The sequence below is a fragment of the Acartia tonsa genome, chromosome 7 (assembly GCF_053477335.1).
Source record: "Acartia tonsa isolate MP-2025a chromosome 7, ASM5347733v1, whole genome shotgun sequence".
Lineage (NCBI taxonomy): Eukaryota > Metazoa > Arthropoda > Copepoda > Calanoida > Acartiidae > Acartia > Acartia tonsa.
This window is the reverse complement of record NC_137266.1, coordinates 43,225,667-43,369,845: the sequence shown is the minus strand read 5'-3', so window position 1 is coordinate 43,369,845 and position 144,179 is coordinate 43,225,667. Positions and strand designations below refer to the sequence as shown.

Genomic DNA, 144,179 nt, shown 5'->3' with positions numbered 1-144,179 from the left:
GCAACTCTATAATCATTACAAGAATGTCCGTACGTCCCCATTTTAAACATGTTGATTTTTTTACTTTTTTAACAACAAATTTTTATGTGATCTAATCATCCGATTGATCTGATTTTTGGTATGTTGATTCCTGGGACAACAAAGTATAATGTTATGAGCAAAGCAACTCTATAATCAAGTCCTAAAAATGTAAGTATGTCCATATACATTATCCTGTATTAAGCAGTTTTTCAACAAATTTTCGGCCCCTTGCCTGCCTAGCCGCAGCGCTCGGCTCCCTTGTCTGCCGTGCCGCAGCGTTCGGCTCCCTAGCCTAAAACCTAACCTAACCTAAAATAGTTGTTCGTCGTTGTTGGGGGGGGGGGGTACTCAAATTTTCAAAATTGAAAAAAAAAATTCTAAGAGGATAACGCCACCAATTCTTTGATTGCACAACCTTTGTCTGGATGTCCTAACTGTGAATAGTAATGATTTGCGACTGTTTTGGTCCAAGGCATTTCCCCTAGTATAACTAATAATGCTGCTCAACTTTCATAGCAGCAGTAGGAACAATTTTTAACAGTTTCGTTATGAGGCATTGGTAAACCGAGATTCGAACCTATCACCTTCCCAACGACGAGCTGATGCACTACGTGTTAAAACACGGTCGCAGGTTATTATTAAAATGTGAATGGAGTTGGCGCAACAAAAAAGCAAACTTTTATGATTTACATCAACCTATTATATAAATTAGTAGGAATTTATATCTAAAGCTTAAGATTTTGATAATTACACAACTGATTGAGTTCTCCTTTCAGGGAAGCTTAACATAGGTATGTTCTAGGACTGTTTTGGGCCTTTTTTCTGTCCCCTTTTTTCCATTTCAAATACAGAGCTCCTAGAGGCTAGGAAATTAGCCGCTATTTATAAAACGGAATGGTAATTTATAATTTTATTACCAAATGAAATTTTATAGCATTCAATAATAATTTTACAGTAAATTTTTGTAGATACCTTGAAATCAAAAAAAATTTTAATAATATTTTGACAAAATTTAGATTTTTTGTTTTAGTTACAAATAGAACAATGGGCTAATTAGAATGGGCTGATTAAAATGGTTAATTACAAAGTATTACGATAGAGTTTCTGTTTTTATCTCACCCATGCAAAGATAAACAAGGATGACAACATCCGTAAAAAGCAAAGCACAAAAATTCATGGATATGAATACGGACAATGAGATTTAAAGAGCATATGTGAAAATCAAGAATATGAAAAGATGATAGAAAAAATTGCAAAACTATTCTAACATATTTTTTATATTTTAAATATTTATATTTTGTAGCATACAATGTTTATAATTGTTTTTAATTTTACTAATTTTCTTTTTTCGGGATTGGGGGTGTCCTTCAAGAAAAAAGCTAACAACCACCAAAGGACCAGTAGTTATATTCAATGAGAAGTAAATCGATTCTGCAATTGCGGAGATCTAGAGCTTCAGACAGACGTCATATTTATAGATTGAACTTGAATTTTGCTAGTGATGGGGTTTCTTCTGTAAGAAAGTTACAGAAAGCTTGGAGCTCTATGAGCGTCTAACTTTATAAGTACTAGTGACGATATTCTATAATTTGCACCCGTTCTGCCCTCCATTTCGCCGCAGAATTCACGCCGCTCTGCGTCAATACAACCAGCTGTTGTTATAAAGGGTTGATATGTGTATGTATGTACTATGTAGCCCTGATTTTCTGAAGTTAGGTGTTCTAAATTAAGCCACTCTTTTAATGGCACTCTCATATGAATGAGGAACATGGACGAGGGAAAGCATGATTAAAGCTGCATGACATATGTATGTAGAATCTTTACTTTCTACAAATTTCCCCCCTAACAACCATAGGGCATGGCAAGGAAGGTTGAGTGATTACAATATTACAAATTGCGACAGCATTTGTCAATCAAGTAAATAGTCTATGGAGGGACTTTAACCCAGATTTCCAAAACCAAAGAGCAGTGCGCTTACAACTACACTATGGGACACCCTAGTGTTGATATCCTAGCCGCTCACAGGAGTCTGATAATAATATAATGATTAAAATATTAAAAATAACAATAAATAATATATAATAAAAGATAAACATAAATCTAATTAAATTATCCTAGAATTTCCTTCATCTATGTAAGAATTGGAGCAAGGACATTTATTATCAATATAAAGATTTTTATTTTCTATTTATTTATATAAATACAATATCTTTTAATAAAACATAAGTTTTCTTGGCCTATTACCATTATTATTACCATTATTGTTATTATTACCATTATTACAATTTTTACCCTTGCAGTTATTATTAATTGTACTAGTAACACTAGTAGTTGTTGTAGTTGTAGTTGTTGTAGTAGTTGTAGTTGTTGTAGTAGTTGTAGTACTTGTAGTGGTTGTGGTAGTTGTTGTGGAAGTTGTAGTTGTAGTAGTTGTTGTAGTGGTAGTAGTAGTTGTAGTAGTTGTGGTAGTTGTTGTAGTGGTTGTAGTAGTTGTGGTAGTTGTTGTAGTAGTTGTAGTAGTTGTAGTAGTTGTAGTAGTTGTTGTAGTGGTTGTAGTAGTTGTAGTTGTTGTAGTAGTTGTAGTAGTTGTAGTGGTTGTGGTAGTTGTTGTGGAAGTTGTATTTGTAGTAGTTGTTGTAGTGGTAGTAGTAGTTGTAGTAGTTGTGGTAGTTGTTGTAGTGGTTGTAGTAGTTGTGGTAGTTGTTGTAGTAGTTGTAGTAGTTGTAGAAGTTGTAGTAGTTGTAGTAGTTGTGGAAGTTGTGGTAGTTGTTGTAGTGGTAGTAGTAGTTGTAGTAGTTGTGGTAGTTGTTGTAGTGGTTGTAGTTGTTGTAGTAGTTGTAGTAGTTGTAGTGGTTGTGGTAGTTGTTGTGGAAGTTGTAGTTGTAGTAGTTGTTGTAGTGGTAGTAGTAGTTGTAGTAGTTGTGGTAGTTGTTGTAGTGGTTGTAGTAGTTGTGGTAGTTGTTGTAGTAGTTGTAGTAGTTGTAGAAGTTGTAGTAGTTGTAGTAGTTGTGGAAGTTGTGGTAGTTGTTGTAGTGGTAGTAGTAGTTGTAGTAGTTGTGGTAGTTGTTGTAGTTGTGGTAGTTGTTGTAGTGGTTGTAGTAGTTGTAGTAGTTGTAGTAGTTGTGGAAGTTGTGGTAGTTGTTGTAGTGGTAGTAATAGTTGTAGTAGTTGTGGTAGTTGTTGTAGTGGTTGTAGTAGTTGTGGTAGTTGTTGTAGTTGTTGTAGTAGTTGTAGTAGTTGTAGTGGTTGTGGTAGTTGTTGTAGTGGTTGTAGTAGTTGTAGTAGTTGTAGTAGTTGTGGTAGTTGTTGTAGTGGCTGTGGTAGTTGTGGTAGTTGTTGTAGTAGTTGTAGTAGTTGTAGTAGTTGTAGTAGTTGTGGAAGTTGTGGTAGTTGTTGTAGTGGTAGTAGTAGTTGTAGTAGTTGTGGTAGTTGTTGTGGTGGTAGAAGTTGTAGTAGTTGTAGTTGTTGTAGTGGTTGTAGTAGTTGTAGTTGTGGTAGTAGTTGTAGTGGTTGTAGTGGTTGTTGTAGTTGTAGTTGTGGTAGTTGTTGTAGTGGTTGTAGTGGTTGTAGTAGTTGTGGTAGTTGTTGTAGTAGTTGTAGTAGTTGTAGTAGTGGTTGTAGTAGTTGTGGTAGTTGTTGTAGTAGTTGTAGTTGTAGTTGTAGCTGTAGTAGTTGTGGTAGTTTTTGGAGTGGTTGTAGTAGTTGTGGTAGTTGTTGTAGTAGTTGTAGTAGTTGTAGTAGTTGTAGTAGTTGTAGTAGTTGTAGTAGTTGTAGTAGTTGTAGTAGTTGTTGTAGTGGTTGTAGTGGTTGTGGTAGTTGTTTTAGTAGTTGTAGTAGTTGTAGTAGTTGTGGAGGTTGTGGTAGTGGTTGTAGAAGTTGTAGTTGTGGTAGTGGTTGTTGTAGTTGTAGTAGTTGTAATAGTTGTAGTTGTAGTTGTTGTAGTAGTTGTAGTAGTTGTAGTGGTTGTGGTAGTTGTTGTGGAAGTTGTAGTTGTAGTAGTTGTGGTAGTTGTTGTAGTGGTTGTAGTAGTTGTAGTAGTTGTAGTAGTTGTGGAAGTTGTGGTAGTTGTTGTAGTGGTAGTAGTAGTTGTAGTAGTTGTGGTAGTTGTAGTTGTAGTAGTTGTGGTAGTTTTTGTAGTGGTTGTAGTAGTTGTGGTAGTTGTTGTAGTAGTTGTAGTAGTTGTAGTAGTTGTAGTAGTTGTAGTAGTTGTAGTAGTTTTAGTAGTTGTAGTAGTTGTAGTAGTTGTAGTAGTTGTAGTAGTTGTGGTAGTGGTTGTAGAAAATGTAGTTGTGGTAGTGGTTGTAGTGGTTGTAGTGGTTGTTGTAGTTGTAGTAGTTGTAGTAGTTGTAGTGGTTGTAGTAGTTGTGGAAGTTGTAGTTGTAGTAGTTGTGGTAGTTGTTGTAGTGGTTGTAGTAGTTGTGGTAGTTGTTGTAGTAGTTGTAGTAGTTGTAGTAGTTGTAGTAGTTGTAATAGTTGTGGAAGTTGTGGTAGTTGTTGTAGTGGTAGTAGTAGTTGTGGTAGTTGTTGTAGTAGTTGTAGTAGTTGTAGTAGTTGTGGAAGTTGTTGTAGTTGTTGTAGTGGTAGTAGTAGTTGTAGTAGTTGTGGTAGTTGTTGTGGTGGTAGAAGTTGTAGTAGTTGTAGTTGTTGTAGTGGTTGTAGTAGTTGTAGTTGTGGTAGTGGTTGTAGTGGTTGTTGTAGTTGTAGTTGTAGTTGTGGTAGTTGTTGTGGTGGTTGTAGTAGTTGTGGTAGTTGTTGTAGTAGTTGTAGTAGTTGTAGTGGTTGTAGTAGTTGTAGTTGTGGTTGTAGAAGTTGTAGTAGTTGTAGTTGTTGTAGTGGTTGTAGTAGTTGTAGTTGTGGTTGTAATGGTTGTTGTAGTTGTAGTTGTAGTTGTGGTAGTTGTTGTAGTAGTTGTAGTAGTTGTAGTAGTTGTGGTAGTTGTTGTAGTAGTTGTAGTAGTTGTGGAAGTTGTGGTAGTTGTTGTAGTGGTTGTAGAAGTTGTAGTTGTGGTAGTTGTTGTAGTGGTTGTAGAAGTTGTAGTTGTGGTAGTGGTTGTAGTGGTTGTAGTGGTTGTTGTAGTTGTAGTAGTTGTTGTAGTGGTTGTAGTAGTTACTATAAAAATAATTTGTTTTATAGAAAAAAAATATGTTTTTTATTAATTTATTGTGTTTGTCGCTGATGCCTACTCTTAGAGTCACAAACTGTTTGGCTTAGTGTCTGAATGTATGTCTGACTTTATCTATCATATTTTTTTATACTTTGAGTTTTGTTATCCTTGTTAAATATTAAAGTACAATCTATAATACAAAGTAGAATGATGTTTGTCTGTTTGTTTGTAGCAAAGGATCTCGCTAAACACTGAACCGATCAGGTTCTCCTTTACTGGGTAGCTTCTCATAGGTCCCAGGAAGGTTTGTAATTAATTTCTTGTGGGGTGGGACACCCCCAACCCCACCAAAAAATGAAAAATACCCTTCTCCCAAAAAAAATTTTCTTTTTTAAAACTAAAAGCTGCTAGTTACAATTAAAGTAGTAAAAATGTTGTTGTCAAGACTTTTGCTACAAAAAGAGAGTAAAACAAGAGTTTAAAGAAGCTGTACAAAGTGTCTAAAAAAATCAGCCATGTGACGTCATAAAAATGATAAGAGATTATCCATCTCTTTCTAAGGTTTTTTTCCCACTTCTCCTCTTATCCCTAATTGTTATGACGTCACATAGCTGATTTTTTTAGACACTTTGTAAAGCTCTAGTTTAGTGTATACCTGTAGTTGTTGTTGCAGAGCCTGATGTTAAAAATTTCCATGTTGTTGCTGAAAAAAATCATGTTTTAGTAAAATAGTCGGAATGTGTTTGATTTACTCTAAAAATTATTATGAATAATTGTTTTTCAAATATTGATTTTATTTTAATTGATATAAAATACTAACTTTGTACTGTTGTAGCTGTTACTCTGACAGATGTTGTAGTTGTAGTTGTGGTAGTTGTTGTAGTGGTTGTAGTTGTTGTAGTTGTTGTAGTTGTTGTAGTTGTTGTAGTTGTTGTAGTTGTTGTAGTTGTTGTAGTGGTTGTAGTAGTTGTAGTTGTTGTTGTTGTTGTAGTTGTGGTAGTTGTTGTAGTGCTTGTAGTAGTTGTAGTTGTAGTTGTAGTTGTGGTAGTTGTTGTAGTGGTTGTAGTAGTTGTAGTTGTTGTTGTTGTTGTAGTTGTGGTAGTTGTTGTAGTGGTTGTACTAGTTGTAGTTGTAGTTGTTGTTGTGGTGGTAGAAGTTGTAGTTGTAGTTGTGGTAGTTGTTGTAGTTGTAGTAGTTGTTGTGGTTGTTGTAGTAGTTGTAGTAGTGGTTGTAGTGGTAGTTGTAGTAGTAGTGGTGGTTGTAGTGGTAGTTGTAGTAGTAGTTGTGGTTGTAGTAGTGGTTGTTGTACTTGTTGTTGTAGTTGTGGTTGTAATAGAAGTTGTTGAGGTCGTCGTAGTAGTTGTAGTTGTAGTGGTTGTTGTTGTAGTAGTAACTAAAAATTAAAACGTTAGTATTTTTTGGTGCTTTTGAGAAAAGACTCATATTAAAAGTAACTAAAATGAATTTTTGATCTTGATGTGAGATTATTTAAGGTTGATATATAAATAACTAGCGGCTACACCTCTAGAGGCCTCTAGGGGCACTTGAGGAGGAGAGAATTTAATAACCCAATTTCTTATTTTAGATTTTAAACGAAAAAGTAAAAAAAAAATTTATTTTTAATTTTAGTAAAAAAAATTTATATAAAATTTTTTTGAGGGAAGGGGATTTTTCATTTTTATGGGGGATTTGGGGTGTCCCACCTACAAAGAAAATAGTTATAAACCTTCCCGGGACCTATGAGAAGCTACCATGTTAAGGAGAACCCGATCGGTTCAGCGGTTAGTGAGATCCTTTGGTACAAACATACAGACAAACACACAGAGAAACAAAAATCCTGTTACTTTATTATAAAGACTAGCGGCTTCGCCCCTAGCCTCTAGGGGCTATGCCCCAAGAGGTTTGATCAAACCAATTTTTCGTGTTTTAGATTTAAAAGAAAAATTTCTTTTGGAGGGGGGATTTTTTTTGGGAGGGGGGGGGTTGTCGACCCCACTATTATAATTTTAGTTTCAAAAAGAAAATTTTTTTTGGGGGGGGGGATATTTTTCATTGTTTGGGGGGGTTGGGGGTGTCCCACCACCAAGAAAATAGTTATAAACCTTCCCGGGACCTATGAGAAGCTACCCTGTAAAGGAAAACCTGATCGGTTAAGCGGTTAGCGAGATCCTTTTCTACAAACAAACAGACAGACAGACAAACAGACAGATAGACATTGTTCTACTTTGTATTATAGATAGAACTTTTGAATGCAGACTAGTAGTGTGCCCTACTGAAATATATTTTTTGTTTTTTGGTCAGGGTAGTATACAAAATTAAGTGCTGAAATTAGGGTGTTAATTCCCAAGGGGAGTGTATCAAGCCTCCAGGGAAGTAGATTAACAGAGTTGAAAAATATACCTGTAACAGTTAATGCAGAGCCTGAGGTTAAAACTCTCTGTTGCCTTTCTTTGAAATAATTGAAAGTGTTAAAGCTTTTGTAGTGTAATGTACTTTAAGTAAAAATCTGGAAAGATAATCAAGCCAAAAATACAATTGAAAAATTGGCAAACAGCTTTACAGCAGAAAATCAAATCTTTTAAGGAATTGATTTCACAAAAGGCTTTTCATTAAATTTTCAGTGAAATCAAGAATATTTTTCCTAAATCTATACTTCTAAAATTTTGGGATCAATCATAATATGTTTAATATATTATAAAAATTGAGTAAATATATAAATAAAAATCTTAATTGATTTAGAATACTTACTTTCTACTGTTGCTGCAGCTATAGTTTTTGTATAAGTATTGATATTTGAGGGTGAACTAGTACTGGATGAGGGCTCTTTACTAATAGAAGTGCTGCTTACTGTTAATGAGATGCAAAAATGTTCACTGGCAGTAAAACACAATTCAAAGTTTTTGATAAAGTTGGTGGCTGTATTCAGTTTGATGTCTGCATCAATTTTGTAAACTGTGTCATCTAGAAGATAAAATTATAATTATTAAAGAAACCCTTCAAGAAATACCCCGCTTTAACTGCTATAGGCCTGCCATGAGTAGACCCAATACCCAAAGTTTGAAGCCTCCAACTTCAATAACAAAAAAGTTACAGACATTTCAAAATGATTATTTTAGTACATTGAAAATTTTCAATATTAAATTATGTCGTCTGGAAGCAAAATTAAAAGCTTATCTTTGTCAGAAACTTAGACTGCCAGTAACTGATAACATTTTTACAATAAAAACACCCCTTTTTATAGTCAAAATGTTGTTAAAAAATTTGGTTTAAATTGTGTTTGAAGCGTAAAATCATAGCAGGAAAAAATTACACTAATGTAAGTAATACAGATGCTCAGCTGTGATTGTTTGTTCAGCGGACCTAGCGTGGACTCAGACTTCTAATTGGCTGGAAATCCTAAAGGCTGGCATTCTCACGCTACAGTACTCTCAATACAACGCAAATTAAACTTAATTTTTCTAATGATTTTGACTATAAAGAAGAGTGTTTTTAATGTAAAATTGTTATCAGTTACTGGCATCCTAAGTTTCTGCCAAAATTAGGCTTATAATTTTCTTTCTAGGCGACTTAATTTAATAATGAAAATTCTTTTATTAGCAATGAAAAACTTTCAAACTTTTCATTGTACTAAAAATATGACTTTGAAATATCATAACTTTTTTGTTTTTGAAGCTGGAGGCTTTAAATTTTGGGTATTGGGTCTACTCGTGGCAGTCAGCGATTAAAGTGGTATATTTCTTGCATGGTTCATTTAAGGAAACCTTAACAGTTTTTATCTGGGTAACTTCCAAAGAAGTTCTAAGTTTGTGTGTCTCCTAAACCAATCTTGTTCATGAAGTGCATAATTATATCATCAATTGTACTTTAAAGTAAAAAACCAACTTTGTATTCAAAAAAAAATTTAAAATATAAGTTGTGGTATTATCTTTTTTATTGTTTAAGGTCCTTACTACATGTTTAAGAGTTGTATCAATTGTTAGTAAACAATTTTAAATGTAAAAGATGATATGCCACAGTTGCAGGTTAATCAGAAATTACCAATCTCCTCATGAAAAGTCCACTGTTTGGAGATAACTCCAACTTTCTGAGGCCAACCAGTACATCCTCTGCAGGCAGTAGCAACATTAGTACAATTAACCTCAATAAAATAATCAGAATTATACAGATGAAATAAATGGTTTTATCATTCAAGATTTTCTACAATATTAATGGAACTAGAGGTGGCGTTCTAAAATTATCCCGCTATTAGCTAGATTGAATATTAATCTTTTTCTTCCATTGCCCTATCCCTGTTTAAAGTATTGAAGTATTTATAATTTTGCCTCTCTTTATTTAAAACTAGCGGCTACGCCCCTAGAGGCCTCTAGTGGCACTTAAAATGTTTTTGTTTGTTTAAGTCTCTACGATAATTTTTTACATACAATACCTCTTTATTTGAAGTTGAAGTCTCCCATAAATTTAAATTTTTTTCATTTTTTTGTCATTTCTCTTGGGAGGGTGGTGGTACCCTCCGCCAAAATAGTTATAAACCTTCCCGGGACCTATGAGAAGCTACCCTGTTAAGGAGAACCCGATCGGTTCAGCAGTTAGCGGTACAAACAAATACACAAACACACAGACAGACACACAAACATCCTGTTACTTTATTATAAAGATATTTAAGGATCCTAATATTTTCTTATTTCAAATTATCGTCCTGAAAGGGTTCAAATGTTTAATTAACTGTTAAATTTTAGTTCAATTTCTGACCACAGTAAGCACATATTGCTAGTATCAAATTTTTTACTATATCATAAATTTAAATTTTCTATTTTATGAATATAAATTTAACAATTATATATAATTCAAATAGCAACATGAAATAAAAAAGAAAAATTTATTCTTCATACAGTAAAATAATGGGTCATATCGTTCTGGTCAATGAGAATTTATTATGGATTATTGGAGCACTATGGGTTTTAAACACTTAATATTTTGAAAACTTGAGCTCATATATAGATATTTATTTCCTATAAAGATCTGTCATGGATCTTGATGCAATAAAGCAGGCCGTTTTGTACATGTTAAAAATTGGAAGATTTCACTAAATAAAAGTTCCCGCAAATATAAGTATTAAATAAATGGGGAAATAGATTTTAAAAATAAAAAGAAGCTGTTGTTGCCAGGTTGTCCATTTCATTGCCTATTTCAGGTAAACATCCATTAAAGTTGTTTTAATTGATACAGAATTTTATTTAATGATTTCAGTACTTACTGTTGCACTTTCAAGCACATAGGCATCTGTTTGGAATTGAAGGTCACAAACTGCATAGATTCCATCTTTTTGAAAAACCAGCTTTTTCTCCTCAAATTTGGTAAGTGCTGAAAATTAATATTACACTCATACAATGAAAACAACAATTTTTTCTACATCAATTTAGCTAGGTTAATTAGATTAGAAAATATGATAATAGTGAATCTTGATTAGGTTGTAGAAAGTTTCTCTACACACAATTCAATATACATAAGGGCCTTTTTTTATTGAAATTCAAAGATGGATAATTATATCTACATATATGCATATGTACTTGTTCTCTATAAATTTTCACATCAAAGAATATCAGAATATTTTATTTACAATAATTAACAGCCGAGATTTTTAGAGCCAAAGTTTGGAAAAAGTGCTTAAGAAACTGGATATTGCTAAATATTTCGAAGTTATTTATTAGTATACTAGCGGCTACGTCCCCTAGAGGCCTCTAGGGGCACAAGGTAGGAGGGGGGAAAGTCGATCTCATCCCATTTTAAATTTGAGTTTCAATAGAGTAAAAATGAGTGGGGGGGGACGGGTGAAGACACCCTGCCCAAAAATAGTTTAAAACCTTCCCAGGACCTATAAGAAGCATCACTGTTAAGGAGAACAATATTGGTTTAGCAGTTAGCAAGATCCTTAGAGACAGACAAAAAACACTTACTACTTTATATAATAGGATTACTTTTTTCAACCAGTTAAAAAACAAATAAGAAAGAAGAGCAAGTTTACAATTGATACATTAAAAAATGTTAGTTTTACATATAAAAAATTACTTTTCAAAATTTTATCAAATGCATTTTTCTCATAACCATTTACCCTCAAATCTTATAATATCTCCTACTTATCAATATGACCTTAAATAAACCCCTCCCCAATTTATGCTTATGACCGGAAGGTTTAGCGCTACTTTGACCCAATAAATTCACGCCCACTCATAAAAATTACTTTAAGACACATAAAAATCATTTAAATTGTTTAAGGTTTAATAAAAGTTTGTAGTTGTAACTTTTTTTGTTTTTAACTTATTTTAACAAAATAAAAAGTGTTTGATTTCTGCTTATGTAAATATTTAATGTGCTTCTATGTTTTTTAAATGACTTTTTCTATAAAAATAAGTATTTTTATTGTAACAAGGATGACAACATCCATAAAAGCGAGGCACTAAAACAGTAGGACAAACGGACATTAACACTCATATAGTGTCAGAACTGAATAATCATAATATAAATGTATAAGAGTCGAAGCAAAGTTGTAAGTAAATTTCTTGAAAAACTTCTTTATACAGGATTATGTTTATGGACATACTTACATTTTTAGGACTTGAATATAGAGTTGCTTCGCTAATAACATTATACTTTGTTGTCCCAGGAATCAATATACCAAGAATCAGATCAATCAGATTATAGATCACATAAAAATTTGTTGTTAAAAAAGTAAAAATATCAACATGTTTAAAATGGACTTACGGACATTTTGGTAATGATTATAGAGTTGCTACGCTTTCTAAATCGTACCTGATTACTAAAGGAATCACCATGCAAAATTTGAAATCGATAGGACAATTCTAACATGCCTAAATTAACGAAAAAAGCTATCCGTTACGGACGGACGTACGGACGGACGGACCGACCCTAATTATAGAAAAGCTTCGCTTTTAAAAATATATTAAGTTTCTAGTAACCTAAATTTATGATAAAAACAAGGTTATAATTTTGTTTCTAGGCTACGTAGTTTAATTTCAGATTTTTCAGCATAAGCAATGCAAATCTTTCAAAATTTTCATTGTACATAAAACGTCATTTTAAAATGCCTACAACTTTTTTGTTATTAAAGCTAAAAGCTTCAAATTTGGGGGTTTGGATCTACTTGTGGCAGTCTTTCAGCAGTTGGATCGGTTTATTTCTCGCAGGGTTCCTTTTAAATCAAGAAAACTTATGAAAAGAGATTGATTGTCTGCAGATTGCAGATTGCAGATTGTCTGCAGAATTGCCCACCTTGTCATTATAAATAAATTTTTTTTAGTAAATATGTATGATAATGGTTTCAAAAGTAAATGATTAAATAAGCAAACAGAAAATGCATAATCTTTCTTTTGGTTGTTATTAGATCACTAAAAATTATATAGTTGGAATAAATAGATATTACCTCTATTTGTGGCATGCCAACCACTCAGTGTACCAAATGGCAGAGCCTGTACATAATCTACTAGTAGATTTAATATCCAAAGAAGAGTACCCAAATTATTTTGCCTGAATAAGCATTGAGTTAGAAGGTGTTTTAGTCTATAGAAAGGCAGCATCATTTATCAGATTTATTCTGCTGCCACCTTAATTTTAATTTTTATTCAATGTGACATCATAAAAATGAGGGAATATCAATATCCATCTTTTTTTAGGGGTTTTCTTTTCCACTCCTCCTCTCCTCATCCCACATTTTTCTGACGTCAGAATTTTTTTTTACCAACTTTCTTTGTCTTCACATATTAAGGCAGAACAAATTTTGAAATAACAATAAAGACATTTGAGGAAAAAACTCAGGTTTAATAAGGATATTTTAGAAAAAAAAATATCAGTTTAGTCCCGTCATAAGCCTTTAGTGCATTACACAAAGACATAAATATTGTACCTACTACTGCTATGTCTGGCAAGGGACATCATAAGAGTAATCAAATCATAGTGTCGTTTGTCTGTCAGATTAATAAATACTCAAGATGTATGAGTGTTGGGGTATAGTCCTTTCCACGACATCCCTCCATAAGGAGCGATTCTTCGTATTTTTCACAGTAGCTTTTCTCCTATTTCTAACCCCTGCGGGGGGCTCTAACCCTGCGGGGCCAATTACCTAACCCTGTGGGCCCGGGGCAATCACCTAACACAATATAACCTAACCTAACCTAAAATAACCTATAAAAAGCCATTTTAAAAATACGAAGAATCGCTCCTTATGGAGGGATGTCGTGGAAAGGACTATACCCGAGTGTTGTTATGCTCTTAAAGAGTGAACAACTAATTCCCTTACACCCCTGTAAATTACTTGCAGTGAACTTTAAAAACCAAAGCAAATCTATCATATTTCAGATTTAGTGTACTTAAAAAACAATTTGAAAGTTGTAACCTTGGTAACATTGAGAATAGCTGCTGTGTACTGTGGAATATCCTTACTCTAGGCTTCAAAATTTAAATTTTGCCCTAATCACCTCGATGCCAGATGTTTCAACAAATCCAACGCAGTTTACTAACAAAAACTTGTATCAGCCATATTTCTAATTGAAGCATATTTTTGTCAAAACAGTGATTTTTAAAAGACAATAACTGCCACAATAGGGTGACTCAGCTGCATTAGAACCGGTTCTTAGCCATACTGAAAAATCGTGTATAGCATCTTATTACAGACAATTTTCCAAGAATAACAAAATAAAAATCATAAAATTAAGAACAGTTTTCTTAGCTAAAAATATTGGTTTTAATCTTATAATTTTTCATTTTAGTATGCATAAGCTGTCTATAATACGATGCAATAAATAACTATTCATACTTCATAATTGAATATTTTTAAAAAGAGTAAAATTATATTACTTTACTATAAAAAAAAATTTATTAGTTGATTTGTGGCAACTCTACTCACTTCTATGTCAAGAACCTAAGAAAAATCAATAACTGTCATTTATGTTTCCCTCAAAGTGCCTTTTCGAGCACATTACTCCCCCCTCCTTTCTTGTAAGGGTGGATGCAGTTGTGTTCGTTTGTTTATTACTTTAGCTCAGGTCAGGATAGGTTGTATTGGGCACTGGGTAGCCCCTGCAGTGTTAGGTCCCCCGCAGGAGTTAGACATAGGAACAAAAGTAACACCTACTTATTTTCAATTCATTAAAAAATAAGTGGGGGTTTCTGAGCTATTTATGCACTTTGAGTGAAAGAACTGTAAAACTAAATTAGATTATAATTTGTGAAGGTTTATTACTATTTAATTGCGTAATTTGTTCCTAATATCAACTCAGTGATATGATAATGTCGTAGGGGTGAGAATTGCACCTGGAGTGAACAGTCAACTTGTCAACTCAGGGCTCAGGGAGTAAGGGAGGGGACAATGGATCAAATATTCAATTTCTCTTTAGGAGTCTCAGACTTTAGGTACTGGCTTAAAGGGAATGTACAAGAATTTAGCAGTTTCTAACCAACTTTGGGTATTAATTATGAATGACGTCACCAGAAATCATACATTATCTTGCGGCAAACTAGCGCGTTAATAAAAAGATAAACAATAAAAAGCAGACAGAATATTTTAATTTTAAAAATAATTTAACTTTTGTAAATTGAATCATTTTAATACATTTAATATATCTAATTCTTGTTTAATATTTATTCCAATTAGTGTGTTGTAGAAAGAAATTTTATTAAGATAATTATAAGTTATTATGAGCTAAGCTTTCCTAAAATTAGGTCCCGCCCTCAGTACGTCCGTAACGGTTAGCTCTTATTTTACTTTAGACACATTAGATGTTGATTTAATCTGAAGTAGAAAGTTTTTATCTTTAGCTTAAATTTTGGTAAGTAATGATTCGATTGATTGCTAAATTTTAGGATTCTTGAAGTCCTGAGTTGTTCAAGGTTTTTTATCATTAAAATCTCAAGATGGGTTTTATACTATTTTTCTGTCCTGGATGCTAGAGGCGCAAATACCACTTATCCTAAGATATGTTTCTTGAACTTTAAAGATCTTTAAAATTAAGATGTACTTATGTTCTCAACTTTTTTTATTTATGTAGTACCAAATTTTGTCGCAAGGTATCTCTTTTTTATTTCGTTAAATGAAATAACTTGTGTGAAAAGTTCTGTAGGAAGGTAATTGTTTTAATAAATTTTATAATCTAATTATTGAAAGGTTTTTTCATGTCTAAGCTTTGTAATAAATACAATACAAAACTTTGGGTAAAAGTAGTTGTAAAAGAACAAGGATGACAACATCCATAAAAGCGAATCTCTTAAACGGTAGGACAAACGGACAGTAATACTTGTATAATGTCAGAATTGAATAATCAGAATGCGAATGTATAAGAGTCAAAGCTAAATTGTAAGTAAATTTGTTGAAAAACTGCTTGATACAGGATAATGATTATGGACATACTTACATTTTTAGAACTTGATTATAGAGTTGCTTCGCTTATAATATTGTACTTTGTTATCAGTATACCAAAAATCAGACCAATCGGATAATTAGGTCACATACAAATTTGTTGTTAAAAATGTAAAAAAATCAACATGTTTAAAATGGACGTACGGAAATTTTGGTAATGATTATAGAGTTGCTACGCTTTCTAACTCGTACCTAACTATTACAGGAATCACCATGCAAAATTTAAAATCGATAGGACAATTCTAACATGTCTAAATTAACGAAAAAAGCTATCCGTGACGGACGGACGGACCGACCCTAATTATAGAAAAGCTTCACTTTTAAAAATGGTCTGGTTTTAAAATTTTCTCAAGTTTTAATAATAACAATTGATTTCAAGAATGAAAGGCTTCTAGTAAAGTAACATTTTGAGGATGGTGCATTTCAAATTTTAATTAATTCAAAAAGTTATTACATTCCAATAAAAGTTGCTATATTGGAAATACTGGTTTTTATCTGGAAATATCTTGGTTTTCAAGCTTAAAGGGTCACAAATATAAAATTGAATTAATTGCCCATTGTCCCCTCCCTTTCTCCCTGCTCAAGGCTAGACTTTTGGTCCTTCACCCATATTTAGCAGACAACCAACCCTTTGATTGCACGATCTTTGCATGGTAATGAATTGCGCCTGTTTGGGGCCAAGACATTCCCCCATCTCAAAAGTTTTGATTTAATGTAATGAACAAAGAAGGTAGGAAGGTAAGTATGTCCTGAAACATTATACTGTATTTCAGCAGTTTTTAACAATTTTACTTATATTTTTTTCGACTTTTATATACTGATTGATGAGTCCTGACACTCTACAAGAGTTAATGTTTGTTTGTCCTACCGTTTCAGAGCTTCGCTTTTATGGATGTTGTCATCCTTGTTTATTGCAGAAACATTTTAATATATATCCTTATATAAAGTAACATGATGTCTTTCTGTTTGTGTGTAGCGATGGAACTCGCCAACCACTAAAAAGATATGATTCTCCTATACAGTGAAGCTTCTTATAGGCCCAGGGAAGGTCCCCTAGAGATATAGCTCTTATACCTTACCCCCCCCCCCCCCATTAAAAATACTTTTTTAAACTTAAATTAAATGTGGAGGGTCAACTCCCCCCCTTCCCCTGTCCGTTAGGTTTCCCTAGAGGTCTCTAGGGGCGTAGCCGCTAGTAATTATAAATTGGAAAATCATAACTTGTTAATTTTGAAGTGCTGAGCAATACCAGAAGTATGCGAAGCCTATCTATCAGGCATTTTGTCAGTCAGTCCTTCTGTAAGTATGTTTGTACATATCAAATGTAATGCTACGTGATACATTGGATTTTTTAAATCGAATTAAGAGTTCTTTACATGGCTACTTCAAAAATACGATGGCTGATTTTTTGTGAATATTTTTATCAACATTTTTTAACAAGATATCTTTAAGTAGCAGCTTCACTCCCCCCCCCCCCCATCCCCTAGATGCCTCTAGGAGCACTGAAGATGAGAGGGTGGGAATTCCCCCCCTCTCATTATAAATTTTAGTTAAAAGAAAAGAAGAAAAAAAAATTAAGGGGGGCAATTATTCGAGTCCGCTTTCCTTAGAGGGTGGTGTCACCCTCCCGAAAAATAGGTTTAAACCAGGATTTAATAAAAGCTACATGGTAAAGGAGAACCATATCGGTTCAGCAGTTAAAATGCGTAACAAATATTATTAGATTGTGATTCAAAATTAATTAATGAGTTTCCGTTTTATTTGTAATTCTTGAATTAGGTCAATATAATTTTTAATTAATTTGAAATTAGATTAAATATTAAAGTAATATATATAGAGCGATAAATAGTATATGTAACAACCACCCCTTGTCAAAGACCTTCTACCGACTTTTGGTTGGGTCTTCGAAATCAGCTGAATCTTTCAAAAATGTAAATACAGCCGGGAGCTGGCAAAAGAACCAAGAGCAAATTGTAAACTAATATTACCGCAAGGACGCCCAAGCTGTTTACTTTGTATTGGGGTAAAATTAGGGGTTCTATACGTTCAAGGGGAGTAATCTAACGTACCTAAAAACAACTTGAGAGGTGTAGAGAAGAGGATTCAAAGTCTAAAGGGATAAACACCCATTTACCCCTTTACTTGGACGTCTATGTATTAGCTATAATGATTTCTGCATTTTACCTAGTTAATTTCGTTTTTGCATTGTTTAAATACTGTTCATTTGTTGAAAAATATTTTGAAAATTATCTATTGATCTCATAAAACTGACAATAACCCAATTACTTTAAAAAAGGACATAGTTAATTTGCCACCACCTCAGGGAGAGTTCAACCCTTTATGGAAAAATAATTGAAAACAACGTAAATTCAGGCGAAGAATAAATTTGGGAACATCTGCAATATATTAGTTCTATATTTGTCGCTAGATGTCACTAAAAACTTGATAATTATGATTTGCAAGAAAGCATTCACATCATTAATAAAAATGTCTTGTTAATCACAAATAACTAGGTTTAACAATTCAGTAGTGTAAATCGGAAAAGATGATTATCAATATAATTTCATAGTCAGGAGCCTAGTTGTAAGAAATTGATAATGGCAGTTTTAAATACTTCACATAAGTTTAGACAGAAATGACAATTTTTCACAAAAATTGTCCCTTTCTTTTTCAAAAAGCAGAAGAAAGCATTAAACAGCTGAATTTAGAAAGCAAAGTTTAACAAAATTATTTCTCGTCTGCTGAGCTTTAGGGTCTTTGCCTTCAGAAATCAAATAGTAAGCTCTTTATACATCTATACTATAAATTTATTGATTAAATTACAAGAATTTGTAAAAATAAATTTGTTAGTATCAACTTTTATATATATTTCTATGTTTTTGAAATTTAAAAACGTAAAGCAACTTATGTAAAGAAATTAAGTAGTTTTTACTTAGAATTTAAAATTATTTTTAAAAAAAAGATTTTTTTTCTGATAAAAATATTAGTTCCTTTTTTAAGCAGTAATTTATTGCACACAGTGCGTTCGATGGTGCTTTGACTTTTATGTCAGAACCTAAATTGGGACATAGTGCATTTCATTACCCTAGGTTAGGCAAATTCATTTCACTTTTCAATAAAATCTAAAATGCAGCCGTTTTTGAGAAAATTAGATTTGAAAATTTTTAGTTCAATTTTCATCCGCTAGGAGTTCCCCAGAATCATTACAAGAAAAGCAAAGATTATTTTTTTAAAATTTTGAACAAGTTTACTTTTATAAAGTCTTTCATAAAACCTCTCTATATATGATTTATTTAAGACTGAATTTCCGTGACCTTAGCAAAGCAACTGATAAAAATGGCCATGAATTTCAGAAAAATCACTTCAGGAGTGGTTTTATGAAGAACTTTATAAAAGCAAACTTGTTCCAAATTTAAAATAAATAATATTTGCTTTCCTTGTCATGATTTTGCGGTAACTCCTAGCGGATGAAAATTGAACTTGAAATTTTCAATTCTAATTTTCTCACAAACGGCTGCATTTTATATTTTATTGAAAAGTGAAATGAATTTGCCTAACCTAGGGTAATGAAATGCACTATGTCCCAATTAAGGTTCCGACACAAAGGTCAAAGCACCTTCGAACGCATTGTGTGCATGTAATTTGGAGCACTTTATAAGGCTTATAAAAAAATGCGTCATATGAGAATAGTCCATTATTCTAATATGACGAACTTCGGGATTTTTCTGTCCAAAAGTTTTAAAATTTAGTGCCTATATAAGAAGGGGATAAATTTAAAAACTTTTGGCTGAAAATTCCCAAATCACGTCATATAAGAATGATGGAATAATCTCATATGACGTCATTTTTTATAGGCACTATAAAGAGATTCCATGTAATTAATTGCCATTAGGATAGAAAAATAGACTAAAACAATACCGGGATCAATGTGAATTTTAAAATAAAATAGCCTAAAACCAACCAGGACCTCTATCAAGCTTCCCTTAAATGGAGAACTCTCTCGGTTCTGTAGTAACCAAAGTGTAAAACTTCATACAAAAATCCTTACTACTTTATATAATAGGATTGTACATATTTTTAAGAAAAATATAATAGATTTGTTGAACTAGTTAGTCAAACTGGCCCCATAATCTGTTAAACATTATCTAAATTAAATGAAAAATAAATACTGGTCTTTCCTACCAAAATTTGTTTACTATAATAGGGCCGGATTGTTTCTCCATCGCTTTCCTATTGACTAATTAAGAGAGAATTTATCTATTGAAAATATAAAAAATTATCTATATTAAATTGAAATACACAAATCTGTACAAATAAATAATTAATTGCTATTAATTGTTAATTGTGTACAATTTTAAAATTATTTTGTCCATCAAGTGTTTTTTTTATTAAAATTTAATAATTAAATTAATTTCAATATTTCACTGCTACTCTATAAATTTACTACCGCCTAGAGGTATCTAGGGGAGATTTCTCTTAGGGGGGGGGGGTGGTAATACCCTCACACAAAATAGTTTTAAACCATCCCTGGGCCTCTTGGAACATTATTATATTGGAGAACCATATCGGTTCAGCGGTTAGCTATATCCTTCGGTACACATAGACATCCTGTAACTTTTATTTGAACAGCTGTGAATAATACAACCAAGCTAAATCCAAAATATCGGCTGTAATTGTTTTTACCGGGAGAGAGGGGACATTGGACTGTAAAGTGTACACTGTACTGGTACCCAAATTTTATCTTGTTCGCTGACTCATAAACTTTGGGTACTTTTATTGAATTATGATTGGTTGGTTACAAACTAATTGTCATCATTTGGGATATATATCAATTTATCGTCCATTATCTTATCCCCAAAGTTCCCGGGGCTTAAGTGTGATTAACTTTCTAGACCAGTTGCAATAGACAGTTGCCAAACCTTTAGTTCTTCAACCTATGGCAATAATAATTCTTGATTTATTACACATCATAGCATATATGTAATTATTATATGTTATAATTGTTAAATAATTGCAAGGTACCTTTTAGTACTTTATAACTACGCGTGTCAGCTTGATAGGGATATGGAATACAATCAGAACAATTAATAACAAGGATGATAACATTCATAAAAGCGAAGCTCTGAAACGGTAGAACAAACGAATATTATCTCTTGTAGAGTGACAAACTGAAAATGCAAAATATAAATGTATAAGTTATTACAAAATTGTATGTAAATTTGTTGCAAATCTTTTAGTATAGGATACTGTTTAAAGGACATACTTACATTTTTAGGACTTGAATATAGAGATTCTTTGCTTAAAATATTAAAATTCATTGTCCTAGGAATCGGTATTCTAAGAATCAGTTATACAGGATAATTATATCACATATTTTTTTTTGTCAAAGTTAAAAATCAACATGATTCAAATGAACGTACGGACATTCTGGTAACGATCATGGAGTTGCTACGCTTTCTAAATCATACCTAACTAACATAGAAATCATCAAGCAAAGTTTGAAATCTATAGGACAATTCTAACATGCCCAAATTAACGAAAAAGAAAATCTTTGTTTTAGTCAGTCAGTCCGTCCGTGACTTATAGCTTTTTTCATTAATTTAGGCATGTTAGAATTATCCTATAGATTTCAAACTTTGCATGGTGATTCCATTAGTAGTTAGGTAATATTTAGAAAGCGTAGCAACTCTATAATCATTACCAGAATGTCCGTACTTCCATTTCAAATGTGTTGATTTTTTGATTTTTTTTAACAACAAATTTTTATGTGATCTAATTATCCGATTGATCTGATTTTTGGTATATTGATTCCCGGAACACCAAAGTATTATGTTATTAGCGAAGCAACTCTATAATCAAGTCCTAAAAATATAAGTATGTCCATAAACATTATGCTGTATCTTGCATTTTTTCAACAAATTTACTTACAATTTTGCTTCGACTCTTATACATTTATATTCTGGTTATTCAGTTTTGACACTATACAAGTGTTATTGTCCGTTTGTGCTACCGTTTCAGTGCTTCGCTTTTATGGATGTTGTCATCCTTGTTTTATACCTGTATTTCATCTGATTATACATTTTATGTAAGTTTCTTCTAAGAACCAAACATTTTAAGACTAAGGAAATCCACCAAAATTACAAGGCTATCATAGGAAATCTTATTAAATTTGGCTTATCATGTTATAGAATCGTGAATTTAGCTTAGATTCACAAACAAGTGTTTTTTATTATTGTTGTGTTAGTGTTCATTTGACTTCAACGAAAGGTTTAATAACAAGGATGATAAAATTCCTAAGAGCGACGCTCAACAGATCGGGATAAGGAACGTTAACAACACATTCAATACTTAACAAGGATAACGATGTAGAGTTAAAACCTTCAATTTTCAAAGGCACTAAAATCTCATAAAAAGGCGAGTTTTGTCTTAAATGATTAAAAATCTTGAATTTATTTTTTACAGTATTAGTTTAACAACAAATCTATAATACAAAGAAGAACTGTGTCTGTCTGTATAAAGCTTAAGATCTCAGTAACTACAAAACTGATTGGGCTCTACTCTTCAGTAAATATACCTACTGGTCCTGTGATGGATTTAAGGTATTTTCTTAGGTGAGGGGGGGACACCTCCAACCTCCCAAAGAAATACCTCTACAAAAAATGAATTTATGTTCCTTTTTAAAACTAAAATTTAAAAACTAGGAGGTCAACTACCTTTCCCCCCCCCCCAAAGATTTTTTTCAAAATTTTTCTTTTTAAATCTAAAATACAAAAAATTGGGTTGATCAAATGCAGTTCATTAACTCTTGGGCAAAGCCCCTAGAGGCGAAGCCGCTAGTATATTTTATTCAAAATTCAGCACAGGGATATTTCAGTGGGAAATAATTCAAACTTTTCCCTTCAGGAAGCTAGAGAACATAAAGCTGTAAATTATATTGATGCATAAATTTCAATGTACAAATTCTGGTATTCGTAGGCTTTGATGATCTATTTATGCATAGGCTTTAGATGTAAGCCAACTATAACATAAGTATTTTTGAATTCTTTCAAATATATTTTGCGCATTTACTAATAGGACATAATTAATTAATTATACCTATATTTTGCAAAAACACTTGTGCCATTTAATTTATGTTTTTACTTACTAATTTAAGAAGTATCAAATTTATCCAGTTATAAGTAGGGTTCTGCAGTAAGAGATATAAGTTTTCCGGAATTGTAATGTAGGGAGTAGATTTGAAATCTGCATCAAATTTTAAGGATTTTTTTTATAAAATTCGTTTTTTGTATAATTCTTTATCTAAAAGCGGAAATACAAATTAAGTTAATTAATTTTGGCATCTGTGATTGGTGGATTTAAAAAATCTGCGCTCTGATTGGATGTCGTACATCATTCAACCAATTAGAGCGCAGGTATTTTTAAATCCACCTATCCTATTGGTCAAAATTAATTAACTTAAAATGTATTTTCGCTTTTAGATAAAGAATTTTACAAAAAACGAATTTTATAAAAAATCCTTAAAATTTGATGCAGATTTCAAATCTACTCCCTACATTACAATTCCGGAAAACTTATATCTCTTATTCTGCAGCCACCTGTAAGCCATAGGTAAAAAGACGTTCCATTACATTTAGAATCAGCTGAATGTCCAAGCCTTTTGCAGTATGGCCGTTTAATATCCGCCGGATAGGAATTGGTTCTCAGCCTTACTGAAAAATCATGCATAGCATTGTATTACAGACAATTTAAAAAGAAAATTATAAAAATAAAATCCCTTTTCTTATCCCCAGCCTTATGCCCCTTATAATTTTTCATCCGCGGAAAGATGTCCATAATACGATACATGGATAACCATTCTGATATGCCAATCTGTCAATTCAGTTTCAAACCAGGACAGAATAAAATGTTCGTAGCTACCAAGTCCTTGTTTTTAAGTACTGCAGCTATTGCTTAATTAATAGTATCCATAGCCGAACAAAAATTCCAGCCTTTATTCACACATGACATAGGAGGACCTTTAGAAATTTAATTTATAGTTGATTAAGAAGTCTTTTTTGCATTTAATTTTTTCTAGGGGCGATTTCTTTTTGGAGGTTATAGTTATAGACCTTCCCAGGACCTATGAGAAGTTAAACCTGTAAAGGAGAAATATATCTGTTCAATTGGTAGCAAGATCATTCAGTCCTTATAGTCAGATAGACAGACATCCTGTTACTTTTATATGTGTTTAATCTGTCTAATATCTAGAAACAAAATACAAATAATATTTTTTTTGGATCTTAGGGGACAATAAAGATATAGATTATAAAAAAGAATATATTTTCCAGTATACTTGTACATTTTTATATCCGCATTAAGCTGTCTATAATACGATGCGATAAATAACTATTATTGATATTTTTGAAATACAAGCATAGCACATTGAGAATTATGTGCAATAGAAACAAGATTAAATAATCTGGAAAATTCTTGAGCAAATTCTTCATACATTGACTCCGGTATTTCATCATATGCCTAAAATAAGAATAATGGATATAGAATATAATTAAACATGGATACATTGTCGTTAATTTTGGTTGCTAACATGGACCTCATTTATTGTTCAGTTCGTTAATTCAATGGAGGGGAGGGGATGGGATAAAGGGGGCGGATGGGGCATTGTTATTTTAGCCAGCTGCGATTATCACTTTATTAGAGTACATGAAAATCTTGTGCAACATCCAAGTAATAATATATCAAATATCTTTATTGATTTTTCTTGGGAATAGAGGACCCCCACCCAAAAACATATTTATAAACTTTATGCAAATATATTTGAAAAGCTTTACAGCTATAAAGGTGAACCATATCGGTGCAGAACTTCCTGTTACATGTGAAATATACACTCATTCAATATAGATATAAAACCATTCCAGAACCTATGAGAAGCTACACTGTAAAAGAGAACCATATCGGTTCATCAGTTAGCGAAATCCTGCGATACAGACAGATGGAGATCCTGTTACTTCTTTTTTATATGAGGATTACCTTTCCAAACTCCATGTGTCTGATGTTTTGATTAGACATGATGGTATGTACAGTGTTGGCATTGATAATCACGTTCATTGGTCTCTGAGAACAACCATCATGCCGCCGTCTGTATGCAGAAAAACCTGGCCGGTCATTTAACAGGCAGGGACTATGTTCAATATTGAAGGAGAATGGGTATAGTCCCTTTCGTGACAACGCATCTTAATGGGCGTTTCATCGTATTTTCACAGTAGATTTTCTCCTATAGCCACTGCGGGGGGCTCTAACCTTGTGGGGTCAATAGCCAAACCCTGCGGGGCAATCACCTAACCTAAATAATCAAAAGCTACTGTGAAAATACGATGAAACGCCCCTTAAGAGGCGTTGTCACGAAAGGGACTTGTCCAGGAAAACGATGTATTTCGGATGATCTGTCTGTTTGTCAGTCATATCTATCTGTCTATATCTGTATTTTCGTCTGTTCATGTGTCTCTGTATTTGTGTTTATCTGTCCGTCTATTTTGTCTTTCTAGAAGTCTGTCTGGGAATAGTCCCTTTCGTAACATCGCCACATAAGGGGCGATTCGTCGTATTTTTAAATGGCGTTTTATAGGTTATTTTAGGTTTTATTGGGTTAGGTGATTGCCCCACATGGTTAGGTAATTGGCCCCGCAGGGTTAGAGCCCCCCGCAGGGGCTAGAAATAGGAGAAAAGCTACTGTGGAAAATACGAAGAATCGCCCCAAAAGGTGCGATGTTACGAAAGGGACTATACCCGTATGTCTTTATGTTCTTCCGTCTGGATTAAGCTGAAGATCTAGCTACTACAACGAAATTGTGCTAATCTAGAAATATTCAACATAGCTGAACCTCCTCCCCCCATAAGAAAAAAAAATTGGTAATCAGAGACCTCCAAACTTTTTATTTGAGGATGTAAAATGAGAGGTTTTAAAGGTTTTAGGAGGGTAATCTAATGCACATTTTTTTGAGGGGGTAAAATGAGGGGTTTCAACGTTTAAGAGATTTTTAAACACCACTTCACCCTCCCCCCTTGAACGTTTATGCTGGTAATAAGTAGATGATGTTGAAAATAATACTCAAACAATTTTTCATAAATACACAAGTATGATAACGTCCCAGATTAGAGAGCTGTGTTAAGTATTTTAGTTTTATTATTTTTACTTGATGTTAACCTGACATGATGGTTTGTAAACCTTGTCTATATGCTCAAGGCGAAAATTGGCCTACAAAAAAAAAATTATATCCTTTAAAGTGCCTATCGAGCATTAACCCCCATCCCCTTTCTCCCAATGTCTAACCCTAACACTGCGGGGCTTCACAGAGTACAAAATATAAACTAACCTGCTGTGACCAAAAGTAATAAATAAACCCCTAACCCACTTTTAAATTATTGGGAGTGTGAAATTTCTGTGTTCGCCAAGGCATTTTGAAGGATAAAGTCGTTTTGTGGTATCCGCCGAGGATCAATGGCAGACACCGGAGTTCAATTAGATTACGGCAGTGTGACAGACGTGGACACCTTACTATAGAGAAGCTACGCTTCTCTAGCTTTCACTAGATAATGATCAACATCTACTTTTAGTTGTCACTTTATTGAAGGGTTAAGATATACTGGAGTTATATACAACAAACAATAATTACATGGATAGGAATAAATAATCATAACATAAAAGCATAAATAATATATATACAATGGTCAGTTTGGGCAATAATGATTCCCCCATCCCTGGAAAGGGTGGGGGAGAATTAAGAATACAGTTAACCATAATAAACATGACAGATTCAAATCATTAATTCTAAGCGTAGGGAGGGGGTCACTAGACCCCTTCCCCAGGACTCGGGGGAGGGCCATTGACCCTCCACCGAACCCCAGATCAGGGGTGCCATAGACATGGCTCACGGTTGCCGAATACCACAACTCTCCCCTCGGAAGGCTGGGAGATGGTTTCCCTACCAGACTTCCGACAGTGGTTGAGGCCTTCGGCCCGCTCCTTAGGGCTAAAAATATATACAAACGATAATGATTCAATGGAATCCTAGTGGTGAGTATCTTCTTAGGGTTGATGGGCTCCCAATGTGGGATAGAAGGCAGAGGCTGCCTTGGGTTGGATACGTTGGTCGGCGCCGGCAGGTATCAGGTTTGGTGGTGGCACATTTGTTGCTGGAACGGTCAGCAGTGGGACCTGCGGGTTGTTGTTGGCAGCGGCTGGGGCACTGGCTGCCAGGTTGAGTGTCTGAGCAGCGGCCTGTCCTCCTGAGGGGCCGCGGGGTCTGCCAGAGGGCGGTCCTGGTCTACCTGGGCGGTCATGCCCGCTGTCAGTTGATTTCATAGACACCATTTCCTCGGCTGCTTCCCTGCCGATGGGGATGGCATCCCAGTCCACTGAAAAGTCCCGGGACTTGGCATGGTTGAGCCTGGCTCTAGCCATCGCCTTCTTATACAAGGCTGGGTGGTACAGGAACACTTGTGATATCGCATTCAGGGCTGCCCGGACTCCTCCTTGTGCTGCGGCCAGAGAAATGATGGTGAGGTCCCCCAGCAGTTTGAGGATCAGCAGCAGCAAGCACAAGATGGCGGCGCCATCTCCCCACTCGTGGATGGCTTGTCTAAATCCTGCCCAGACATCCAGGGCTGCCTCTCCTTCCTCCGCCAGTCGGTCAATGTTGTAGGACACTATCCCATGGTCTCCTGTGGCCGAACAGCTGCCTTGCTGAACGCAGGAGCCATAGGATAGGCCGGTCAGCATGGCGCTCTTGTATGCTGGGAACGCCAGCAGCTGTTGCCAGTCGTTCAACTCAGCCTGTGAATACAAACCACCTGAACTGAAGTCATCTAAGGGGTCTGTCAACAACTGCTTGGGCGTATCCAGCGGGGGTGGCCTCTTCTTGGGAGCAGGGGTCAACTCTATCCAGCCTTCCTCTGCGTGCACAGTCAGGGGGTAGGTGGAGGAACAGGGAATCTTGGTGGCGTGCTCACTGTATACCCGCGTCACGGCGTCTACAAAACCTGTGGGCTCCACTGGTACTTTGTCCCAACACTCCTTGTGTTCGCGGACAACATACTTGTGCCTTTGGCAGGTCAGCTGCAGCAGGATGTCTCCCCTCAGTACCGAGAACGTGCTCCCCTGGACACGCACCGGGTGGGCCGGATCTAGTTGCTGGAGCTTCCAGCAGTTGGCCGCTACTTCTTCTGCTGCAGTGCTCCTCATGCGTGTTTCCAGGGTGAATCCAATATAACCTGCATGGATCTGTGCTTGGAGGGGAACGTCAACATCCCTGGCCGACACTCGGGGCAGCGCAGCCGCGGCTGGGTCAGCGGCCACAAACAGCGCTGGATGGTTGGTGGCATGGGCCTCGAAGTCGCAGTTCACAATTGAGGTGGGGCTGGTCATGTTGATGAAAAACTGGGCCTGATGGTCAACCAGATATGCATCCCTCACCAGGCTGGGCTGGAGGCTGCGGATCAGCCTCAAGGGGCAATCTCTTCCCAGGTGGTCCCACACGTAGGTTGCTTCCCCAGTGATACAGGACAGCTCAGAATGGGGACAGTCGAGGGTCAGGTGGTCAGACTGGGACTCCACCCGTCCATCCTCCACCACATAGGTCTCCTCCTTGACCAGCAGCCGCCGCTCCTGGAGCACTAATTCATTGCGGTAGAGCTGGCCCTCAAAGTGGACGTCCTCCCCCTCGCAACCCACCCCCTCGGGGCTGTTGACGAGGGCGCCCACTACATCAACGGTGAAGAACAGGGGGTGGTTCAGCTGGAACGTCAGTGGCTGGGTCTTGCCTGGCAACGTGTATACTCGGTTCCTGGCCAGGTCTCGGCACGCTTCTGGGTCTATCTTGGTTGGCCTCATGAGGGTGGGGACCGAGGTCACCTTGAGGTGACCCCATACCCCACACCTGAATGTCCACTGGGACACGGTGAGCTGACAGCTGAACCCAGTGGTTTCCCTCACCTTGACTTGCTGCAGGACGTGGATGTCGTGGCCCAGGGGCACCTCCTGGTGTAGGGGCTCCGTGTCACACATCTTTTCTTTGTTGTAAGACGTGACATGGGTGGGGTTGGCACAGTCCCACCCCACCAGGACGTAGCTGGTTGTAGGCCACACGGCTGCCAGAAGGAGGCCCCACAGGACCATCCACCAATGGGAGAGGCTTCCAGGTAACCATCTTCCTCGTGCACGCGGCTGGGGATCTCCGATTCTGGTCACGGCTGCTTCTTGGGGCTGGACACGGCTGGGCTGCTCCTGGCTAGACACAAATTTCCATTGAGCGTTATCTGTATGCGGCCGAGGCACCCCGATACCCTCCCCAATGACAGACTGGCAAGCGACTGGCACTTGCCTGGGTGTCGGCTCCCCTAGCCCTAAATGCTCCCTTCCCTGGTCCAAGGCATGCCCAGTGGCATGGGGCTGAAGTGCATGTGGCACAGGCTCGCCCTTACTCAATGCCCTCCCCTGCCCTAGGAACTCAGGTGCATGTGGCACAGGCAAGCCCTTATTTTCCCAATTTTCAATCTCCCCAGCCTCAAGTGCAGGGGGCACAGGCAAGGCTGGGTGTTTACAAGGTTTTGGATTCAATACATTTAACAAATTCAACTTATCCTGATGGTGAGCCGCTGGGTTCCCTTGGCTGGTAGAGGGCTCTGGATGGCATGTAGCTGGACTCTCCCTGCAGGCTGGTGGCGCTGGCTGGCATGTAGCTGGGCTCTCACTGCAGGCTGGTGGCGCTGGCTGGCTGGGGGTGACGGGTGTCACCCCTTCCTCTGGGACCGCTGGCTCGTTCCAGGACTCAGGTCTCTCGGTGGCGGCGACGGGGGTCGCCCCAGACATCAGGTTGGAGGCTGGCTTGTTCCAGGATCCAGGTATCTCGGTGGCGGCGACGGTTGTCGCCCCAGGCACACGGTGGGAGGCGCTGGATAGCACCCCCCCATCATCCCAGGTGGCGACGCCGGGTGGCGTCCCATACATCGATGCAGAGGTGCTGGCTAGCACCTCCTGCCTCTCTCGTTCAGCGGCTGCCAGGGCCTCCCCATACACCGTCTCAGGGACGCTGGGCAGCGCCCCTCCACTCTTGCTGGGTAGGCTCGGTCGGGCAGGTTCCATCATATTGAGACTGAAAGGCTGGGGCCTCAGCACCTCTGGCTCGGCTATGTTGTTGGGCTGTATCAGCTCTGGCCCCAGATGGTTAAGACTGAAGCCTAGGCCAACCCGGTTGGGCTCAGCCGCGCCGCCCAGTACGTTGATCCTAGCTGGGACAGTCCCGAACTGCGGCATCCCATCGGCTCGGTCCGCAGCTCTGGAGGCGGCTGCTTGCGGTGGTGGTGCTGGGGGCGCGCTCCCTTCCATATGGGCCACTCTGCTGGGCTTCCCTGGAGGGGCACCTTTGTCGGCGGTGCGCCTGCGGCTGGCTACCTGGGCCCAGTCAGCTCTACACTCGGCCGCCGTGTGGCCGTCATAGTGGCAACGCTCACACTTGGCAGAACGGTCACGGCGTGGCTGGGTGCGCCTCTCCTCTTGGCTAACTTCCATAGGCGTTGGACAGTCTCGAGCTCGGTGGCCTCTCCCCTGGCAGCGGTAGCAGCGGCCTGGAACCTTGTCATCTGGAGCGACCTTCCCCATCTGGTGGAGACCCGGAGCCAAGGAGCCAATCTCCATTGGCTCCGACTCGTCATATTGGGGCAACTGGATGCAGGCAGATCCAGTCAGCCCGTCGGTCGAGTCCACTAAGCACACACCCTCCTTCAGTTGCTTAGTAACCATGGTCACGGTGAACATGGCCTTGCGAGTGTACTCAGGTACACTCGCAATTTCATGGTTCATCATGAGGCGTTTTACATTGGCGTTACGAATTCCACGGTTTAATTCGTCCACCAACAATTCAAGATCCTCATGATTGTAGGCGTCCCTATACAAGGCGCACTTTGTTGATATGTACGCCTGTATAGGTTCTGTCGAGTGTTGCTTGTAGTCCCTAAACGCTTGTTTAAGCGTTTGGGACTCAAAAGCAGGACGAAATAACAATTCACACTCGGTCTTGACCTGCTCGTAGGTCAAGGCTTGGCCTGCCTCGCCAAACAGATGGGACGCCATTTCCGCCGCTTGCCCTACCAATGACAGTAGTAGGGCGTTGCGGCGGTTGAGGGAATCATGAGGTGGCACGCGGTAAGCCGCCCATGACATTTCCAGTCGGCGGATATGTGCCGACCAGGACTGCTTGGGCGGCCCTCTATACTCCGGCAGATTGCTCAGCATCAGCTTGCGGTACTCGGCTGGGGCCGGCTGAGGGTCATCCTGGAGCCATCCTGGGGCTTGGTCACCTCCTGGGACTTGATGCTGGTCCATTGGGTCAACGGTGAAACGGCGGGCACAAAGTTATACAGGACTACAATGAATGGGTTGTCACTTGAGGCTTCCTAGCCTAACAGCCAACACTGTTTGTATCACTAGGTTGGGAGTTTTAGTTGCAAAGGTATAACTTAGCTGTACTTATCAATGGTTAGATGTTGAGGTAGATAGATGTTGAGGGTCTGAACTGCTGTCAGGAACTGATTGGGTTTTCCCTTATCACACTAGAGCTAGGAGGAAAGAAACTTGCAATTCTTTATTTGCTAAAAATACCCCTGTTAGATGCTATGGAGTAGCTCTGCTCTGGTGTGAAGGTGTGTGTGTGTGTGTGTGTACGTGGAATCTTCTGTCCTTGTAACGCGCGTTCGCGCCGTCAAATCCGCGCACACGGGGAAAACGCGCTCTCACCCCTCAGCTCGCTCCCTCATTGGTCCGCTTCGTCCGTTGGATTTATGATGTTTTCCGCACTTTGTTGCGCTACCCGTGAATGGCGCTCTGTATATCCGATCGCTAGCTCCACACTACAGACGGACTTGGCCTAGTGTGGGTAGGAAGGGGGAAGCGCGTGAGGGGACGGGGGTAACTCCGTCCGTTCCCACTGTGAGGGAGGGGGTAACTGTGTGTTGGTGTAATGGGGCCTCTGCTTCTTAATCTTAGGCTTATCTGTTATATAACCCTGATTGTATTTGTCTTCAAATGGAGAGGGGCCCCCTCCCCTTCCCTTGGAATAAGGGGTGTATTTGTTATTGTGCTGTGGGCTTGAAATTGTTTTGATTATATTACATCTAACTTTTATTGCTGTCCTTATCACAATTACATAACAGATTTGTTGACCAACTCTGTTCTATTTTTAGCTGTTATCACAATAAACAGTAATCCAAGCCTGTTCTATTCTTAGATTTATCACAACACAACAATTTGTTTGCCAAGCTTTGCTCATAAATCTATTGTTTGGTCATCACATTAGGGTGGTAATCCCTGCAAATGTGATATAATATCTGTCTTCTAGATGGGTGGCTGCGTTGTAGCTTCTCAGGATACTCGGGGTTGACGTAGTTTTTCTCTGTTCTGGTGCACTACACCCGTATGTTAGCTCGCAGCTTGCAGCTATGTGGCATGTTTCAGCCTATCGGCGGCAGGGAATGTCCCGTCCTGCTAGCGCCACTGGTTCGGATCCTGCTATTTCTTGCAGTAAAGTTGGCCTATTTTCAGCCGTCTACACGTATTTGGCTTGTTTCAGCCGGTCCGCAGGCCTGTTTCAGCCCTTTTGGCGCTCAATTCTCCGTTAGATATCAGCGCTGCTCGCGGTTATTCGTCAGATTTCGCTGTTTTGCTTCCACAACTGCCGGATGCAGAGTTAAACTTTGCTGTCCAGGGTGGGTAATTCAGGTTGCTTGCGTCAGTTTTGCCAGATTCACTGCTGGGAGTACCTTAGCCTCGGATGCGCGTCTGCTCTACACTTGTGGTTCGCCGTAATCTCACACAGCTGTCACCAAAGTTGTGGTATCCGCCGAGGATCAATGGCAGACACCGGAGTTCAATTAGATTACGGCAGTGTGACAGACGTGGACACCTTACTATAGAGAAGCTACGCTTCTCTAGCTTTCACTAGATAATGATCAACATCTACTTTTAGTTGTCACTTTATTGAAGGGTTAAGATATACTGGAGTTATATACAACAAACAATAATTACATGGATAGGAATAAATAATCATAACATAAAAGCATAAATAATATATATACAATGGTCAGTTTGGGCAATAATGATTCCCCCATCCCTGGAAAGGGTGGGGGAGAATTAAGAATACAGTTAACCATAATAAACATGACAGATTCAAATCATTAATTCTAAGCGTAGGGAGGGGGTCACTAGACCCCTTCCCCAGGACTCGGGGGAGGGCCATTGACCCTCCACCGAACCCCAGATCAGGGGTGCCATAGACATGGCTCACGGTTGCCGAATACCACAGTTTCACCTCTATCACTGGGGTATGTCTGATATAAGAAAACTCTTAAATATATTTATGTTAAATGATTGATCTATCTAATTCTGTATAAATTACATTTACAGGAATGGTTTGGCAAACGCGATTTTGTTAAAATAGCTCGAAGCAGATGCGAATAGTATAAAAATGTTTTTTTTAAGTGCGGCTGTCCAGCCCTATATTATTTAAACATTATTTATGTATGAATGAATCCATCGATTATAAAGTACTTATTAAATATGTACATTAGTACAACATTATGTACAAGCGGTTACGCCCCTAGCTAGGGTATCTAGGGGCAACTTAGGGTGGTGAAGGGGGTTTATTTTTTTTTAGGGGAAGCATTTTTTTCTAGGGGCGATTTTTCTTAGTACGATGGTGGTATCCTCTCCCAAAATAGCTATAAACCTTTCCAGGACCTATGAAAAACAACACTGTTAACCATATCGATTCAGTGAATAGCGAGTTCCTTCTGTACACACAGACAGACAGACAGGCAGAGATCCTCGCCCCTAGTATATAGAGGCTTTACATTCGAAGGGGGGGGGAGGTCAAAATAGCATAAAAACCATCCTAAGACTTATTTAAATAGCCTAGAACCATCCCAGGACCTATGTAAAGACTCCCTAAAATAGAGAACTCAATCGGTCCAGAAACTATCGCAGTCTAAAGCTACAGACAAGAAGTCCTCACTGGTTTATAAAATAGGATATACATTTACCTTTTTAAATTTGGTAATTATATCATCACACTGAATTTTAAGTTCTGTCGTCATCAAATCCAAACTTCTATGCTGGGAACTAAATATCAATTACCTTATAGTTTTTACTAGCGGCTACGCCCCTAGAGGCCTAGGAGCACTTGAGGAGGGGGGAGTTGAATTCGATAACCCCATTGTTTTCTACATTTTTAGACATCTAATAATTAAATATATAAAAAATGAGAATCTACTTTAAAACTTACTTTCTTAATTTGCCTGTCCGAGTTTTAATCAAGAAATATTAAACGGTATTTCAGGAGAAAATGTGATATGATTATCTGCCAAATGATTTATTTTTGTTAAGAATCTTAAATGGCCTTCATTCTTAGAGAAAAGGAAATACAGACAAAAGAATAAACGTTTCTTTTCCTCATCTGGCTGTCGAGTGCTGACCCCTCCCCCATCATTGAATTTTTAAATAAAAAAGTAAGGGTTGGGCGTATTTCACCACTACAGGAGGCCATAACCATGCGAGGTCTATACCTGTGGTCTCCTAACCCTACAGGGTTACCTATTACCTAATATAACCTAACCAATCCTGACCTAAAGGATAGCCGAAGCTCTAAAACGGTAGGACAAACGAAGATTAACATGTTTAAAATGGATATACAGACATTCTGTTAACGATTGTAGAGTTGCTATGCTTTCTAAGTCGTACCTACTTACTACAGGAATTTTCTTGCAAAGTTTGAAATCGATAAGACAATTAAAGGGGAAAAAAATTAACCGTTAAGGACGGACCGACCCTAATTATAGAAAAGCTTCGCTTTAAAAAATAAGTAAAAAATTTGTTGTTAACAAGACACTTAGTGTGAAAGAGTAGAAATGAATTAAATCTCTAGAAAAATCTTACATGTTAGGTAGAAGATAAGGTCTCCATTTTGGATTGGCTTGGAGCTTCAAATAAATTTCTAGGTAAATCTTGAAACATTCGTTGGTCCTTCCCAGGTAATGTAAAACTAAAACCTGAAATATATAAATATTTTCAAAGTTGATGCTTTTTCTACGTTTAGGATCAGCTCTGACATGTTAGAATAGTCCAATTGTGTTAAAACTTTGCATGAGGATTTTTTAGCCATGAGTTTCATTTTAGACAACATGGCAAGTCTTGGGATGGGGGGGGGGGTAAATAGGAGAGGTTTTTAAAGTTTGAGGGGGTTATCTAATATATTTTTTTAAAATCGGGGGGTTACTACGGCATCACAAAAATGTTTTTAGGGGGGGGGGGGGGTAGGGTGTTGAGAAATACCAATTTACCCATCCCACTTGAACGTCCCTGTTTTGAATTTTAGGATTTTTTATGTTTTTGACACCATCTATTTATATAATTAACTTTATTTTTTAAATTCAAAGACATTTTACGTGGCATCTTTATATTGAAGTCGTTAAAAGTAAGTATGTCCTTATAATTAAGCATTCTGTAATTATCAAATTTTGCGACAAATTTACATAGAATTTATTAAGTTACTTCTCACTAATACTCTAAATGTCCGTTTGTCCCACTGTTTAAATTGGCTCCACTTTTATTCATATTATCATCCTTGTTTATAATTCATTTTATGAATAACTATCGGCTTCGCCCCTAGCCTCTAGGAGCTTTGCCCTAAGAGGTGATAAAAAAAAATTTGGGTGAAATACGTAAAAGGACCACCAAGGAAATAACCTACAAAAAAAATAGGGGGGGGATTTTTTGTTTTTTTGGGGAGAGTTGGGGGTGTCCCACCCCCCAAGAAAATAGCCTAAAACCACCATAGGGCCAGTAGGTATATTCCCTGAAGAGTAGAATCCAATCGGTTCAGTGGTTACCGAGATCTTAAGGGACGGACGGACAAACAGACAGACAGACAGACATCGTTCTACTTTGTATTATAGATTACAACATAATTTCTTTATTAAAATGTTAAAATTCTATTACATTTTATTAATTATACATATATTATTTGATTAGCTAAAGGTTAAAATCAAAAACTTTTTAAAATATTTACAGAGAACATAAATTTTTTTTAATTGATAGTCATTCAAAGGCACCTATGTAAATAATAAAAGCAAATAATATCAACAAAGACAAACATATCCAAACGCAACGTCGAAAAATTCACAGCCCACAGACCTTACTTGAGTCAGCCGTGATTGAGCCTCATATTTAAACCCATTTGGATACATAGAAAAAAAGGAATTGCCATATTTGGGTCAGGTTTAAACTTTCAGCTGATTTTTAAAAATGTAAAAGATTGATTTCCTTGAGGCCTACAGGTTATTGACGCTTGCCTGCCTGCTGAGCCCTGAAATCAGGGACGTCCAAGTTGTTTTTTTATTTTTAGGGGGATAAAACAGGGGTGTCAAAGGTTTGAACCTTGTACGTTTATGCCTGGAATATAAAGACAAACAAATAAACTTCAAAAAACGGTACTGGTGTTTATATAGTTTTGACATTTTTCATTTTGTATATACTTATTTCAAATGACAGACAGGCAGGCGTACGGACATGTCCTAATTATATAGAGTAGCTACGCTACTTAAAGTACCTTTCCGTTGAGGACCAATATTTTCTTAAAGAACTTTAACACCTGAACGGAAAACTTTATCGTTTTTTTCTGTTAATGAACTTTAATCTTTAAGTGATAAAAATACGTTTTTCCTTTTATTTGTTTTTTTGAGTAAAGCCTCTCTACAATTTAATTTGTAACGTAATAGTTATTTTTCGCATCGTATTATAGAAAGCTTATCGCGGATATCAAACTGAAAAAATAATAAGATTAAAGGGGCCTGTGCTAACAAACTGGTATTAATATTATGATTTTTATTTTACTATTTGTGGAAAATTGTCTGCAATAAAATGCTATACATGATTTTTCAGGGAAGAAACACACAAATTAGAATGTATTAGACTCAGAGCACAATCTTAAGGTTCAGCGGTTACCGAGATCTTAAACTTTAGACAGACAACCAGACTTTATTATACTTTGTAATTATAGGCAAATTTCCTTTTTGTTTAGTTCTATACCTATCAATTTATAATTTTTTCAAAATTTTGTTGAAAAGTCCTTGAACAATAAATATCCAGATATTTGTTCCGTTAGCCTGTTGTGCATGTTAAAAATACATGAATTTATATGTGGAAAGATTTCTTTACTTTCTACTCGTTATTTGAGACCAATGAACATCTACTCGCTAACTCCCTTTGTCCGTTTGTCCATTCTAGCTTTATTGTGCTATGGATGTTGTCATCCTTGTTTATTGTACTGTTAATATATATTTTTAAATTTTGTTATCTCTCATAATGGAATTTATTGCAAAAAGCATGTTTTTTCAAAGTTGTTTAGAAAATCACATTATTTTTACATGATTTTATTAATTGCAAATATTATGAAGCGGTTATTTTTGAAAGGGCAGCTACTTTATAATTATAACAAGTAGCCGAAGATTTTCTACTAATTATTTTATAGGGATAAGAAAATGGAATATTATTTCTACCTGGTTTATTTGATCAGAGGAGAGCAGGTGTAGAACTGTAAAACAGGTGACCACAGAAACTTTATCTTCTAGAAATTCTAGATCTTCTAGATATTGACTCCAGAAATATACCACATTGTTGATCTTTCTAGAAAAACCATAGATGTCATAACACTGTCTATTTAAACATTTTTTTTTCTTTAACTACATTTGTCATAGAAATCTTCACTAAAAATTTCTTCTATTATGAAGTGACAGACGGACGGACAGGCGAAGTGAATTGTAAAGTAGATTTACTACTAAAAAATTATACCTAAATTTTTGAGCTGCATATTTGATAAAGTCCAAACTGATATCCAACCCAACTACCTATAAGAAACAAATAATGGTTTGGTTTCACAAACTAAGTACAAAAAAGCTAAGTCCTATTCCATTATTTAAAACTAGCGGCTACGCCCCTAGAGGCCTGAGATTTCATATTTTAGATTTTAAAAGAAAAAGCAAAAATTTTTTTGTTAAGGGGTGGAAATATTTTTGGGGGGGTTGGGGTGTCCCACCCACCAAGAACATAGTTATAAACCTTCCCGGGACCTATGAGAAGCTACCCTGTTAAGGAGAACCCGATCGGTTCAGCGGTTAGCGAGATCCTTCGGTACAGACACACAAACACACAGACAAACAGACAGACAGACATCCGGTTACTTTAGTATAACGGATTCCCATGACCATGCTTACTGAAGTCATTACCCCTATGATGATTCCTTAGAACTAAAGGTAAAAGTTTCTTATATTTTCTACAAAATCATAAAATGCAAGAAAAACAAATTTTAACAGAACACCTTTTTGAATATTAAATATTCTCACCTGACAAGGACCATATCTGTGCATGCTTGCCAAGTAAGCTGCGGTTTCGCCGGTGCTGAAACAAGTCAAAAATCAAGTTAAAAAAATGTGAAAAATACAAAAATAGCCTAAAACCTGTTTAAAGGTAGTCTGACAGTCATAGTTGTTTTCTTTAAATGACAGAAAATTTAATTTTGATATCTATAACTGAAAAATTTTTGGAAAGATATAGAGAAAAATGTGAAAAATACAAAAATAGCCTAAAACCTGTTTAAAGGTAGTCTGACCGTCATAGTTGTTTTCTTTAAACGACAGGAAATTTAATTTTGTTTTCTTTAAATGACAGAAAATTTAATTTTGATATCTATAACTGAAAAATTTTTAGAAAGATATAGAGAAAAATGTGAAAAATACAAAAATAGCCTAAAACCTGTTTAAAGGTAGTCTGACCGTCATAGTTGTTTTCTTTAAACGACAGGAAATTTAATTTTGTTTTCTTTAAATTACAGAAAATTTAATTTTGATATCTATAACTGAAAAATTTTTAGAAAGATATAGAGAAAAATGTGAAAAATACAAAAATAGCCTAAAACCTGTTTAAAGGTAGTCTGACCGTCATAGTTGTTTTCTTTAAACGACAGGAAACTTAATTTTGATTTCTATAACTGAAAAAATTTTGGAAATCGGACCATAAACACTAAAGATATGCAGAAAAATGTGAAAAATACAAAAATAGCCTAAAACCTGCTAAAAAGTGGTCCGACCGCCATTGATGTTTTATAGTTAATTGTGCTCCTTACTTATAGGAATGTTGTCAAAAAATTTCAGCATTCTATCTTTTATAGGAGCTGAGTAAATCCCATTTCCCCCATAGCGTTACGGACTTACTGACGGACAGACAAAGTGAATTATAGAGTAGCTTCGCTACTAAAAATCGAAGTAGTGGGTTTCGTCGTATTTTCACAGTAGCTTTTCTCATATTTCCTGCCCCTGTGGGGGGCTCTAACCCTGCGTGGATTCATTTACATTTACCTTACCTAACCTGTAATAATCTATCGAAAGCTACTGTGAAAAAACGACGATGCGCTACTTTGTTTTCTTTCCATGATACTAAAAAAACTCACATACCCACATCCAAAGTCAACCACTATGTTTCGCTCATTGAAATTCAAATCTAAAGAAGGATAGAGCAATAGAAGATAAAATAAAATTCATTCTCAATTTGTTTCAGGAAATTATAGTCTTGGTCTAAGGAATGTTTTAGGCTATATTTGAGAGGGTTACCTTACCATCCACAAGAAAAAAAACACTACCATTTAAAAAAAATAGGGGGGAAGGGGATGCGGTTTACACCCACCTTCTTTGTGGCAAAAAAAGCCTCTAGAGGCTGAGAGCGAACTCATAATAACATTAAATATATATATAATTGTACCTTTTTTATTTTTGTAAATTTGTTTCATCCATTCCAAACATTTGATATTGTTCTCAGTATGCAACCTCAAAAAATAACAAGGATGACAACATCCATAAAAACAAAGCTCAATAATCAGTAAACTAACAAATAAAGAGTGTAGAAACAATTTTGACATTTAACATTTTTTCAATGTCTTTAGAAAATTCCGTATATGCCTATCTATTTCATAATTTCTGCTTACTATGGACATACTTACATTTTAAGACTTAATTATACAAATGCTTCGCCTATAAACATTATGCTTAATCTTCCTATGAATCCAAATTTAGAAAATCAAGAGAATAGGATGTTAAAATGATATAGAAATATGTAATCAAAACACAAAAAATCTTTATAATGGACTGACTTTCTGGTAAATATAAAGTTGCTACGGTTTATAAATTATACCTAACAGTTACAGAAAGCATCGTGTCAAGTTAAAAATCGATATGAAAATTTTAGTAGCATGCCTTTAAATTAAGGATAAAAGCTATCTGTTACATACGGACTCCTACACCCTAATTTTAGAAAAACAAGGATGACAACATCCATAAAAGCAAAGCACTGAAACGGTAGGACAAACGGACATTAACACTTATATATTGTCAGAAATAAATAATCAGAATATAAATATGTAAGACTCGAAGCAAAATTCTAAGTAAATTTGTTAAAAAACTGCTTTATACATAATAATGTTTATGGACATACCTACATTTTTAAGACTTGATTATAGAGTTGCTTCGCTTATAACATTATACTTTGTTCTCCCAGGAATCAATATACCAAAAATCAGATCAATCGGATGATTTGATCACATAAAAATTTGTTGTTAAAAAAGTTACAAAAATCAACATGTTTAAAACGGACGTACGGACATTTTGTTAATGATTATAGAGTTGCTACGCTTTCAAAATCGTACCTAACTATTAAAGGAATCACCATGCAAAATTTGAAATCGATAGGACAATTCTAACATGCCTAAATTAACGAAAAAAGCTATCCGTTACGGATGTACGGACGTACGGACGGACGGACCGACCCTAATTATAGAAAAGCTTCGCTTTTAACAAGGATGACAACATCCATAAAAGCGAGCTCTGAAACGGTAGGACAAACGAACATTAACACTAGTAGAGTGTCAGAACTGAATAATCAGAATACAAATGTATAAAAGTCGTAACAAAATTTTAAGTAAATATGTTGAAAAACTGCTTAAATACAGGATATTGTTTATGGACATACTTACATTCTAGGAATCAATATGACAAAAATCAGATCAATCAATCAAATTGTATAACATAAAAATTTCTTGGTAAAAAAAGTTAAAATCAACATGTTTAAAATGGACGTACGGATATTCTGGTAAAGATTATAAAATTGCACGCTTTCTAAATCCTAACTAACTACAACAGTAGCTTAAGATATCAATAACTACTGAACCGATTGGGTTCTTTATTTAAGGTAGGGTTTACTAATAGGTAATGTGATAATTTTAGGATTTTTGTTTTTGGATTATATAGTCTTGGGATATTTTAAGCTATTTTTCTAGCCCTCTGTCCATTTTGAATACACAGCTCCTAGATATTAGGGGCGTAACCGCTAGTGTAATATAAATTTACAATACCTGTTAAAACTTGTCCATTTTTCAACTGAACTTTTAAATTGTTCACCCATTTTAGTTTTTTTATCTAAATCAAGCAACCAAACGTTAATTGAAATATAGTGATAAAAACTGAACGATTAAACATCTAGTAATAAAATCAAAATAAATCCTCCTTAAAAAATACAATTGTTTAGACAGATGGGCGATTAGGAGGGATATGTTTTCTGACCTTCTGCACATTTGTAAACAACAATAATTTTTTTTATAAATTCCGTGCGCGAAGCGCACCTGCCTTATGCGCACGTTATATTCTTATATTGACAGACATTCAACCGCTTTGAGATTTAAACTGCTATCACTAAAATATGCAGAGTTCAACTAATTTCAACATAATATTACAAGTTTTTTTTAATAAAAATGTACACACAGATTAAAAGCTTATTATCAACAAAAAAAAGATAAGAAAATTCATTTATCACAAAACAAGGATGACAACGTTTATTACAGGGAAGCACAAAAAATCAGACGGATAATCAAGAAATATAGCTTAAACACATTCAATATTCAACAATATCTAGAAGGCCTAAACTTTCCACTATCTCTAGATCTACCCCATAAATAAGCTATAATACAGGATGCTTAATACGGGCATACTTACAAATTTAATTAAACACTTGATTATAGAGATGCTTCGCTTATACCTCATTCATCTAAAAAATCAGATAAATAGGTTAACTATATCATAAATTTTTTTTATAAATGTTTGAAATAAGGACATAATTATGGAGTTGCATCATGCCTTCTAAATAGTAACAAATTCTTACAGGAATCATTAAGCCAAGTTTGAAATTGAAAAGATCGAGCTATGCATTTCGGGCGAACGGACCTATTATATAGAATTGTCTCACCATTAAAACTATTTATATTATAATGTAATTTGTACTCTTGAATTTTATGCAATTAGGGGTTAGGGTGAAAAATATGACTGACAAACCAAATAACTTGAAATTATAGGAATCATCAAGAAATAAAAAAAATCAGTCGTCTTACTTGAAATAAGTAATAACTGCAGCTAAAGAAATTAACGTTTTCGCATATATATATCGTTTCTATTTGACAGACACTAGACTACATTTCAAATTCTTTAGACTAGCTTCGCCACTAATAATGCTTTATGTCCAATCTACGTGATTATGCGAAAAAATTGTCAAAGATTTCCCGCGGAATAAAATTTTGTGACGTCACACTTTTAAATAATAGTCAAAGGCTCGCTAGTCTAACCAACACAAAAGAAAATAAACTAGGGTGCCAAACGTTTGCGCATTGAAAATAATTTATTGACTTTATTAAACATGTGAAAGTGAATTGTTAGGATCAATTATAATAATTATTTAAATTAGAAATTCGCGTCTAACTTAAGGAACCTTAAGTTGTGGAATCTTAAATAAAAATAAATAAGTTATGAATTATAATTTTACATTCGGCAACTGCGCATTGCTTTAATTTTCGGGCCCTGGAATGAGCCTTTTCTATCCTATGATATTATATCAGACTACAAAATCATACTAGTTTTTATCAATAAAAATATCGAAAAATATATTTGTTTTATCTTGCTTTCGTAAAAGTGCATTGGTTTATAAAAAAAAAATTTATTTTGATTTTCACTGAGAAAGAAATATAAAAATCCCGAGCCCGCAAAGTTGGGCCAAAGGGAATGAGTCTGTGTAATTATTTACTGATGCAAAGTGTCATGCCTGTTTTTTAAATTCCAATTTTTACGTTTTTATTGCTTTCAAAGCGTAAGTTTGTGTTAAAGTGTAAAAGTTTTAAGTGATTTAAACATATTTTGCTTGGTTTAAGCAGAGATTTGTTATATTCATGCTAAAGGAAAAGTTTTTACCTATTAGTTAAAAGTTTTGTGAAAATTTTTTTCAGGTGGTTTTATCTACAAAAAATAAATGTCACATCGAGTTCCTTTCCCCGGGAAGCCGCGGGGCCGGCTAAAACAGGGCCGTCAGATTGTCCGCACGGCAGGACAGCCGGCTAAAACTGATAAATTTGAGGGTATTGAGAAAACTCGTCTTTTTCTGGATGATTTCTATGAAACTTATGGAAATTCTGACGAAGATGTAAGTTTTATGCTCGGATTTGTAGAATTTATAAGTTAAAATTAGGAAGTTTAAAAAAAATATTTTATGGATTATTTATACATTAATTTAGTGAATAGTATATTTAGATAGGAAATGTTTATAAGGCTTTGTTATTTATATTCCATTAATTGTATCAATGTATAAGTTATACTTGCGTTAGCTTCAGCTATAAATTTTTCTTGAAATAACCTATATCTATTGCCCTCTGTGTATTCCTAACATACTAATGTTAACTCATGTCTAAATTCCGATAACGGTAACTCTTACTAATATAAATTAAGTTTTCAATGAAAAAAAACTTTATATATAAGTAATAAATTCCTGATTTGGTGGTCCAGGTCTTCGGAATCCATGCCATCAAAGCAGTAAAAAAGTAATAAAATCCTATAATTTTTCATTTTCTAATCTGCTGGAAACTTTTAATAATAAAAAATAACAAATAGGTAACTATTATGATAATTGAAATTGACATTTCATCCCAAAAAATGCACAAAATAAAAAAATTTCATTAAAATTTTCATATTTAGGGTCAAACTAATGTGTTTTTTTTTAATAGGAGGACCTCGAAGGTTTTACAGCCCGGGAATTGGAAAGAGCTAGAAATAAAATCATTAAAATCGATGCCAATATAAATCTAATTAGGTAAGAAACATATTCAATATAATCGCTGAAACTGTTAACTAAGCTTCACTATAACTATGGTGTCCGTTATCCATTCCGTCTGAGTAATTTATGTAAGTTAGTCTTTAAGGAGACCCAATCTTTTTTTCTGGGGGGGGGGGGGGGGAGGGTGGAGATAAATATCTGGTACATGCTATCTATACAACTTATTTGAAAATATTAAAATGCTACCTATATTATACATATGAACAAAATTCTTGATATTTTTATCTTATTTTTCAGGGATGACATATCATCTACGATTGAATGTCAGTTTGAAGAGAAATACAAATCCATTCTTCCTCCAAAAGTAAGCTATAATTATTTATGCAAGGGTTTTGCGAAAATAAAAGATAAATTAAGCTACATTACATATCATTCAGCTTCAAATAACAGATTTGGCCTTTTTAATTTCTTATTTTATCTAAGTTAGATTAAAGTTTTAGAAAAATATTACCTATTGGGTTTGTTAATTAACTGATAAAAAAATTAAATACTTTTACCTAACTTTTATTATGGAAATATATTTTCACATAGCTAAAAAACATTAGTCCTAAAAATTATCATCAAAGCACCAAATGCTCTTTTTCTTAAATAACTTCATAAACTTAAAACAACCTCTTAAATTCTGTTTCTAGCGTTCGCCTAAGATTAAGAAATTTGATGTTATGAGTATGACATATTTGCATACTCTTAATGCATAGGTATGTATTGTATAGTTTAGATGATTCTTATCTGTTAGAAACTCAGTTTAAAATATTTACTTGGTTAGGTTACCACATACACAGAACCCAAACCAAGTCTACATTCAGACCATCTTTATAATAAACACAAAACTCAAGCGAAAACTGGCCATAAATCCTCCAACATAAATTGTACAAAATCTCCGACAACATCAGTTTTATCCTTCACCAAGCCCAAGGGCGTGACAAGTCACCAAAGAAGGAGTCTTGACTTCACAAGACGCCGTTCAATGGGCGAGGGAGTTAAATCGCGACGGCGTAGTATCCAATCCTTGGCAGGCGTGGTATCGCCTGCTCCAAAGAAGCCGCGGGTCCAAATTCAGATTCCATCCTGGCGGCCTGTGGAGACGGCTAAATGTCCAGACTGGAAGTCTTTGCCGGGACCTATTGAAGATTTGTCAGACGAGGTTAGAATTTTGTTTTTAATACATTTTGCAACAAAAATATTGCTGTTATTTTTAATGCTGCGCTACTTCTAACAAAAAATTGTAATTTTCATTGTTTATTTACAACACTCTATTAAACCACCTTCCCTCTTATATTTCTTCAAGCTAATAAATTAATTTTTTTATTTGGGTTGGAGGGATGATTTATCCCTAATTTATTAATTAATGTGTTTACTTTCAGGCTTACCTATCACGCCATGCTAAAGCAGAAGAGGAAGAGCAACTGTTATGGGACAAATGGCAGACTTTGAGAAAACATTCAGGCCACAGGGGCACAGGCGGGGGGCGCAGCAAGTCGCGGCGGTGGCGTGAAATGGTCCTCAACAATCCTTCACAACAACCAACGAACGATCCTTCAAATCCAGTGCCAACCTTAAAAGCAGCGGCCGACATATTGGAGCAGTTACAGCCGCCGAAAGCGGTCACAGCCGCAAGGCGTTGTCAGAGACGTGTTAGCAGTCTGCAAAGTGAGGATAGCTTTTGCTCTGGGAGGCTGTCGCCGCGCACCAGCAGTTTGCAGGAGATTATGGTGGTGACCGCACCACCTACCCCCATACCTGAAGAGTCAACTTCCACTTATGCCTCAGAATTGAAGCCATTATTGCGCAGCAATGGAATGACAAGTCCTTGTTATTCAACAAATGTTTCCTTGGGTTCAAGACATGAAAATTCATTCTCTTTTCTGCATCATACTTCATCCTCGCCATCTCATACGTCGCCAATTCATGCAAACCAGAAAAAAGATTCTCATTCAGATTTTATACAACACAAACGACCTCAAACTAGCGGTGACGACAAAGAAATCATGCCGCTATCGCCGCCATTATCGCCTATCAGTTCGTCCACAACCATGGAGCATGAACAGTTGTCGCCAAAACGGCTTAGGAGCACTAATAACGTCGGATTGCCGTACTCCCACCGCCGAAAATCATCCAATGGATCTCGTCAAACTAAAGACCCTTCGCTTCCAGTGGTTGAAAGTAGAACTAATGATAGATTGGCGATAGATGTAACCAATTCAACACCTATATCATCGGCAAAAACAGAACCCAACACAAGACTATCCTCATTAATGTCGCCAAAATCGTTAAAAAGTGTCATTTCTACCGCTGAACTGTTGCTTAAAACGTCGCCTCGCCGATCTCTGGACCCCAAAACAAGTGCAAAAACGACGTCCAAACACCCAGCAAAAACTCCCAATAAACGAACACCATCCAAAAGTGAAACAACACCTAATGTCAAGCGGGCTCCGAACAGGGTTTGTGGGTCTCCTGCGGTCGCCAACAAGGACAAGAAAATGCCAAACTCCACATCCAGGTGGGTTCCCTTCATTCATACACTAACACTGCACAATGTACATCATGCCTATTCATAAAAAGATCAAATCAAACATTTATTATTGTTAATAATACATTCTATAGTCAATAAACGTTTAAATTACTAAATTGCAGTTTTTTTCTTTCCACAGGGAACTCAAATAGATAAAATCCAAGGCAGGTTTTAGACTATTTTGCATTTTCTTTGTTCCTAATAGAATCATATAATCTGCATTAGTAACAGATAATGCCAAAATTATTAGTATTAGTATGGTGATCCTCTGTTCCTATTGCTTACTGGCCTCTGCTTATAAAAAATCCAATATTCGCTAAGTTATCCGAATTTTTTTTTTTGCATAATGAATACCTACTAATGTATTATTTTATTTTTAGGAGTTTGTCCTTGAGTCCTTGCAAGAGGCCCACGACCCCCAAACGGCCGTCGCAGCAGCGGGAATCGTACCCGCTGCGCAGCCAAAGTCCGTCACGGCGGACACGGCTCGGAGCTGCGCGCAGGTGATATTAGTTGTTATTGGATGGAGGGCATTTTTTTTGGTTTGTTTTATAAAATACTTTATTCGCAGTTTTATTTGATTTTTTATTCTTTGGCGAGATAAAGTTTTCTATTCGTGATACTTGTATTCATTAAGAAGAACCTACAAAAAGTTGTATTTTTTCCTACAAATTGTATCAATTTGTTTTCATTGAGGTTTTTTTCTTCATGTTGCAAAAGTATTTTAAAGTAGGGGAGGGGGGGAGGGGTGTATTCTCATCAAGAACGATATTTTATTTTTTATACAATTGTCAGTAAAGGATACTTTATCAGGGTGGTTGATATATGGGTGGTGAAATAAAGGTTTGTAGATTAGAATAATGTTTATTTTTCTATGCTATTCCTTTATTAATATACTCAACTCCAGTAGTAAGTAAGACGGGTATTGATAGACACACACACAAATAAATACAAACATCTTGTAACTCATATTGATTTAAGCATATTTCAATTTGGTGAGAAACTCTCCACTCCCCCTCATTTGGTTGGTTGGGCATGTGGAAGGAGTGTGTCAACACCCCCTCCCCCTAACAAAACCCTCTGCACATTACTGGTCAAAACAAGTTCTTGGCCATTTTAATAAGGAAAAGATCTTAATGAAAGAAACTGGTTTTTAAAAAATCTATGTACCTGAATTAATATTAAGCGTTTGTTTTATCTTGAATATTATCATTAAACTTTCGATTTTTTTTATATGAAAATTATTAGTTATATTATTATATATTATTATTAAGCATTATATAAATCTAGCTTCGCCTAATTTTGGGTATTAAAGTTTTTTTTATCTTATTAATTTTATATCAAAAGTACCTAGGTACCTACAAATAAAATAGAAAACATATTTTATTAAAATAGGAAGTTTTTTAGGATTTTGAGGGGACATTAGACTGTAATTAATAATTTTACCCAAAGAATAATACCTAAACCTCTTATTAGTTTGTTAAAAACTTTGGGACTTTAATTTTAATTAACAATTTAACACTGATTGGTTGGTTAAAATTTCTTCCACAAATAAGTTAAATCTATTTATCTTTCATTGTCTAATCTCTTTGCAAATTTTTTCTGCAAGCAAAAGTAATTTTTTATGGATATTAAAAAAAATTTTTCTTTGTTACCATCCTTTTTGGTTATTTTTATATAGGTACAATATATACCTAATGCTTTATATTAACAGAAATGTGATTTTGGATAAAAATAAATATAAAGAAAATGTTGCAATGGTTTACAGGAAAATGTGGAGGAGAAAGTTGACGTGAATGAAGGTGGAGGAGTGGGTATCGAACTCGATGCCCGGCATATAAACAAGAATCATGATTGTAGCAGTATAAACTTTGTACCTGATATAAATATTGAAGAAGGTAGCCTCTATTTCATATTTGTTAAAATCATCCTATTTTATTAAAAGTAAGATTTTTCTGAATCTTAAGATTTCATTAACTACTGAGCGGAGTTCTTTTATTTCTAGATTTAAGCTTTAGAATGGTTTTAGGATTTTTTCTTTCCATTTGAATGCAGAGCCCCTAGTTTCTAGGAGCGCAACCGCTGTTTTTTTTTGACGAAGCTTTGCATGGCTTGTGGGAAGTTTTTAGAGTACCTTCTTATGTTATAGTCATGAAAATTAAGACATCTATCTTAAAAAGCAGACGAGGAAACCTTTTTACTAAAAGCTTGTTTTTAGATGCAGTCGTTAGTAGATCAATCAAGACAGACGTGCCAAAATCTAGGAAGAAAACAAAATCCAAGGAAAAAGAACATACAGTAACAGATAATCTAGATCTCAAAGTAAGTTTTAGTTTTATCAAGGATGACTAAATCCAATTAAGAGTAGCTTAACAAAAGAATTAAAACAAATCTAAAGGACTGTTAAATGATGTATTTTTAAGTAAATCAGGATTTGTTTCAAGGTATCTAAACTAAAATAGTAATATTATCACCCTCGTTTAATGGACAAATGATGAAATATGTCCCCTCCCTAATGAAATAAACTAATGTTATTTAACTAAGATACCTAGTTTAATGGACAAACGATAAAAAATTGTCCCCTCCCTTATAAAATAAACTAATATTAGCTTCGATTAACTAAGATACCTAGTTTCATTAACAGGTTCTTATATTCGTTAGCTTCAAAACTTTTAGTAGTTGTTATTAGATCCCAAGCTTATTGGTTATACTTGCAATGTTTAAACCTTTTAACAAATTATTTCAATCTTTAAAAGGGGTAATTTTGTTAAACATCATTGGTCAAGGAAATAATTTTTTTCTTCTTCAAAAAGTCCAAATTGATTTTATAGATGTAACATTTTATTTGTTTAGGATACCTCAGATTCAAACTTTTTTTAGACACCTGACTTAACAGCAAATGACGTGACGATGGGGCGAGGTAGACCCCCAAAGAAAAATCTTGCAGGGCGGCCGGGAAGACCAAAAAAGAACGCACAAAACCAACAGGACGCCACCAATCAACAACCCAAAGATTCTTTATCACTGACAGTTCAGGTATTATAGAAATAATGTAGGGATACCCTGCTATGGGGGGGGGGGTTACAAACTATGTGGGAGGGAAGAAAAATAAGGAAATAGTTCTGAAAACATTTTGCACCTCCAAAAAAACAAAAATATGTGTAGAATAAAATTATTGGTAAAAAGTTTAGACACTGTCTTGTACATTTACAACCAGATTAAGATTTTAATAAGACGTAAAGTTTTAAGACCAAGGAGTTTCTGAAAATGTTATTTTATAGTCCAATGTCCTCTCCCTCCCAAATATCTAGTTATGGCGAGGCTAGCCATAACAGAATAATCTATCTTATATATTCTGTTTAGAAATATACTGAAGAGCTAACATCAGGCCAAACATCTTGCGAGGGTTCAGAAAAAATCCAACAAATTCTGTCCAGTCAATGGACTAGGAAACAAAAAACATTCAAAGACAAAACCAGGTAGGTATTTATATACAAGCCTACACAGGGGTGTATATTCTGCACAAGATTTATTTTTTCCCCTGCTACAAAATTTTTTATTTTTCTTCCCCCCCTAGTTTTTTCTCACCAAGTAGGGGGGAAATGGAAAAATATTGAAAGAACTCTATATTTTATTTATTTTATCCCTCCTACCACACATTTTTAAAAGTTTTTTTCACCAAGGACGGAAAAAATGTTTTCAGGTTTCTTCATTTTTACATTTTTTTTCCCTCCAACCACTTATTTTTTATTCCCCCCCCCCCCCCCCCCTGAGCAGGGGATCCCATGTAGAATATACACCCCTGAGCCTACAAGAAAAATAATTCGATGAAAAATCTTGTCTTAGGTGCTCAAATGACACTTGGGGTGGAAGTTGCTATTTTTGGAGTTGTGGAGTTAGTAGTGTAGTATTAGTTCCTAGTTAAATAACGATAGCTTTAAAACTCAATAATACCCCCCCCCCTCCAAAAAACATCTATGTTTTTCCACTCATTTAGTTTGTTATACCCAATTCCCAGTATAAGCTAATGTTCTATACCTAACTTCAGCTTTTTTTTAAAATTAATTGGGAAAAAGAGGGGAGTAGTTTATTGTTTGTTAGCTTATTACGGTCGTTATGTTAGTCTATAATGAGAACTGCTTAGCCCTGTCGAGGGTAGGCAAATAAAAAATAAACGTTGTGCATCTAAAGTGCTTAACAGTCAATTTTATTGTTATTTTATTTTCAGTATCCAACCAACCGCTAGTGCAACAACAGCAAAGCCAATCATTAGAAATCCAGTGTTAAATGTGAAGCCAATACATTTCTTTACACAGGTAAATATTTAAACCCGCCATAGGGAAGAAGAAATGGCATTGTACTGTTAAAGGGGTAGTTGTAGTGTATTGTCAATCAGGTGAAATGATTTCTGACTTATGATAACTTGATATTATGAAGGGAATAAAAGAATATAATAAGGTTGGTGGTGGACTAACTCAAAATTATTGTTAAATTAAGAATAAATGTATTGTATTTTATAGGTATCAAAGACACATTTAGTAAAGGGGGGGGGGGGGGGCGAAAGTGACACTTTTTGAAACCAAAACTAAAAGTAAAAGGAACTCAACTAAAAAAAGAGTTACAGGTCTGACATTTTGCATGGCAGTTGCTTTATAGGGGTACAATATGGAACTGTGAAGAAACGGCGTCGCAACCGCCGAAAACCGTCGAGAAAAGGCAAAAAAAATTCCGGCGGGTTTCGGCGGTTGCGCCGCCGTTTCTTAACAGTTCCATATTTTACCCCTATAAAGCAACTGCCATGCAAAATCTCAGACCTGTAACTCTTTTTTTAGTTGAGTGCCTTTGTTGATTTTTAGTTTTGGTTTCAAAAAGTGTCACTTTCGCCCCCCCCCCCCTTTTATTGGGTCATAGGCGTTAATAAATCTACTCCTTAATTTCAGTATTGGAATGAACAGCTGCGAAAGAAAGAGGGCCTGCAATTGTTATGTCGACATATTCAAGGCTCAATTTTGAACAGTTGTCGTCAGGGTGGCAAACAGAATCTTGGTGCTTTGAATATTATGCTTTGCCGGGGAGATCCGGTTAATCCAGGTAAAAAATTGCTTTTCCCTAAAGTTCCTTAAAGAACCCCTACCCCTCCTATTTTTGAAATAATTAAATTGAAAATTAGGGCTCGGAGTCAGTTTTGTTCCCCATGCTTAATCAATGCGTGCCTTATCCCACTTTTTTGTTTTATAAACAAGTTTGTTGGTAAAAAGACATTGGATACTTGTATTGAATTTTGATTGGTTGGTTCTGAACTATAATACCTACCTAGGGAGTCCAAACCTTTCAACCAATGTTTTCAATCTAAAGAGAGAGTTAACTTTGTAATATCACAATGGAGATTTATATCAATTTATTGTCCATTGTCTTATCCCTTGAATTTATTTAGTTGGCGCAGCCTTTGTAACCCACGAGAACGACACAGCTGGACTACTTCTGTGTGGAGTATGCGGCCTAATTACACCTGCTGCCGCCGCTGGCAACAGAAACCTGAACAGCTACAGCAAAAATGGTGTATATTTGTGCCACAGCTGTTTGGACTTTGTCTGCAACGTGGATAACTTTTCTTTGGGCGATTCTGGCTGTGATAAAAGTTGCAGGTATTATTTCGTTTAGACATTTTAATAGCACCGATAGTTAATTTTATTACCTCGTTGGGATGAGGTTCTCCTTTGATTTTAAGATAAGCTTAGGGCATCATAAATACAAAATTACCCTTTGATTGTTCGACCTTAGTCTGGAAGTCTGATTTGATTATGTCATAATTAATTAAATACGTTGAAAAAGGTACATGCTGCTGCCATGTTTAAATGCGCCAATATCTTAACCCAAAACAGTCGCATCTCTACTGTAAAGTTCTTACCCTACGTTGTTATCAACCGTTACTGTTTTCAGAAATAACAAATTTTTTTTTAAGGATAACAACAGATTTGGAGGATGGCAGAAAAAGCACAAACTGTAAATTTTGTTGGTCGTTGCTTTTTTCAAGTGTTTCAAACATATCTCTTATGGAGGGAGTTGAAAAAGTGAAGCTACCAAATGCTGGGGAAAAGCTTCTTCTTGACAGGTAGATTTTATTTTTGTCATAAATACTTTACTTTATTTTGAGCGCAGATTTAAAATAAGTAGTTTTCACCGTCCCTAAGTGACTAGTTAAGCACAGAAAACCCAAATTTTCTCTCCCCACTCATTTTGAAATAATTAAAGATTAGGGGTAGTTAAACTTCCTCACTCCCTTCTTTTATTCTCTTTTTTAATTCAAATTTGAAGAGGGGGGGAGTTCTGTGCTTGCAAGGCACTTTAAGAGAAGTATCGTCTGTAAATATGCTTCAGTATAGAAACTTGTAATTTATAATGCTTCACTTCAGTCAACTATAATTTGTCATTTAAATTGAACATATGATAATATTTTTAAATATTTTTAACCAATTTTGTTCAAGTTTTATAAAAAAAAATTTCTTTCTTTTAGGGATGATCCCATATTTTCCTTGTTATCTGATTGTGACTCATCAAATTCTGACTTATCCTCAGTTAAATCATCCAAAGCTTCAGAAAAATCCTCAAAATCTTCAAGAAAATCTTCCAAAGCGAAAGGCAAAGAGCCAGTCAAAATTGAAAAACCTACGGTAATTCATATTATTTTTATGTCTTAAATGCTTAATAAGAAATAAGTACCTCTGTTTCTATGCCAGTCGTAATTTAGTATAGGGTTATTGGCATAGCCCCCCCTCCCCCCCCCCCAAAAAAAACCGTTTTACCATTCTTAGTTTCTCTGAGAACCTTTACATCAATAACGTAGCGACTACATAATTCAAAGAGGAGTATGCACGAATAAGAGCAACTGATTCTAAGCACATTCCATACTAGGGTTATGTTTAATATCATTTTATCGATTTAAAAAAAATAAGTTTCGCCATGGTTTTATATGAAAAAACTTTGAAATTTATATTTAACTTTTTTTAGATCATAATGGGATTACCATTTGATGAAACAGCAAGTGTTACCAGTTCAAGCTCACTGTCTAGCAAAAAATCCTCCAAAAGCAGTAAAAAATCTATCAAATCTGATGAGTCTCCACGATTAACAGACGAATCCCAGTCCTTCAAACATTTTCTTCAGTCACGAAGTTTAGATGCCGATGTCAACACAACAATAGATACTTCTATAGAAACTTCTGATGATGTTTTACTTAATGATGAATTGAAAAGCAACAAGAGAATATCTAAGAGTCCTAAAAAACTATCAGATTTTGTTGTTAATACCAAGTTATCAAATTATGATAGTATTAATGACTCTAAAGAAACAAATGAAATTATTATTTCCAATGATACTCTAGAAGCAAATGAATCTTTAACAGAAAACTCTAGAAATTCTGTAAGAAGAGAAAGAAAGGTACCCAAAAAATTTGAAGATTTTGTCACGAAAAAGAAGAATAAAAAGACAGACCAAAAAGTCTTTAAACCTTTAGCCTTTAAACAACCTGAAATAAAGAAAAGTAAAGTATTGTCTCAAAATATTAATATTAAAAAACCCCAAAAACTGAATAAGAACAGTCCACCAATACATAATTTCAATTCTGATACAACTCAAAAAGAAACTCTCAAGGTTATAGTTGACACAAAATCTATTAAAAAGCCAGTAAGATTTTTTCCGTCAGATCCTAACTGCAGTCCGGATAGAGCCTCAAAATCATCAGACAAAGAGAATTCTGACAATCAAAACGTTGAAGCTATCACCACTACTAATGATATACTAAAAACCAAAGAATTAAACGTCAAAAGCCTCAATGTTTTTGTGGAAAATGATCTTATTGTAAATACTCTATCATCAACCTCTAATGTATCATCAGAAAATACACCAAATGAAGACTCTAAAAATGCTGATACCAACCTATTAAGTGATGCTCAAACAACAATGAAAACTGCAAAGAAACGTGGAAGGCCCAAGTTTAAAGACTCCCTGGTTAAAATTGATACTGAAAGTAAGTTATTTCTTTTTTTGTTTTGGTTAGGTAAAGTATAGAGAACGAGATATTATCATAGGATAAAATAAGTGATTTCTAACCATCTTTTTATTATTATTACTTCTTACTGTCGTCCGTGGTTGGATTAATACAATCGGTATAGTGGCTAACTAGATCTTACCGGAAAAAACATAAACAACCTGATACTTTATAAAATAGAGCTACAAGACATGCCTTTTAAACTAATCTTTTCTTTTTATTAGGCGAATGCAGTGGACGAAGTTCAAGGTTTACACCTGGAATTTATATTTGTAAAGTTTGTTCTAAGGACTGTGGATATAGACAAAACTTGAATAGTCATATGAAGGTGAGGGGTTGTATAGTAATATTGTATATTTGTACAGTTTGATCATAGTATTGTGAATTTAGACAAAACTTGAAGAGTCATATGAAGGTGAGTGGTAGTATAGTAATATTGTATATTTGTACAGTTTGTTCATAGTATTGTGGAGATAGACAAAACTTGAATAGTCATATGAAGGTGAGGGGTAGTATAGTAATATTGTATATTTGTACAGTTTGTTCATAGTATTGTGGAGATAGACAAAACTTGAATAGTCATATGAAGGTGAGTGGTAGTATAGTAATATTGTATATTTGTACAGTTTGTTCATAGTATTGTGAATTTAGACAAAACTTGAATAGTCATATGAGGGATGAAGAAAGATCTCGATCATAACTATTTTCGAATGTCTTCAAACTAGAATCACCCCCTCTCTTTCTGCATTCCTTTTGAACTGGATGGTTCTGGATTATCTATTCTAAACCTTGTTAGCCATAAGGTGTTTATACAAGTGCGCCAATGTTTTTTTTTATAAAATTGTTAAAAAATGACATCTGTTTGGTTTTCCTTTGCAATTAAGCTTTTTTTAGGTACAGGGAAGGTTTTTAACTATTTTGGGAGAGCGTATCTCCACCCTCCCAATTTAAAATCACACCCCCAATTTTTTTTTCTGAATATTTCTTATTAAAACTCAGTTAAAAAGTAGAAGGGCGGTTGACTTATCCCCCTCCCACCTTAAGAACACCTAGAGGCTTCTTGGGGGCGTCCGTTGCCCCTAGTCTTTCTTAAAATAAAAGCTATGTCTTGCATTTTTTTTCAATTAGGTGTTTGATCACGAATTTCATATGGTAAAACTATTTTTCTTACTTAATTGTTATCCTAATAAGATAAAAGTTATGCTTGAAAATTGTTTTAATAGCTATTATTATATGTTGCATTTTTAGATAAAAGTGAGAATTGCGTTCAGAATTTGCGTCATTTGCGTCATTTCAATTTTCAGATTTTTATTACCCGTCATCCATATGAGGATTGAGTGTGAGGGGTAGTAAAATATATTTTATACAGTTTGTTTATAGTATTTTGGATATAAACAAAACTTGATAGCCTTCTTGGGAAAAAAATAGAAAATATGTGGAAGGGGCAAAATAAATGAAAGAGTACGGAAAACGTTTTTTTTATTTTTTTGGGAAGAAAACTAGAGGGGGGGGGGTATATCAAATATTTTGCAGCCGGCAAAAAAAGAATCTTGTGCAGAATATACACCCCTGTTTAAGGCATAATAGATTATGATAGGACCTACAGGAAAAGATGGTACAATGAAAGGGTTTGTTGTCCTTCGCAATACCGAAGTCTGCTTGACATATTTAATTTGTTTTAGTTGCATGAGAAGTATGGAGAGGTTGTACCTGTAAAAAAGAAAAGAAAATCACAGCATGAAAATGAAGATATCAACCAACTTGAAAGATCCAGGAACGAGGCATCTGAAGAAATAAATGAAGGAACCAAAGCTATGGCTGTGGTTGCAAAACGTGGCTCTTGTAACATTCTAGGAAAGAGTTACTAAAATCATTCATTAATATTATTTTTGTAAGCAAAGCTTTTATTTACTTCAGGACTACTCAAATTAGGGCCTAATAGATCATTTCAATGAATTTGATATTATAAGGTATATTATACATAAAATTAGTTTTAGAAACATCATAATTGATCTCAACAATAACTATTTTGGACTGATTCATGGGTTGACGACCGAACTTAACTGATTTTTAATCAAAATGCCTAGTCATCATGCATAACTTTTTTCATAAAAGTTTGCGTATTTTTGAGACATCCATAATCGTTGGTATAGCTCTTTATTACTGCACTTCTTACCTATGTACATAATTGTCCTTGCATTAATAAATTTTTTTTTAATAACTCTGTAATATACAGGGGAAGAATCTGAAGCTTTGACTGAAGTAAAATACACAAAAGAGGAAATAGAAACTCATATAGCAGAAATGTTAAAGGCACAAGAATTGGAAAAAGAACGACCTAAGAAGTAAGAGTTGATCTATAAGCAACTGAACTACTTAATAAAAAGGGCTTGTCCGTCCTTTCGACGTATGGTCTTCAGTTGATGATAGTTAAGGATACACTAAATAGCTATGTTTCGTTGTTTATTACTTTAGGTAAGGTTAGGTTTTATTGGGAAGAACAGGGAAGCCCCGTATGGTTATGGTAATGCAGGGTTTGGGCTGGGTTTAAGCATAGGGTAAAAAAAACTACCTCCCGACCCCTTGGGGTGGGGAGGTATCCGTGTTCAACCAGCCACTTAAAAACCATTACTAATTTTTTTATATGTTTTAGTTACAATTGGAGGAAAGGGGTGAAGCCAAAACATTGGGTACACGATGTTTACATCTGTCCGGAGTGTAAGAAGGACTGCGGATATTATAACAATCTGGCAATTCATAGGTATGTAAGCTTTTGTATTTTAGTCAGGGATTATAAGGGATGAGAGAACGGATGATAGATAATTTATCTTTATCGTTAGAAGACTTTTTTTCTGTATAATAAACATAAGTTGTTGTTCTCCTATCATCTAAGGAAGAAAGGGCATTACTATAGCTTAAAACCCTCCCAGGCCTCTAGTGGTACTTGAAAGGGGGGAGTCGACCCCATAAATTTCAATTTTAGCTTTATTAAAAAGTAGCTAATCTTACCAAAACTAACTTTACTACTTTAATTATGTTATAGGGGAAAAGGAGAAATGATTGCATTGATTAGTAGATTAATTTATCTTCTAATTTCAGGAAAAGAAAGCACCCGGGAGGAGCAAAACAAATGTGGTTTGGTCCAAACTTTGATATTCCAAGAAAGGCCCTCAGCTTTAAAACGTAAGTTTTATAGTGTAATAATTCGTAACTTCTTGCCTGTTAAAAACTTCAAACTTTCCTATAACAATTCAGTACAAGTTTGTATGACACATTTTAAGTAAGTTAAATATCAAATTCCTTTTAATGATGACGATTCTTGGGACGATTTAAAATTAGACCTCTAATTAATATCATGTTAGTTCCATAATGCAATTGCTGTTTTTGTTATTTAATAATGTTCGTTTGTTCGACTGTTTGTCTGGCTTATTGAGCTTTGGTATGAAATTCTTGTTATTTTAGGTACAGAAGAAAAGATATGAAAGGAAAGTTGAACACGTCAATGGAGCCGGAACTTTCAACAGGCCCCTCGCCATTTAAAAATACAGCTGATGTCAATCTTACACCCACAGGAAAGTTTATCCATGAAAAAAAAATAAATGATGTCTGTTTTTCTGTCTGTCTGAAGTAAAGAATCTCGCTGACCGATATGGTTAAGTTTAAGGTTAAGAAATGGCATTTAGCTTTTTTTGGGGGGAAAAATCCCCTCTGGACCCCCCTCCAAATATATTTAAGAATTTTTTGGGGGGTGGGGGGAATCTAAAAATGATTATATTCATCTGATTTTTTTCCCTTCTGCTTAGCTGCTCACTGTGGGCTAGAATTGAATCAAGACAAAAGTAAGTGTCGAGCCCTGGGACCTATGTATGGTGAAAATAGACATAAAACCATGATGATTCCAGGTAAAACCAAAATATTTCAGCGGGGGCTTTTTGAGAAAATTAGATTTGAAAATTTCAAGTTCAATTTTCACCACCTAGGAGTTGCAGCATAATCATGACAAGAAAAGCAAATATTATTTATTTTAAATTTTGAACAACTTTGCTTTTATGAAGTTCTTCATAAAACCACTCCTGAAGGGAGTTAATAAATGGCCATTTTTATCACTTGCTTTGCAAAGGTCACGAAAATTCAGCCTAAAATAAATCATATATATAGAGGTTTTAAGATGGACTTCATAAAAGCAAAGTTGTTCATTATTTAAAATAGATAATATTTGCTTTTCTTGTCATTATTTTGCGGCAACTCCTAGGGGGTGAAAATTGAACTTGAAATTTTTAAATCTAATTTTCTCAAAAAGCCCCCGCTGAAATATTTTGGTTTTACCTGGAATCATCATGGTTTTATGTCTATTTTCACCATACATATGTCCCAGGGCTCGGCACTTACTTTTGTCTTGATTCAATTCTAGCCCACAGTGTGCTATTACTTTTATATTTCACACAACGCTATTTTTGAATGTTGTAATCCTTGTTTTTATCAAATAGATAAACTCAATTATAATTACAGGAAGATACATTCCTAAAACTTCTAGAAGAATCAAGATTATTGGCTGTGCAAAATGTGAGAACTGTGTGAAATCTAACTGTCGGGCCTGTGAACATTGCAGGGATAAAAAGGTGTATGGAGGTCCTGGTAAGATCAATAAAAGGTAAGAAAAAATAACATTTTCCCATTGACCGGACGGTGTCAGACAAAGCGAGATATTGAGTCATTGGGTAATCATGCAGCAGGGGATTTGGAATAAATAAAGGGGGGTGGGGGTTCTGTGCTTGCTAAAAAAATCCAAATTTAAAAATATGTACACTTTCTAAACAATAATACTGTCGAGGTATTCCTCCATTGGTTCCTATGGTACATTGGTGATCTGTTTTTTTTAGCCATTATCAACAACATTTTCATTGCTTAGATGTATTGAGAGAAAATGTTTGAAGCCAATTCGAAAACATCCAGATCCATTTGAAGTGGCAGAAGATAAGATCATCAGTACACCGATTTTACCAGCTGCGGCAGTTGTTGTTAAAAATATCGCTGCTGTCGTTGGTGATACCAGCTACAGTAGGCAGCCAAACTGTAAGGAATGCGAGGCGTGTGTGCGGCCCAACTGTGGACGGTGTGCGCCTTGTTTGGACAAGAAATGTTTTGGCGGTCCCGGGGTAAGATATGAAAGGTTTTTTAGGGGCGGGGGGGCAGTGGGCTTCTCAATTTGATATATAATAAATATATTAATTTGATGCGATTGATAATGAGTAGGTATGTTTTACTTGAAAAATATTTTGAAATGAAAAAGTTAACTTTTTCCTTTTAAATTTCACCGATAATCATATTTTTAACATAGCTGTATTTTAGCCTAAACCCATTTTTTTTACATAGCTGTATTTTAGTCGATTATCATTTTTTTAAATTGCTTTATTTTAGCCGATTACCATTTTTTTAAATAGCTTTATTTTAGCCGATTACCATTTTTTTAAATAGCTTTATTTTAGCCGATTACCATTTTTTTAAATAGCTTTATTTTAGCCGATTACCATTTTTTTAAATAGCTTTATTTTAGTCGATTATCATTTTTTTAAATAGCTTTATTTTAGCCGATTACCATTTTTTTAAATAGCTTTATTTTAGCCGATTACCATTTTTTTAAATAGCTTTATTTTAGCCGATTACCATTTTTTTAAATAGCTTTATTTTAGTCGAATATCATTTTTTTAAATAGCTTTATTTTAGTCGAATATCATTTTTTTAAATAGCTTTATTTTAGCCGATTACCATTACCAACCTTTTCTATTGAGTTTACGTTTATTGCAAATAAAATAGAAACTTAACTTTATTTCATCACTTGCACAAAAATAAATCTTGCTTTTATACCTAGACAAAGAAACGTCGGTGTATAGAACGAGTCTGTATATTCCGAAATACTGAACGCGGGAAAAATGTTCCCAGGGATGAAACAAATATTTCTCAAGATTCAACAGGTAAGGTTATTAATACTTTGCACGGAGATTAAGGGACAGGGGTGTATATTCTACATGGGATCCCCGGCTCAGGGGGGGGGGGGGAATATAAAAAAAGTGGTTGGAGGGAAAAAAATGTAAAAATTAAGAAAACTGAAAACATTTTTTCAATTTCCTTGGTAAAAAAAACTAAAAAAATGTGTGGTAGGAAGAAAAAAATAAATAAAATATAGAGTTCTTTAAATATTTTTCCATTTTTACCCCTACTTGGTGAGAAAAAACTAGGGGGGGGGGGGGGGAGAAATAAAAAAAAATTGTCGCCGGGGGAAAAAAAATAAATCTTGTGCAGAATATACACCCCTGTTAAGGGATAAGACAATGGACAATAAATAAACCCCAAACGATGATAAACAATCATTTCTCTTTCTTCTATTGATTAAAATTATTAAGTATTTGTGGAAAATAACGTTTCTTATGATAAACACTGCCCTAACGAGATCTTTTTTACCAAGTACACGATTCCAGCTTAAACCAACAACGTATTTAATTCGGGAAAAAATCACGAAACCTATACGGGATTTTCAGTTTGCTGTTACATTTTCATAAAATATTTTTTCTGTTAGTTGCTTCGCTCTCTATAGACCTGACTTAAACTATCCTTGTAATTTAAAATCATTGTGTTATTGCAGAAACCGAAGTTGAGGATTTATCTGAAACTGAAGAAGTGGATCCAGCTACGCCTGACCATAAAGGTATAAACAATGTAGCAATAGATAAATGATATAATTGCACTCTTACATAATGTAAGTTACATTTGGAATTATCCAACGAAACGCTTAGTGGATCGCTCTTAATCTTTGCCTATAAATTCCCCACTCTGCCCACCCCCCCGTAGTTACTTTAATTTCCATTGTATTTAGAGCTTCAACTATAAAAAAGCATTAAAAGAGGGCTATATTAATAAGTATTAAGGTTAAAAATAACCGTATTATTTTTCTTGTAGATATAGAGACATTACAAGATTTTATATCGAAAGGACTACGACAATCAGCTAAACGACTTAGTCGTGAAGAAAGGTAAGCTTTGAGTTGGTCCTTTAAAGCGTTTAATTTTTTACTTTTCTCATGATTCCTAAATCCTGCCTAATAAATGATATAATTTTGACATATTTTTAGCATTCTCAGCCGATTATCATTGCATCGGATTCTGCTTATATATTGTAAAAATTTATGAAGAAGCAGATTATGACGCAAGTTCCAAAAATCGCGGATTAATCTGAACGGATCCAAAATCGAATTCTGATTGCTCTTCCTTTCTCGTCTTTATTTTATTTATATTTTAGGTACATATCAGAACCAAGTTGTGGAACATCCAACACAAAATCTGATCAGAAACTTCGATTTACATTGCAGGCAGGGGATTACAAAATAAGTTGTGCTAAAGATTTGCAGATTAAAGAGGGGGGAGTTAATTACAAGGGTATAGAATTTGTATTTCAAGTGTTACTCCCTCAGTTTAGAGAAGGGATCTTGAGGGGTATGAAATTCTACGATGAGTTAATATATCTCCCCAATGATTATAAACAATATAACCCCTTCTGCAGATTAAAAAAATGTGTGCAAAATTTGGAATTTAATAGTTTAGTTTGGAATCAACCTATTAAAATTCAATAAAGTTCCTAAAGTTTTTGAGCCAACAAATTATATAACGAAATTATAAAACTTTCGGTACCTACCAATGTAATTTTCAGTCCGATAATCCCCCCCCCCCCCCTCCACACTGGTTTTCAAGATGATATTTAGGATCACTTGAGACTTCAGAATTTTCCTTTTTTTCTGAAAGTAATTTTGTAATCACCCTGTGGTCGCCTAGGACGTGTCTCTAGAAGAATGTTCCAGCTATGCTTCTTCTGAATGTATGATTGCTGTAGGCTATACTGAGGAGTTCGATCCGGATCTTAATGATTTCCACGGACAGGTAATCAGATTGACCAATAGATTCTTTGGATATATAGATCATTATATCCTTAGGTCACATTGAGAAATATAGATAGATAAATGGTTTTATTGCTTACACATGTATATACTTTGGATAGATTGAAAGTTTCTTAAGATAGATAGAAATTGATTCTTGGGTAGATAAATGAAGAGAATACATTTTTTGGATAGATTAAAAAATAGATATTTTGCTTAGATTGACACTAATGTAAGATATCTTGTAATATAGATTGTATGAATGTTGAAGACCATATTGCGAAGTTTAATCTTGTAGATAATAGATTGACAGATATGACTTTGTAAAATATCTCGCAATTGCTGTATTGTATGGTTCTCCCTATAGGCCTACGGAAGGTTATAACTATTTTTGGGGAGGAAAGGGAAGCTTCATCCCCCATAGAAAAATCTTCTTGGAAAGAAATACGAAAACTTCGCATTAATCAATAATCATCGCCCAATTTGTTAACAATATACAATGTATGTTTACAGATTTTGGAATGAAATTATATTTTTTTAGGGAGTTATGACAAGTATTGATCTGAAAACTCCTCTGTGTTTCCTGTGTGCCTCTGGAGGCGAGGAGAAAATGATGAGATGCCAGTCCTGTTGTATTCCAGCTCATCCTTACTGTATTGATCAGGCACGAACAAACAGACAGACATACGGACGGACGAACCTATAGACAGACACTGTATTTTTTATATATTTTTTCTTAAGAATTTGTTACCTAATTTAATAACTTTTGTTGCTCTTCTTATGGATATAATTTTCCTTAGTATATTTTTCTTATATTTTAGGAAGACCTCCCCGAATCTGAGGATAATTGGATATGCTCAAGATGTACTGTTTGTACGACTTGTGGCACAGCTGATATCAAGAAGGATAGGTAAGATTCAGAGATAGATGTATTGTAAATTGTACGGTGTATACGCTGTGAATTGTGATATAGCCGGTATCTAGAAAGATAGGTTAGGTTTAGAGATATAGAGATATATAAATGTACTGTTTGTACGACTTGTGGCTTATCTGACATCAAAAGGGATAGGTAAGATTAAGAGATAGATAGATATCTAGATGCAGTGGTGTATATTCTACATGGGATCCCCTGCTCAGGGGGGGGGGGGGGGGGGGAATAAAAAATAAGTGGTTGGAGGGAAAAAAATTTAAAAATTAGGTAAGAAAACTGAAAACATTTTTTCCATTTTCCCCCCCTCCTTGGTGAAAAAAACAAAAAATGTGTGGTAGGAGGGATAAAATATAGAGTTCTTTAAATATTTTTCCATTTTCCTCCCCTTCTTGGCGAGAAAAAACTAGAGGGAAAAAAATAAAAAATTTTGTAGCAGGGGAATAAAAATAAATCTTGTGCAGAATATACACCCCTGTCTAGATGTTTGTACGACTTGTGGTATAGTTAAGAGTTGGATAGATAGATGTACTGTTTGAGAGATAGTTGAACTGTTGTTTAACTTTAAGTAGATTTAATATTCAGAAGGTTAGCAAGATTTATAGAAAGAAATATGTACCTACTGTTATTACAACTTGTTGCACAGCTGTATGAAATATAAAAGGCAAATACTTAAATTACCTATTATTTTAGGGTTCATTGTCTGCTATGCAATGTTATGTACCACACTGACTGTTTGGCTCAATACCAGGTACTTTATTTCAATATTTCGCAGCTACTCTATAGACTAAAGTTATGGCATTTCAGTCCGTCCTTCTGACTTTGTATATTGTATTTAGATATAATTTCTCATTTTAGCAGTCTATACTATTACCAAGTCAAAATTTACATGATGTTAATCAAAATTAAAGCTTGTCATGGAACCATAGAGAAAAAAATAAAAGAGAGGAATCGAAGCAACTAGAAGACGAAAATAGGCAGTGGGCCTAGAGGCCTACTCAGCGCTGTTGCCGCGCTAAAATTTATTGCTATTCCACTACTTTTTAAATGGGAGGATTAAAAATTATTTTAAAAAATATTTTTTTACTTTTTACTATTTCCATATTTAGGGCAAGAATATTAGATTAGATATTTTCGTTTTAATGTTTTAATTAAAAATTACATAGAATTTTATTTTTATTTAAAAAAATTTGTTCATGAAAGATGAATCCTTCTATTTCTAAAAAGAGGGAAATTTTTTTCATAATGAACATTCAGCTGATTCTGACCGCCCACGGCTGTTTGCTAAATATTGCTTTTCTTTTTATTCACATTATTATTTATGATTGACTTACAAAAAGCCCTGGGCGGCTTTTGATTTTCGTCTGCTTCTAAATTTAGGGATGGGGAAGTAGTATTTTACCATCTTATCCTTTTTCCTTATGCATGGAACAAATTGTCTAAATTTTAAATTTGCCTTTTAGTGTTCATTGCTTTAAAAAAAGTGCTTTCATTACTAAAAGTTTATTTTCTAAGGAGAATGTTAGCAGTGAAAATGATTGGATCTGTGGCAAATGTTTGAAATGTAGTAGTTGTGGAAGTTCTAATGTTAAACCATCTTCAAAGGTAAGCCATGTTTTAAAGTTGTTTTAAAGCATGGTAGCAATAGGAGCTCTTTGTAATACTTTTTTGTTTAAAAGACCGTTTTACTTTTAAGTTGCTTATAATATGTCGAGCTCTTGGCATAATTAATTTTGTCATTTGCAAGTTTTAGGATTTTAGTTGCTTCTTTAGGTTGCTTATTGATCTCTTTGCATTATTATTTTTTTTACTCTTTGTAAGTTTTATCTAATTGTAGGTGTCTCTATTGTGTAGTAAATGCAATGTTTCAGAAAAGTATGAAGCTACTGTACTATATGTTAAAGATGTTATGACATAAATGTTGCTACTAAAAGTTGCTTATGAACATAGTAACTTGTTAAGCTCTTTGCATTATTTTTTTTTCGTGAACTTTTTGTATGTTTTATTTAATTAAGGTTCCTCTGATGTGTGGTGAATGCAAAATTGCTAAGAAACATGGCAGCTATTGTACAGTGTGTAAGAGATGCTATGATGAAGAGGATTTTAGCCTGGACATGATGGAATGCTGCAAATGTGGCAGGTATTGTATTTAAATTATTCAATTTCGAATCTTTCTTCTATCATTAATCTTGTATATCATTTTAACATATAAAAAGCACAAAGGATAAATCATTTTCAATTTAAATATCAAAATTGAGAAGAGAAGAACTACCTAAAACGTTGTAAATAAAGACATCGTGTAAATTGGAGGAACAATTTATTCTTCTTAAACCAGTTTAAATGCTTAAAAGTGAGTTTTCTATAGTATGAATAATTTTAGATAAAACCAGTTGCGTACGGTAGGGGGTGTCGAAACCCTTCCTGAAATTTAATATTTGGAAAGCCTACCTGTGATTTTTACTGGATAATACTTTCATTTTACTAAATATACAAATATGTTTTAAATTAAAGAGGTTAAGGGTTTTCCATTGCTGCAATACTTATGAACATAATTATCCTTATTTTTTAGTTGGATCCATGCAGAATGTGAGGGATTGAGTAATGAGCAGTACCATGTCCTGTCTGTCCTACCGGACACTGTCGAATTTGTCTGCAGGTACGTTTCAGGTTTAGGTTATTATATATAATTTTCAATGTTTTATTGAGGGACCAAAAATCACGCAACCTTAATAAAATCTACATTATTAAACAAATTTCTGGCGCTTTTACACATGGTTCCTTGCTGAGCACTGGTACCCCTCCCCTTATTTTAAAATAAATTGAAAAAAAAATAGGTTTGGAGTTTTACGATTGTTAGGTTACAATGCGTACTTGGTAGCGTTGGGTTAGTGTACCACATGGATAGGCCCCTAGCAGGGTTTATCCTCTAGGGAAAATTACCCACCCCATTATTTTCAAATGTTATCAAAATTAAGCAGGGTTTCGGATCCGCATTGATTTTTTGCGGATCCGGATCCTCCAAATTTGGTCAGTGCGGATCCGGATCCGGTTCCGGATCCTTGACAATAAAAATAAAATCACCAAATTTTTCAAAAATATTTATTCTTTAATTCGAAGTTAAAAATACTTTTAATTTTCAAGTCTGACCCTAAACCTTAAAGATTGGCTCTCATCAAGAGAATGTCTGAGATTTTATATAAATTTAGGTAGATTTTTCCATTTTTTCCGCATTTTTTTGAGTCCAAGGATCCGGATCCGCATTTTTTTGCGGATCCGGATCCTTGGACTCAAAAATATGCGGATCCGGATCCGAAACCCTGAAATTAAGGGGTGGTGTTATCAGTGCTCAACAGGCACTTTTAGTGTGAAAGCATTAAATTTTCTGATTTATGAAAATAAATAAAAGGGAATTATTCATAGAAGATTTTATTTTAAGAATAGTAATATTATGTGCAGAAAACCAAAATTTAATTAAAACCAGTATCAAATATCCTTTATTTAAAGGGATAATTGCATGAAGTGCATGTAACGAAATGAGTTACTTGAAGTATTTTTGTAGATAAGTATAGTTAGGGGTTGTCAAAATTATAATGTAGAAATTCAAAAGAATAAATAACATTTATCAGACAGTTTAAAGAGAATCCAATTTGTGATTGTTAAGGTTTTCCAGTTCATAAATAAAAAACAAGAATACCGTTTTGCGATCTTTAAAATATGCATGTGTCACAATAGTCAAATTTTTAAGTCTTGATATTTTAAAAACTACATGGTAAAAATGTAAACGCTTGCTTATATTATTCATATAATAGGGATAAATACTGAGTTCATTCGGTAAAATAAGTTCAAATGCATTTCATTCAACTACCCCTTTATCAAATGTTTTCTTAAATCCTTTACCTAATTAAAATACAATGAATAGATTTTTGGCTTGTCCAAATAGTTTAAAATAATTGAATCTCTTCTGTGAATAATCCCCTTTACAGTAAAGTAATCCATTCCAACTTTATTTTTATTATTCCAGTTGGTGTAAGCCTCCAACCGCTCATGAGCCGGCTAGAACCGATCATCCCCAACCGTCGTCGGCGTCAATCGATTCCCCTCGTCGATTATCTACCCTGCAGCCTTTGCCCGCCGCTGAAATGTCCACCGCCGACGCTGATTTTTATGTATTAGAAAATAATTTAGAGTCTGAAATTGTCAATAATAGTAATGATGTCGCAACTTTTGAAGATGATAATGAAGATTTTGTAACTTTAGATAAGTCAGAATTAGCTCTTTCTATTAATTTTTAATTAATTAATTTTTTTCCTAAAGATTTTTATGTAATTTTTAATATATCTTGCATATTATTTTTGTTTAGTTGAAATTTGGTCGTAGGAATTTCATCAGTTAAGTAAGCGTTCTGATATTAATATTTTTGAAAGAAAAGCTTCCTTATAGACCTGTCAATCGTAAAGATACCATTTTATTGCGCTATTGACTTGAATAAGACAATAGGTTAAACATAATTTATAACCCCTTGACTTCTCTCTCCTTGGGTTCAAACAATATGATCGCATTTTACAAAAACAATGCTTATTTTGGTCTATAAGTTTCTTGTTAATATTGTAAACAAATAAGTCAAATTATGTCCAATAAGGATTTAGTTAAATAAATAGCCGCTGGTTTAATAAGTAATTAAGCCTAAATATCAAATATTGTTTTAAAAAAAAACTAATACATATTAAAATGGAATGGATTACTTGACTGATGGAGTTCTTTAATATGCCCAATCAAAATAAGAATAGTTATTTTTTCACACCGTATTATAGACAGCTTTCCGCGGACATTAAATTGAAAAATTATATGAATAAAATCACTTTTAGGGGTCGAATGTCTGGCCTAACAAAATATAACTGCTTTTTATTTTACGATGTTTATTTTATTATTCGTAGAAAATTGTCTAATACGACGTTATACATTTGTTTTTGGATACGCAAATAAAAAGAAAAATCATGTTTTGAATGGGCATTTTTTACCAAAGTGTATTAGAATTTAGAAATGTATTTTTTATTGTTAAAAAAAGAATTCAAAAAGATTTATTTCTATAAATATTGTGATACAACTGTACCTGTTTAAAAAAAGGTTTATTTATTATTAGTATTTTAGAGCTTCTATTAAAGTAGTTGTCAATATTTAAATTACATATATGTTTATAAGAGTCAGAAAAACGAAGAATTTTCTCTTTTTTTGTTTTAATTTGAAAGGCTACGCTTGGCTGCTAGCATTCTTCAATGTATATTGTACCCTTACAGTGAAAATTTTCTTTTTATCGATTTTAATCATGTATCTTAAGAAAAAAAATAATTAAAATCTGTTATCGAATCTTTAACATTTTCATAATACATGATTAAAATCGATTTATTATTACTTGGATCTTACATCAGTTTAACATGAACTTTATTAAAGTGAAGCTTGTAGCTGGCTTAATTAATGTATGAACGAACTGACCAATAAGTGATGTCCATGTTAGCAAACTAAAATGACGACAATTTTCCGCCTGTCATAATATTCACGTCACTGTGGGCTAGAATTGAATCAAGACAAAAGTAAGTGCCGAGCCCTGGGACCTATGTATGGTGAAAATAGACATAAAACCATGATGATTCCAGGTAAAACCAAAATATTTCAGCGGGGGCTTTTTGAGAAAATTAGATTTGAAAATTTCAAGTTCAATTTTTACCCCCTAGTAGTTGCAGCATAACTATGACAAGAAAAGGAAATATTATTTATTTTAAATTTTGAACAACTTTGCTTTTATGAAGTCCTTCTTAAAACCTCTCTATATATGATTTATTTTAGGCTGAATTTTCGTGACCTTTGCAAAGCAAGTGATAAAAATGGCCATTTATTAACTCCCTTCAGGAGTGGTTTTATGAAGAACTTTATTAAAGCAAAGTTGTTCAAAATTTAAAATAAATAATATTTGCTTTTCTTGTCATGCTTATGCGGCAACTCCTATGGGGTGAAAATTGAACTTGAAATTTTCAAATCTAATTTTCTTAAAAAGCCCCCGCTGAAATATTTTGGTTTTACCTGGAATCATCATGGTTTTATGTCTATTTTCACCATTAATAGGTCCCAGAGCTCGGCACTTACTTTTGTCTTGATTCAATTCTAGCCCACAGTGACGTACATTCTAAATCCATTATAGTATTAGAACGGATCAATCAAAGATTAGCATAGTTAAATATAAATGATAAAAGTTATTTATCGCATCGTATTATAAACAGCTTACCGCGGATATAAAATTTATATACAATTATAAGATTAAAACCAGTTTTTATTTTATTTAGCCTCGAGATTCTTAAGGCACTGGTTAAAAAACTGATTTTAATCTTATGATTGTACATTTTTATATTCGTAGAAAGCTGGATATAATACGATGCTATAGTTAATTTTTTAGTATGGCCTGAACCGGTTCTATTCCACCGGATATTAATCGGTTTCGAATCGATACTGAAATAGTTATTTCTCGCATCGTATTATAAACAACTTTCCGCGGATATAGAATGCACAATTATAATATTAAAACCATTTTTTAGCCCCGAGATACCTTTAATGCACAGGCTAAAAAACTGATTTTAATCTTATGATTGTACATGTTTATATTCGTAGAAAAGCTGGATATAATACGATGCTAGACATAGTTTTTTCGTATAGCTGAGAACCGGTTCTATTCCACCAGATATTAATCGGTTCCGTAGCGATACTGGAAATGAAAATACAGCTTCTAAACTCACTAAATCTTTGTCTGCTCAGTTCTTAATTTTTAATCAAAATATATTAATTAATAGTTATTTCTTTCGTCGTATTATAAACTGCTTTCCGCGGATATAGAATGAACAATTATAAGATTAATCTTATGATTGTACATTTTTATATTCGTAGAAAGCTGGATATAATACGACGAAAGACATAGTTTTTTTTCGTATGGATGAGAACCGGTTCCTATCCACCGGATTCGAATGAATACGAGAATATTTATTCTGTTACTTCAAATTATGAATCAGGGAAGAAAAGGGACAAAGGACTGTAAATTATACAGCTCCTCAATGTTTTTGAACAAATCAATCAATTTCTGGGGACTTCTCATAAATCTTTTTTGAGTGTTTTCCTCAAATGTTTTTGACATTCAAAAGTTGTAATTAGGGGTGTAAATCATTTTATCGTCCATTGTCTTATCCCTTAAGATACCTGGATTATTCCTAATCGTTCATTGAATCTTGCTTATATGTTGCAGAGTGTGTAGTGAAGAGAATGGAGAGGATGTCCTGGGGACCGGGTGGAGTCAGGTGCACCATCCCTGCATTCTAATTTTGATATTATGCAATTTTGTTTCAAGTTACTTCTGCGCAACTCTAGTAGGATTTTGTATGTTTGTCTTATTTTGTAAATTATTGCGTATCTTTGTTCGTTTTTTAAACAGACCTCCAAACTTATTAGTATCGATTATAGAGTTAATACTCTTTCTAACTTGTACTTGACTGTTACAGGAATCATCATACCAAGTTTGAAATCGATAATTCAATTCTAACATGCCTAAATTAACATTAAAGAGTTCTATATAAACATGTTTAAATGGACACACAGACTTTCAGGTAACAATTAAAGAGTTACTTCGCTTACTAAATCGTACCTTATTGTTGCAGGAATTATTATGCATAGTTTAAAATCGATAGAACAATCCTAACATTTCTTAGTTAAATATAATAACTAACAGTTGCGGATGGACGCATGATTGACAGACCCCATGTATAGAAATGCTTCCCTTTAAGTTTCCATTTCTTTTCTGAAATTAGAAAGATAAAGATAAAGTCCATTTGTCAATTGGTTACCCAATTTTGAAAAGTATGCAAGGATTCAAACACACTTAGGCTATTGCTGATGACACTCTGAGCAAGCAGCAACTATTACTCACCAAGCTGATCAGACACCCGCTGGCTAAACATTTCAAATTTGATGCCAACATTGCCAACAAGTCAGATAGGTATTATTTTTATATTAACTGTAGAAATGGCAACATTTTTATAAATTAGCCAAAAAATTGTATGTTTTGGCCCAGGAAGGGGGGTTGACATTGGACTATAAATTATTCTGGTACCCAATATTTTTAAAAGACAATCTCTCATTGGTGGTCTTTAAAAATTTTGGTACATTTATTCAATCTTGATTGTTTTGTCCAAACTTTTCACGAATAATCTTAGTGTACAGTAGAGATATTGATATTTATCGTCATTGAGGGTGTATATTGTACAATGAACATCAATTTATCGCTCATTGTCTTATCCCTTTAGATCCCTGGTTTAGGCTAAAATTAATTGTTCAATTCAATATGGTTTTAGTAAAGAAGTAAGTATATCAAAAGGAATTTTCTCCCAATGTATTTATAAACCTTATCAGGACCTTTGAGAAGCATCGCTGTAAATGAGAACCATATCGGTCCATCGGTTAGCAAGATACTTAGGTACAAACACACACACAGATAGACATTCTGTTACTTGTATATACAAAAGCATTTATAAAGACTAATTTTGCATCATAATAGATCTGAAATTATGGCGTCTACAGAAAATCCAGGATGCCTAAACAAAACTGCCATACAACAATTCTCTAGTCCTGCCATAAATAATCAGTCAACAAATTTTACCAAGGTAAACTTTTCAATATTATTTCGTACAGGATGTAACCACCTTTCAGCAGTGATTATAAACATAGCAAGATAATCGAAGATGTTTAAAATCGACTAGAATTTTTATGTTGAATCAAAGTTTAAAAGTATGTGAGATATTGTGTAAAGGGGGGGGGGGGGTTAATGCAACCATCTCGTAATCAGTGATTAAATGGCACTTAGAATTCGAATTTTGATCTGAAATTTTGCATGAATAATCCTTGGTAGGTCTATTTTCCCTAAATTGAACAAAAAGTTGGAAAAGTAATGGTTAACGGCTGGCGGCTCAGCCGTTTTGCCAATTTTTGCCAATCTTAAGAGCATATTAGTCACGAAACCTATCTCCACATTATACATTTTCTCGCTCAAAAACCTTAGGTACCAAACGGTTCTAGCCGGTAGCTGTTGGTACTAGAAATTTAAAATATGGCTATTGCTATCATTTAACATGAATTAAACCAAAAATATGCTATAAAAAGTTGATTCCTACGTAATTAATGATGAATTTGCCCTGAAAATAGGCAAAAAACGGCTAAACGGCTGAGAACTTTTTGTTCGATTTAGGGAAAAAAGACCTACCAAGGATTACTCATAAAAAATTTCAGATCGAAATTCGAATTCTAAGTGCCATTTAATCATTGATTACGAGATGGTTGCATTAAAAACTCCCCCCTTTAGCTGCTGCAGCAAGAAGAGAACCATATTCATGTTACATTCTTTTCTCCACAGTATGTGTTCTCATATGTATGGGTAGAGATTTACATATGAGAACACATACTGAAGAGACGAGAATTATACTATACAGTCCTGATCTGAGAATTTAGCGGCTGCAGTAATATATATTATATATAATAGTTCTTTAATAAGCTGACTCCATGTCTGAAAGCAGAACAAAAACCATATAAATTCATGATAAATTCTTTTCTCTACAGTATGTGTTCTCATATGTATGGGTAGAGATTTTCATATGAGAACACATACTGAAGAAACGAGAATTATACTATACAGTCCTGATCTGAGAATTTAGCGGCTGCAGTAATATGTTAGTTCTTATTTAAGCTGACTCCATGTCTGAAAGCAGAACATAAAATCATATAAATTCATGATAAATTCTTTTCTCTACAGTATGTGTTCTCATATGTATGGGTAGAGATTTTCATATGAGAACACATACTGACGAGACGAGAATTATACTATACAGTCCTGATCTGAGAATTTAGCGGCTGCAGTAATGTATTAGTTCCTTATTAAGCTGACTCCATGTCTGAAAGTAGAACAAGAACAATATTAATTAAAAATTCTTTTCTCCACAGTATGTGTTCTCATATGGTTAGAGATTATATCATATGAGAACACATACTGACGAGACGAGAATTATAACACACATTCCTGTTAAAGTAAATATTGGTTTTTAAGAAGCTGACTCCAACCCTGAAAGCGAAATAAAGAACAATATCAGCTCTTAAAGAAACCGACTATTATGCCAATCTTTAGAAAATTTGCTTCATTAATTTTTTTTAGCAGGGGTGTATATTTTGCATGGGTTCCCCTGCTATAAATGAGGGAGGAAAAATTGAAAAATCCATATTTGTAATGTATTTAATCCCATAAAGAAGATAACTATAATTAACTGAATTCATTTAAGTGAGGGGAGGGCTACTTAATTTTTTTTTTCATTTTTCCTCCTCCTTGGGAAAAAACTAAGGGGGGGGGGGGGGAGATGATTTGTGCAGAATTAACACTCCTGCTTCTTGGAATTGTTTACAAAGCTGATTTCCTTCTAACAATATGCCTATTCGCCAAAAGAATCGCAATTCTAATAATCTTGTTAATTGATCTTGTTTAGAATACTCAGATGTCAGATTTATGCCAAAAAGAAGATCAACAATATGCAAAACAAGATAAAACATATGCAAAACAGGATGCTACATCTACTATTCATTCTCTTCAGAGCACCAACAAAGGTAAATATTTGAGAAGCAGCACAGCTCAGGGATCTAAAGGGATAAGTCAATAGCCGATAAATTTATTTACCTCCCAATGATGATACACCAAATTACCCCTTCTATAGATTAAAATTAGCGGTTGAAACGTTTGAATACTTAACTTAATGAGTCAACCAATCAAAATTCACTAAAGTCCCCAAAGTTGTTGAGCCAACGAATAAGAAAACATTATTATAAAACTTTGGGGACTAGAGTAATAAACAGCACATTGTTCACTCTCTCTCTCCGAGCGCAGCTACTTTATTGAATATTTGTCCGTCTCTTGCGTCCGTCAGATTAAGCTATTAAAGTCCCTTCCTTTTTTGATCAATAATTCATAATAACAATTATATCATAATATTTCACACGTATATAAAGAATCTTAATACATTTTATCTTACTAATGATGATGATTGTTATTGGCAGTAGGCAAAAAGTCTCGTGTTTAATCAAGATCAATAGTTTAATATTTTATTTATTTGTGCGTGTTGGTATTTTTGTTAAACTAATGTGAGTACCACTGAACCCCCAACTTAACTTTTAAAAAATTTAAGCCCCTGTCGGGCTGTGATAAACCTAATCTAAAATGAGCTAAACTGTTCTTTTGTGGTCCATTTTCTTTTGAGGGGTAATTGCCGTTTTTTTTGTGTTAAATACATATGATATTTATCTCTTGATATTTAATTCACATGAAATTATTCAAAATATAACAATTTTAATGAAAACTTTATGAATAGAAGTATTGAGATTATTAAATATTTTCTCAATAGAATTTATTTTGTAAATAATATTAGAAAATATTTGGATACTAACTAATGTATACATCAATTTGAATTCAATTATTAGCTAATTTTATTATTGGTATCAGTTCTACTCTATAATTTCAAATGTCTGTTTTATCAGAAATGTAATGGGGTAAATGTAAATTTCTCGGCTGATACTATAGATATACAAATGTCCAAAAAGATTACCTGGATTACCTGGACAGCCTCTGGGGGTTAGGGGAGATATGTGATTTTGAGTATTAAATTAAGATTTTCATGACCTTTGCCGAGCTTCTACTCTTAATATCGCTATGTCATTCATCAGCGTTGCTGTTCTTGTTTATTAAACCGTTTTATATTGTATGAGCTTATCGAACAATGAAAGTTATCATCCTTGTTGTTAAAATATTACCTATTTATTTATTAGTTTTATATTTTATTCAAAAAAAATATTTATATAAAACTAGTATCAACATCCATATAAGTAGCAAAACATCATGTATGGATTGGACATAAGGTCTAAATGATTAAAATGTCTAAGGTCTAAGAATAAAAACTAATAGACGCCATGCTTATTGGTATAGGGAATCTCCACAAAAAAATGAGCCGTCTTATCTAAAAGCAGAATGTTTCCTGTATTTCACATACTGAGTAAAGAACAAACAGGTATTTCGAATTATATGAGTAGTTTTGCCATTAAAAATACAATTCTTACCTACAATTAGGATATATCTGTCAGATTTAATTAAAACAGTAAATTAAAATACAAAGAGTTTATTTCCATGCAAAATTATTGTTTAGAATGCAAAGAGTCTAGAAGTCTGACAGAAGAAGATTGGGAGAGTTTATGTTCTACAAATGATTCCTTGTGGAATTCAGGTAAACTATTATTTTCATCAAATTGTAGACTAAAACCTGCTATCCTTGTCTTGAAGGAATATGAATATTTACTCTAATGTTTAAAAATGCCATCTGGGTTGTTACAGAGATTTTACTGGTGTTGAGCAGAAATATACAGACTGATAGCTTTCATAGATAATTCTTGAAATTGTAAAAGCCTTCCCAAAGATGATCAAAATGAAATATTAGCCTTAGGTTTTATCATTTTCTCGTCTTTGGTTAAGGACGTTAAAGCTTTTTTGGTGGGGGAAGGTCAACAATCTCATGGGGAACGGGTTATTTAACGAAGCAAAATTACTTCTAAATGTGTAATAAACTAATTGAATAAAAATTATTAGGTATAAAGTATAAATGATAAAAATATTTTTTTTTAGAAATAAGTGTGCCAAGTTCTGTAAGTTGTAAAACAGCAGCAGACGTCATCATGGCCAACTGTAAAGAAAACAATCAGCTTCGTATACTCGGTGATACCAAGCTAGATCATAATTTATCCGTCACAAGGTATGTAGGATGGCTAATAGTTATAAAGGAGCCTTGCTCCATGTTACAACACTCTAATTTTATACAACTATAAACATTTTGTCTCATTAATGATTTTTTTTTGTATCGAAGCTAATTCTTTTAAAAATGAAAATACGTTTGTTTAAGAGCTACCTTAATGAATAACTTCATTTTCTCGGCTGCTAATTAAGATAGAAGTCTGAAATTTCTAAAAAAAATATTTAGCTTAGGAGAATTATCTCTTTTTCCTGAGTTCTGAAGAAATGGATTTTAATCGATCTAATTTCAGACCCTCCACCTTACCCACACCCCCCTCCTACAGCTGGTTGGGACCACAACAAAGCAGCAGCAGCAACAACGAACCCCCCCAGGCAACAGCCCGAACCCCTTGCCTAACCTTACCCCAAAACTCCCATAACAACCGACCCTCCCCCAACGCCATCTCGAATACCAATTCTTTCTCTACAAAATGTGATAAAAATAATGTATTTAAACCTTTAGAGATAAATAATACCACTGCCGATATTAGTGTTGATGATGCCAAAAATGATCAACTAAAATTACCACAAGAGCAGTTAACAAAACATTCTGATAGTAAAAAAGTTATTAATAGCATAGAGACATTTGTTAATGATGATAGTGATATTGATAACTTAGAAACTGTTGCTAGTGACAAGCACCACAGTGCCATAGTGAATCCAGTGATAAGTGAATTAGGTCAGTGGCTTGCCTAAAATTTTTTTTTGACATTTCACTGAAGGGCAATTTCTTTTCATGGGTTTTCAATAGGTTCAAATGAAATTTTCTTGATATGAGACAATATTCTTTATCAAACGTTTGCATTAAGTATAGGTATTAATTTTAAAAGTTTAATGAAGCAACTCTTTGATTGCACAGCAAGTGTTTAGAAGTTCTAACTGCATGGAAATTAGTTGCACCCGTTCATTGAACATGGGATTCCACTAGAAACAAAACTTCTCCTTTGTTGAATTTTTAAACCCCCTTGTGCAGGGTTCCGGAGCCGGAGCCGGGAGCAGCAACATTTTTGGTGGAGCCGGAGCCGTATTTTTCGTTAAAAACGGCTCCGGCTCCAGATTAGCCAAAAGTGATTTTTTAAAGTAATAATATAATTTGGCAACGGTCTATTTCCATATAATAAAACTGAAAAACTATTGTTACTAACTTACTTAACAAATAGACACACATCCTTCTACTTTTATATAGCTTTAATCAAATAAAAGCAAAATATTTTATATTTTTTATTTTATTTTATCAATTTCAATAATGAACAAAAGTTGATATATTAATTTTAAGGTAGGAGCCGGGGCTGGAGCCGGAGCCGCATCAAAATTAAACGGCTCCGACACCCTGCCCTTGTGTTACTTATTGTGGCAAGTTACTAAAACTCCCTAACGCGTGGACGCTTTAAAGATCTTGTGTCATGTGGGGTCTTTTTTCTAAGGGAGGGGTATTGTTTTTCAGGTGCAATTCCTCTGAGGAGGGTGGAGATACCTTTCTCCAAACTAGTTAAAAACCTTTCCTAGACCTTTAAGAAGCTTTTCTGTTAATTAGAACCATGTCAGTCCAGCGGTTAGCGAGATCTTAAGCTACGGACATAGGTACATCCTGTTACTCTTATATAAATATAACATTTTAAGCAAGCCACTTGTTCTTAACAGAATTAGAGGAGGCAGACTTGGTGTTCTGCCTGGCAGAGTTGGAGGCCAAGCTCTGCAGCTCAAACAAACCATTGTCAGTATTCAAGCTTCACAATTATATTCTCAGTATTATCAACAATACTCAACTAGTTCACAATAATAGGTAAATAGTTTTATTGCTTTCTTTTTCTCCAAGGACAGCTTGAACAACGGTCTCTAAAATATTTAGAAGTTTGGACTCTTTATGTTTGAAATCATCCAATAAAAAATTAAAAGCACGTAGGTACCCAAAGTTTTGAGCCTATGAATAAGATAACATGGTTATATAACTTTGGATACCTTTGTAATTTACATTCTAATGGTAACTCCCTCCCCTAAAAATTGAAGTCAGTCAACTTTCTGAAAGTATTGTTTAGGTTCTTTTTTTTTAAATTTCTTTTATGGATGTTTCTTTTTTTCTAACAATCTCTTATTTTTTCAGAAATTATATTAGAAAAGAGTTTTACAAATTCTGCGTTCAAGAAATACACAACATATTTCCATGGTGGAATTGTCCCACCAATTTAAACCAAATACCCCAACAGGCAAGAATGTACATGAACCAAGATCATGCTTACTGTTACACTAAAGTTAAACCACTTACCGAAGTAAGAAAAGAAGACTGTATCAATATCAATAAAGAAGACGATATTTCTAAAATCAACAACGACATTACACTTCACGAAAACGATGTTAAATGCACTAGCAAAGACGACTTTCAATCTTCGATGGACTATAACCTTGAGGATGAACGAAAATGCATGTTTTGTGGCGATTTTGGGGATAAACCGGAAAATGGAGCCGGTCGACTTTTGTATAACAGGTAAAACATATTTTTTTGTGGGGAGGGGGGGGGGGGTGTAAGTGGAAACAATATCTGTTTTAATTAATTTTTTCAATGTCCGCCCTTTATACCTACTAGAGTTTAATAGAAGATACTTTGAATTTTCTCGTCTTAAGTTAAATCTTCTGACTCTTAATGTTAGATATTAAAATTAAATTTTTCTTTGTTCATCCTTTATGTATTCATTCTTATTTTTTATTTATTCATGTCCAAGATTCTATATCTCACTTTCTCGTATTCATTCGAATCCGGTGGATAGGAACCGGTTCTCATCCATACGAAAAAACTATGTCTAGCATCGTATTATATCCAGCTTTCTACGAATATAAAAATGTACAATCATCCCGTGCCTTCGGCACCTCGGGGCTAAAAAAACTGGTTTTAATCATATAATTGTACATTCTATATCTGCGGAAAGCTGTTTATAATACGATGTGAGAAATAACTATTCCCGTCCTTACCAGGGATGTGTTTTATAATGGAGGAATTGTATTTCTTTAGCTGCAATAATGGATTGGCGTCTGCAATTGTCTTTCACGGCTCTCAGACTAACAAGCATTTAAATCTAACTTATTTTTACTGTTTGATTTTTTAGTAAATATATATTATGTATGAGCTTCGCTACTTGTGGATGTTTTAATTCCTTCCATGGGAATATTTTTTCATGAAAATAAATCAAATCTTAATTTTTTAGATTGGATGAATGGATCCACATAAATTGTGGACTGTGGAGTAATGAGGTGTATGAAGCTATGGATGGCTCCCTGCAAAATTTAAATCAGGTAATTCATTAGTTACAGCATAAGGTTAGGTTACTTGGTATTAGAGGAAAACACTAGAAGAAGAAATGTTCAAATAACTGTATCTCCCCAGTGCATCAACCTTGTGCAACCTTTCTATTTGGTCATTAAAAATAAACCAATGGTGTCGCTTATATTAACACAGCCAAGAAGCAGAAAATAGTTTGGAAGCAGACGAAATAGGTCTTTGAAAAATGAAGGGAGGTAGTTGTCTGTATATACATCTATACTATAGATCTGTTTACGTGGTGACCTAACCCGTTGGGGGACCAAGTACCCAATTTAACCTTTCTTAACCTGACTTAATATAAAACAAAAAGGGGGAGTTCTGTGCTCGACTTAGACGTTTAAGGTAAACCGCATATAATTTGTAAGGTATAGCCTCAGCTTAAAGAGTAAAACTCCTCTCCTGCCGGCCCCTCGAAGCTTTCTTCTTAAAGTTAAAAACCACAACGACCCTAGCTGTTATGTAGTTGCGATTTCAAAAAGATAAAAAAAAATATTAGATTTTTTAACTTTCAAATCTTTCACTTGTAACTTTTTCAAGCGTCTTTAAGATTTGATTGTTGAGAACTTAAAGGAGAAAAAATGGGGATTGGTACTAATATTATTTTTTTTTATTCCTCTTAGTTTTTGTAATACATTGCCTTCTTTTAAATATCACTAGAGCATAAAACCATTCCAAGATTTAATTCCAAAAATAAAATAGATTAAAACCATCCCGGGACTTATGTGAAGCTGCCCCAAAATGGAAATCTTAAGCTAAAGACAAATAAAACCTTGCTACTTTATAAAAAAACTAGTGGCTTCGCCCCTAGCCTCTAGGGGCTTTGCCCCAAGAGGTATAATTACATCTTCTATTACTTACCCAGCAGAACGGATCACAAATTTTCGCACCTACCCAGCAGGAAAACATTTTGCGATTAAATTCGTAAAATTTGTAAAAAAAAAAAAATGGGAGGGATTTTTTTTTGGGGGGGGGGGGTTGGGGGTGTCCCACCCCCCTAAGAAAATAGCTTAAAACCACCGCAGGACCAATAGGTATATACCCTGAAGAGTAGAATCCGATCGGTTTAGTGGTTACTGAGATCTTAAGCTTCAGACAGACAGACATCGTTCTACTTTGTATTATAGATATAGTATTACATAGGCGTTCCATCAGATTTTCAAGGTCTCAAATAAAAGTTAAACTCGTAGCTGGCTAACATAATGATACTCATAATCCACCCCCTTTAACCCATCCTCTCTACTTAGTGAAAAACTGACATGTTAGCAACCTCAATTGACGACAATTTTCCCCTTCCAGTATATCCATTTTACCATTAAACCATATTTGTTGGCAAGTCTCTCCGCCATGTTCTTTATATGAACACTAGCGGCTACGCCCTAGAGACCTCTAGGGGCACTTGAGGAGGTGGAGTTAAATCCCAAAACCAATATTTTTTTTATTTTAATTTTGATTTTTTTGATAAAGGGGAGTAATTTTTTACTGGGGGCGATTTTTCTTGGTAGGGTGGTGGTACCCTCGCCCAAAATAGTTAAAAACCTTCCTGGGACCTATAAGAAGATACCCTGTAAAGGAGAATCCAATCGGTTCAGCGGTTAGCGAGATCCTTCGCTACAGACAAAAAAAGTTTACTACTTTATATAATAGGATAGGATTATAAAATGGTGTATAAAAAACTTACTGTTTTTACTTCATCTATTATTGCTGCACTGCTTATGTCCATATGCTTTATGAATAGAAAGAATGGTTGATTCTTCCTGTCACTCACACCAACCAACCATTCTCCAAATTCTTTTCTCATCTATTTTTCAGTGATATATATATAGTTTTAAAAGAATATCAAATAGGCGTTGTTTATTTATAACCCTAAGGGGAGCCCTAATCCTACAGGGCTTTCCTGACCTAACCTGCCCTAAATTTTAAAAACAACACACATGGAAAAACTCACCTCTCCTCCTTACTTTCAATTTATTTAAATAATAGGAAGAGGGAGGTGGTTTTCAGCGCTCGAGAGGATCTTTAAGCGAAAGCCCTGAAATATTTATCCCGGTTTCCAAACTGACAGGAATTGTTTCCACTCTTGACTCATTTTAACCCAAAGGACAGTAGAACGTTCTTGTAAATCAGCTAAATGCATTTATATAACATAGCAACATTTTTCATCACTATAATACATAGGTAATATGATTGTTATTAAAACATTTTAAAAGATTTGTTCTTTGATGTTTATTTCACTACAACCTTAAAAAAATTTGTCTTTTTAAATCTCTTGCTTAAATCCAATATAGTGTAAGGCCATGTTAATAGGTCTAAAGGCACAAAAATCACGGGAAACCAATCCTTGTAATAAACTACCTTATTGGCAATTGCTAATTCTTTTATCACCATTTATTGCGCTATTTTTGGAATTATTGTTCTTGTTTTATTAGCAAGAGTGTAGGAACACTTAAAATTCGATTACAAAATTGGAATGAATTCTCATTTTCATTCTTTTAGTTTTTCCTTTCTGCAACACTTTTCTTTCACTTTAGTTTAATAAGATTTAATCATGTAATTTTAGTATTACCATCATTATTTCCAGTTTTCGAGATAGGTATTACTTTAAACATGACAGGCTAAAAGCATAAATAGAATAGCAAATAATGCATAATCAATTATCTGACCTATAATTAATTTAATGTTACTATTAGTAATTGCAGGTATGTTCAATCCTGTCTTCAAAAGTACTTGTTTTTCTTCCTATACTTAATTAAATTGTATATCTAACACCTTCCAGATAAACGCTTTAATAGTCGATTTGCCCAGTAGAGCACAGATCCTTGCCACCTTGCCTTATTTTTAAACTAGCGGCTTCGCCCCTAGCCTCAAGGGCTTTGCCCCAAGAGGTTTGATCAAACTTATAATTTTTCGTGTTTTGGATTTTAAAGAAAATAAAAGAAAAAAAACATTTTGGGGGATTTTTTTTTTTTTTTTTGGGGGGGGGGTTTGTCAACCCCACTATTTTAATTTTACTTCCAAAAAGAAAAAGAAAAATTATGGGAAGGGGGTATTTTTCATTTTTTGAGGAGGTTAGGGGTGTCCCACCCCCCAAGAAAATATTTACAAACCTTCCCGGGACCTATGAGAAGCTACCCTATAAATGAGAACCTGATCGGTTCAGCGGTTAGCGAGATCCTTCGCTACAAACAAACAGACAGACAGACATCGTTCTACTTAAGACCTAAGAGGGAACGACCCCCCCCCCTCATGTTTTAATTTATTTTAGAATATGGGGGGGGGGGGGTCAGTGTTCGATAGGCACTTGGATGAAAATATATCCTTTGCAGTTCTATATGTAAATCTTACAAATGTTTTTTTTTTCAGGCCTTGTCCCGAAGTCGAATGTTACAATGCAGTCACTGTACGAAGCGAGGCGCCTCTGTGGGTTGTTGTCACACTAACTGCTCAAACAATTATCATTTTGGCTGTGGTGTCCTCGCTAAGGTTTGTACTTGTTGGTTTTAGTAACAATGCTAGTCTACTCTTCGTAGGGATTTTACGGGATTAGACAATGGACGAAAATTCATGAACAATATCCCATATGTTAGATCAAAATTATTGATGGAAAAGTTTAAATACTGCGAGTTAATCAAGATTTAAATATTCTCAATGTTTTTAGCCAATGAATAAGAGAATATGTATATCAACATGTCGTCTTGACTTTGTGAAGCTTCTCTATGATTAGGGTGTCGGTCTGTCTGTCTTAATTTTTTATGTGTTAAAACTGTTCTGTTCATAACATTTTTGGAATAAAAATTATCATCTCTATAATCAAGTCCTTATCGTTCATTTAGACAATTTTGCAATGGAATTTATACAACTAATTTTATTTTTCATTTTAGGCTGATTACAAGAGCGACAAATCTGTGTACTGCTACAAGCACGCGCAGAAATACGCCAGCAAAGAAAACATCATCACGTTCGCCGTGGACCGTAGCGTCTTCATTGACCGGGAGGCGACGAATACAACCAGCGAGGCGGAAAATGCCGCGACAACGTTCAAGAGAAAACAGCACGGAAACGCGAAAAATCGACTCGCGGATTTTCGGGATGTTAAGTTTGCGCTCGGCGATCTGGTTGTCTCGGATTTTGGTGTCCTTGTTCCGGCTTCGGATAGGCCTGAGGTTAGATTATATTTTGTTTTCAGCTACTCCTTAAGTTAGTATGTCCGTTTGTAACTCCTGCAAAAAATCTTTACTTGAAAGAAAATAACACAATTTTACAAAGTTTAGGTTTAATGAATACGAGAAAAAAAAAGAAAATAACATAAAACCAAATTGAAATATAAGGATTTTCTGAAGCACTAACTCGGGCCATTTCCGAGATTCTTTTCATCAAACGATGAACCTTACCAATGTTTTATTATTATTTAATTTTTCATTTAGGTTTTAATCCCCGTTGGCCTAACCGTGACAAAATCTTACTGGTCTGTCCTTGATCCAACCAAGATAGTTACATACACGTGTACTACGAGGTAAGTGTTGTTATTATATCAACAAAGTTATTATGTACTAAAAATAATAATATTATGAGACTAAAGGGAGGGGTTTTTAATGCAATTCGAATTTCCATCTATAATTTTGCATGAGTAATCCTTGGTAGATCTATTTTCCCTAAATTGAACAAAAAGTTGGAAAAGTAACGGCTAACGGCTGGCGGCTCATCTGTTTTGCCATTTGTTTGATATCTATATTGCAAATTAGTCACGAAACCTCTCTCAACATAATTCTCTTTTCTACTCCAAAACGCTATCAAACGGTTCTAGACGGTAGCTGTTGGTACTAGAAGTTTTAAAATTGGTTATTGCTATCATTTAACATGAATTAAACCAAAAATATGTTTCAAAAAGTTGATTCCTACGTAATTGATGATGGATTTACCCTGAAAATAGGCAAAAAACGGCTGAACGGCTGAGCCGCTAGCCGTTACTTTTCCAACTTTTTGTTCGATTTAGGGACAATAGACCTATCAAGGATTACTCATGCAAAAGTTTAGATCGAAATTCGAATTCTAAGTGTCATTTGCTCACTGATTACGAGATGGTTGCATTAAAAAACCTCTCTTATATTGGTCTGTCCTAGATCCAACCAAGATAGTTACATACACGTGTACTACAAGGTAAGTGTTGTTATTATATCAACATAGTTATTATGTACTAAAAATAATATATTTTCAATAATATGTAATTCATGCAAACTTAATCATAATTATTATAAGTCAACATAAACCATTTAAAATGTATTTTAAATTACGTGATTTTGACAGAGTCATCCATTTGTCATACAGTTGGAATCGTAGCTATTTGGGACACTTGAAGAAAGGGGAAGGGGATTACCCCCACTTTTAATTTTAGTAAAAACAAGGATGACAACATCCATAAAAGCGAAGCTCTGCAACGGTAGGACGAACGGACATTAACACTTGTATAGTGTCAGAACTGAATAATAGGAATATAAAATATAAATGTATAAGAGTCGAAGCAAACTTGTAAGAAAATTTGATGAAAAACTGCTTGATACAGAATAATCTTTATGGACATACTTACATTTTTAGAGACTAGATTATAGAGTTGCTTAGCTTATAATATTGTACTTTGCTGTCCCAGGAATCAGTATACCAAAAATAAGATCAATCGGATAATTAGATCACCTAAAAAATTTGCTGTTAAAAAAGTAAAAAATCATCATGTTTGAAATTGACGTACGGACATTCTGATAATAATTATAGAGTTGCTACGCTTTCTAAATCGTACCTTACTTACTACAAGAATCACCCTGCAAAATTTGAAATCGATAGGACAATTCTAACCTATTTAAATTATCGAAAAAAGCTATCTCTCTGTGACGGACAGACGGACGTACGGATGGACGTACGGACGAACGGACCGATCCTAATTATAGAAAAGCTTCGCTTTTAAAAAGAATAGATGAAAAAAAATTTGGTAGGAGCGAAATTATTTGAGAGGCTGATGTTATCCTTCTCCTCAATAGTTTTAAACCTTCCCTTAAACTATGAGAAGCTTCACTGTAAACGAAAATCATATGAGTTAAGCGATTAGCGAGATACTTTGGTACACAGACTCGCAAATTTAACTTTCGTTCAGAATGAAGCTTCTCATTAGACTTCACTATTTTGTTGAAATATATCTAAATTCTACCAAGAAACACTAAATTACTATTCTAATAATATTATTTGTAAATTTGCACTACTAATGAACATTATTGTTATAGTTTTATTAACTTAAAATATTAATATTTTTCTGAATAATTATCAGGGATGTGAAGGGATAAGACAATGGCCGATATATTGATGTACATTGTACATTTCCAATGAAAATACACAAAATTTCTCCTTTTGTTGATAACAATAAGTTAGGTACTGATAACTGTATGAACCTACCAATCAAAATCCAATTAAAGTCACCAAAGTTGTTGATCCAACGAATAAGAAAACGTTATTAAAAAACTTTGGGGACTAGCGTAATCAACATTCCATTGTCCCCTTCTTTCCTGACAATCATAGACTAAATAATAAGGATATGATAACAATTAAAAAATATTCCTTTAGTCTGAAATAATACACCAAATTTTCTTAGTATCGTGTCCCTAATTTATTCATGTATAATATCATCTTACTATTCTTCGGAGGTTGGTTGCTGCGCCTCTAGCCTCGGTTTTATTGTCGTTCTTTGTTTATTTGTTCTTTTTATTGCTATGTATTATGCTAGTATTGACTATAGTAGATTTCAGGAAAGGATGTAACATTTGGACTATATCCCAAAGTTTCATAATAGTTATTTCTCGCATCGTATTATAAACGGCATTCCGCGGATATGGAATGTACAATTTTAAGATTAAAACCAGTTTTTGTACATTTTTATATTTGTAGAAAGCTGGATATAATACGATGCTAGACATAGTTTTTTCGTATGGATGAGAACCGGTTCCTATCCACCGGATTCGAATGAATACGAGAAATATTTTTCTCATTTTTAAATAAAAAATATTGGATACTCTTGATTGGTTGGTCTAAACTATCACCGTTCAAACTTTTCAATTTAAACCATTGCATTGAAGGCCTTATTTTTTCATTGGAGATCTATTTATCAATCTATTTTATATATTTAGGCTAGTAGCCCCTGTAATAGAAATAGATGAAATAGCCCCCCTAGTTATAGACCATTCTACCACTTCTGAACTAGAGTATACACAACTTTTATCCAACTACCAGGTAAATTTCCTTTTATCAAAAGTAACAGGATGTTTGTCTGTTTGATTGATTTTGCTTTGTTTTTTTTACTGATATATTATAGTTTTATGCTATTTTCTATGTTTTCTTGATATTTTTAAAAATATTATTATTATATCTATCTAACACTTATGGTATTAGATAAAATAATAAAATTATTGTTAGCTTGTAATTGCTGCTCTACTTATGATTATATTTCTCCACAGGGAGGGAGGGAACATTGGGCTGTTAATTACACTAGTTCTCTATTGTAAATGTTTTCTTACGGCTTCAGAACCTTGGGGACTTTAATTGAATTTTCATTGGTTTGTTCATTTAGTTGAGTGTCCAAATGTTTCAACCACTGATTGTAATCTAATGAGAGGGTAATTTGTGGATCAATATTTTGGATTTCCATCATTTTATTGGTCTTTATTTTTTTAAAACTATTTTTGTATTAATCTATTTTTTAGAAGAAGCAGAAAGTAATTAGCAAGCGGTATGAATTTGATTCTACCCTCCAAGATGAAATCATTAGTCCAGCAAAAGTTAAGAAACTTTGGCCAGGTTAGACTTTTTCTAGTACTCTATAGATTTTTTTGTTTGTAATGCTTGATTAACTCTCTCTTATTTTTATATTTTTGTTGTCTATCACTAAAATTATGTTTGACGGATTTTCAAATTATTCTTCAAAATAAAATAAAATTATGTTTCTTTTCTACGATTGGGTTTAGTTGCCGTAACATAAAAGGACAGTATTTTTTTTCATTCCATGAAAACTTATTTAGGTTTAGAAATGTCAGAATTGCACAAGCCTTCAGAAAATAAAGAAAATCTTCAAATTATTAAAGAAAAATCTTCCAATATTTTACAGGTAATTTTTTGAGATATAAAATATTGTTAGTTTGTTGTTGTTGCTCTACTCAAGAATATAATTCTCCTTGTTTTCAATTAGACTTAATTCATATTTAAGACAGATATCTACCTAATTAAACTTAAAATTCGTGTATTTGATATTTAATAGTTAAAGAAACAAATTATTAATATTCTATAATTGCTACAAGCATAATTATGAACAGAAGTAGCGCAACAAAATAAAGGTATAACTTCATTGGTTGTAATATTACAAGCAAAGTAGTGAGTATTTTTGCAAAAGAGGATGGTTTAGCCATTCGAGTGCAAGGGTATTAATATCATATTAAAATAAAGGATGTATCAATAAGTAAGTACTGGAATACGTACGCATTGACGGATATACCCTAATTTTAGATTAGCTGTTCATCTTACAATATAAAAGGAAATGTAAGGAGGGAAGGGTGGTAGATGACTTTACTAAGTTTTTAGATATGAAAACACCAACTTAATTAAAGCATTTTTATCGCTGGGTTGGGAAAATTGCTTAATATAGTTATTTTTTAATTACCTTTAGACATTTTGTTGTTAATTTTCGTTATTTAGGAATCCCACCCAAGAAGCAGTGTTATCAAGCCAAATCCAACCATATCACCAAGTTTCAACAGCATAGGACGATTCAATAAAGCTGTGGCTACATTCCGGTCACCCAGAAAAAGCCCGTTTAAAACCAAGGTAACTTTTTTCCAACGGTATACGGAAATATTTTATTGTAAAATTCGTATGAATTGTTTTATTCCATATTGGCGGAAAAGTTTAGAGGCAATCTGTTTTTTTTTCGCTTTAATTACTTACTAAAATAACGCATAGGACAGGCTTAGTTTTAATGACTTACGATTGAAAGCAAATAGCCTTGTTTTGGTAACAAAATAGACAACGATAACATCATTCATCAGCAGAGTTAAAAATAAAATAATGAATGAGAGGGAGGGGGAGGCAAATAACACCCCAATAGTTGGTTAGGGAAATCTTCACAAATAATTTTAACAAAAAACAATTCTTTTAGGAATGTTCTGGTTGTGATGTGTTGGAAGTTAGAACATGGTTCAATGCTAACAAGAAAATTAAGGTATGCTTATCCTAGGCCAGTAAAAAAAAAAACCGGTTTTAGCATAGCTATCTAATGTATGTCTATTGTCTATCTATCTATCCATCTATCTATCGAGTAAAAGCAGTTTTAGCATAGCTATCTGTAATTTCTGTCTATTTATCTAATATGATATCTATACAATAATGTATCTATCTATCCATCCATCCAACCTTCCATATATATATCTATCCATCCATCTATCTACCCATCTATCTATCTATCTATCTAGGTACATGAAGTACAGACCCAAACTTTACAGTACTATGATGATGTACAGCTGGTTAGTAACAACGTGTACACCCAATTGTGTCCACCAACACCCGACAGGAAACCAATCCCAAGCTTAGCTTAAAAACTTGCCTATGACTATTAAAAAGCCTTCCTGTATATTATGAACCCATCATTAAGTAGTGAAGCTTTTTTTTAGTTAACCTTGTCTGTGACTGTCTGGGATAATTTTTACGATGCAATTCAAGATAAACGGCTGAAATTTTAAGTAAAAATTACCTGAAACAATTAGCATAACTTTCTTAGTCCGTCTGTCTGTAAGTGAACCATTGTAAAGAATGTATGTAAAAGGTTTCATGATCTTTTTTATCTATAACCAGTAAACATCTACTCTTAAAATCACTTTGTCTGTATTTGCATCAATGACTTTTGTCCTTTGCTACTTATTAATTTTATCTGCAAGACTTCGCACATACAATACATAATAACTCTTAATATACCGAATTCATGTTCTAAGAATCTAATAAAGGAATATTTTCTTAATTAAATTATTAAGAGTTTATACCAACTAAAACTAGTTTTTTAACAAAATATGTACTTCTAATATTAAATACTAGCGGATACGCCCCCCTAGAAGCCTCTAGGGGCACTTAAGGTAGGAGGGGGAAAAGTCGACCTCTTCCCATTTTAAATTTGAGTTTAAAAAAAGTGAAAAACATATTTTTTTAATATGTCAAACATGTAATTGTAAAGTAATTAACCAAAAATCAAGTTTCTAGTCCCCAGCTACTTGGAATTTATAGTTTATCCTGTTTTTGCCCGACTGTGCATAGCAGACATTTTTCTATGTATAATATTATCATTAAAAGAGTTTAACAATATAGGATGCAAAATATAAAGTTACATAAATTAAATATGTTTAAATAATTAGAATTTTTCACTTGAGATCAGATTTAAGTGCAGATTTTATCTTTAAATTCTCAATAACTGCTATTCCGTCGCTTATTGCTTAAAGTAAAAGTCCATTTTTTATCAACTTCCTCATTTGTAGGCCAAATCTTGAGTGGCTGGTACAAGCCAGCAGTGTAAATACTTTTCCAGCACAGGAGAAAGTGTACATTAATCTATTGTCCATTGTCATATCTCTTTTTAGATAATAAAAATTGAATTTGCAAGAAGCCTTGGATTGATTTTGTTGGCCACTGATTAGATTTGTTGTGAAGCGGAAATACTCGAGTCTGGAGCAGGGATGCACCACAGAAGAAATTAAACAATTTCTAGTTCAGGTATGTTTTGTTTTACTAGTATAGCAGCTACACTATAACTTAGCGGTTGTTCGACGTTTTTACGTCCGGAGGTCTGCCATTCTCCTAGAAGACTCGTCTTTAGCTTAAATCCCAATTGTTGTACAGTATGACCCTCGAAAAAGTATTTTTAAGCATCTGCAGCCCTTATTTCTTAATGAATTATTAAAAAATGTATATGTCCTTGTTCTCTATAGATTTCCACATAAGTAGATAAGATATAAAAATTTTAATTTTACCTCCATTAACTCCGGAGATTTTTAGAGCTAAAGTTTTGAAAAAGTGACTGAGAAAAAGAATTTTTTTTTTGTTTCTCATAATTTTTGGATAGTTATATTATGTTTTTCTGGCAACTGAATAATAATACACAAAGAAAAACAAGTTAACTAATTATTTCTTTTTTATTCCACCCAAAAATATAAATTTTATATGGCAAAAAATACTACTGAATGAATTGATTATTTGCAAATTGTAGGTTATTTATTTACCCTTATATATGAAAAGGATTAATTATGACAGTTGCTCCGCCCCCTTTTCTGACATCTCAATCATTTAATAGGGGGTTAATTAAGTTTTTTAGACTAAAAAATCATTATGTTCTAATTTTATTTTATTTATAACTTTTTTGTTATTAAAGTTAGGATTATGAAACAAAAACAATTTTCCTGCTATATTCATAAAGATTTATTTGGTTTTTTAATCTAAAACAAATTTGCCTAATAAGTAAGTTTTTCAAAATATCATCAAACTAAAAAGACTCAAAAAATATGTGTAAAAAAATGCTTTTTACTCAAAGCCTAAATTTTTTATTTCATTTTTGTATACCTAAAGTTTCTGCTAGTAACAAAAATAAAAGGACTTCTACCTTAATTTTGCTAAAAAAGTCATTTCATGTTAAAAGTTACTTTTTCCTCAGTCACTTTTTCAAAACTTTAGCTCTAAAAATCTCCGGTGTTAATGGAGGTAAAAAAAAATTTTTTATATCTACTTGTGTGGAAATCTATAGAGAACAAGGACATATACATTTTTTAATAATTCATTGAGAAATAAGGGCTGCAGATGCTTAAAAATACTTTTTCGAGGGTCATACTGTATAAAAAACAATCAACTGTAATTTGAATTGTGTTTGTTTAGAAAAATAATGATTAAGTGTAAATGCGTGTAAGAATGAATATAGAGCGTTGTTCTTTGAAAAAGGAAGATACTCCGACGTTGCGATATTGTAATAAACGAACCTATGGTTATAGAAGAGCTAAGCTACCCAGAGATAAATTGGACAATGGGCTGTTAATTACACTAGTCCCCAAAGTTTTATGATAACGTTTTCTTATTCGTTGGCTTAACAACGTTGAATTTTGATTGGTTTGTTCATTAAGTTGAGTTTTAAAACGTTTCAACAACAAATTTGAATCAATAGAGGGGTAAATTTGTGTATCATCATTGGGGACGTAGATCATTTCATAGACCATTGTCTTATCCCTTTAGATCCCTGTAAGCTTCCGAAGAGAACTATGTAAGCTTTATATTTCATTATTTAGCCAAATTGAATTACAAGAAAATAACAACAACCAATTATCTTAAATAGATACTGTTATAAATGTTTCCTTTCACCTCCTACTTCATTTTATATTGGTAGCTACACCCCTAGAGGGTTTTAACTGCTCTAATATTAAAAGCGCTTTTATTATGGTTTGTTTGTCCTTCTGATTGGTTAAGTAAAAGTAACATGTTTAATTAAACTGTGTTGATCACTCTGTTTATTTAAAATTATGAATTTTTAGTAGCGAAGCTACATTATAATTCACTTTGTCCGCTAGTCTACTAATTCTATGCGGTACGCTATAGTGATTATGTGATTTTTTCGGCTCATATTTAAGATAAATTACTGATTTTTATCTTTGTCCATATAGTTCTTTCTAAAGAGCATCCAGTATATAACTTACTTTGTTGGTCCATTGGTCATGCTTCATAATACATATAAATATTTTTGAGGGTTTTGTGTTTTTTTTATGAATACTGATCGCTTGTTTGATAATTTACTTTGTCCTTTTCAAACCTTTATTTTTTGTTGTATATATATGAAACACTATGCGGACGTGAATGCACACCTCAAATTACTTTCCAGCTATTAAATTAGGATCCAGTTTTCACCCGAGATCATTTGTTTTTTTTACATAGTAGCGTAGCTCAGAGAGAGAGGGGACAATTGGCTGTCTATGGCAATAGCCCCCAAAATTTTATAATAACGTTTTCTTATTTGTTGTTTTAACAACTTTGGGGACTTCAATTTCGATTGGTTGTTTTATTAGTTGAGTGTTCTAACATTTTAACAGTTAATTTTAATCTAAAGAAGGGATAATTTTGTGTATCATCATTTGGGATGTACACCAATTTATCGGCCATTGTCTTATCCTTTAAGATCCCTCAGCGTAGCTGCTCTATAATTAGGGTATGTGAGTTGCTTATTATTATAAATATATTTGAAACTTAATACACTGGAACCCAAAGTTATTAGCTTTAAAACTTTGGGTATTATGATTAAACCTCGATTGGTTGGTTCCAAACTAGCAGCATCAAATCTTTTTCACCCAAAATGGTTTTAATCTACAAAAGGAGTAATTTTGTATAATAATTGGGAATGTATATAAAATCTATCGTTTCCAGACTATGTTTAAATTGACATTCTTTTTTATTTAGGGAGAAATAAGTCATACAGCAGCTTCAAGAATTCTACAATTTGACGGTCCAAATGATATCACTGAGAATGAAGACAATCTTGATGATGATCTTACTGAAGACTTTATGGTTCAAGTTGACGGCGCGGCAGATAATGATCCAGGTTTGGGTTTAGTTTCAGCAGCGATGCTATTCTATGACTCGCTTTGTATGTATGTCCGTCTGTGATAAACATTAGGAAATATTATTTTATTTGTCTATAAATATTCTTTTTACTGTTTTTAGGAAAGCAAACATTTTTGTGAATATTCCTCCACTGAAAGACCTTTTAATCTGTCTATCTCTTCATACATTTGTTATTTTTTTCGCGTTCGATGATTTATAATTAGTTTGTTCAAACTGTGTCCAAATTTTTAGTACCTACAAACTGTTCAAACTTTTCAGCCAATAGTTTAAATGTACCTATATGAAAGATAATTTTTATTATCATAATTTGGGGTCACACTAAATTATCCACCATTTTCCTCCAATTAAATATATTCAATTTAAAATCATTTTTAGTTATAAATAATGGAGGACAGGGTGGAATTGCAGGGCGCAACCAGCAAGAGGGTGTTGCGGGGCCCAGCGGTCGCAACCAAGAGGCACACTCAGAGCCCATTGAGATCAAGGCGGAGGATGTGAAGCAGGAGCCGAGAATCTCGCACAGCCGGGTCGTAGTTACGTCAGCCTCCAATGCAGGTAGGCTGCTGGTTGTTAGTATATCAGCTACTCTATAACTAGGATATATCTATCGGACTGATAACAGTAATACAGCCTCTACTAGTCCTTTGTAAACATTTTTGCAATCAAATTAGCAGCAGAGATCTAAATAATTTTGACTCTGCAAAAGGGTTTTTATTTAATAGCGCTGCGACTCTGTTACAGCGGTTTGCTCTTACGCTTAGCAAAGAAAATAATTTTTATTTTCTTTTGACTTTTGTATTTCATAACAAGGCATCAATGTAGTTTCTTGGTTATTTACAGTATTGTCCCTGTTAAGTATCTTCTTTGTATATTAAAGTATATTTTACACATACATATTATATGTTATCTATGTTTTTTTTCCAGGCAACTGCCGGGCCGAAACCGGTTCTGTTGAGAGTATGAGCAGCGCTGAAGTGGCCAGCCGGCCCAGCACGGCTGGGTTCAGCAGCTCTTGCACTACGCCGTTCAGACTTCTTACACCCCTACCTGGGGATCTTACTGAAGAAGGTACGGTTCAATTTAAGTATATTAAGATAGATAGATGGACAACAAACAAAATATATCTTTTGTGGGATTGTCATTAATTTGAAGACTTTTACTAAAATTAATAAATGACAATTAACTATTAGCCACTAGATGAGAGAAAGGATTTTTTAAGGGTTGATAGGTGATAGATTCCTCAAAATGGTTATAAACCTTATCTGAACCTATAAGAAACTTTACTGTAGTATAAGAGAACCATATTGATCCAGCGGTTAGTGAGATCCTTCGTCACACAGAAACAGAGAGCCATCCTATTACTTTATTGGAAGGATTATTATTTCCAGGTATTCTGGATCCAGTGTTGTGTCCTGAATGCGGGAACACATACAGAAACCGTCGCATGTTCGAATCCCATCTTCCCAACTGTGCACATCATCAACAACATTTACAGCAAGTAAGATGCATTTAAAAAAAAGACTTATTTCTTTTTTTCAAATAAAAATGTTGCTTTCTAAAAATAAGTCTATATTTGGTACTTGCTTACATGTGGTAGACTGGAGCACCGAAACCCCCCCCGCTTAGTTTTGACAAAAATCAAAAATAAGGGGGGGGTAGTTTTTTAATGTCTGGAAAACGGCAAGGAGGAAAAAAGCACAGCAAGGCAAAGACTTAACCCCCCCCCACCCCCTTAAATTTGAAGAAAATCAAAAATAAGGGGGGGGGTAGTTTTTTCACTGTACAACACGCCAGAAAGTTGAGTGAGGTAAATCAAGTAAATCCAGTATGCCAGAGGGGAAACCTTATTACAGGGATATTCATGTTCAGGGATACATCAATTACTAAAATCAGTCAATAAATAAGGAAATTATGCTCCAAAAAATGAATATCCCTGTTATAAGGTTTCCCCTCTGGTATACTGAATTTACTTGATTTACCTCACTCAACTTTCTGGCGTGTTGTACAGTGAAAAAACTACCCCCCCCCCTTATTTTTGATTTTCTTCAAAATTAAGGGGGGGGGGGGGTAAGTCTTTGCCTTGCTGTGCTTTTTTCCTCCTTGCCGTTTTCCAGACATTAAAAAACTACCCCCCACTTATTTTTGATTTTTGTCAAAACTAAGCGGGGGGGGTTTCGGTGCTCCGGTCTTCACATGTAAGTAAGCACCCTATATTTTGTTGAAAATTCTAATGATTTTATAAGTAGGTACTGTGTGTACTATGTTTTTTGAAAATTCCGGTTTTTTCCCACGATTTAACCGGTTTAAATCGGACTTTGCAATTATCCGCGGACTTTTCTAGAAAAACCCTGATTTTGCCAACCCTGTTTAAAAGATTTTAAGTTGAACCGTAAATTTTTAGGTAAAATCCGAATCAGCTGAAGTGAAACTGGAAAACGACATGGTGGACAAAAAGTTCAACATTGCCAATCTGTCCATGAGCAGCGATGTCTCGGGTGGCGGGTCTCCGCGCAAAGATTTCAGCATCCATGGATTGCTGGCCGCAGGCATGGGCCTAATATTACACCTGGATTTCAACAAAGTAGTGGTTATGCACCTAGTCTCTACTGGCCCTTTATTTGACGGGACAGAGAGGAAAAGAAAATAAAAATTTCTCGAATCTTTAATCTGAAAATCATGGCTTAAACTCACTAGTACAATAGTTATAGAGAGCTTATGTTTCAGACAAAATCTTATTACTTTATATAATAGTATATGTGTTTTTAAAAAGAATTAATTTGTCCCTAAGTAGCGCAGCTACACTAGAATGACAAATGTAGATAAATAAAAAATACCTTAACAAACAGTAAGAGATGGTTCGCTTTTAAAAAGAAACATGGATGGCAACATCCATATGTAGCAAAGGACAAATTATCCTGTATCTACTAATGGATGAAATCAGTGGCGTGCGAAGCACTTTGTCTAGGGGGGGGGCATTTTGAAGATTTTGTAAAATTTTGCCCCCCCCTAAATCAAAGTGCCCCGGGGGGGCACTTTGCTTTAGGGGGGGGCATTTTGATTATATATACTAATTTTAAATAAGGGCGTTTTAAGGGGTGGGATTATTTGATTATGGGCCTTCTAGTCCTTATCCCTTCTTCCCTATCCCTATTTCCCATTTATATCCCCCATCTCTTCCCCCCCTCTCTTCTCCCCCATCCCTTCTCCCCACCCTGCAATGACCGAAGGGAAGGGAGCTAGAAAGCATCTTCGAAAAAAAAGTACAGAAGATAATTTAACCTTCCACCCCCCCCCCCCCCCCCCCTACCACAAAACATTTTTTATGGGAGGAAGGGGATGTTATAAAATCTCAGCAGGAAGGATGAATAACCCCATTAAAAAAATTTGGGGGGGGGGGGGAGATAAAAACACTCATTTTGGAAATAATTTACCAAAAATAAACCTAATATGTAGAACTGATTTTAAATATTTCTTTATTGTATGACAACAAGGATGACAACATCTATAAGTAGCAAAGCACAAAAAATCATTAATAAGAATATAGACAAGAAGATTTAAAGAGCATTAGTTTAAATAAATATATATTTTAGGTAGAAAAAGTCGCAAATCCTTTTTCTTGTATGTTGTGTGATGACAGTCAAAGTAAATTACATACTAGATGCTCGGAACAACAAGAGATTTTATTTTTTTGATATTAAAATCCACAAAAAAATTTATTGTGCTATAAAATCCAAAGATATAAAGAACTTTGTAAAAAATAAAAAGAATGATTGTCCTTTCATCTACAGATATGAAAATCTCTTAGAAATATGGAAAACTTTGGGGTATAGTCTCTTTTGTGGCAACGCCTCTTAAGGGGCATTTCGTCGTATTTTCATAGTAGCTTTTAATAGTTTATTATAGGTTAAGTTAGGTTAGGTGATTTTCCCGCAGGGTTAGGCAATTGGCCCCACAGGGGCTATAAATAGGGGAAAAGCTACTGTGAAAATATGAAGAAATAAAGAGGCAATGTCACGAAAGGGACTATACTCGAAATTTGATTTTGATACCCTTTGCTACAAAAATTTTGTTAATTGAACCAAACAATGGGGGAATTGTGAAAGATACAAAATTGCCAAAAACGTCCTAAAAAGCAGTCCGACCTCCAGAAATTTCTAATATTTAATTATACTCCATAATGTTGGGAGTGTTAACATTAAGTTTTAGCCTTCTATCTTCAATTGCAGTTAAGAAAATTACATTTCCCCATTAGCATTACAAACTGACAGCCATAGTTATTATAGAGAAGATAAAAAGTTATATCAACATATCCTACCCTCTTCAAATGGCAATTTAACAATATGTCAATTTTTCATGAAGTGGTGTTTTCAAAGATTTATTAGGGCAGTGTGCAAAGTGCACCAAAAAATATTTATTTCCTCTTTTAACTAAAATTAATTAATACAACAAGAGTGACGTATTTTAACAAGTTAGGAATATAGAGTGTAGTTAGTTTTAAGGCTCTTTAATGAAAATTGCCATAAAAAAAAACATGTCTTTTTGTAAGGGTATGTACACAAAAAAATTATAAACTTATCCTGAACATCATATGACATCATATATAGTTATTAATTTAGACAGACATACAATGTTGAAAAAAAGGCTTAGATAAATATCAACGCTGTTTCATTTTTATTTAAATAACTTTTTGATTAAATATTTGATTTTTACAAATGTTTTTATACAATGTGATAAAAAGCAGAAACCAATTGGAAGGGCGCGAAGCGCAAATTTTTTTTTGGAAATATGCAGGGAGGAGGGAAGGTGTTTTGGGCTATTTATTACACTAGTCCCTAATATTTCATATAAACATTTTCTTATTCGTTAGCTCAACATCTTTTGGGACAAAAATGGAATATTGATTGGTTGGTTAATTAAGTTGAGTTTCCATACGTTTCATCCACTAATTGTAATCTATATAAGGGGTAATTTTGTGTATCATCATTGGGGATGTACAAAATTTCTTTGGTAAAAAGTTTATATTATACAAAAAAAAGATACTTCCTATTAAGGTTAAATGAATAGTAACTGTCTGTTTGGCGCGAAGCGCCAAAAAATTTTTTTGTTGAGTATTTCTTGATCTTTTTTTTTGGAAATTGGGAGAGTTTTGCTTTTTGTAGGGTAGGGGGCAAAAAGGGGCATTTTTGTTTACCAGGGGGGGGCAAAACGGGGCATTTTTCAACATTTAGGGGGGGGCAGGGGGGGCGGTCGCTAGGGGGGGGCAGGGGGGGGCGTTTTGGTCGCTAGGGGGGGGCGATTGCCCCAAACGCCCCCTTCGGTTCGCACGCCACTGGATGAAATAAAATATAGAGTAAATGTTCAGTTGTCACAAAGAAGGGAGGAAGAAAGGCATCATAATATAAGAATGATAGATAATCAAAATAATTGACAATGAAAAGTTCAAATCAAATATATTTAAATCCATGATTAAAGGCGAAGGTGGAGTTACCATAAAAACAGACACGTCCGCAGACGAGAATGCGGCTAAAAACGCGGCGGCGGCGGCTTCCATTATTGTCCCGACAATTCCGGCTCAGGTTGGTTCCATTTTTTTTAGTAATGTTTTTCATATAAAAGGTGCATAATAGAGAATTTTTAAGAAACAAGAATGACAACATCCATAAATAGCGAAAGCAAATAGAAATTATAAGAAATTGCGAAAGGAGCATGAGGATTAAATGCTAAATCTCACTGAAAATTGCCAACTAAAATTATGAAAATCATACCAAAAAAACTATACGAAAAACAAAGCTACTTGTCATTTTATCTATAAACACCAAAAATATTTGAGTATATCATTGGTTGAAAAGTTTTGACTAAAAATTGCCAATTAAACAAGATAAATGGTCTTTTAAACTTTGGGCACAAAGTTAATTAATAATCCAACGCTTTATTGTATCCTAGGTTCCCGCCCCTTCAACCACAACACCAACTACCAAAGTTGAAAAGAAAGAAGATTGTGAAGATGACATTATGATCATCAGCGAGAATATTAAACCGGTTTCCGAGCACCAACGGCACAAGCATAAGAAACGTCACAGGCAGGCGGACGGATAAGTAACATTTATACTTAAGTAGTTGGGGTGTTAGTTAAAATTTGTTTGATATTTAGAGTACTCATGATTATAAACAAAATTACCCCTTCTGTATATTGAAATTTTTAGTTGGAATGTTTGGACATTGACAGTTTGGAAAAAAACTTATCATAATTCAATAAAATAAGTACCAAAGAATTTGAGCCAACAAATAAGATTAAGAAGTTTAAACTTTGGGTACCAGTGTAAGTTATACATGACAATCCCTTCCAGATTTTAATCATTACTTATCCTTTTGCTCGGTCACAGGGACAAACATCACCACAGTCATTCTAGCGGTCATATTCAGCAACCAGGCGGTCATGCGGCTCAATATCAGCACATGTTGGCTGGCTACAATGCCGCTATAGTGGCCAGCACAGCTGCCTACAGTGCTATTGTCAGCAGCGCAGCTACTAATACTCTAGCAGCTGCAGGCTATCACACAATGCCGCCGAGTAGCAGCACAGCTGTTCAGTACCTGGCGGCCCCGACAGCTAGTATATTGCCGCCTGGCTATAGCAGTACTCTGGTCCAGTATGGGGGTTATCAATATGCAGGTGAGAAATGCTTTATTGGTGTAGCATGGATCTAAGGGATAAGACAGTGGACAATAAATTGATGTACATCCTCAATCAAGTTCGTACACTTCTAGTTTGAAACAAACTAATAAAAATTAATGAAAAGTACTTCAAAATTTTGAGCCAACGGATTAATGACGTTGCTTTAAAACGCTGGGTGCCAGTATAATTTACAACAACAACAACAAGCCCTTTTCACTCCACAGGTGGGAGCATAGGCCGTTGACAATTCGTCAGTGTTTCTGTAACAATGTGGCTTATGAATATGGGATAGGGTTGTCAGCCCTAAGCACTATGATTGCGGTGAAAAGCGTCCATTTGCCATCAGACAACCAACCCTTTGATTGCACGACCTTTGTCTGAGAAGTCCTAACTGTGCATGGTAGTGAGTTGCGCCTGTTTTGGGCCAAGGCATTCCCCCTACTCTAACTATTTATGTCGCGCACCTGACATAGCAGCAATAGGAACCATTTTTAACGTCTTTAGTTATGACGCGGTGTCGGACCGAGATTCGAACCTATCACCTTCCCGACGACGAGCGGATGCGCTACGTGTTGAGCCAGTATAATTTACAGTCTAATGTTAATCTTATTTATTAATCAACATGAATTATTGCAGTCTTCTAAATTTATTCTTTTGGTTAAAAATAATCTTTTTATTTCCAACTAATATTAAAAATGGATATCATGACAGAGGAACAATTGCCGTCAATTTAGCTTGCTAGCATGGAACTCATTTATTGGTCAGTTAATTCATCTAACAGGAGAGGAGGGGATAAGGGTAGTTTTGTTCACTGCGAGTTTCACTTCATTAGAGAACTTAAAAATCTGGTGTAACATCCATGTAATAATAAATCCATTATATTATCATCCTTGTTTTAGGATTGCAACCATCAATTCTACAACCCTTTACTCCGCCCACTCTAGTCCAGCACGTTGGGGTGGGCGGGTACATCGCTCTCCCCCAACAAAACATTGCAGTCCCGCAGCCAAATATTCTTCAACAACCGGGCGGTGGTCTAACTGCTGTTCAGGTAGTAACATTTTTGTTGAAGTTCGGTTGGTCTGGCTGTTGTTTTATTAACATTTTATGACACAATCAAATTATTTTTTTATTCTTCACAAAAAAGGATATTTGTTACCGAGGGGATTCAATTATGGGTTAACAGAAAATTATTTAATCTTGTACAGAAAGCCAAAAAAAATTTGAAAGTAAGATTATTTTTAAAGTAGTTTGTTTTTGTCTGCATTTTAAGATTTCCATAACTACTGAATCGATAAAGTCCTCCATTTTAGGTAGACTTACCTGTAAGGTTTAAGACTATTTAATTTTAAGATTTAATTCTTGCTATGGCCTTTTTCTATCCCTCTCATCAACAAAGAAAAGCTAGATGCTATTTTCATTTCATTATTTGTAGAAAGTTGTCTATAATACGATATTAAAACATGAGTTTTACATTATGGCTTACCCCTGGTTCTAATCTAGATATTTAAATCTGTTTCGAAGCCATACTGGAAAAAATTACCAAAAATAATTTATAATCATTCCATGACCTAGGGGTTGCAGCCCGGCACTGCTATTCTACAGCAGTCCCCACTCACACAGACCATCTTCTACAACAACATGCAGTACAGTGTCAGGACACATCAGGTAAGCATTTGTCTGTCTGTACGTTAGTCCGTCTGTAATACTATGGGTTAAGGTGTGATTTTCTTAGCTAATAATCAAGATAGACTGCTGATTTTTTTTGTGTGGAGATGTCTCTTACCAAATATCTTCCAGTATACAACTTACTTAGTCCGTCTGTTTTTCAATCATGGCATAAAAGACACATATTTTTATTAAGGTTTTGAATAGTTTTATTTATTTTTTTGACTAAACATCTACTCTATAACTCACTTTGTCCGATTGTCAGTACATCTATTTTTGTGCTTCGCTACTTCTGAATTTTATCAAACTTGTATAACAATTGTTGATATGTCATATGCGTGATATACAGATATACATTAAATGTATGTTTATTGTTTATGTCTGAAAAATGAAGTATATTGTACAGTGGAGGGTTTTTAGACAAAGTTTAAACATAGGGTTTACTACCTAAGGTTTGAACTTGAGTTCACCTTTATTTTCTAATTTTTACAAGGTGCAGCAACCTGGCCCAACACAAGCCGCAGTTCCGACAAGTCTAGCCACACCAACCGCAGCCACTCACCAAGTCATCAGCGGTCATCCGCATGCACAAGTCGTTTCTCATCAGCTGGCGGCCACAGGTCCTGCCATTCAGCAAATTATTCAACAGCCAGCCGCCATTTATCCGCAACAGCCGCAGCAACCGCAAACACAACAACAACCCCAGCCCCAGCTGCAACAAAAGCAGCCGGTCAACATAACGCCTGCTGCTCCGCTGCGGCAAAAGTCCAAGGATGAACCGCCACGCAAAATAGCCCGGGTCCAACCAACTCCCCATGTGGTGCGCCCGATCCCGACAAAAGCCAAGGTTTCACCTGCCTTAGCGGTGTCGCCACAGCAACCGCCGCAACCAAGACTTATGCCTCCGACGGCGGTATTTCCACCGCCACAGCGTGGCATTGCACCGCAGTTGCCGTCAAGGTCTTCGCCTTCCGTAATTGTAAAGCAGCAGCAACATCAGGAAAGTTACTTAAATATTCTCCATCCAAAGGTTTAAGATATTGACAAAGTAGGGTTAACCTTCAAGGTAGAAATTTACACTTAAAAATGGTGGCAAATATAATTTATCTTTTTTCTTGTTTATTTGGGGTAAATAAATGCCTAAGAATAGTTTTTTATAGTTAAATTGCGAGATTTGAAGATTTTTTTTGGGAGGGGAGTATTTTTTCTAGGGTGATTTCTTTTTGGAGATTTTGGTACCGGTATACTCCCCTAAAATAGTTATATAACTAAAGTAAGCTTGCAATGTCCAAAGCAATAGAAATACAGACATCCTGCTACTTCTATATTAAGTTTCTTTTCTAACAAAGGATCCAATGAAAGCATTGACAACACTTTCTCAAAATCCATCACCCTCAACAATAACAACTGTGGCAAGATCTGTCAGTCAATCAACCCAGTGCATGGACCAGTCGGCCCTAAACCTGTCCATGCCAAAACTGGAGCCAGTAGATGTTGAAGATTCAAAGGCACAAAGAAAATTTTAAATTTTGCAATATTTTGGAATTTTTAAAACTCCATTTGTGTTTTAACGTTTAAAGACTGAAAGTTTTCAACAACAAAAAAACGATAGGCTTTGGGCAATCTTTCTTAATGTTTAGGTTAGGTTAAGTAGAGCCTGGCAAGTTTAATTTCAACGATAGATTTATTACTCTAGATGGCCAATTGGACACAATAGTCTGTCCAACATAAAAAAGGACTTTCTAGCAGATTTTTGTCATGATTTGAATTTTTGAACGATTTAATTTTCTAATCATGTTATAACCCTATATAATTCCACTATTGAAAGCTGACTTATAATATGAATGAAATGGTACATCCTGCACTTTCTAACCAATAATATGTTCTGATTTTTCCTACATTTTGGTTAAATTAAGAGAAAGATGATCTAGACTTTCTATCTATATTTATTGTTTTACCAGTAGTAGCCCCCACCCAAAATATGAAAAATATTTATTTTCTTGATACTCAGGAGGATTTTGATCTGGAGATAGTGAACGTTGAAGATGATGATGATGAACCACCATTGAAACAATCATTCACTGACATAAAACCTGCCCCGGATTTTGTCAAGGCAATGGGTTAATTGGATTAGTCAATTTATTGGGTTTAATCTCCGATCTACGAGTGGACCTCCTAATTTACTCCTGTTTTGAGAAGCAAGTCTACTTTATAATTCACTTAGTCTGTACGTCCGTAACGCTATGGGAAACTGCTATTTAAAATGGACAGCTGAAATTTTTGTGAAGATTTCATGAACTGAAAGATGTAGTCATCCTTGTTTTTAATTTAGAAATGTATTATACGAAAGTACAAACCAATACAGAATGGATAATTTGTTGATAATCATCGGGGATGTAAATCGATTTATCGTATATTGTCTTATCCATATTTCTATTGTATTGTTAACTTTTTCTTGCTGATTTTCTATAATTATTTTTGACCAATTTACTAATCCAAACACTGACACACAGGCTGAAATAATTGACGAAACAGCTGTTGACGAAAAGCCTTGTATTGATGATGAGATAGAAGAAACTAAAGATATTATTGAGGATATTACAGAGACAGATGATGAGCTATTTAAGCTGCCAGAAGCTTGTCCCAATAAGAAGATCAAGTAAGTGCAATTCTTATACTTGGGTCAGGGATCTTAGGGGATAAGACAATTGACGATAAATTATGATTAATTTAAGTGTATCTCTTTCGTAGATTTCATTTGTGGAAAACTTGGGGGGGGGGATTTTTCATTTTTTTGGGGGGGGTTGGGGGTGTCCCACCCCCCAAAAAATAGTTATAAACCTTCCCGGGACCTATGAGAAGCAACCCTGTGAAGGAGAACCCGATCGGTTCAGCGGTTAGCGAGATCCTTCGGTACAAACAAACACACAGACACACATCCTGTTACTTTAGTATAAAGATTATATTTCAAAAATATTATGCGCTCGACTACGCCCTTTGATGGAAATCACCTAATGTTTATTCATATTAAGATACAGCGGCGATGTGAACGTGACAACCAAAGCCAGCAGGACTAGCAGTATCAAAATAGTTATGCAAAGAGATGCTATTGACGAAGATTACAGCATTAGGTTAGTTCTTCATTTTCAAACAAACAATTAAATCCAAAGATAGAGCTGCAAGAACAGCCTAGCAACCAAAATCGCACTAAGAAATATATGGGAAATTATGTAAAAACATATAAAAGTAGCTATAAACCTGCCTAAAAGCAGTCTGACTGATATGGATGTTTTATACTTAATTATGTTCCATATTAAAGAGAATTTTGACAATAAGTTTCAGTCGTCTATCTTAGATAGGAGTCGAGAAAATTACGTTTCAGACATACGAAAATTTCGAGTCATAGAGTAGCTTCGCTACTACAAATGGATGAGGAAGGGGGATACCGATTTCTCTTAGGAGGATGGAGGTAAACCACTTCAAAATAGGTATAATATAAACCTATGAAACCTCATGTCAGATCTGCTGTTAGTGAGATCTGAAGCTGCAGACATTCTGTTACTTTTATCCGATATGAGTTAAATTTACCCAGGGAGTTGATGGTGAGAGATGGTAGCGAAGCCTCTGGTAAACTGGGACCCAAGCAAGCTATCAAGGCTCTCAATATGAAAAGCAGACTGGCACGTAAACGGTCCAAGGTAAGTGGTCAGTCAATTTTAATATTGTAAGTTGCAATTTGTGTGTGTGTGTTTTCCAGGGGGAGGGGGGTCGAGATTAGAATGTTATATTAGTACACAAAGTTTTATATACATATTCTGTATTTTTCAACTAATGATTTGTATCTAGGGTTAATTTTGTTTGTCATGGGAAATGTGGTGATCTATGTCTTCAAATAGGGTGGGGGGGGGGGGGGGTTGAAAGAAAAACTCAAGATGCTAATTTTAGCCTAACAATTAAAAATCCGAATCCGCTATTAAAAAACGGATTCCGGATTCAAATTCTAGATTCTAAAATTGGCCAAAAATTTGGCGGATTCCGGATTCAGATTGCCAACCCTAGTCTTAACCCTTTAGACCCATATTTGATTCAAGTATAAGACAATTACTTAGACAGGAAAGACAGACAATAATAGGTGGATAAAAAAAAAAAACAAGAGCAAATTAATTTCTTTAGGTAATGTCCGGTTTCTGTGCCCCACTGGATGCATCCGGTGGACCCTACCCAGCCGAGGATACCTTTGTCAATGAACTAGAACTAGGCACGGATAAAGGAATAAATCAATTTAACAGCCTGCCTGACAGACGGACCGAATCTGGATTATAGAGTAGATGCAGTACTATAAAAGTTTAAAGTTCTCAATTAAATTCTTCAATAAAGAATAGGTACTTACTTATACTTATACAATCGCAAAACTAAATGTTTCTCATACACTTAAAAGGGCTGTAAAATTAGATAAATATTTACTTGCCAATACATAGAACTACATAGTTCAATTTTGAGTTGTTTAACCCTTTATATCCGACACTAGGGGATGATGTAAAAATAGTTAGAAATTACAAAGGAGAACAAGAGGAGGACAGAAACCCTTTGGATCCGAGCATAATGTTCACTTTAAAGGTAATTCAAGGGTTAATAAGAACAATGAATAAAGTTAGTAGTGGAGCAAAAAAAAGCGTCCTGTGGTTTAAAACCTTTTATTTTTATAGATATGTAAATCTTACCTATCGTTTTGTTATACAAAAATCTCTTTATTTAGACATTTGTCTTTCTATAAATCCATCTATCAATACTAATGCCACCATATGTCTTGATAATTATTGTTTCTATTTGGTCAAGCGATGGAGATAGCAACATTACCAAAATTAAGAAATATTTATACATCTATCAATCTTTTTATCAATCTATTTAGCCAAGCGATTGGGGCTATCACGGAGAAGGGAGTGTCATATACATAATTTAGAAATATTAATCTATCTTTTAATCAATATAATTTTCCATATAAACATTTGTTTACCAATCAATCACTTCGTTCTATCTATCTAGATATACTTCTATTTATCTATCTATCTAGTCAAGCGACGGTGGTTATCACGGCGAAGGGAGCGACATCACTCAACTCTGGCGCCAAGTCCACGATGCTGTGTCCCATGCCAGGGCCAATAATAACAATGCAGGCAAGTATCTTCGTTTAAAAATAATAAAATGTTTGTATGTTTACAAAAAGAAATTTAAAATTTAAAAAAAAATTCTAAGAGGATAACGCCTTTTATTTAGCATATTTGTCTCTGTTTATCAACTTATCGTTCCTTGTCTTATCTCTGAACCGTAATTATTTTAAACTCTTACTGCAGGGACTAAAGCCAGCACCCTGGGGCCCACAGGAGAACAGATGCTTGGTCTCACACATTCAGCCCTACAATATCTTCTCGAACAGTTTCCCAGCGCTCAGAAACATGCATTTAAATACAGGTACAGTGGATAGAAAAAAACATCCTATTATATAAAGTAGTAAGCGTTTTTTTGTCTGTCCCGAAGGATCTCTCTAACCGCTGAACCTATATTGTTCTCCTTTACAGTGAAGATTCTTATATGTCCTGGGAAGGTTTTAAACTATTTTGGGGAGGGTTGTCTTCACCCCCTTCCCCCCCCAAAAACATATTTTTACTTTTTACATTTCAAATTTAAAATGGGATGAGGTCCCCCTCCTACCTTAAGTGCCCCTAGATGCTTCTAGGGGAGTAGCCGCTAGTATTATATAAAGACTGTTAGATAGATAAAAGAAAAATATAATTTATGTACCAGCGGCTACACTTCTAGCATCTAGTAGCTCTTTATTCGAATGGGTGGGGCTGGAAAATAGCCTAAAACATAGGACCTATATCAAGCTTGCATACAGAAAGAGAACCCAATCGGTTCAGTAGTTATTGAGATTTTAAGCTTCAGATAAAAACCCTTACTAATTTATACAATAGGAAGGATATACAATACAGATATATTGATAATGGTCGAAGAGTATACACGTCATTCCTAAATAATCTTCCATAGCTATCTAAAGACGTACAAACTTAATTACTATAATAAATAGGTATATAACATATTATATTAAACCCAAAGAAATACCATGATCATTGATCAAATTTGTTTTAAGGTGGAAGCACCATTCTAAGGAACCTATCCCAGAGGTGAAGGAGAACCCCACAGGGTGTGCACGCACTGAACCCTGCCCCGGGAAGAAGAGACAGCACAATGATATGTTCAAATGGCTGTCCAGCAGACACAGGTAAACTTGCTTCTCATTATTTACAGTGTCTGTCAGCCAGTCCATAGCGCTATGAGCGAAATACAATTTTTCTCCGCTATTGAAGATAGACAGCTAAAGTTTTCGTGACAAATGCGCATCTAGTCTAAACTTTGTTTTCGTCCTTCTGTATGTCGATCTTTCTTGTTATGAAAAATGAATATCTGCTCTTTGACTTGTTGTCCAATCCATTACATGATATTTTTGTATATGATGTATATAACAAGAATTGGGGTATAGGGAGGAAAGGGGTGCGTGGTCGGTTGAAATATTATTGTTAATGTTTAAATACATTATAAAAAGTTACTGCATAGATACTGACGTATTTTTAATGACAGTTGCACTGTAGCTAAGACAAAGATTCCATTGTTCAAAATTTTACGAAAATTTATTTTAAGGCGAAAACCGCATCCAGCTGTTGGCCGTATAATTGTTCCGCCAGAAATGGCTGCAGATCCTAGTATGCATGCTGTCAGCGGTCGGAGGGCCACCAGCCTTGACCTGCCAATGGCGATGCGCTACCGCCGTTTGGCGGGATTCTCTCGTGAGGCGGTGGGAGTTTATGCGAGTAATATTCACGGCATAGGTGAGTTAGTAAATAATAATGACAATAAATCCAAAAACAACATTTTCCTGCAGAAAAACATTTTAAAATAAAAAGTTTTAAAGATCGGAGGCTAATTTATAAGAACACATAAAAATTTTGACTCTAGATACACATAAAGCATCCTGTTACCTCTAGGAAAGAATTTCCTGCTTTAAAAGCAGAAATTTACATAGATAGAGTAAAGAGGGATGATGTTAATTAGATTTATCTTCCATTGTACTATCCCTATTAATGGATATAACTATAGAATATACGTGGATATTATGACAGGTGAAAAATGGCTTCAATTTAGGTAGCTAACATTGACATCTTTAATTGGTCAGTTAGCTCATCCATTAGGAGGGGATGGGTTTATGAAAGTGGATGGGGGACTATATTTTAGCCAGCTGCAAATTTTGCTTTGTTATAATTAATGCAAATATGTTATTACTATTTCCCTATTTTTCAATGTATCCAAATCCATGATAAACAAATATTAATTAACTAGGCCTGTTCTGTAAACGAGAAATATCGCCCGGCGAAATGGTTATCGAATATACTGGAGAGGAAATTCGAGCCAGCCTAACCGACACCAGAGAAAGATATTATGAGAGCAAGGTGCAGTATATTTTTTAGTGCCAGTCTATCTCTAAAATGGTTTGTCAGCCTGTCTGTAAAGATCTTGTCATTCGCCCATTAGGCCGCGAAATGTTTAGTAAGATTTAATTTTCTTCAAAAAGTGCGAAAAGCAAAATTGTATATATGTTCTTAATATCTGAATATGCCGCTGAAAATCTCTTTGACAAAATAGCAGCGTATTATGTCCTTAAGACTAAGCTTATTACCTATCTCCCCCTTTTAAGCCTAATTACTTTGTGTCTTGAGTTGTTTTTCTATAAATGTTTCTATCTTTTTAACAAATGTTTTGGGTACATTTTTTTTTCAAGGGAAGCTTAGTTTATGGTGTTAGATATGTATATTAATATTCTGTTTATTTAGGGAATTGACTGTTACATGTTCCGAATTGATGATGATTTGGTTATTGACGCTACGAGAAGGGGTAACTCTGCAAGGTAGGAACATGAAAATGCTTTCAATATAATACAAAAAGCAGAATGGTAGCTATTTTTATTAATGCATTGCTCGTTATGCTGTAAAAAGATGGCTTTAAAAAGTCTTGGCATTAAAATTGTGCCATATGCCAATGAAAGTTTGTTTTTGCTTCAAAGCAAAGTGCCTGCTGAGATGATAACCATCCCCTTATTTTTGAAAAAAAAGTGGGGGGAGGATATTTTTTGTTCTATCCCTTACCCTTGCGGGGGTCCCATTCTTAGTAATTTCCATTGGCAAATATCATTAATAATGGTAATCATAGTAAGTAGCTTTTTGACTTTAGTACCCATAGCTTTTAAACATAGATTGATATGTTTATTTCAGATTTATCAATCACTCCTGCGACCCTAACTGCTACAGCAAGATTGTTGAAATTCTTGGCAAGAAACACATCATAATTTTCTCTCTAAGGTATGGTTAAATATGGTTAAATATATCATATAAGAGAGAACCTAACAGAACGCATTTGAGAGAGAACCTGACAGAAAGCATATAAAAGAGAGAACCTATCAAAAACTATCAAAGACTGTATTTGAGAGAACTTAACAGAGAGCATATAAGAGAAAACCTTACAGAGAGCATATAAGAGAGAACCTAACAGAAAGCATATGAGAGAGAACCTAACAGAAAGCATATAAAAGATAGAACCTATCAAAAACTATATAAAGAACCTAACAGAGAGCATACATCATGACCCTCGAAAAAGTATTTTTAAGCATCTGCAGCCCATATTTCTCAATGAATTATCAAAAAATGTATATGTCCTTGTTCTCTGTAGATTTCCACATAAGTAGATATAAAAATATTTCTTTTTACATCAATTAACAGCTGAGATTTTTAGAGCCAAAGTTTTGAAAAAGTGGCTGAGGAAAAAGTAACTTTTCAAGAAAAATGTTTTTTTAAAGTGAAATGATGTGTTTTCCTCATAATTTCAATACTTTTTATAAAACTTATAAAAAGATGTTTCCAAGAAATTTATTTCATGCTGAAAGCACTTTTTTCACATGCTCTAAAAGATATTTTTAGATTAGTGTAAATTGCAAAAACACCCTTACAGAAAGAAATCCTATAAAAAATAGTAGCAAATTGAAAGATTACATACACAGAAATCAAACACTTTTTATTTTATCAAAATAAGTTAAAAAACCAAAAAGTTACAGCTACAAACTTTTATTAAACATTTAACAATTTAAATGATTTTTATGTGACTTAGATTAATTTGATGAGTGGGCGTGAATTTATTGGTAAAGGTGGCGCTAATCCTTACAGTAATGAGCATAAATTGGGGAGGGGTTTATTTAAGGTCATATTAATAAGTGGGAGATATTATAAGATTTGAGGGAAAATGGTTATAAGAAAAATGTATTCAGTAAAATTTGAAAAGTAGTTTTTTATATGTAAAAGTAACGTTTTTTAATGCAATAAAAAATGTATCAATTGTAAACTTGCTCTTCTTTCTTATTTGTTTTTTAACTGATTGATAAAAAGTAATATACTAATAAAAAACTAAGAAATATTTAGCAATATCCAGTTTCTCAAGCACTTTTTCCAAACTTTGGCTTTAAAAATCTCGGCTGTTAATTGGTGTAAAAAAAAATATTTTGATATCCATTGATGTAGAAAATTATAGAGAACAAGTACATATGGATCTTTTAATATTTTATTGAGAAATATAGGCTGCAGATGCTTAAAAATACTTTTTCGAGGGTCATGCTGTATAAGAGAGAACCTAACAGAGAGCATATAAGAGAGAACCTAACAGAGAGCATATAAGAGAGAACCTAACAGAGAGCATATAAGAAAGAACCTAAAAGAGAGCATATAAGAAAGAACCTAACAGAAAGCATATGTAAAAGAGAACTTAACAGAGAGTATTTAAGAGAGAACCTAACAGAAAGCATATACGAGGAAACCTAACAGAAATCACAAGAGATAAAAATAATTAAAAATTACCATTTTTCAGGAAAATTTTGCCAGGAGAAGAATTGTCATACGACTACAAATTTCCAATTGAAGAAGTGAAGATAAAATGTTACTGCGGTGCTAAGCGTTGCAAGAAATACATGAACTGACGAACAAAGTAAACTTAGAAAATCCGCTAAGTAAAATTATAGCATGCATGATAAAAATTAAGCATTTTTAACCAATTTTTAAAATATATCGTTGCATGTAGAAAATTAATTTACAAAATTAAAGCCATGACTTTGTATGAAAAGTACAATAAAAGCACAAAATTATTAAAAAGTATTATTTTTAATTAAATATTTATTGATATTTTGCCTAACCTTAAAAAAAAGCAGGGTCTTTTATGTTTTTGCATATCGTAACTTTTTGACTGTTGATAGGTACATTAGTATTAAAATTGATATTTATTGTAATGTTTGGTAGCTTTGTATTGAACATTTTTAATATTATGTAGCGCTTTAACTAGGGTTAGTAATTTAGTTCAGAATATTAGCTGCCACTTTTAAATTGGTATATTATTTTATAATTTATCCACAGTCTTAATTTTCTCTTTACTTATTGTATTATACTATACTGTTCTTTTTTCCAACTATGTTATTATTTTGTTGTTGCTGCGCTACTTATGGATATAATTGTCCTTGATAATATTTGTTAGACGTTATCCTGCTTATACTAACAATGAAATAATTCGAAAAATCACGAATCTACACGTAATTTTCCGCTGTCGTTGGGGGGAAACACTTAGTAAAATTGAGGACCTTTCCATCTTCGCCCCAAATATTATTTTAATTTATTTCGCTTGTTGGCTTTTCTTTATTCTTTTTCGTTACCCCCCTTTGTACTTTTAGCATTTATAAAGTACATCTTCATAAGTTTAATCTAACAAGTTCAAATATGGTTATTAGCAGCATAGCAATAGAAATCATACAAATTCATGTAAACAGTAAAGTGTTATACATAATTAAAAGAGAAAATGTTCACAGATTTATCACGTAAAGATGACTATATGTTAGAGTGGGTCCTTTTCCCCCTTTTATAGATTTTACTTTTATCATAAGTTGCGGAAGTCATATATATGTATGATAAGCCCCATTCAAGTTTCAAAAGTGACTTGGCTCTTATGGCTGCCAGCGCGCGGGGGGGTATAGTGCCCACCCCCTTATAAAACAAAAAAATTGAAATTCCTTCAAACACAGGCATTTTGCATATCAAAATGACCGCATTGAAATGCTGATAACGAATCTGAAAACCGTTTTGAAAAATATTGCTTCTTGTTCGTATAAGATCTCATTAAGTACCTAAAAACAGCTGATTTAGTCAAAATTGTTCATTTTGATAGGTTATTTGAAAATTATTTCAGACTGAATCAATATTTTTCAAAACGGTTTTCAGATCTGTAATCAGCATTTCAATGCTGTGTTTTTGATATGCAACATGCCTGTGTTTGAAGGAATTTTATAAGGGGTTGGGCACATTTTATACCCCACGTGCGCCCGTTGTTTTTGAATTAAAAAACCTCTTTCAAGTTTCACATGGTTTTATATTGGCCCAGTAACACTTACCAATGTCTACTAATGTGAAATTCCAAAATCGACCCACCCTACATGATAGCAGTTATTATAAATAAATCAATTATTTAATTCCTAAAAGAAACTACATTTCTGATGTATAAACCTTTACCATAGAGTAGCTGCATAAATAAGTACTCAAATTTTGTAATGTATTATTTTACATAATTTTTACATATTTTGACTGAATGTATAATATTTGTTTTGTCTATAAAATTTTGTTTTTTTATTATTTATTGTAATAGTTATTGTTTAGTTCTTTATTTAATTTATATGATTTGAAAAATTTAAATCCATTTTATAACTTATTAGATGACTTCTAAGAAGGTAGGGTGGTTTGGTTATTGAATATACAACACTTTATTCCCCCAATTAACTAGTTACCAAAAGCAATTTTTTGCACATTTTCAAAAGGAAAAATATTATTCATCTTTAACCAGGGAGGGAGTGGACATTGGACTGGAAATTATACTTGTCTCAAAAGTTTTACAAAGAATATCATTGATGGCTTTTATTAAATCTTGTCCAAACTTTTCCACCATTAAGTGTTGTAGCTAAATTATCGTTAAACCCTTTCTTTCATTAGTCCCTTTTTTGAAAAATGTTATTTAAAAAATCTCTCAAATCCCTTTACTAAGAATGTAAAATTTTATTAGAAGATTTTTTAACAATTTAATTAATAATCTTGTAATTTATTGTTAAATATTTAACATAGACTGATAGAATATTAATAAATCCATTAATAATTCACCCCATAATGTTTAGAAATAATATTTCAGATTTAGTTGAAAATGTCTAAAAGAAAGATAGGAGAGTTAGACCTAGAGGAGGATTCCAAGCTTAAAGGTATTTAGAATAAATTTGTTTTTCTCTTGCTGAATTAGATTATGTTGAATCTTTAAATGCAAACTTATTATATTCTAATAAAGGGTCCTACCCCAAACGTAAGAGTCCCAAACGTCAGAGTGGACAAACGCAAGAGTCCCAAACGCAAGAGTCCCAAACGTCAGAGTGGGACAAACGTCAGAGTGGGACAAACGTCAGAGTGGACATTGCTTAAGTAAAACATCAGAGTCTATGCTATTTTAATTATATGACAAAAAATAGACAGTTAGGCCCCCTAGCCTGCCTAGCCGCGGGCGCTCGGCCCCCTAGCCTATAACCTAACCTAACCTAATCACAAAGAAAATGACTCTGGCTGCAGCACTCAGCACCCTGGCCTACCTAGCCGCAGCGCTCGGCCCCCTAGCCTGCCTAGCCGCGGGCGCTCGGCCCCCTAGCCTATAACCTAACCTAACCTAATCATAAAGAAAATGACTCTGGCTGCAGCACTCAGCACCCTGGCCTACCTAGCCGCAGCGCTTTAATGATTATAAAATCGAGACTCATACGTTTTACTTATAAAATGTCCACTCTGACGTTTGTCCCAAAAATCCTGCGTTTGTCCACTCTGACGTTTGTCCCACTCTGACGTTTGGGACTCTTGCGTTTGTCCACTCTGATGTTTTTCCACTCTGACGTTTGGGACTCTTACGTTTGTCGTGGAACCTAATAAAGTTGTTCTTAGGTTTGTCTCAAATTATTCAAATTTATTTGTTAGATGGTGGGGGTAGATTTAATAAAGGGATGATTCCTACAAAAAGAAGGGATTATTTATTTAACACATACCCAATCCCTATAATAACGTAACAGGATATTTGTCTGTCTGTACCGATGGATCTCACTAACCGCTGAATCGATAGAGGTTCTCCTTTACAGTGCAGCTTCTCAAACGTACCCTAGGGGCTTAGCTGTCAATATCTCTATTTGTGTCATGGAAGATTGGGTTAAATGACTAATCTATTGAATATCTTTCTTGTCAGAGATGTAAAGGCAATGGCCAATAAATTGATGTACATCCCCAATAATGATTAACAAAATTACCCATGCTTTAGATTACAATTGGTATTAATATTAATAACTATTGGTGGTTGAAACGTTTAAACACTCGACTACACAAACCAACCAATCAAAATTCAATGAAAGTTGTGCCAACTAATAAGAAAACGTTAATATATAACTTATGGGACTAATGTAATATACACTTATACAGCCTAATGTCTCCTCCCTCCCTGCTTTCATTTAGCTGTGGTATGTTTTTTATTAAGTACGCAAATATGCATTATACTTGGGGGGGATAAAGGGATAAGAATATGGACGATACATTAATATACAATACATCCCCGATTTGAGATAAACATAATTTTCCTTTTTGTAGATTAAAATTATTGGTAGAAAAGTTTGTGACCAACGAATAAAAGATCATCATAGCAGGGATCTAAAGGGATAAGACAAGTGCCAATAAATTGATATACATCTCCAATGATGATACTAAAAACTATCTTTAGATTACAATTAGTGGTTGAATTGTTTTGAACACTCAACTGAATGAATCAACCATTGAAAATTCGATAAATGTCCCCAAAATTTTTAAATCGACGAATTAGAAAAAGTTATTATAAAACTTTGGGGACTAGAGTAATAAACATCCCAATGTCCCCTCTCTCCCTGTCATCATAGACTTATGAAAATGTAGTTACTTGTATAACATGCATCCCAATGTCCTCTCCCTCCCTGAATATATACAATACAACATAATTAAGGAAATATCCATACTTATCTTAATTAGCCCCCCCCCCCCCCTCGACTCCCTTTCTTAATATTGAGTATGTCTAAGCATTTCTATAACCTTTTTTAAATATAAAATAGGGATAAGACACTAGAGGATAAATTAATCTTCCCTTAATTATTAATAGCTCAAAACCTGTCCTGGGCTAATATAAACCTTTCCTAAAATTATAGACTGAAGATAATCGGTCCATTTTTTACCAAGATCTTATTGAACATGTATTTAGTTAGTTTAGTTCAATCATTATAGGTATTATTACTTGGATGTTGCACCAGATTTTCCTATACTTTGATAAAGTAATGCTCGCAGTTGGCTAAAATTACGATACCCCTCAATCACCCACTTTACCCCATTCCATATCCTCTTTTTGGATAAACTAATAATTTAGGAGAGCCATTTCTTTCAAGCCAGCTTATACCATTAACGAAATTAATTCGGAAGAAAATCACGAAACCTATACGTGGTTTTCAGCTGTCGTTGGGGGGCACCACATAGTAAAATTGACGACCTCTCCATTTACCCCCCAAATATTATTTTAGATTTATTAGATTGGTTAAACCTTATACCTGCGTTCAAGCGGCTAGCAAGATCTTTTGCAACGGACATACAGAAAGACATCCAGTTATTTACTTTGAATGTATATCATTTAAGGGCAATGAGGGGGGGGGGGTAATGGTACATTTTCTGTATTAGGAAAACTGCAAGTACATAAAGAATATGCGGAAAAGAAATTATGCATTTTATTAGATTCCTTATAATCAATAGGTATAACTATACACCAGGGTTTCGGATCCGGATCCGCAAGGATCCGCATATTTTCGAGTCCAAGGATCCGGATCCGGATCCTTGGACTCAAAACAATGCAGAAAAAAGGGAAAAATCTACCTAAATTTATATACAATCTCAGACATTCTCTTGATGAGAGCCAATCTTTAAGGTTTAGGGTCAGACTTGAAAATTAAAAGTATTTTTGACTTCAAATTAAAGAATAAATATTTTTGAAAGGTTTGGTGATTTTATTTTTATTGTCAAGGATCCGGAACTGGATCCGGTAGGATCCGGATCCGGATCCGCACTGACCAAATTTTGAGGATCCGGATCCGCAAAAAATCAATGCGGATTCGAAACCCTGCTATACACATTAGAGCATACATAATACATATACACGTTTTTAGTAGAGCAGCTACTCTATAACTAGGGCATATCGAGTGTCTGTGAGACCGATACTCTCAACAAAAATACGATTTCTAAAAGCAAAGCTTTTCTATAATTATGGTTGGTTCGTCCTTACGTTGATTGATTAGCCTCCAGAGCTACATCTCGTCAGTACAATGTTGAGGTTGGTCAGATTTTCATGTACTCAAATTAAGTAATACTCGCAGCTGGCTACAATAACGAAATCCCCACCCATCCCCTTTACCCCCTCCTCTCCTACTGGATGAACTTACTGATCAATAATTGAGGTCCATATTATTATTAGCAAGCAAAATTGACGATAATTTTTCCCCTGTCTATTTATCCACGTACATCATATATCCATTATTATTTTAGATGAGGACAAAGTGAAAGCTACTGGTAGAGAGATGCAGGGCCAGGGGGATGATAAGCACACAATTGACTCAGATGATGAGGTAAGTGTGCCGAGCATTACTGACCAACCATTGGACTCTTTGATTGCACAACTCTTGTCTGAAAGCTTTTGACCAATTAAATACCTCTACTTTTTTTTATTATTACGTGTTTTGTATCAGATTGAGCAGTAGAAACCTTCAATTATATCGAACCCTTGCAACTACCAGCTGTGTAAAATTAGAAACACAGCCATATTTTTAAGGAAAAGGGAAAGAAAACAGTATAAGTATTAAACAATAAGACATTCTGACTAACTTACCGTTGAGCCTTAAAAAAAAGTCATTTCTAAAATGGTGGTTTTCCTCGAAAGTGCTTAAAAACATAACCCTACAAATGTTTTAAATATGAAAATATTTTTTCGTTCTTTTTTTTATTAGGACAGGGTATCACCTCAAGGTTACAGGACCTGCAGGGGTTATGCAAAGGATTTCCACCCCCTTATCTTTAATTTATTTTTTTTAAATGGGTTGGGTTTCAGTGCACGTTAGGCACTTTGAGCTGAAGTTCTAAAAATGTTGTTCAAAAATCTTAAAATTCATCTACTTTTTATTTTTACAGGAAGAGGAAAGAGAAAGAGAGAAGAAATTTGAAAGATTAAAAGATGATGATATAGAAGGTTAGTTTTTTCACAACATTGTTATACCCTACTCCTTCCACCATGCAATAAGAAATAAAAAAGACCTCGAAATGATAATTTTCTAACAGGATATAGTCCACTTAAACGTAAGCAAGAATTTCACAAAATTTTGCACACAGATTTGAAACGCGATTATTTCCTTTATTTGAAGTTTTGGTTAATAACATTTTCATAATATTTATTTATCGCATCTATTATAAACATTTTTTTCTGAGGATATTATAATGCAAAATATAATATTAAAACCATGCAGTTTGATAGCACCAAAGAGAATTGATAAAACCAGGGTTGGCATAAAAAAAAACAAGTAAAACACCCAAGTTGGGTTTTATTGGGTTTTTTAACTCAAAAAAAAACACAAAAAAACCGGGTTTTTTTTTAAATGTACCTTTTGTCGATAATGTTAACTCTATTTTGACTCATAAGGAGTACTATTTTCGGGTATAGTCCTTTCCACGACATCCCTCCATAAGGAGCGATTCTTCGTATTTTTCACAGTAGCTTTTCTCCTATTTCTAGCCCCTGCGGGGGGCTCTAACCCTGCGGGGCCAATTACCTAACCCTGTGGGGCAATCACCTAACACAATATAACCTAACCTAACCTAAAATAACCTATAAAAAGCCATTTTAAAAATACGACTAATCGCTCCTTATGGAGGGATGTCGTGGAAAGGACTATACCCCTATTTTCAAACAAATAAGGGGGGGGGGAAGTTTTGACACATTTGCGTAAACAGGGAGCATAGGCTTTATCTTTGGACTGAGAGGATAGGTTATTAGGGATAATATCATTCTTATATGATGAATTTTCCCAAGTTTTAAGATTTTTTGGATAGGCCTCCAGGTTCCGGAGCTCCAGGCCTCCAGGTCCTCTCTGTACAGGTAAAAATTAAAAAAATAAATTTTTTTTTTAAGAGTTAGAAGTCAACCTATGAAACAAAATATGCATATTTTTGAATGTTATTCACATATTTAAAGAAAAAAATGCAAATTTTGTTTCATAAGTTGACTTCTAACTCTTCAAAAAAAATTTTTTTTTTTCATTTTTACCTGTACAGAGAGGACCTGGAGGCCTGGAGCTCCGGAACCTGGAGGCCTATCCAAAAAATCTTGAAACTTGGGAAAATTCATCATATAAGAATGATTTTATCCCTAATAAGTAATAACCTATCCTCTCAGTCCAAAGATAAAGCCTATGCTCCCTGTTTACGCAAATGTGTCAAAACTTCCCCCCCCCCCCCCCCCTTGATATTATAAAAGCATTTTATTTTAATTATTATATAACTGCATTTTAACTGCTTATTCTTATATATAAGTAACGGAATGTCTGTCCCTATGTACCAAAATAACTCCCTAACCACTGAACCGATATGGTTCTCAATTACAATTAGCTTCTCACGGGTCCGTTGAAGATTTTTAACTACTTTTGGGGGGGAGGGGCAGATTTCTCTTAGGAGATTTGTGGTGCCCTCCCCCAAAATAGGAATAAACCTTCCCTGGACCTTTGAAAAGCTACCCTGTACAGGAGAACCATACCGATTCAGCGGTTAGCGAGATCCTATGGTACAGACAAACATCCTGTTACTTTATAAAAATGATTTAACCTTATATCTTAAAATTCCCAGGTATTAATCACTAGAAAACAATAAAACCCAAAAAAACGGACTTTATTAATAAAACCCAATGGGTTGGGTTATTTTTAAAAAACCGGGTTTTTTCCAACCCTGGATAAAACTGTTTTAATTTTATGATTTTATTTTGATATTCCTTGGAAATTGTCTGTAATATGATGCTATACTACATAATTTTTAGTATGGTAGAGAACTGATCCCAATACAGCGGATATTAATCTGTTTCGAAGCCATGCTGGAAACACTTTCTTTTAGTTACCTAGTTAATTCCCTGTCAGTAATTTACTCCTTTAATTATTCAGGACAAGAGGATGACACAATGAACTTTGATGGAGACATCAAAATAACTCCCTTCAATCTCAAAGAAGAACAGGGAAGATGCGATTCGGAATTTTTAACAGCGAGGCTTTTCTATAATAAAGATTTCATCCTAATACACATCTTCTCTATAACTGTCTTTGTCCGTCTGTTTACAAATTGCAATTGTGATCTTAATATTTTGAATGTCTATTAAAATGAAAAATTCAATCAGTTCAGTAGTTATTAAAATCTTATTTTTTATATCATCATTGAGGATGTACACCAATTTATCAGCCACTGTCTTATCCCTTTATATCCCTGTCTAAAACAAGAACGAATCGCATGAATGGTAGGAGGAGGGAAGCTTCAGTGCGGACGGTAACTTTGTGTGGAACGACAAGAAGGAGGAGATCAAAGATGCGTGGCTGGATGACATTGATTGGGTCAAGGTAGGACATTGTATTTCCGAGATCTTAATGGGCAGCTAATTAAAAAAATTCTCTCTATTTTATTGTTCTAATAGGATAGGACTGTAAATAAATTAATTTTTATTGTACATTGTACAATGTACATCCCTAATATTGATTAAATAAGTGCTCGAGTACTTTGTGTTAAAGCACCGAATTTTCTTAGGATTACCAATAACACTTCATGATGATCTTCATTCAGTGTTTCGGAGCCAGATCCGGGAGCAGCAACATTTTTGTTGGAGCCGGAGCCGTATTTTTCGTTAAAAACGGCTCCGGCTCCATATAAGCTAAAAATGATTTTTTAAAGTAATATTATAAATTGGCAACGGTCTATTTCCATATAATAAACTGAAAAACCCTTGTTACTTAACAAATAGACACACATCCTTCTACTTTTATATAGCTTTAATCAAATAAAAGCAAAATATTTTATATTATTTATTTTATTTGATCAAATTCAATAATCAACAAAAGTTGATATATTAATTTTAAGGTAGAAGCCGGAGCTGGAGCTGGAGCCGGAGCCGCATCAAAATTATACGGCTCCGACACCCTGTATACTTCATTGTTCAGTTCTCATAGGTTTCCCTAACTCTGTATATTTATATCTGTACATATGTATGTAACTAAACTTAACCCGTAACCGTTGCTCAACTCGAAGACTATCTATTCGTCGTCGTGAGGTGATAGGTTCGAATCTCGGCTTAACAACGCGTCATAACTAAAGACGTTAAAATTGGTTTCCACTGCTGCTATGACAGGTGCGCGACATTAATAGTTAACAGTATGGGGGAATGCCTTGGCCCAAAACTCATTGGCTTAACGCATTATCATGTACAGTTAGGACTTTCAGACAATGTTCGTGTAATCAAAGAGTTGGTTGTCTATTAGGCCTTACACTGCAACTCATACACAGAGTATGTTCAAGGTGGCGTGGCGAGGACGTGTACCCGAAGCGTTCATCGTGTTTGTAACTTCAGGTGAAGGAGAAAACTGCCAAAGAGATCCAGAAGCAGGAGGAGATGGATGAGAAAGAGGAGGAGGACCAGGACAAGTACAATGAAATTCAGACCTACAGGTAGGGTAGTTGGCAGGGATATTAAAGGATAAGGCGATAAAATAAATTATCGCTTAATTGGTTAAAATTATTGGTTGTAGATTTTGAACACTACATATTTTTAACAATTCTATTGAATCAACATTTGAAAAAGTACCTAAAATTTGTGCTTCTCGAGACTTACAGAACTGATTCTAATCTTATATTTGTACATTTAAATCCTTGGAAAGCTGTTAATAATACGATGCGATACATAAATATTATCCATAAAATGTGTCAACTATAAATATTTTAATTTATTAGGCTAAATCTTTTTATTTAAAGGGAAATCTTGAAAGTATTGAAGCCCAAAGAGAGTGTGGCCAAAGCCCTGCGGCGGCTCGGCGGCAACAAGAAGCCTTTGTCCGCCTCTGAACGGTGGAAACGAAAAAAGGAACGTTCATACATTTGTGTCATAATTTTTTAAGCACATCTGCTATACTATTTTTTTCTAAATAAATATGTTAATTGTTGGTTCTAGGTACTAAATTTGTTGATAGATTTTTTTGATGCGCTACTAGTGGACAAAATAGTCGTTGTTTTCATTAGCTATAGTCCTCATTTTTTGTCGAAATTGTATGAACAGCTGTTAAAAAAAAGGCGGGAATTACCGAAGACCCTGCGGAGAAAGAGGCGAAGGAGGCGATGCTGAAATTGACGGGAATGGCGGATAGTATTCTTACACGGTCCGGTAATATGGAGGTAGGTTTCTTTGTCTCTCTCTCTACTATTGGCTTCGCCCAAAGACTTTACACTCCAAAGGCTTGGTCCCAAAATGGAGGGGGGGGGGGGGGGGGAGTTTTGTAAGTCTCTATCCCTTACAATGAATAAAGCAATATCAGCTTTTAACATTAAATATCCTAATATTTCCTCATTTATTTTGAATGAGGGGTGTTTCTCCATCAACGAAAAAAAGCTTAAAATCACCACAGTACTATCAGTAGGTTTACCCCCCCCCCCCCCCCCCCCAATAAATGTGTCAGTCTGCTGCTACTATTATTATGTGACATAACTACAACAATGTGAACTTGGAACCCAACTTTTGAACTTTAATAAACCAGATATCGCAGTGTTTTTGCAAAATTGTGTGTAAATATGAAAAGCTTTTCTAAGTTTTTTTTGGTGGGGGGGGGGGGGGGGGGGCAGTATTTTCCAGGAGTGATTTTTTCGAGGAGCTTGGCGGTGCCCTCCACCAAAATAGTTATAAAGGGGGGGGGGGGGGCGAAAGTGACACTTTTTGTAACCAAAACTAAAAGTCAACAAAGGAACTCAACTAAAAAAAAGAGTTACAGGTCTGAGATTTTGCATGGCAGTTGCATTATAGGGGTACAATATGGAACTGTGAAGAAACGGCGGCGCAACCGCCGAAAACCGCCGTTTCCCGCAAATTTTTTTTTGCCTTTTCTCGGCAGTTTTCGGCGGTTTTGCCGCCGTTTTTTCACAGTTCCATATTTTACCCCTATAATGCAACTGCCATGCAAAATGTCAGACCTGTATCTCTTTTTTTAGTTGAGTTCCTTTGACTTTTAGTTTTGGTTTCAAAAAGTGTCACTTTCGCCCCCCCCCCCTTTTCCCTTTATGTTTATGAAGCTTCAATATAAAGGAGAACGTCTGGTCCACTATTTTCAATGATGATAGAAAAAGTTTACGGCTAGGTTTAATGCTATTTTCATTGATTTAAGTACTCAGTACAATTGAATAAAATGTAGGAGGCTTAATAGATTTATTTCTAATTGTCCCAGTAATCAGAATCATTTGAAAAAAAAACAAGTATTGTTTATAAAATCATGTACCTAATCACTGTGGGCTACAATTGAATCAAGACAAAAGTAAGTGCCGAGCCCTGGGACCTATGTAGGGTGAAAATAGACATCAATCCTTGATGATTCCAGGTGGAGACAAAATATTTCAGCGGGGTCTTTTGGTTTTTTTTCAATTTTAAGTTCTGAAAAAAAATTGAAAAAAATATGAAAATCTTTAATAAAAAACAAACAAAAAATAATTTTCAATATTTTTTTTCACAAAAAGATTCAAACAACTTATATAAATACTATAAGCTTTAAAAAAATCACAATTTTCAAATTTAGACTTTCAATAAAAAGATTTGTAGAAAAAACCTAACAACAAATTCTAACATATTTCTGATCAACATAGCAATAAAACATCTTTTGCAAAATCTTTATCATCAAAAATAAATAGCACTTACTAAAGACTTTTTTTCATTTAAACTTATACTTTTCACATTAATTAACTTTAAAGATTGAATTTTTTAAAAAGAAAGGTTGCGTGATTTTTTTATTCATAATTAATTGCCTAATTTCGAGATTCAGATAAAAAACTTTACTACTTTATATTAATTGATAATCTACTAGCAGCGGCTACGCCTCTAGAGGCATATGAGGCCATTGGGTTGGGGGGGAAGTCAAACCCCCCTTACAATTACAGTTTTTTTTTAATGAAAAAGTTAAAAACATTTATTTTTGAGAGTTAATTCTCTTGGGATAGTGATGGTACCCTTCCCCAAAATAGTAATAAACCTTACCAGGACATATAAGAAGCTACCATGTAAAGGAGAACCATATTGGTTCAGTGGTTAGTGAGATCCCTTGGTGCACAAAGACTCACATAGAACCTGTTACTTTATTATAAAGATACATATATACACAGAAACTCTACAATCAGAGTATGTCTGTTTGTTCATCCGTCTGTATAAAAACAATACAGAATATATTTTTTTTGCTAAAGCGGCTACGCCCTTAGAGGCCTTTAGGGGCACTTAAGAGGGAAAGAAGGGGTTTAATTCTACAGCTATATTTTTATTTTAGGCTTAAAAAGGAAAAGTTTTGTTTGTGTGTTGTGGTCCTTTTTTAAGGGGCGATTTCTCTTCTCTTTCTCAAAAAAAGTTATGAACCTTCCAAGGACCAATGAGAAGCTACATAGTAAAGTAAAAAAAGAACCATATTAGTTCTTAAGCATCAGAAATATGGACAAACAGACATCAATCTATTTTGTATCATAAATAGTGCTTTAAAGCAGTGAGAGAAATATGATCTGGAAAAAAAAATTTTCCTATCGTTTAAAAGTTATATCCCTGTATAAAAAAGATAGGATGTCTGTGTGTTTTTTCTGTCTGTGCCTAAAGTTCTTGCTAACCGCTGGACCAATTTAGTTCTTCTTTATTGACCTATCTTTTAGACTGATAGGATCAACATATTAAGGAGTAGTTTAGTGTCTATTAATCCTTATATAAAAGTAACAGTTTCTGTGTCTGTCTGTTTGTGTGTGTGTGTGAGGGTGTCTGTCGGTACCGAAGATTCTTTGTAACCGCTTAACTGATATAGTTCTCCTTTTGGTTCCAGCTTTTCATGGTCCTGAGAAGTTTTGAGTTTAGAAAAAAATGAGTTCCTACCCAACATTTAAAAAAAAAAAATTTTCTTTTACATACTATAACTGAAAGTAGGGGAGGGGTCAACTTCCCCCCACTTATCAAGGGCCCCTAGATGCCTCTAGGGGCAAAACCGCTAGTGATAAAATAATTTTTATCTTGAATTTTGATTAAATTGTTCTTTTTCCATTTGATAAAATATAATTGTAATTATCAACCTCAAAGAATATCCAGAATTAGGTAATTGGATTTAACAAGGGAAAAAGACAACATCCATAATTAGTGAAGCTGTTAAGTTTAAAAGAATACAAATAAAGAAAATAGCAAGTGTAATATACAGATGCAAAGATATATTAATCAGAGCGAGATGGGACAATGGACTGTTTATTACACTAGTCCCCATAGTTTAATATAGCAATTTGTTATTCGTTGCCTTAACTACTTAGGGGACTTGTTGCGATTTTTGTTTGGTTGGTTCATTAAATTAAGTGCCCAACATTTCAACCATTAACTGAAACATACAGAAGGGTTATCCATGTATCATATTTGGGAATGTAAATCAATTTAGCGGTCATTGTCTTATCCCTTTAGATCCCTGAATAGTAATTAACAATGATCAATGGTTCTTTTTTTTCTATGTAGCTTCTCATTGGTTCTTGGAAGTTTTATAACTTTTTTTGGGAGGGTACCTCCACCATCCTAGGAGAAATCAACCCCTAAAAAAGGACCCCATTTCACACACAAAAAATAACTTTTTCTTTTTAAGTCTAAAATAAAAATCTAGTTGTAGAATTCAACCACTTCTTCCCCTCTCAAGTGCCACTAAAGGCCTCTAGGGGCGTAGCCGCTAGTACCAAATAAATATATTCTGTAATATTTTTATACAGACGGATGAACAAACAGACATACTCTGATTATAGAGTTTCTGTGTATATATGTATCTTTATAATAAAGTAACAGGTTCTATGTGAGTCTTTGTGCACCAAGGGATCTCACTAACCACTGAACCAATATGGTTCTCCTTTACATGGTAGCTTCTTATATGTCCTGGTAAGGTTTATTACTATTTTGGGGAAGGGTACCATCACTATCCCAAGAGAATTAACTCTCAAAAATAAATGTTTTTAACTTTTTCATTAAAAAAACTGTAATTGTAAGGGGGGGTTCGTCTTCCCCCCCAACCTAAGGGCCTCATATGCCTCTAGAGGCGTAGCCGCTGCTAGTAGAGTATCCCATGATATAAAGCAGTAAAGTTTTTTATCTGAATCTCAAAATTAGGCAATTAATTATGAATAAAAAAATCACGCAACCTTTCTTTTTAAAAAATCAATCTTTAAAGTTAATTAATGTGAAAAGTATAAGTTTAAATGAAAAAAAGTCTTTAGTAAGTGCTATTTATTTTTGATGATAAAGATTTTGCAAAAGATGTTTTATTGCTATGTTGATCAGAAATATGTTAGAATTTGTTGTTAGGTTTTTTCTACAAATCTTTTTATTGAAAGTCTAAATTTGAAAATTGTGATTTTTTTAAAGCTTATAGTATTTATATAAGTTGTTTGTATCTTTTTGTGAAAAAAAATATTGAAAAATATTTTTTGTTTGTTTTTTATTAAAGATTTTCATATTTTTTTCAATTTTTTTTCACAACTTAAAATTGAAAAAAAAACAAAAGACCCCGCTGAAATATTTTGTCTCCACCTGGAATCATCAAGGATTGATGTCTATTTTCACCCTACATAGGTCCCAGGGCTCGGCACTTACTTTTGTCTTGATTCAATTGTAGCCCACAGTGTAATAGTTACAGGAATTATCGTGCATTGTTTTAGAGCTGTCCATTACGGTTAGTTATACTGGTCCATATATACTAGACCTTATGCTTTTGAAAATTAGTGGTTTGGTATAAACGTAGCATTCTCTAAATTTTCTTTCCAATTTTAATTGTTTTGACATCCTCAAAATTAATTTTGGACGAAAGTGAAAATTGGCAGAATCTTACATTTTCTTTGGCCCTCCCCTCCTCTCCTTAATTTGGAATGAATAAAAAATAAGGGGTGAGGGATTCGTTTATCGTTATTTTTTTTTATTACATAAGGTCATTTTAGGTTAGGTTAAATTGGGTGTTAGTTCCTCCCGCAGGTATATGCCCGTAGTGTTAGGTCCCCACGCAGTAATTAGGCTTAGGAAAAAATATACCCCCTACCTTATTAAAAAAAATAGGGTAGTGGTATCAGTGCTCTACCGACGCTATGTGTTAAAGCACCTTCTAATAAATGTTAGATACCAGTAAGGAAGTATAAAACAGACACGGATTGGTGGAAAGATTGATTTATTCTCAGTTGTCCTTTCTCTGAGGGTAATTTAAAATTAGAGCAACTAGCAAAGGCTCGTCATATTTGATGCAGATTTAATACCCAGGGAGAGATGGGACATTGGGCTGTTTATTACACTAGTCCCCAAAGCTTTAATGTTTTCTTATTCGTTGACTTAACAACATTGGGACTTTGGATTTGATTTTGATTGGTTAGTTCATTAAGATGAGTGTCCTAAGGTTTTAAACCCACTTATTGTAAACTTTAAAAGGGGTAATTTTTTGGGTATCATCATTTTGGATATAAATGAATTTATCGGCCATTGTCTTATCCCTTTAGATCCCTGTTTAATATCACTATAAATATTTTTTTTGGGGGTACTATAAAATTAACTTCAATTAACCAATCCCTAGATTCTTGAGATTGCCTTGTTTTGTGCATATTGTGTTCTTGTTAAGTTTATTGGTAGTTCAGGAAATTTTTAACAGTGAAAAAAAAGGATATCAACTTCCATAAATACATTTAAGTTATTAGGGTAAACGAACAGTAAGAGTTTTTAGCAGCGTTTCGGAGCCGTTTAATTTTGATGCTGCTCCGGCTCCGGCTCCTACCTTAAAATTAATATATCAATTTTTGTTCATTATTGAATTTGATAAAATAAAATAAATAATATAAAATATTTTGCTTTTATTTGATTAAAGCTATATAAAAGTATAAGGATGTGTGTCTATTTGTTAAGTAATTTGTTCAGTTTATTATATGGAAATAGACCGTTGCCAAATTATAATATTACTTTAAAAAATCATTTTTAGCTAATCTTAAGCCAGGGCCGTTTTTAACGAAAATACGGCTCCGGCTCCACCAAAAATGTTGCTGCTCCCGGCTCCGAAACGCTGGTTTTTAGAGGCGCCTTTACTCTATAATTGACTTTGTTTGTCAGTTAGTCCGCCAGTCGGCCCGTAACGCTATTGGGGAAATGAGATTTTCTCAGCTGCTATTCAAAATTGCCGGCTGAAGTTTATTGTAAAGTTTCCTTGAAGTTTTGTTTGAAAAGTTTGACACTATAAGTTCGATTCAACCAAACAAGATTTTATAAAAAGTACCCAAAGTTTTTAAGCATACTAAGGAGATGATTTAAACAGCAGTGTCTAATATCATTAAGACTTCCCTAGTCCCTGGGTTTATCAGGGGGGTAGGAGACATTTGACTGTAGCTTACACTGGTACCCAAAGTTCTATAACCAGATAATCTTATTTGTTGCCAAAAAAAAACTTATTTTTACTCTAATTGAATTATGACTATTAGATTCCTAACATTCACCCCATAATTTTAATCTACTAAAGGGATGATTTTATTGTATTGGGGATGTATATTAATTTATCGTCCATTGTCTTATCCCTTAAGATCCCTGTGGTTTATTTACCTTTGTCAAATCCAGACCAACTTTATTTCTGCATTGTAATACAACTTACCATCATCAGGGAGATTTAGGGATAAGACAATAGATGAACAAGGAGGGGGGGGGAAGTTCTGACACATTTGCGTAAACCTGGTGTATAGGCTTTATCTTTGGACTGAGAGGATAGGTTATTAAGGATAAAATCATTCTTATATGATGAATTTCCCCCAGATTTAAGATTTTTTTGGATAGGCCTCCAGGTTCCGGAGCTCCAGGCCTCCAGGTGAACTCTGTACAGGTAAAAATGAAAAAAAAAATTTTTTTAAAGAGATAGATGTCAGCTTATGAGACAAAATATGTATGTTTTTTCTTCAAATATGTGAATAACAATCAAAAAGAAGCATATTTTGTTTTATAAGTTAACCTCTAACTCTTCAAAAAAAAATCTTATTTTTAATTTTTACCTGTACAGAGACCACCTGGAGGCCTGATGCTCCGGAACCTGGAGGCCTGTCCAAAAAATCTTAAATCTGGGGGAAATTCATCATTTAAAAATGATTTTATCCCTAATAACCTATCTTCTCAGTCCAAAGATAAAGCCTATACACCAAGTTTAATACTACTTTTGTTAGCCCCGGTCTTTTGCTTGTCAAAACTGGACTAAATCACTTTTCATTTACTATCTGCGGATAGATGTGTATATTACGATATAATGAATAACTATTAGTATAGGATTGAGAATCAATGGGTGTTATCATCTTTGTTAAAAATCAATTTTTGCCTAGGTTTATGATGAGACATTTGAGTCAATAACATTCAGAATAGAAGCGGAAGACAAGTAAGTCATATATATAGTAGCGCCGCTACTCTATATTCTTATTTATCCTTTATTTGACTGAGTACGCCGTACGTCCATAATTCAATAAGTCACATATCCTTTATAAAAGGATCTGTCTGTGTATGTCTGTACCGAAAAATTTCGATAACCATTGGACCGAAGTGGTCCTCTTTTACAATGTAGCTTCTCATAGGTCCTGGGAAGGTTTATAACTATTTGCGGGGAGGGTATCACCACCCTCCCAACAGAAATTGCCTCTAGAAACCCCCACTACTTAAAAATTTAAAAGTTTTTTTTCTCTTGAACTAAAATTTAAAATGGGGGGGGGGGGTCGACCCGAACAAATTAACGAAAGAATAAAGTCAGAAAACGTTCGACCTCCAATTTGTTACATTCTCAACAGGTCATAGGGATCTAAAAAGTCAGACTCCTACCTTAAACAGCAATAAATCATATCATCCCTGTTCAACAATATCACTATAATTGAGCTACAGACTGTCTTGGGGGGGGGGGGGGAGTAATTCATTCTTTTAATGTTCGTTTGTCTATCCAAACTGTTATGTCATTTTGTCATCCTTGTTTCTTCAAATTGTTTAATATTTCTCAACTTATGGACATAAGGGGGGGGGAAGTTTTGCCACTTTCACGTAATCCGTGATTATTAGGCTAGGTATTGATGTGAGACTATAGGTTATTTGGGATAAAAGTTTACTTTTGGGTAGTACTTCACGTATATTTAATCATTTTTTGGATAGGTCTCCAGGTTCAGGTGCTGCAGGCTGGAAGGTGGTTTCTGGACAGGTAAAAAAAAATTAAAATTTTTGTTTGAAGAGTTAGAGATCAAATTATTAAACAAAATATGCATCTTTATGGATATTATTGAAATATCAGAAGAAAAAATTAAAATTGGCCTCCAGGTTCAAGCGCTGCAGGCCTCCAGGTCCACTCTAGACAGGTAAAAAAACAAGTTTTTTATTTGAAGAGTTAGAGGTCAACTTATAAAACAGAATATGCATCTTTTTTGATATTATTGACATATTTTGAAGAAAAAATGAAAATCGGCCTCCAGGTTCAAGTGCTGCAGGCCTCCAGGTCCACTCTTGACAGGTTAAAAAACAAGTTTTTTATTTGAAGAGTTAGAGGTCAACTTATAAAACAGAATATGCATCTTTTTTGATATTATTGACATATTTTGAAGAAAAAATTTAAATCAGCCCCCAGGTTCAGGTGCTGCAGGCCTCCAGGTCCACTCTGGACAGGTAAAAAATCAAATTTTTTATTTGAAGAGTTAGAGGACAACTTACAAAACAGAATATGCATCTTTTTTGATGTTTTTGACATTTGAAGAAAAAATTAAAATCGGTCTCCAGGTTCAGGTGCTGCAGACCTCCAGGTCCACTCTGGACAGGTAAAAAAATAAACTTTTTATTTAAAGAAATAGAGGTCAACTTATAAAACAGAATATGCATCTTTTTTTGTATTATTGACATTTTTGAAGAAAAAATTAAAATCGGCCTCCAGGTTCAGGTGCTGCAAGCCTCCAGGTCAACTCAGGACGGGTAAAAAAATAAAAAAATTATTTGAAGAGTTAGAGGTCATCTTATAAAACAGAATATGCATTTTTTTGTTATTATTGACATATTTGAAGAAAAAATTAAAATTGGCCTCCAGGTTCACGTGCTGCAGGCCTCCAGGTGCACTCTGGGCAGGTAAAACAATCAAATTTTTTATTGGAAGAGTTAGAGGTCAGTTTTTAAAACAACATTAGCATCTTTTTAGATGTCACATGTATATTTGAAGAAAAAAAATATAATTGGCGTCCAGGTTCAGGTGCTGCAGGCTTCCAGGTGAACTTTAGAGACTATTTTCAGGTATATTTCCTATTTATTAGATTTCCCTCTACTTTTTTTTCTATTCTATATTTATTTAAACCTGGTAGTTATCATATTCATTGAAACTTTTTGATGGATCCCAGTGACCGCTGTTGGCCATTGGCCAAGTAAATATCCAGGTAATTTTTGAATTTAGAGAAAAGGTATGTATTAAAAAAATGGTTAAAATAAGATAATATAGTAAAATTAATCATTTAAGGCTTCAAAATGTGTGTCCAGACAGGCTCCAGGTCCTTTAATTTCACTATATTATTATATTTTAAGTTTTAAACTTATTCTATTTCGAAATCTTTCTTCTAAATTCCAAAATAACCATTTGAGATATTCACCTGGCCGGCAACAACCAGCGTTCACCAGGAGCCAGGTAAAAGTGTCACTGTCCATATAAAAAAGTAAAAATGTATGATACCTACCTACCATGTTTTAAAACAGGAAAAAAAGCAAAAATACCTGAAAATGAAAGCTTGCAGCACCTAAACTTGAAGGCCGATTTTAATTTTATCTTCAAGTATATTTATTATATCCAAAACAATGCATATTGTGTTTTTTAAGTTGACCTGTAACTTTCCAGATAAAAAGACTTAATTTATACCTGTCCAGAGTGGACCTGGAGGCCTGCAGGATCTGAACATGGAGTCCAATTTTAATTTTTTCTTCAAATATGTCAATAATATAAAAAAAGAAGCATATTCTGTTTTATAAGTTGACCTCTAACTCTTCAAATCAAATTTTTTTATATTTCACCTTTCAAGAGTAGACCTAGAGGCCTACAGCACCTGAACCTTTAGGCCGATTTTAATTTTTTCTTCAAATATGTCAATAACATCAAAAAAGATGCATATTCTGTTTTTTAAGTTTTCCTCTAACTCTTTAAATAAAAAATTTTATTTTTTACATGTCCAGAGTGGACCTAGAGGTCTGCAGCACCTGAACCTGGAGACCGATTTTAATTTTTTCTTCAAATATGTCAAAAACATCAAAAAAGATGCATATTCTGTTTTGTAAGTTGTCCTCTAACTCTTCAAATAAAAAATTTGATTTTTTACCTGTCCAGAGTGGACCTGGAGGCCTGCAGCACCTGAACCTGGGGCCTGATTTAAATTTTTTCTTCAAAAATGTCAATAATACAAAAAAAGATGCATATTCTGTTTTATAAGTTGACCTCTAACTCTTTAAATAAAAAAATTTATTTTTTTACCTGTCCAGAGTGGACGTGGAGGCCAGCAGCACCTGAACCTGGAGGCCGATTTTAATGTTTTCTTCAAATATGTCAATAATATCAAAAAATATGCATATTCTGTTTTATAAGTTGACCTCTAACTCTTCAAATAAAAAACTTGGTTTTTTTGCCTGTCCAGAGTGGACCTGGAGGCCTGCAGCACCTGAACCTGGAGGCCGATTTTAATTTTTTCTTCAAATATGTCAATAATATCAAAAAATATGCATATTCTGATTTATAAGTTGACCTCTAACTCTTCAAATAAAAAACTTGTTTTTTAACCTGTCAAGAGTGGACCTGGAGGCCTGCAGCACTTGAACCTTGAGGCCGATTTTAATTTTTTCTTCAAAAATGTCAATAATATAAAAAAATATGCATATTCTGTTTTATAAGTTGACCTCTAACTCTTCAAATAAAAAATTTGATTTTTACCTGTCCAGAGTTGACCTGGAGGCCTGCAGCACCTGAACCTGGAGGCCGATTTTAATTTTTTCTTCTTATATGTCAATTATATCCATAAAGATGCATATTTTGTTTAATAATTTGATCTCTAACTCTTCAAACAAAAATTTTAAATTTTTTTTACCTGTCCAGAAACCACCTTCCAGCCTGCAGCACCTGAACCTGGAGACCTATCCAAAAAATGATTAAATATACGTGAAGTACTACCCAAAAGTAAACTTTTATCCCAAATAACCTATAGTCTCACATCAATACCTAGCCTAATAATCACGGATTACGCGAAAGTGGCAAAACTTCCCCCCCCCTTGTTCTTAAAGTATTAGTATAGTAAGTGTAACACTAACAAATATTATTCAAAAACAAATCCACCTTGACTTATTTTTTCCTTATAATATACTATTCGTGTATTTTTTTATATTTTTTTCAGACAAATAAACAAAAATACGAAACTTTTTCATGTATTAAAAAAAGAGAGGAATTATTAAATGTGATGTTTTAAAGATATATATGTACTTCAATCAAAAGTTTTAATTTAATCAGACCGCGCTTTCACAACTTCAGAAAATAAAACATTCGTTGAAGTTTACGTATCATAAATACTACGCTATACAGGGTGCTAAACATAAATCCGGACTTTTTCTGGTTTCTAAACAAATGAACAGGGGAAGCAAATTAGGTATTAATATGACTATTAGATTATTCAAACAATCGCATCCTGGCATGCTGTGCCCGCCAGGATGGAGATATTTAAGAAATGCCAACTCTCAGTTATGTGTCATATCCATTAAAAAAGTCACTCTATCTTACGCATATAGTAAAGGAGATAGAAAAAAATTTAGAGGGCGTTGAACACCTTTTTTAAGTTTAACGTATATTTTTGCAGAGAACAAGGATGTATAATTAAATTGTTTTCCGTTGCTATCAGAAAATCGACAAATGCAGTTATATTTGAATGACCCCAACAATCCTCTTATTTAGGAAGAACAGCAAGAAGACGGAGATACCAGAAAATGTGGATGATGATGATGCTCTGGACATGTTTGGAGGTAGGACAGACAGACATTTTTACTAGTGTTGCGGAGCCAGGAGCCGTGGAGCCGCCATATTTTGCTGGAGCCGGAGCCGTAATTTTCGTTAAAAACGGCTCCGGCTCCGGACTAGATTAATAAAGAGATTTTTTATAAATTATAATTTGGTAACTCTGTTTTGTCATGTGCAAATGCCCTTTTTAAGTTTTTCAACTCCATTTTTATCAAAAATTGAACTTTTAAAACCTTCAAAAAGTCAAAGATAAAAAATATTTTTTTATGGGGGGAAAAAATATGTCGATTTTTTCTTGATTTTAGGTCGGAGCCGGAGCCTTATTTCTAGACCTGGCTCCGCATTAAAAATAAACGGCTCCGCCACGCTGATTTTAACAGACACACTTCTATATAGATAGACAAACATCAGACAGAAAAGAAAATTGATGAACAGATATTACTTTAAACGGATACCTATTTACAGATAATTGCAGATAGACAGGCTGATAGACAGACAGATGGATTGACAATTGATAGACAATATAGACAGACAGATAGATATACAAAATATAGACAGAGAAATTGACAATATAGACAGATACATATACAGTAGATATGACAGATAGATAGACAATTAGATTGACAGACCGAAAGATATGTAGACTGACAGACAGATATATAGACAGACAGACAGATACATAGACATACAGATAAATAGACAGCAGACAAATAGACAGACAGACAGATGGAGAGACTTATAGACAGACCAGATAGACAGACAGAAAAACAGACACATAGAAAGATAAACAAAAGATAGACAGGCAGATAGATAGACAGATAGACAAACCGACAGATAGACAAACAGACAGATAAGACAACTGACAGATAGATAAAACTATAAAATCTTAACATAAAATGATTTCTAGATAGTTTTGATGAGAAACCTAAGAGTGGAACCTCAAATGGTAATGGTAGTACAGAAACAGAACCATCAACCAGTCATACCAATGGGGCTAACGGGGCCTCAAAATCGGAGGTAAGGTTTTCATAGGAAGACCTAACCATTTGTCAATTGATATTGACTCAGGTTAATAATTCATTGGCCAAGCTTTTTATATTGTTTGGGCCTGGTAGTTCAAGTTATTTTTGTGTGGGGGGGGGGGGGATAATCACCTCCTTACCCCCCCCCCCCCCTTCTCACGAACTTCCCCACTAGAAATAGAATTTTAAATTAAAGATTTGAGAATAAAAAGTGGTAAAATGATAAGTTTGCGATATTTTTTTCATAGTTTCTATCCATAAGAACTCAAACATCATGTATCACAAAAGATTTTTTAAAAAACTGTTGGTAGACTCAATTAACAGTAAGGTATACCCTAATCTTTAAAGAGTATAAACTTTATAAACATTACTAGAAAATTTTAGTTTTTAGTATAATATTGTTCTTTTTGATATATGTTTTATTTTTCCCAATAAATTTATTTTTGAAATGGGAATTTCAAGCGAGGACATCCAAGCTTTTTTATTTTCCCCTATGATGATACACGAAATTATCTTTTCTGTAAAATACAAATAATAGTTGAAACGTTTGGACACTGAATTTAATGAACCAACCAATTAATAAAATTCGATTAAAGTCCCCATAGTTGTTGAGCCAACGAATAAGAAAACATTATTTAAAAACTTTGGGAATTAGTGTAATATCCCCTCCCTCTCTGGTAGTGTGTACTTGATATACCGCCCCGCGGCGCTCCTATAAAACTAGATATCATAATCATATTCACCCTTAATGCTTCAAATATCCGCTCTGCCTGTCTGAAGAAAGATAATTTAGCGTAATGGTTTATTTGGGCGGTTTCTCTCAAAGTGCCTAGGCGAACACATAACCCCCCTCTTCCGCCCAATTTTGGAATCCCGAATCCGTCAAAAAAAATAAGAATCCGGAATCCGCGGAGAATCTGTTTTATGTTTTGGCGGATTCTTGTAAGAATCTGAATCCGGTCCAAAAATTAAACGTATTGCCAACCCTAGTTTTACCTTAGCTAATATAAAATTGGATAAGGGTAGTCCCACAGGGCTACGGCCTCCTGCAGGGGTTAGGTATATAGAAAAAAGTGTTCTAAAAAATTGTTTTAATTTATTTTAAAAATATGGGGGGGGGGGGGTTATGTACTTGCTGTGAATTTTCATGGAAATCACCGTATATATTAAAAATGAAATAAAGCTTTTTTATAGGTCTTAATAACAAGTACGATAACGTCTATGGCAGCAAATCTTAATAATTACAGTCGGACAAACGAACATTTTCACTTATAGAGTGTCGAAACTAATTTAATTTAGAATTCTGTATGAAAAGTAAAAGTACATTCTTAATATTGCTTGAATACAGGATGCATAGATAGTAAGAATATGATTGCGTTTAAAGACTTGATTTAAGAGATGCTTTGCCTAAACATTCTAGGAGTCATCACTGAAAAAAGCTGAAAATCAGATTATGTAATTTTGAAAATTACAAAACAACATTTACATCACAACCGTCCAAAAGGTTTTTTATTCTCAAGCTTAAGATTTCAAGAACTTCTGAACCGATTGAGTTCTCCATTAAAGCGTCCGGGATGGTTTTAGACTATTTTAATTTTAGAATTAAACTTTTGAAGGGTTTAAACTTGTTTTCAGAATCCTTCATCCTGCCCAAATGGGCATCTAGATGCTAGTGGCGCATCTGCTAGTATTATATGATTTTTTGAGCAATATTATTTTATTTAGACCAGTGAACCTGCAATAAGATTGGACGATGAAGTTATGTGGGAGTTTAAATGGACAAAAGACGAAGGTAAGATAGGTAGATAGATAAATGTAGAGGTGGATAGATAGATAGATAGATAGATAGATAGATAGATAGATAGATAGATAGATAGATAGATAGATAGATAGATAGATAGATAGATAGATAGATAGATAGATAGATAGATAGATAGATAGATAGATAGATAGATAGATAGATAGATAGATAGACAGATAGACAGATAGACAGATAGACAGATAGACAGATAGACAGATAGACAGATAGACAGATAGACAGATAGACAGATAGACAGATAGACAGATAGACAGATAGACAGATAGACAGATAGACAGATAGACAGATAGACAGATAGACAGATAGACAGATAGACAGATAGACAGATAGACAGATAGACAGATAGACAGATAGACAGATAGACAGATAGACAGATAGACAGATAGACAGATAGACAGATAGACAGATAGACAGATAGACAGATAGACAGATAGACAGATAGACAGATAGACAGATAGACAGATAGACAGATAGACAAATAGACAAATAGACAGATAGACAGATAGACAGATAGACAGATAGACAGATAGACAGATAGATAGTAAAATGGAGGTGATTGGATAGATAGAAAGAGGTATAAATATATGAAATGATAAATAGATAGATTGATGAAGGTATACAGATCGGTAGTTCAAATGGATAAAGAAGATGAGATAGAAAGATAAATTAGAGGATAGATAGATAGATAGATAGAGGTAAGTAAAGATTTATAGATAGATAATTGGAGGTTTAGATAGATAGATATAGTTGTGGAAGATAAAAAGAGAAACGGAGATATTTTGTTAGATAAAAGTTGGTAAATCGATAGATGATCAAAAGTATATAGATAGATAAAATTAGATAGATATTAAGTTTACAATTGATACTGTTTTTTTATTCAACAATATAAAATTTTAAATATGGCATGATCATGATATTTGTAAAAATACACTTGAATTTAAATATCAAAATATTTGTTTGCTTTTCCCACAGAAAGGATTAGAAAAAATATACAAATATATTTTACTTTTTAAAAGCGAAGCTTTACCATAATTAGGTTCGGTCCGTCTGTACGTCCGGAACGGATAGCTTTTTCGTTAATTTAGGCATGTTAGAATTGTACTATCGATTTAAAACTTTGCCTTAAAAAGCGTAGGAACTCTTTTTTTTTTACTTTTTTAACAACTAATTTTTATGTGATTGGATTATCTGACTGATCTGGTTTTTTTTAATACTGATTTCTATGACAACAAAGTACAATGTTATAAGCGATGCATCTCTGTAATCATGTCCTAAAAATGTAAGTATGTCCTTAAACATTATCCTGTTTGTAAGCAGTTATTCAACAAAAGGGGGGGGGGGGAATGTGGTGACTCGTGCCACGACATACCAGCAATTTTATTTTGGATGCTACTCCCTTAGTTTTAGAGATAATTGGTTAAAATCTTTTGGGCTGGGTCACTAATTACCCCAAGTTTTGGTATCTTTCAAAAAAAAAAACGGCGGCGGGACTGCCGCTCCCGCCGTTCACCGCCATTTTCCGCCGCCGCCAAAAAAAAATTTTATTGCATTTCTCGCCGTCATTTTTTTCAAATTCTCGTTTATCAAGATGTATCTTAAATTCAGTGTTTCTCTTGTGCTTTTAAAGATATTGAAATAAAATCTTTTTAGGTAGGTCAGTATAAAATATTTGAATTTAAAAAAGCTGCGGTACCGCTGCTCCCGCCGTTTACCGCTATTTTCCGCCGCCGCCGCCAAAAAAAATTTGCATTTCTCGCCGAATTAGGCAATTTAGAATCATTTGAGACCATGTTATTTTTTTCAAAAATTTTTCCTCTTATAATTAACCCTGCGGGGGACTTTTGGAATCATTTGAAACCATGTTATTTTTTTCAAAAATTTTTTACCTTATATTTAACCCCGCCGTCCACCGCCGTTTGGCTTGTAAAGGGATACATTTTTGAAAAAAATAGCATGGTCTCAAATGGTTCCAAATTGCCTAATTCGGCGAGAAATGCAAAAAAAATTTATTTGGCGGCGGCGGAAAAAGGCGGGAGCGGCTCCGAAACGCTGATTGTAAGAAAACACCTAGTCCAAATGTCTTTGATATTAGTTATGTGCACATTTTGGTTATAGAATGAATTTTCTTTTGATTTTAGTTCTTTTAACAATTTCTATCCCATTTCTACCCTCTAACAATTGCAAATTGATTTTTATTCTATTTAATTCTTTGTGTTTGATTGTGTCTTGTAACTTTTTATATTTTATTTATTAAAATTAAATATTTAAAAATTTTATTTTTCTGTATAAATCATCGCATTTATGAAAGTTTGCGGTTTTATTTTAAAAAAAAATTTAATGCAAAAAGGGGACATTGGGATGTTTATTTCACTAGTTGCTAAAATCTTATGAAAAATGTTTTCTTATTCTTTGGCTTAACAACCTTTGGGACTTTTAATGAATTTTGATTGGTTGGTTCATTTGGTTAAGTGTCCAAACGTTTCAACCACTATTTGTTATCTATCGAAGGGTTAATATTGTATATCATCATTGGGGATGTACATGAATTTATCGGCCATTGTCTTATTCCTCTAGATTATTGGAATTATTTGTATCTCTGTGGGGCTCCACAAACCTTATATAACCTAACCTTTACTTAATTTTAGATGCCGAGATGCAAGGACCTTTCTCAAGCACTAAGATGTTGGAGTGGGCGGAGTCAGGATACTTCAAGGAGGGGGTGTGGTGTAGGTGAGTTGGAAAGACGGACGGACAGACAGATGAACAGATCAATGAACATGCAGATAGATCGACAAATAGATAGAAGGATAAGTGGAAGAAGTTGAGATACTTCACAGTTGGGGCGTGGTGCAGACAGACAGACAAACGAACGGACGAATAGATAAGATAAGTATGTGGATGCAGTCGAAATTTATTAAGGATGGGTTGTGGTGTTAGAGACTTAGACAGACAGACAAACGGACGGACGAACGGGTAGACCGTTTAAAAAAAAGATAGATAGATATGTAGGTGGAGTAGGGATACTTCAAGGATGGGGTGTGGTGTAGGGTGAGTTGCACAGACGGATAGATAGATAAGTGGGCGGAGTCAGGATACTTCAAGGAGGGGGTGTGGTGTAGGTGAGTTGAACAGATGGATATATTGATATGTGGGTGGAGTCGGGATACTTGAAGGAGGGGGTGACGTATTTATGTTAGACAGACAGATAGACAAACGAAAGGACAGACAAACAGATAAGACATATAGTAGATAGATATGTGGGTAGAGTATGGACGAAAAGTTAATAGCTAGGTATTAAATATATAGATTGATGGATAGATTTAAGAACAAAAAAGGATTTAATAATTTATTTTTTTGCTTTTCAGGAAAGCAGGGACCAGTGCAGACTTCTCAAGTTCAAAAAGAATTGATTTTGATCTTTATACATAACTTTTCATCTAGTATTATATATTGATTATTTTTATATTTCATTATTCGCAAATTAAATGTTTAAATAAAAGAAAGTAATAAATAGTAGAATAGGACGTACGGCTTTGAATCAATTCTAGCGGAATCAAACAGGTTATTGAAACCGTTGTTGAAAAAAGCCTCAAATGACTCATCAAATACTGAAACCCCTTCCCCTTATTTTTTAAATTAGATAGAAATAGTACACTTACCTATTTTAGATGGGTGGGGGGGCGGATTGTGCTCGACTAGGAACTTTGAGGGGAAAGCTTCATATGTATCTTGTATAATTTTATACAAACTTTGGGTACTTTAATAATAACTTTAATTGTGTCGTACAAACATTACCTAAGTATTCAAATTTTTCCACAACTAATGAAGGGGTTATCTTATGAATCGTAATTGGGGTGAGTAAATCAATTTATCGTCCATTGTCTTATCTCTTAAGATATCTGTAAAATCCATATAAAGACACATAGCTAGTTACTTAATGAATTAATATTTAATTCTTTAACAGTCCTGTTTTTCTATTCTTTCTCATTCATAAAATCTTATATTTTTTAAAAATCCATTTTGTGAAATTTAAAGTTTTTCTATCGTAAAAATGATATAAATTATGTATTATTTTGTAAAAGCGTGAATATGTTATGAATAAAATATTATCTGTTTTTAACTTCAATTTTCAGATTTTTTCTAAGCAGAGCTTTTCTATAATTAGGATCTGTAAGTCTTAATGTGTCCAAACGACAATACTAAAGGGACATAATGATTAGAATAAAAGGAAATCTTAAAAGTTCAGGGAAGGAAGGAAAAAGTAATTAAAAATTATATATTTACACATTAGCTGGCTAACAAGAGCAAGGTACTCTTGAATTGCCGATTGGTTGGTTTAAACTAGCAGTGTCTCAACTTGTCAACCACTATTTTTTTACTTTTTAAAGGGTAATTATAATCCCAGTACATCTTCAAAACCGATTAATATCAGCTGGATTAGAATCGGTTATCAGCCATCCTGCTAAATCATGTTTGTCATCGTATTAGAGATAATTTTCCATGAGTTAAAATAAAAATCTGTGTATTATACGATGCGAAAATTAAAATAATAATAATAAAACATACATAATTTTCAGTTGTTGTTTGGGGGAGGGGGGGGGGGGGACAACACAAAGTAAAATTGACGAACTAATTATCTGCCCCCTACCCCGTCCTAGAAAAATTTTGTTAAAACTTTGGCCCCCCGGCCCTCCAAATATGGTTGATTTATGCAACAAAAAATGCAAAGTTTTTAAAATCTGAAAAAAACCTTTTTTAAAAGCTTTTGTACCATCTCAATTTTAAAGATTTTAAAAAAATTTCAATTTTAGTTTGACGATAAAAAACCTGAAATTTCCCCAAAAAATGGGGGCCATCTCAATTATAACATATGAAGGACAAAGGTGTAGCAAGTAATCTTCCAAAGTCAAATTGCCAAAATGCATACATAAATAATAGAGTTGGACGGATATCTGGCTGATTTGTAATGCCAGATATCCGGTATTCAGGTTTATATCGACACACTAAAATTGAATGTTTTTTAATCTTTAAAATTCAGATGGGACTAAAGGTTTAAAAACAGGTCTTTTTGCAGATTATAAAAACTTTGTAGTGCTTGTACCATCGCAATTTTTGCATTACAGGAAAAATATTTTGCATGGGTCATTTTTTTTGCACAAATCAACCACATTTTGGCTGAGGGCCAATATTTCAACAAAATTTTTCTAGGATGGGATGGGGTACTGCCCCCAAATATTATTTTAGATTTATTTCGTTTGGCTGTACCTTATTCCGGATAAGATCAATTTATCGTCATTGTCTTATTCCTTAAGATCTCGGGTTTGAGGTGAACTCCTTATCCGCTCTTCAACTATGAAAATACGGATAAGAATTTTGTACAAATCCTCGGAAGAATCTTATAATACACCAGTTGCTTGATAGAGAGAAGTGTTTTCAAACGCGTCGGTAGTTTTCCTCTATATGACTTGTCCATCATAGAACCCCCCACCACTTATATTGATGTTAATCGAAATAAGGCGACAGGGTGGTAGTTTTTCGTGTGGAAGTGTTTGCCCTTAGATTAGAGGGTATTACTTTGCTCGCTAGCACTTTGGGGGGAAAGCACCAAAACGTTCGCAGATGCGTAGAGAACAATAAGAAATGGTAAGTTTTTTTGTACCCGTGAATTCTTCATTTTAGTGAAGCTTTACATTGGTCTTCTGTGCCTCTCTCTTGAAGATAAAATTTAAGAAGTCACATGGATATTACATAAATAATTTACTCATTTGTTAAAAAAGTATCATATTTATAACCTAAAATAAAATATTCTCTTTATAATTAATATTTTTTGAGCAATAACAGTTTTATCAGAATATTTAATTTTATTAAGACCTTAGTCTTTTGTTGATAAAATATCAGCATACAAATGATCGTCTGATAAGTAAATTGTAGCATAAACTGTAACATAGATTACGAGTTGGCTATGTCCATTACAATTCACCCCCCCCCCCTTTTCGCTCTCTAACTTTGGTTAAAGCACTCTATTGACTCTTTCTTTCTCTCAGACATCTTCTCTGTACACCCCCCCCCCCCTCCCTCTTTCTATCTACGAATCTTTTGAAACTATCGGTAAATCTCTTCCCCCTTTTTCTATTCAACGGGCTTTTAGTTCAGAGTTAACCACAGATCAAGCAAGAACTAAATAATATTTCGCTATATATGACAATAACAATAAAATCCATAAGATGTGTAGCCATAATTAATTAATTAATAAGTATGAAAATATTGTTGAAAGAACAGTAAAGTTTTAGTTATTAAATTAATTAGAGTAATTTTGATATCGTTATTTTGTAAATCCGACCAGCGGCTGCGCCTCTAGCATACAGGGTATAAATGGCAGTTAAATAGCCCAAAACCACCATGGGACCTTTGTGAATCTTCCCTATAATGGAGAACTTAAACAGTTTAGTGGTTAGCCAGATCTTAAGGGACAAACAATAAAATCCTTACTACTTTTTATAATAGAATTGTGTTATTGTCTAATTAATTGAAATTATATTAATTACTCTATAATTTTGTCACTAAAAACAACAGTATTTCCATTTTTATAAAATATTCGATTTTATGGATGTTTCCATCCTTGTTTTATAAACAAGACTAATTTTCAATTATTAACTATTGATTGATTGATAGATAGATAGATAGATTGATTGATTAGCCACAGTTTATTAGCGTTTTGACTTAAGTCGTCATGGAGTAGGTTGAAAAACTTTTGTTTAGCCACCAAGACCAGCTCAAGCTCCCCGTTCAAGCACGATATGACTTGACCCGCTATCTCATGAGAGCTCCTTATCACAGCAAGCATAGGCCAGGTACAGGTTTACCTGAGCACGACAAAGAAACTAACTAGAAGGGGTGTTCTAGGAAGGTATTGTGAGTTCAAAACCACTCTTACTTAAACTGTAGCTGTACCTTCCCTACTATGATTTTTCCAAAATATATTTTCTAGGGAAGGAACAGCTACGATTTAAGTAGGAGTTGTTTTTAACTCACAATACCTTCCTAGAACACCCCTGCTAGTTAGTTTCTTAGTCGTGCTCAGGTAAACCTATACCTGGCTTACGCTAGCTGTTTTATTATATTATTAACAACTCGCAGAGTTTAATAACTATCAAATGCTTTGTTGAATTCAAACTGATCTAAATTACAAAATACTTTTTAATCCCAGTTTCAATCCGATTCATTTCCACTGGATTCAAACCAGTTCTGAACCAAAATGAATATATGTGGGTATTGTCGGTTCTTTTAATCGCCTCTTAAGGGTCATTTCGTCGTATTTTCACAGTAGCTTTACAAACGTTAGGTTTATAACACCCTTTA

The 144,179-nt window shown here is 34.4% G+C and overlaps 4 protein-coding genes and 1 long non-coding RNA gene across 6 annotated transcripts; 4 read left to right on the top strand and 1 right to left on the bottom strand.

Annotated features, from left to right (window-relative positions):
• Positions 1-23,849: 23,849 nt before the first annotated feature.
• LOC145323794 (uncharacterized) lies at positions 23,850-41,111 on the bottom strand. Of its 2 annotated transcripts, none has more exons than XM_080166340.1 (12): positions 41,051-41,111; positions 39,406-39,470; positions 39,102-39,147; positions 37,995-38,049; positions 37,444-37,499; positions 37,152-37,278; positions 36,203-36,244; positions 34,531-34,643; positions 33,639-33,717; positions 25,753-25,803; positions 24,579-24,662; positions 23,850-24,065 (listed from the first exon to the last, which is right to left on the bottom strand). In XM_080166340.1, the coding sequence occupies exons 1-12, from the start codon at positions 41,098-41,100 to the stop codon at positions 23,940-23,942; spliced, it is 894 nt and encodes a 297-aa protein (XP_080022466.1). In that variant the 5' UTR covers positions 41,101-41,111; the 3' UTR covers positions 23,850-23,939. The 2 variants fall into 2 exon arrangements, with proteins under 2 accessions (XP_080022466.1, XP_080022467.1); XM_080166341.1 differs by having other exon boundaries at positions 25,774-25,803.
• Positions 41,112-42,926: 1,815 nt separating this feature from the next.
• Positions 42,927-56,272, top strand: LOC145324559 (uncharacterized). Its single transcript, XM_080167142.1, has 16 exons — positions 42,927-43,158; positions 43,736-43,821; positions 44,083-44,149; positions 46,738-46,860; positions 48,126-48,255; positions 48,576-48,679; positions 49,238-49,393; positions 49,721-49,836; positions 50,586-50,673; positions 51,298-51,448; positions 51,792-52,002; positions 52,320-52,469; positions 52,872-53,028; positions 53,366-54,383; positions 54,629-54,732; positions 56,087-56,272. Exons 1-16 carry the CDS (start codon positions 42,988-42,990, stop codon positions 56,270-56,272), a joined length of 3,018 nt encoding a protein of 1,005 aa, XP_080023268.1. The 5' UTR covers positions 42,927-42,987.
• A 363-nt stretch (positions 56,273-56,635) lies between these two features.
• On the top strand, positions 56,636-112,437 carry trx (histone lysine N-methyltransferase trithorax). Its single transcript, XM_080166360.1, has 63 exons — positions 56,636-56,749; positions 57,058-57,165; positions 57,504-57,587; positions 57,867-57,980; positions 58,918-59,055; positions 59,314-59,560; positions 60,274-60,376; positions 61,045-61,107; positions 61,359-61,431; positions 61,698-61,767; positions 62,228-62,332; positions 62,870-62,992; positions 63,150-63,238; positions 63,950-64,007; positions 64,772-64,861; positions 65,272-65,396; positions 65,826-65,912; positions 70,539-70,590; positions 71,173-71,285; positions 71,844-71,949; positions 73,813-73,930; positions 75,517-75,594; positions 75,990-76,116; positions 76,406-76,833; positions 77,796-77,937; positions 78,256-78,636; positions 79,352-79,439; positions 82,828-82,947; positions 83,346-83,627; positions 83,889-83,977; positions 86,631-86,733; positions 87,204-87,297; positions 87,519-87,604; positions 88,189-88,317; positions 88,649-88,711; positions 88,962-89,059; positions 90,171-90,246; positions 92,962-93,103; positions 93,502-93,681; positions 94,051-94,194; positions 94,515-94,624; positions 95,528-95,672; positions 98,599-98,702; positions 99,070-99,206; positions 99,510-99,799; positions 100,702-100,853; positions 101,378-101,470; positions 101,964-102,472; positions 102,822-102,978; positions 103,482-103,583; positions 103,984-104,129; positions 104,503-104,601; positions 105,063-105,168; positions 105,644-105,728; positions 105,999-106,087; positions 106,542-106,644; positions 106,822-106,939; positions 107,619-107,750; positions 108,167-108,354; positions 108,863-108,972; positions 109,354-109,427; positions 109,792-109,878; positions 111,431-112,437. Exons 1-63 carry the CDS (start codon positions 56,709-56,711, stop codon positions 111,537-111,539), a joined length of 8,202 nt encoding a protein of 2,733 aa, XP_080022486.1. The 5' UTR covers positions 56,636-56,708; the 3' UTR covers positions 111,540-112,437.
• Positions 68,388-70,537, top strand: LOC145323813 (uncharacterized). Its single transcript, XR_013881109.1, has 2 exons — positions 68,388-68,549; positions 68,683-70,537. It is a non-coding gene; the product is annotated as an uncharacterized LOC145323813 (long non-coding RNA).
• A 672-nt stretch (positions 112,438-113,109) lies between the features above and the next one.
• Positions 113,110-140,946, top strand: holn1 (CD2 antigen cytoplasmic tail-binding protein 2 homolog holn1). The gene is made up of 14 exons (XM_080166367.1): positions 113,110-113,846; positions 117,220-117,299; positions 117,859-117,916; positions 119,871-119,942; positions 120,223-120,317; positions 121,319-121,416; positions 121,720-121,829; positions 122,036-122,136; positions 129,313-129,365; positions 133,917-133,984; positions 134,887-134,996; positions 136,727-136,793; positions 139,466-139,550; positions 140,186-140,946. Exons 1-14 carry the CDS (start codon positions 113,792-113,794, stop codon positions 140,247-140,249), a joined length of 1,116 nt encoding a protein of 371 aa, XP_080022493.1. The 5' UTR covers positions 113,110-113,791; the 3' UTR covers positions 140,250-140,946.
• Positions 140,947-144,179: the final 3,233 nt, after the last annotated feature.

Bases quoted from the DNA above. Each gene is read 5' to 3' on its own strand.
- LOC145323794 (XM_080166340.1), bottom strand. From the start codon at position 41,100: ATGGGTGAACAATTTAAAAGTTCAGTTGAAAAATGGACAAGTTTTAAC. The intron at 39,148-39,405 runs GTACAATTATAT...ATCCTTCTTTAG, and splicing joins AATTTACAAAAATAAAAAAG to ATTTGAATTTCAATGAGCGA. The intron at 33,718-34,530 runs GTAAGATTTTTC...ATTGATATTTAG, and splicing joins CCTTATCTTCTACCTAACAT to TTCCCAGCATAGAAGTTTGG.
- LOC145324559 (XM_080167142.1), top strand. From the start codon at position 42,988: ATGTCACATCGAGTTCCTTTCCCCGGGAAGCCGCGGGGCCGGCTAAAA. The intron at 51,449-51,791 runs GTAAAAAATTGC...GAATTTATTTAG, and splicing joins GGGAGATCCGGTTAATCCAG to TTGGCGCAGCCTTTGTAACC. The intron at 52,003-52,319 runs GTATTATTTCGT...TTTTTTTTTAAG, and splicing joins GGCTGTGATAAAAGTTGCAG to GATAACAACAGATTTGGAGG.
- trx (XM_080166360.1), top strand. From the start codon at position 56,709: ATGTTAAAGGCACAAGAATTGGAAAAAGAACGACCTAAGAA. The intron at 57,981-58,917 runs GTTTATCCATGA...AATTACAGGAAG, and splicing joins AATCTTACACCCACAGGAAA to ATACATTCCTAAAACTTCTA. The intron at 106,645-106,821 runs GCAAGTATCTTC...CTCTTACTGCAG, and splicing joins GGCCAATAATAACAATGCAG to GGACTAAAGCCAGCACCCTG.
- holn1 (XM_080166367.1), top strand. From the start codon at position 113,792: ATGTCTAAAAGAAAGATAGGAGAGTTAGACCTAGAGGAGGATTCCAAG. The intron at 120,318-121,318 runs GTAGGACATTGT...TTGTAACTTCAG, and splicing joins ATGACATTGATTGGGTCAAG to GTGAAGGAGAAAACTGCCAA. The intron at 136,794-139,465 runs GTAAGATAGGTA...ACTTAATTTTAG, and splicing joins TAAATGGACAAAAGACGAAG to ATGCCGAGATGCAAGGACCT.